The sequence below is a fragment of the Telmatherina bonti genome (assembly GCF_933228915.1).
Source record: "Telmatherina bonti genome assembly, chromosome: 11".
Classification (NCBI taxonomy): Eukaryota; Metazoa; Chordata; class Actinopteri; order Atheriniformes; family Telmatherinidae; genus Telmatherina; species Telmatherina bonti.
The window spans coordinates 25,298,349-25,441,344 of NC_136629.1; the positions used below are offsets into that span (position 1 = coordinate 25,298,349).

The window sequence follows — 142,996 nt, forward strand, 5'->3', positions numbered from 1 at the left end:
AATTGCACATGTTGTCATTCCAGACTGGTGAGACACACTTTGTTCATCACCTGAAGTTCACGCACTGGCCTGACCATGGTGTGCCACACTGCTCTGAAGAGCTGGTTCGCTTCATCCGCTACATGAGGGCAGTGCATCACAAGGGGCCAATCACTGTCCACTGCAGTGCTGGCATTGGACGCACAGGGGTTCTCATCTGTACCGACATCATCCTTAACCTCATTGAGAAAGACTTGCCTGTAAGTAGAAACCATTTTTTATCATATCACTTGCCATTGTATTGAAGTGGAGATGGCAAACATATCTAACGACATCAGAATATTGTGTATTCAAGCATGACGCTCATGACTCGGCATTGTTAGTTCATAATATTATAACTTAGTTTTCTTAAGAAGTGCTGTTTTTTTTCCCCACCACTGAGGATGAAAAAGTGAGATAAAGGAAAGCGAAGCAAAGATAGAAGCACTACAGCTGCTGGAAATCCTTTAACATTTGTGTCAATCCAATGAAATGTCTAAATGTTTATCTCACATAATGCACAAATTTTACATTCTTGAGATCTTTGGTTTTCAGTCTGTCTTAAAGCCTCTACTCTCTTCCTTGAATGTGCATTTAAGTTAGCAGAGCCTTGACATGGAATAGTGGAAAGGTAGTGTTTTCCATGAGGAGAGAGAATGCAAGGAAACATAATTTGCCATAATGAAAGTCTTCATTATGGCAAATTCTGTCAGTATGTTTGCCAACCAGCATAACAGCCATCTGTCTGTCTGACTTCAGATTAATGTGAGTGACATCGTTAAAGAAATGAGACTTCAGCGCCATGGGATGATTCAGACCAAGGTCAGTCGGTCAATTTTTGTTGTTGCTGTTGTTTTTAAAGACATTTACCTGAAGCTAAACATACTTTTGTCTTTGTTTCAGGAACAGTACCTCTTCTGCTACAAAGTCTGGTTAGAGGTTTTACAGGGGATTTTACAGCTTCAAGGCAACCAGTGGCAGCCAGAAAGTCCCAGAGACCACAGAGTAGTTTGAATGTTTCTACCTTTATCTCAGCAACTTGTACCTGTAAAGCAAAGGCTGTGGATGTTGTACCATGTGCGGTCTATCACAGCAAAGTGATTTGTTGCTGATAGCTTTTCTTTTGGCTGTTGTTATGTTGTTATGTTAGCTTTAGAGGGGGGAGGGGGGCGGCGTGTCTGTGTATGTGTCCTCGGTGCTGTGATTATGTAAACTTGATTTAGATCACAGAGATTGTTTTGCCTTTTCAGGTTTAGTCATTTGCCTTCTAAATCGAGCTTTTTTATTATTATTATTTTTGTCGCTATTCCATTCATTTCCTCAATGTCTTTTCATTTTTCCAATTATAATTGTTTTTAAATCAAGCTGCACAGAATGTAAAGCCGGTCATTTCCATATCTTCTTTCAACCAGTATCATGTCATCAAAGTGCACAAAAGTACAATCATTACCCCTTTGTTCGTAATAGTATAACTTCTCATTGAGAATCGTTTAAGTAATGTGTTATCAATTCGTTTAAGTGCTTTTGTACCCCAGCGAAGGGGGCATTTATGAAAGAACATCTGATTTTTTCCCGATTCATCATCTAAGGAAATGAAAAGAATCAAGTGCCTTGGAAAGTCACGCCCCACTTATGTCACAGTGACCTCGGGCCACTGGTCACAAGCTGTGGAGACACAACGCAAGAAAGTGATATCAGAGCAGCTGATGATGGTTAAATTGATTGTGAATCTTTAGAACGTATGTGGTCGGTGGTCATCTTTGTAGTTCCAATGTAACTGCGAAATAGTGTGATGTTTGCCCACCGCCTTTTTTTTTTTTCTTTTTCTGTTTTTGTGGGCTTATTTTATACAAAACACTATCCAAGTTTTAAACACAACTTGCACATCTTCATACAGATAAAGAATGATTCAGTGTAACAAATCTTTGAAGAAGTTCATAAATTTACAAGTCAACTCTTTTACCTAAATTTGGACAAATTAATTTTTTTGTAAGATGAACTAAAGCAAAGTTCAAACGTTTATCTTGGGGCCCCAATCTGTAGTTTGTTATGTGAAAACATCCTTTATCTGTACTCCACTGCTAACTTAATACAACTCAGCCAAAAATGCAAAAAATTCAATGAGGTTTACAAACTTTCCATTTTGCCACTTTAGATGTTGTACAAAGCAACGGAGGTATATCACCAAGTCACAGATCAAAGTTTATTCATAGCTGCTGGTTTGAACCTCAACTTTGGATGTCACTGCTTGTAAGCTTTGTTCATTCAGCTGCTAACAAACACACACCAGCTCTCTTATTGCATGCATACTCAAAAATTGCAGACATCTTAGCCTGCAGTTTGACCGCACTTGAACATGATCAAAATGTGGAATGTAACAAAGCAACTCTCTCCAGCGGGAGGGATTCAGAATGTGGCTCTTTCCTGATAACATCTTCCAAAGTGTTTGGGGCATGCTGGGAGGACATATGCAGTACTGTACCTTTGCCATGTGGGTGGCTATGCAGAGCCATCAGCCTCTTTACTGCAAATGCAACATCTCTTTACTCAGTTTTTGTCACCTGGTTTCCAGTAATGGCTAACCCTCAAGTATGTGCAAGCTCTCTTTGAGATCATGTCAGTGAGTTTTCTGCCTCACATCTCAGAAAGGACAAGCAACAGCACATTTTGCATTCATATGTGAAAATGCATTCTTGAACAGTCAAACAAGTGCTTATGCAATAGCATTGTGAAATGTAATAATCCTTAATTGCACAACTGCTTATTTATGCTAAATTAATATCTTGTCACTGTACCAGCCACTATGTAACCAATAACTGCGAACAATGTAATACCTCTCTCTTTAATTAAAACCTATTCTGAATCTTGTTTGTGTGTTATACAACGCATTGTACCCTTGAATCTGAACACAACATAATTCAAGTTGCAAGACTTAAGAGCAACATACTGAGTTCTCTCTGATGGCACAAACAGAACAGAGAGCCAGAGGCGACTCTAAATCTAATTCCACTGCACCTCCTCTCCACTTTTACTGCAGGGTATACTCCCTCTCGGGTTTTACTGCAGGGTAAATAAGCCAGTCTCACAGGGGCCTTTTGTGACAGCATGGAAACCATTGGAAACACACAGCACACTGCACACATATAAACCTGACACTGGGGAAGCCACCGAGCAGATTTACTCGCTCACTTTTGCTCTGTTCTTTATGTCTAGTCCTTCTGCTCTTGCTCACTACATCTACCACAGCTCAACTCACACAACCCCCCCACTCACCCACCCCTCTTCCCTCTAATTCTTCTTGCTCAACCCTTGTTATTGCTATTAGTTATTGCAGCTGGAGTTATTCAAGTTCCATTACATATTATGGATTTATCATTTTATTGAGAGAAGGACTTTCAAATCACCAGACAAAAAGTATACTGGGTGATAGAAACAGGGAGGATGAGACTGTATATCAGCTGAGCACCAATGTCAGCTGCAATACAAGAACATGACCAATTACTTGAGTGGGAATGTCTTGTATATTTCCTGTGTATAAATTGTGTATATCTTGTATATTGTAGTTTAACAACATAGCAATAAGAAGAGAACTGAGAAGAGCAGAACTGGAAAGTAAGCTGATGGTGAAGTCTTTAGCAGGGGGTGAATCAGTGAGAGCATTTGATTTAAAGACCAAAGGAACATGTAGAAATGTCAGCATATGTTTTCAGTAAATCTTGCTCCCTCTTGGGTTCACTGTAACACAGACGCAAGCCTGTTTTTGTTTTTTTTTCTGTTTACTGATCAGGAAACAGCACACAACTTGTGTGGCACTGCAAAGCTCATGCACACCTGCACACCACCCCCTCTTCGTTTTATCCTCCCTTATTGCTTTACTGGCCTCTCTGTAAAATTTCAACTTGCATTCAGTCAGTCTGTAAAATGTTCAAGAAATACATGCACTTCATGTGTGTTTTTGTACAAATTTACCAGAATACCAAATGACAACATGATTTGGTTATGTATGAACCTCATTGAAGCTGCGGCAGTATCATTTAGGATACTGTTAGGTTAATTCAGAGCACAAATCCCCTAAGTTCATTTTATAGACACTGAGTTCTGAAAAGGTTTTTAAAACTAAGATTGTGTGTGTAATTTGCATACACAGCATGTACTTGTCACACTGAATCCTCAGATTTTTTGAAGCTGGAGAAGTTAAGCGTGACCCTCTTGCAGATGAATTCAAGCAGACTGAACATTACTTTCCTGCAGGCTGGTTGTAAAATAAATTCTGTCATTGTCTGCGTGGACTTACTGGAAAACAGGGATGAATTCCTGATAGTGTTTTCTCATCAGTCAGTAAAATGAACATAAAATCAAGAAAGGAAAACTATTAAAGCTTTCTTTCTTTCTTTCTTTCTTTCTTTCTTTCTTTCTTTCTTTCTTTCTTTATTTCCTGTATGACAACTAGTATTGGGAGACCATGGACATACTCCAGTTACAATAGGCAGAATATAACTTCTTGGATATTTTAATCCACCAGAAAAAGTAATGATGATGACTATGATGACAATAATCAACATTGATAACCACGACAATGGCTAAAACAACAACATTAGCAGGTAAATAATCTTATTAATATGACTTGTATTATTGTTTAATAATACTAGCCCATACAATGCAGTGCTCAAAATGATAATAATGTAACAAAATAGTTTTATAATATCAAAAATGTAGAAAGTAAATCCTTTTGAATTGATTTTTAAATGGGTGATGAAGGTCTTTAATTTTATGTTATTATCATAATAATAATCCTTTTAGGAATTAAAAAAGGGATGGACTTGGAGGTCTATCGCTTTCTATGAGATATTCAAGTAGACAAATTGATTAAGATACAGGGAATCTGCAGCTCAGAAATATGAATTTTAACACCTAATATTATATTTCCTTTTCTTGATTGAATTTGGTGAAAGAAAAAAATAGCTTTTCTGAAACCAGTGTATTTCTACACTGGTTTTGTTCAAATTTTATCCGTGTGCTATGGTTGTCCTTCTGGATGCAATTTAAGTTGAATGGCTGTGGCACTTCTGACCCTCTGAATGATTTTCTCTTTTGTTTTTTAAATTAAATTAATTTTGTTTTTTTTTTTTTGTTTTTTTTTTTTTCTAGTAGAAATTATTATCTAAATAAATTAATAGATTTAAACCAATTATCTAAAGGAGTGATTGGGACTGCTGAAAATAGATGACTGATCTGTGGAAATATTTTATTTTAAAAGTAGATATTCTAAATTCTCCCTAGAAGTAAGTGTAATACAATTAATACAAGTCTCTTAAATGTAATACATGTAATACAAGTCACCAGTGCAACACACTGGTCACTCGTCCAAGGAGTACCCTTTCTCCTGCCTGATTATTGGTGGTCTAGGCTCCAGTCCCCCTGCAACCTTAATAAGAGGATTGAAGGAAGGAAGGAAGAAAGAAAGAAAGAAAGAAAGGAAGGAAAGATATTCGACCAGTGAAAGTAGGACATTTGTCCAGCGTGTGTGTTCATATTCTGTCAGTGTAAAATAAGGGCATTGTATGTTGAGAAAGATAATTGATGGTTTGGAGCTTCTGCCACTGCCAAGATATACTCCAACAGTTTTTGCAGTGATCCCACCATGTTGAGTGAGAACAAACAATTCACAGAACGAGTCACGTTGAAACACTTTTCTGGCAAATAAACACAATATAGGGGCCTAAAACACTTTCCTTACTCGACAGATACAGGATGTATGACACCGAGGGCACTTCACTTCTAAGAAACTGGATATATAGACGTCTCTGAATCCTATTTTACTGAGTTCAAGTAGTAAAATAAATGGCCACTAATGTGTTTTTCTGTGCTGTTGTTGACCATCCTCTTTGTAATTTGACCCCATAGGCTCCTGTGTGATGACAGCTCACTGACAGACACACAGAGAGCCATTCATTCACTATTTGACCAGGATGTCACTTTGGTGGTTTTCCAGGCTTTCAGGGGCTATGGATTTGTCAAAAGAAATCAGTTAGTATTATGGCCTCCTCTTGTATGTTCATGTGAAATTATCTTAAACTGGTGATGTAAAATGGTTTGCTGGATTTTTGGTTGTGAAGTCTGGGTAAGGGATTGAATTTCATCTGACTATGTTTTTTAAATAAACTATTTATTTTTATCAGCCAACCAGTAAATTTAGATCTCCTTCTCATCAATTTTGTCTGCTACATCTGAAAAACAAATTTTTCGATTTTCCTATTTGTTTTTATGTTGTTATTATGCTCAAATAAACTTTCTCAATCAAATAATCAACCAAAAAAAAACTACACACATCATCACAGCAATATTCCGCTTTTTATGTTTTAGAGAATAATTTTTAAATCATGTGTCCTGCACATAAATAGTGAAATTTCTAAAAATTAAAGATGTGTTTGCTACTTGGTGACAGGGGAAGGTTTAGCTTCAGTGAAGCTTCATGCTTGCTAAAAGCCATTTTATTTTTTAAAGAAATATATCTATTGTTTTATGTAAACTAAAATCAGGACAGACACAACATGCCAAATATCACAAATCTGTATGAATGAACATCTTCTCATGTAAACTTTGAGCGATGCTATCATTTTGGGACACATGGAATTGACTGTTTATGTAAGAGACTTTGATTGTTACATCAATGATTTATTTTAATTTCACAGCTACATCCAAACCAAGCAGCAGAGGAGTCATTCATTTATTCTTCTTTTAGGCCTGTGAAGTTTCATAAAATGTTATTTTAGGATTTTGGTTTGTGTTTTATGGAGCACCAAGAAGTCCATTGCATCTCAGACAACGTCTTTAAACCATGACTATAATCCCCTATAATTAACATGTGACTTCTGTAGCTGCCAGAGAAAATGAGTAGCCTACTTGTCAGTTGTTTAAACTTTAGTTTTGTTGATGGTCCTTACCAGAGGTATCAACAGTAAATGTGCCACAATTAAAGCTGTTACTGTTGCAGCTATTTTTGAGGACCAGCAACTACACAAATTAATTCTAAAATACATATTTTCTTGTTTGTACCTGTTTTATTTCGTCTGCTCTGGCAGACAACTTCCATGTAGTTCATTAAACTTAAATTTAGTTTATTAGGACTATGGGATTTCTGGGTTTAATGCAACAAAAATGGCAAAGTGCAGCAGAGGAGCGTCTTTGTGAACAGAATGGTCTGTGTCACTGAGTGGCAAGGACGATGTTCTCTTTGTCAAACTCCCTCCTAAATCACATGCCACATCAGCGCAAGTTTGATTAACACCTGCTCTCAATTACGTGACTTTTTCATCAAGATTTGGGGGGGGGAAAGTGTCAAGCCTCGTCACATCGAAGATGTTACTGAATTAGAAAGCTATTAAATCAGAGGAGCAGACGCATGGTGACGTGAGGGGCGTCGTTTGTCTTCATTTGAACAGGCCCTCCATGATCATCTCCACAGGGGTGTCTAATTGAAAAAGGGCTTCAGAAATGCGATTGTTAGTAGCGATAATAATTTATTACTTTCAGCTTGTGGAGTCCTGGGAGTCATTTGTATTCATTAGTGTAAATTCAAATTATGTTTGCGATTAAAATGTGACTTTGACAGGCAGAAGGAGCCTCACACAGGGACAGGCACTGATGAGACCTTTGCTCCGGGTCACTGCTTCCCACATTTGCTCTCGCTAAATACGAGGCAGACGAGCCTCTTTTGCCCTCACCACCATCAATCTGTGTCTGATTCAAGTTGAGACGTTAGCTTTGATGGCTGTGCTCTGACCACATTCAGCAGGCAAATAAACTACCTTCTCAAAGACAACACTAATCACATAGACACTGTTGCTACTGACTAAAGTCATTTTATCTTTTTTCTTGTATTTGGCTGGTAGTCATCACAAGGGGGAGCATGGGTTATTGTTTGTCTTTCCTGACTAACATTGGCCAAGTCTTTCTGCAAATGTCAGACAGTGATTTCTTTGACATCCAGGAGGAGATGGCAGTTAAGTAGGTCAGTGTCATTGTGATGAACATCAACCATGGCAGGTCACTGACTGGGCCGCTCCTCCACTTGCCTGCCTGTCAAAAACCACTGAGCCAGAGGAGGCAAAGGAGCTTGGTGCTCCTTTATTGAAATCCAGTAAATTACTCCAGCACAGGCTATCACCACATAAAGTAAGGAACTTTATCTGATGTACACAGACAAAGGTAATAATTTATTGACCTGACAGGTCTCTGGTTAGGGCTTTCTGGAAAGGGTGACAAGGCTGGAGCAAAAACTAATGTTTAAAGCCAGTTTGTGTTGGAAAGGAAAATGTCAAACAGAGGCGTCTGCCAGAAGAAAGGCTTGATATTCAATAAATGTAACTTTTCTCTGTTTCACAAGATGTATAGTTTGCATCCACCCTGCGATGGACTGGCGAGCTGTCCAGGGTGTACCCTGCCTTTCACCTAAAGACTGCTGGGATAGGCTCCAGCTTCCCCGCGACCCTTAATCGGACCAAGCAATTAGGATAATGAATGAATGAATAGTCTGCATCCTCAAAACTAAAAATGAAAGAACTAAGCTTCTTATTGGATTTGGCTGTCAATGATCACATCTTAATGTATATTATTATATTATTTCTGGTTCTGTGTAGACCTGAGACATGGCATCTTTATTAAATCTGATTAATGAAAATCTCTGCATGCACAGCACTTTTTGACAAAACATGCTACGTGTTTTATAAGTGGAAAAGAAGCTATACAACATGTCACTGATAACTACTGCATTGTCACAACTCATAATGTAAGACATACTACAGAATGATTTTCTGAGTGTAATATGGTGTGATTTCTAATAAAGCTAATTTAAATTTGATCACATTCTTATAAAACATCATTCATTTATATTGAGAAGTGTGACTTCCATTACATGTAATATATTTTTTCTGACCCAGATTAAACAACATGAAACTACACATGAAGTAATCCTGGGTTTCCAGAGAAGCAACCTCCCCCCTCCTAAAGTTTTACAGAATGAAAACAGAGTTCCCTCTCAGAAATGCATGAAACACATACTTGAAAACGTCATACCTTTCTCTGCAAACATGGGAAACATGCAAACGAATACAATGATGTTCCTGTGGAAAACCCCAGAGTTTCCTTCTGACTCAGTGTTGCACTTGACACGGGAACTGAAGCACGTCTTACATCAATGGAGCTTTTCTCTTCAGTGAAGGGAAACCTCACACACATGCCCACACAAACACACACAAAGTGTGGATGCGTACACATTCCTAGGGCAACCCTGTCACATCCTCCCACGCTCCAGGACTCTGTAAATGTCAGACCGTGGGAGAGAAGGTTTATCTTGGAGCAGTATGATATTTTTAAACCTTTCGTGACTACCTCTCTCTTTTACACACATGCACACAAACATTAGGACTTCCAACAGTGCTTTCCCAGTGGAGAGCATTGTTTGGCTTTCTTTGCTTTGTACATTACAAAATAATAAAGAAACGAATTAAAGATTAAAAAAAAGGTGTTTGCTGATCTCATGTGGTCTCCTTAGAGACAATAGATTGAACATAACTGTAAACTTATAGTGTCTTTAATTGTTCTTCAGTGTTTACAGATTCTTTTTTCTGTTTCAAATGATTATGCAATAGAAAATGTAAAAGAGATCACCCCTGCTAAAGATGAATATATTTCTGACTTCCACCTTCTTTAAATCACTTCCCAATCATTAGAATATACAGGATTAATCTGCTCATGTTTGTTATTGCTTCATGTCCAAATAAGCAGAAGCAGTGCCAAAGTCTGAAACCGCATAATGAAAAGAGTAAAAGTGCCATGTATGGATTATTCTACAACAAGATTTCGTTTGATTGTTAAAGAGAAATAAGTAGAGGAATGTCATTCGGACTAGAGAAATTTGGGTGAATGATAACAAAGAGAGGGAAGGGGATCCATATGGAGGGTACTGCACTCCCAGAGGGCAGGATAACAGATGTGGAGGAAAGCTACAAGTACCTGGGCATACCACAGGCGAATGGCAACCATGAAGAAGTCACAAGGAAAGATGCCACAGATAAATACCTACAACAAGAGAGGCAAGTACTGAGAAGTCAGCTCAATGGCAAGAACAAGATCCGAGCAATTAACAGCTACGCCCTGCCAGTGATCAGATACCCAGCTGGGGTAATAAGCTGGCCAAAGGAGGAAGCTCAGACCACAGATGTCAAAACATGGAAGCTGCTCACCATGCATGGAGGGTTCCACCCCAAGTCCAGTGTCCAGCAACTATACACTAAGCACAAAGAAGGGGGCATCAAGGCCACTATCCAAGATGAAGCATCAAAGCTCCACGAATACATCAGGAAGAGGGCACCGAGGGATGAAGCACTTAGTGAATGTCTCAGACAATGAAGTCTGGAGGAACATGAGATGGAAGAACCATCATGGGCGGAAAAGCCCCTGCATGGGATGTACCACGGGCTGATCACCGAAACGGCTGATATAAACAAGTCCTATCAATGGCTGGAGAGGGCTGGAGTGAAAGACAGCACAGAGGCACTAATCATGGCAGCACAGGAGCAGGCCCTGAGCACCGGAGCGATCCAGGCCCAGATCTACCATACCAGGATGGATCCCAGGTGCAGACTATGCAAAGGAGCCCCTGAAACAATCCAGCACCTCACTGCAAGGTGCAAGATACTGGAAGGCAAAGAATACATGGAGCGCCATAACCAAGTAGTCGGCATAGTGTACAGGAACATCTGTGCAGAATATGGACTGGAGACTCTTAAGTCCCAGTGGGAAACTCCCCCCAAGGTGGTGGAGAATGAGAGGGCTAAGATCCTTGGGGACTTCCAGATCCAGACAGATAAAATGGTGGTGGCCAACCAACCAGACATAGTGATCATGGATAAGCAGCAGAGGAAAGCCGTAGTGATCGATCCATACCCAATGATGGAAATATCAGAAAAAAGGAGCATGAGAAACTTGAGAAGTACCAAGGCCTCAAGGAAGAACTGGAGAAGCCCTGTGGGGAGAAAGCAACAGTAGCACCCACAGTGATCGGAGCACTGGAGGACGTGTCCCCCACACTGGAGAAGTGGCTCCAACAGATACCTGGCAAAACATCAGACATCTCCATTCAGAAAATTTTATGTATTTATTTATTAATAAAGCAAATATACAAATTAGTATATTCTCAAACAACTAGCTGAATAATTTGATCATTTATATCAATGCTGATAATTTTAAATCTTTTTTTTAGAAACATGGTACTAGTCCTTATTCCTCAGTTAATTTATCCATGAATATTGCAGAACTCTCTCACAATGATTTCGTTTAGGCCTGAAACTTTTGTTCAAAGTTATTAATTGGCTTCAGTTGTATGAGGCCATTTGTGATTTAAAAACATATTTTAAAACTCTTACATATCAAATTGTAGCTTTCTTTGTTGTTGCTGTTGTTGTTGTTGTTGTACTCGTGTTGTCAAATTACAAAGTGTTTACGATGTCAGTTTTCATTCATTTAGATGTTATTAAGATAATCACAGATTAACTGAAAGATCCATAACTGTCTATACTAGTGTTTGTGTACACAAGCACACTGATCAAGAAAAGTGGTTCTGTATAGGGCCTAATTTTGAAATTGATGAAACTGGAAAGGTAGAATTTGTTAGAATTTATTTGTCTGTGATGTTTTTGGGAAAAGTACATTTGAATTGAATGAAAGCTAACAAGTAATCTTTATGGCAAAATGTGAAACTCAACAACTGTCACTAATATGCAGCAAAATGTCTTATAGCTAATCTGTATGCAATGAAGCATGTTTGTGTTGTTTGTTTTTCTAATGTCCCAAAAATGACTGTGCGTGCTGCTGGAATAGGTTGTGATAGGGGTGACAAGAGCCACAACAATGCCTGTCTGACTCCCCGCTGTTACACTCAGGAGTCTGAACTACTAACGGCTCCCTAATGTATAAACATCATTCTGTGGTCATTAGTCACAGTTTCTTTCCTTCACTGGAACACACAGAAACACGTATCCACATACATACACAGAAATACTCAGAAAAGCAGATCTATAAGGCATTAGTCACAGTGGCAGCCCTGCCTATGGCTGCATTGAAGATGAGGGCCAAGGCCAGGGGATGGGGGTCTAAATTTTCTTGCACAAACAATACATGTCAAAGCGGCCCTTCAGCAGCATTCTTTGAAGATGGGAAGATGCTGTTCAGAGCACAAAGGGAGGGCAGCAGGACCAGACTGGTTAGAATAGAGATGTGTGCATCTAGAAGTTGCCATTATAATGTATCCATGTTTGCTGCTTAATTTTGTATCATGTATTTTTGCATAAATGTTTAGCTGCTATGAAGACTTGATAACAAAGTTGGATTTGTAAAAGATACACATAAAACATGTTCTTTTTAAAGTGATGATTGGATGTAAAAAAAAAAAAAAGAAGAGCATTTTATAGTTTATTCTTGATGGTGTAAGCCTTACAGTGTAAGGCAAGACCACAAGCCGAGAGAAGACAAAAGCTTTTCCAAGACAAAAAGTTGACAGTTAAATATCTTCATTTTCACAGGAAGAATTAAGGATGCAAATTGCCATTTAGGTGCATAAAATGGAAAGAAACTGGTGGTCATCAATTCTGCTGTAAAGCATCATTTATCAGAGTTAAACAGAGGCACTATGAACACTTATTACTCGTCTTAGTACCATATTGAATCAAACATTGGTATTTTGGCTTTACAAATGTAGTTGTGTGAGGAATGTATGAGACCTAACCCAAACTTCTTGACATTTTACCACATATGTCAAAGAAATTATAAGACGGCTGTCATCTTTGTCATCTTCCTCTTCAGAATTTGAAATGACAACACCGACCCTTCCAGAGGATTTCATCAATATAAGCAGGAAACATCAAATTACACATCAGTTTCTTACTTTTCTGTGATACTGGCAAACACCCAAAATTAACAATAGTTTGCGATACCAACCAGTGTCCAACTGATGGCCCTGGGTCAAAAGACTGTTATCGGCCTGCTAATGTACAACCTTGTATTTCACTCTACTTAACTATTAGTGAACATCACAGCATGAGACATGAGGAAGCATTATTGCAGGGCATCAGTCAGACCCCTGGAATTAACTGCTGTCAAATAATACCAAGCTGTGACCTTATAAGAGGGACTGTAAAACACATAATTCATTTCACAGTATTTTCCTATCACATTCCTTTACTTTAGAGGGCAAGCAATTTAACAGTCTGGTGTGCGCAGACACTTTTTTGATCCATAGAGCCACGATCTGAATACAAGCCATGTCTAAATTAACAATATTAATACTGGTTTCAAATGAAAAGGTCATGTTGGGTTTGGCATGTTTGCAGCTGTGAATGTGTACATATGTTTGTGTTAAAATAACAGTGTTTCTCAAGTGGCTGGAAACTCTAACAACCCTGTACCACATGATGGGGGATTCCATGTGAAAACTCCTCGCTATAGGGCTTTCCTCACCATCTTTCGCCACCTGCGCTGACATCAATATGCTAATAGAAAATTACAGTAAAACATTTGGAGAGACAGAGCCAAGCTCATTTCAGCGTGTATTGGACAAAAATAAAAAATCTATGTGAGAAGACAAAAATTTGTTTATACATGAGTTCTATTGAGACATGAAGCAGTTGGCACAAAAGGTTGTCACTACTCTGTGTGTAGTGTGACAAGTGAGGGCTATAAGAGACAACTTGTGGAAATTTTCTCAGCTCCATAGCCTTTTGGAGTTTATTGTGAGCCTGATGAGGATTGTGGACGATAAGGGTGCCACTATTATGTCCTTCATACTTGTCATTTAGGTTTGTTGTTCAGTCTTTGGTCTCCATATGGTTGTAATGTTCTATACATTTGTAAAACTCTGGGACAAGTTGAAATATTTCCAGTCTATGTGGCATATTTTCCACCAATTTACATGTTTCTGCTGTTTACAAGGTAAAGGCCACAGAGAGAACACAGACTGGAAACTAAAACAAGAAAAGCTGTTTAATGAGTAAGGAGGAGAAGAAAATAACGTGCAATTTGTTGGAAAGAAAGAAAAAAAGGGGAGAAAGAAAAAAGAAAGAAGGAAAGAACACTTGAGCAGCTGAACTGTAAGCATAATAGAACTTAATTTTTGTTGAAACTAGTAAAAAAGAAAGAAAACAAGCACATTCACACAACTGAAATATCTGGAGATTTTTTTAATGGGAATTTTTTACCGAACATCATACTTTTGCAGTCTAAATATAAACTTTCATTGGCTGATGTATATACACCTTCTGTACAAAGAATGCCCCCCATAACATCCTGAACAGAAAAATTAGAAAAAATGAGAGAAAGGGCATCCCTGTTGACATATTTCAACACACTCTCACACCAGACTGTGAAATAACTACTGTTCAAAACATTGCAGTTCAACTATAAAGGCTAAAATATTGTGAAATTTTATCTGATGCAGTTAATGAAGCCATCCCCAAAGCTGTCATTTATATTTCTGCTGACAGACATTTCTTAAAATATTCACAATTTTGCCTATGTAACCTTTCCCCGGTTTGTGAAAAATCATATGGCTAGTACTGCAAGACTTGCATTTTATTTGTGGTCTTGTATTTTTACCCTCCAGTTAACTTTATTAGTTGTGAAATGTTTCACTGCCTGCAGTTTTAAGTACAAAAATCCATTTTCCAAATCCTTTCTTGATCATGCTCCAACTTTTTAGAAATATTTTGCAGACATTTAATTCAAAGTAAACTTTATATTGTTTCTAAATCAACATGAAGTTGAAATTACTTAGGAATTATTGCATTTTTTATTGGGATTTTTCAGCCTCCCATAAGAAATTCTTATAAATAAAACAAAGATAATATTCAAGATGCACCTGCTGGATGAGGTCACATTCACATCTGACAGCCATTACCTCCTGGTTCAAATGTCCACCTCATTATACAATTACTCTGTTGCAGTGACAACACAATACCACCAAAGACGACAGCCTCATCAATCTTGTGCTGTCATTGAACAAGTACACACACATTCATAGCATTTGACAGGTCTTTTTCTGCACAGGTCAGGCCTCCTCCTGCAGGGAGTTTATTATTCCTTCTCCTCTCACATGTTATATGTTCTTTTATCTTTAAATAAGTAAATAAATATGCACAAAGTATTTTTGAAATTCATTTGTATGTTTGGCACAGACATTTACTTTATTTAGTTTTCTTTTTTGTGCATTAGGGTTCCCCATGCTTTATTGAAGCTTGTCAACATCTGCCTGCTTTCTTTCTTTTCCTTCACATCTCAAGAATGACAGACTGCAGCAGCCAGTATCCTCCCTGCATGCTTCAGTATCTGTGACTTTATTTCTTACAGTAGCCTAGGTTCTACTCAGAAGCATCCAGGACAGTTAATGGGGTCTTATCTTTCCTTGCTAATTCAGTCTTGTTGGGGCAATAACATGAAGTGTTAGCAGCAGGAAGGGTCATTGGCTGCTGTCTCATAACCTCTGTGTTCTCTCAGGCCTCTCCTTTCCCAGCTCCTCTCCCTTGAAGCACTGTGGGTGTGTTTTAGAGCATGCTCAGCAGGTGCCCTCAATCACAAAGCCCTCTTCTTCCACTGTTTAAGGCTGCCAGCTGGTGAGAGTGGGCAAAGTGTGTATGAGTGTTTTCACAAAGGTAGAAAATGTCATTGATGGAAAAAAAAAACGTAACGGCTTTATCCTCTCCTCCCTGCAATGCTGATCCAACCAGGGAGGAAAAGAATGAAACACACCAACATGGGGAAAGACATGAAGGAATAGCATAAAAGTGGAATAAATCAACAAGCTGGACTCATTAGACTCAGCACTGCAGGGATTTTTTTCTCTTTTTTTAAAAATCTCCCCAGCGGGCTAGTAAGGCTGATAAAGCTCCTCTAGGCAGGAGCCTCCTCTTAGAAGAGAAAAAGAACATAAAAACACAAAGACGGGAATAAAGTGTCGGCTTTGGGGTTTGAGGAATCCAAATTAACTGTGGGTCATGTCACGTGAGGCTTGATGATGTAAAGCAAGAAAACAAAACAGCTGAACCACATCACCTTTCTGCAGCACTGGGCAAATAAAACATTCTCATGGGAACTCACATGGTCCCAGTGACCCACCCACCACAAAGCCTTTTACAGAAAGTTCTCAAGAAGAAGAACAGAATTATGACTGGAGTTGTGGGAGTGAGAAAATGAAGGACACAGTTTCTCCCTTTTTCAAGGCCAAATGAGTGGATGCTGCACACCCGGAAGATCTGGCTCAGCTGTCCTCTCTAAAGGAAGCAATGACAAGTGCCTGATGAGCATCAACTTCCATTCCAGTCCAAGTCCTCAAACAGCACCAGTGGCCACCAAGAGAGATGCATCTGTCAGCTGTCATCTCCCTTATAGTCCCACTTCCTTCCTCCCAGTGATCGCATAGCAGCCAGGTTTCAGAAGAAAGACATTGTGTTACTCATCACACACTCATTTGATTATTTATAATGGTGCTGGAATGCTGCAGAGGCTGAGAGCGGCTTGAGATGTGACTTCAGCCAGACAGACAGCAAGAGATGTGTCTTTGATGCCACAGCCTCTAAAAAGGATTAAACAACTACTATCAGAGGGACAAGAAAAAGCAGTGTTCTCTTGTTTTTTTTTCTCATCACTTTTTTTTAATCATTTCAATGCAGATGTATTTAAAAATGTATATGGCCATTTTTTTTATTGGTTGAAGGTTTTGTTTTCTTAAAATGAAAAAAATCCATGTTTTCACATCAATTTCTGGAGGCTGTTGAAGTAATTTTGGTTCCTTGTGTATTAGCCCCCATGGTTGTTGCAGTTGGCCAAATTGTAGAGCAAAACACTAGTTTTTTTCCCCCTAAATACTCTCCAGCTGATTTATGATATTCAAGCAGCAGTCTATTTTAGGAGCAGGTGGGGGCAAAATAACAGCGCTTTGTTATCACTGGTGGAGGCTGAAATTGAATAAGCCATTTTTAAGCTTCACTGAAACAAGACTGACTTAATGAGACGAATTTGGATGGATAATAATAGGAACGATATGAATTCAAAAGACATGCTTGACTGGCTGAAGAACCAAAAAGGCCTTTTGACTCAGGAGGCATACGGAAGCACTTCAGAGAGGATCTTGCTTGGCTACGGTTTCAGTTTTCATCCCCCCAAACCATGATTATTCTTTTGAATTTCACCCCATCAAAACTGCACTCAGACCTCAAGGCACCATAGCAATCCTCCGGGTCTATGATTTGCATTTCAGGATTTATGGGAACACTCCTGAAGATATGCGGATCAGATGTAATATTAAAACATTGTGCTCTTACTCTGGCTCGACACACAGAAAAATAATTACATAAACAATTCTCATGATATAGTGAGATATGATGACAGATGCAAAGCAGAAATACGTTTTTTTGTATCTAGTAGAACATAAAGTCAGTGAGTAAGAGGGGCAGAAGGTCAACAGCGGTCACAACTGCACTCATGCAACTCCACAAAGGGCTCCTTTTTATGATTTTATATACTGTAGTACATTCTCATTGCCTGTATACTTGTTTGATAATGAAAGAACGTGTGTTAGGTTGTTGAATACATTACATCTTCTGACGAACTCCACATAGTAGCAAGTAACAAAGTTCCTTCCTTTGAGAGTCTTTTTCCTGTTCGTCTTTTCCTGTTCAGGTTTGTATTGGCAATGTGGTGACTGAAGAGAAACACAATAAGGCCCCGAGTGCTTCAACGTGCCCTTCATTCATCCATCACATCAAGGACTTTCTGAAAGCAGAGCCCCAACAAGTAATTAATGCCACTGAGCTGTAGCGCTGGATACTGTTCAGTGTAAAAGCTGCCTTGAGGGGCAGACAAAGAGGTCACAAAGCACTTCCTATACCTTAACCTCACCCTTGTGAAGGAAACAACAGGCAGGCATCAAAGTAGTGTCAGCACAAGATAAAACTTGGTTATTACGTTTGAAAGCTCCCCAGGAGCAAATTTCTCCTACTAGGATGTATCATTCAGTCAGTGATAGTACAAAAACCTCGATTTCCTTCCAGTAGTTCATAAACTTATGTGCAGAGGTGAGAAGTTCAGTTGAAAATCTTTGACTGAATCCTATTTTAACTCAGTCTTTGCACAATGAATTTGACCACAGACACGTTGCCAAGTGAGATCCAGCATGGTACTTTCTATCCAGTAGAGAAGATTTTGCATTGATATGGTTATTATTGAGTGTGCTGATCGGGAAACAGTAGATAACAACTCAAACCAAATTAAGAGGTTTTTTTTATTGACTTCATTAATAAAAGATTGCCTCCTACAGTTTGACACTTTGTATTTTACAGTAGAAAGCAAGTGAAACAGCTTCCATCATCTGTTGCCAAAAGGGTAGTTTTGACTGTGCATCTTCTTTGCCATTTGCCTTTTCTGAAAACCTTTTTAAAAGTTGAGAAAAATGCATTAAAATGTTGAAAATCAAACTAACATTACCAGAAGCCCTGGTTCCCCCTTTCAAGCTGAATTAGGGGTTTCATGCTCCACAAAGTGCACATTTATTAAAGAATAAATTAAAAATCTGATGTTTTATGAGTCTTTTTTGATGTGTAGAGTATGACAATTACTCTGAAGAAGCGTAAGTCGTTTCTCTGTTTGTACAAAGTAGGAAGATATTAGACAAAAGTGTAATCCTCTCAGGTCACTATCTACAGTATTAAGCAGGCATCTTTGTCCTTTATGGCTCCAGTGTGTTGTGGCACTGGGCCACTTAGCTATGAAGAGGGATGAGATAATCTGGCATTGGTGGAGGTCCACTGTGGAGAGCATATTGTCTATGATGAAGCTAATGGTCCAGAGATGCTCCCTGATTCCTGATCCTTGGCCCAGCTCCAGACCGGGCATACTGCTCCTGTCTCTTCACTTATCATCTCCTCTTTGCCCCCTCCCAATGTGACAGGAGGGCTTCCAGGAGCAGCTTTGATCAGTGTCTGCCTGTCATTCAGCATTAGTCACCCCAGGGAAGGGGAGTCCTCTTCAGGTCAGCGATGGACCGGAGAAGTGCTGAATGGAAGGGCCCATGGCTGTGGAACAATCAGCTCTGTGTGGTGCAGCAGGCGTCTGGGTGTTAGCGGACATACTCTGGTGTGTGCCACATGTCTCACCCCTGACACTGTCACGAACCAATCTGCACTTCCCTTACAGCTTTATCTCCCTGAAAAGGCCCCACATCTCTGTTAGTGAGATCATAGCTACTGCCGACACTTACAGATGGTCATTCAACTATGATTAAAGCGATTTTTAATGAGTTTTCCAAAGCAAAGCTCTGAAACAAATGGTGCAGATATGAATTTAAATGTACTGCATTGAGAGGGTAAAGCATGCACTGTTTCACTTTTAAAAGAAATTTGCCTATATCTCATTAAATTGAGATCACTGGACTTACAGAAGGTTTTTTCTGCTCCATGTTTATTTAGTTGCCAAGCATGACATCAGACATATCCTGTTCCAATCTATCATCTTTCTACACCTCATGTCTGAGTTAGACAGGAGTTAGAGATCAGTACAGGCGGTGGACGGTGACTTATGTTAAGAGATACATATTTTCACAACAGTGCCTGGAGCTCAACAGAGCTGATAGGAGCTTCTTTTCAAGACCACCACGGCTTGGATATTTCAGTTTGAATGGGAGGATTATGGAGTCCATTTGTGTTGGAATAAGAGTTTAAATAACAAACATAATGTAAAGACTTCAATTGCAATATAAGTGCATGCAAAAGTAAATGCGCATAGGGGGTTTATACGCATGAGATGTACCATCTGACACCAGTTCCCTGCTGCTCCCATCATGTCACAGGAGGAAGTCCATTCATTTCAGATAAATGTCTTGTAAATCGGAACAACTCCAAACCAGGAGTAAGGTTTCAGTTTACATGGCGATTTGAAGTTAACAGCTTGTGTTCACCACATCTGTAACCATTCATAAATCAAATTTTTACTCTAAGGCAATGACAAGATAGATGGGGGGCATTGATCATGAAGCAATGAAGGCTTCACTGATCTATAAAAGTAGGGTCACGTGAATTTTGACAATATTTTTTTATAAACAATAAATGTTTGAAACATCAGCAGTCTGTGTTGCCGCAGATGTTGATGGACGTAAAATGCATTAATTTATTTTTTAAGGCTGTCTGTGTCATGAAAAGTTAATCCTTTTAAAACATATGCAGAGCATTACATAAGATGTCAGACCAAAATTTTGATGAACATTTGGTGAAATGTACTGTACTGTTCTGCAGGCACACCAGGTAAGAACCCAGACTCCTCTAAGAGGTCATGCTGTTGTAAAAAAAAAAAAAAAAAAAAAAAAAAAAAAAAAAAAAAAGTGGTTTAGTGCTGTCTTGCTAAAATATGCAAGACCTACCCTGAAAGAGGTGTTGTCTGAATGGGACTGAATGTTACTCTAAACCCTTTTATGTACTTTTCAGAATAGATGAAGCCTTCACCGAAGTGTTCGACAGAGTTTTATTTCAGATTGGTAAACCTCTGGCAATCTTTACATCTAAGTGGTTCTGTCTTTCTGAAATGTTTCTGTCATACTGAGTCAAGTTGTTGACCTGTTGCCAATTCACCTAATTAGTAATCAAATGTCAGTCTGTGTTGCCATCAAACTAAAAATACCTAATATTTTCCATGAAATGGTAAGGTTTGAACATCTGATATGTTGGTTATGTTCCTGTCTAAAACTTAAAACAAACTATATGAGTTGTCGAAACCCTTTGAGTAGTTCATGTTTAAGCAATCTGTCACTACAACTTTTTTATGTATGATCACACAGAAACATATCCAGACACACACATTAACTTCAGAATGGTAAGATTGCTGCATAATACCATGTACAAAAAATCAAAATACAAATAAGAAGTTGGCTTGTCCCTGTGAAGGGGTTGCCACAACAAATTTTCACACAGGGGAATTTGCACAAGCTTTATGCCAGATGCCCTTCCTGGCGCAACCCACTGCATTTATCTGGGCTTGAGACCGGCCCTCAGAGAACAATTTTGTCCCCCTCCGGGGCTGCAGCAGCACAGGGGAACAAGACTCAAACCACTGACCATCAGGCCACAAGACAAGCTCTACCACCTGAGCCACTGCCACCCTCAAGAAACCTGCAAAATGTAGATATAAAATAAAAATAGAAGCCAACATGTAATAAAAAGAAATTAAAATAAGGATGAATACGGTATACAGAAAAAAAAAATCGATTTTTTTCTTTGGAAAATTTTGTGATCAAGTCAAACTAAGCTAATTGTAGTAGCTAACTTTGCAAGTGGAAAGGATTTAGTGCATACAGTGTGTAAGAAAAAAGGATCCTCAGGGGATCAGATATGTTTACAATAAGAAGACTATTACACTCATAATATTGCCATATGAAATTTTATCATTTAACACTATCTGCTGTGCAGATAGTCCAGAACTTTACCTATTTAACTAGCTGTCGTAACTTTCCATTACGACAGACCAAAGCTTCAATCAGTCTTCTAATCTGATGAAAGAATGTCAGCCACAATGTAGTGAAACCTGACAGTTCACTTTGTTGATAACTGGGAAGTTTTCAACAAAGAGCCTTTACTGAAAATAATTGAATCTGCGTTCCTTAAAGATTGCCCACTGCTTTTTTGGCCTTGACCTCACAGCAGGTTTGCAAAGACTGACATACTGTATGTTTAGTCTGTGTGCTGCCCTGTTGGTAACACCACCAGAGACAATAGATCCCACTGGATGAAATGTTTTTTCTTCTGTCAACAGTTGCCAGAATCATGAAATATCAAACTGTTTCAACATAACTTTGAAATACAAAAACATATTTATTTTCTTTCCAATCTCAACTTTCTTGACTTTCAGTAATCAGTCACTTACCGCTACTGGCCTTCTCACTTCCTGAAACCTGTTAAAATGACATCACCTGAACAACAGTCACGTTCAATTAAAGCTTGAAGTACAGCAGGAGATCTGAACCCCCACTACTGGGAAACACATACCATAGACAATACTTTGCAAGGAAGGTAGATTTATTGGGAAATATCACACACCATCTCACTAAATGATGGAGACAGAGGTGAATTAGAATATGGGCCTACTTGACAGACCCGCCAAGCTACATGAAAAGCCCCTGCTGTCATATTCCTAAAATGAATGAAATATCTGTTTTCTTTAAGGAGTCAGAGTTTGGTTATGATCTTGAACAAAAGTCAGTTTAATAAAACAAACCACATGCAAACCTCAGCAGGATATCACATCTCATTCTGGTAAAACACCCATCAGCACAAGTGCATAAGATATGCAAGAAAAGATATACTGCCTGCTATTCAGAACCCTGGGTAAAAATGAATAAACTGAAAGTGAGGAGGAAGTTGCAAATAATTGACTTTTGCTTCATAGTGAAAATACACAAGTTCATTCCCAAGAGATCATCTTGGTTTTTGTCAGTATTATGAAACTTCCTGCAATTCCCATTACTCAAATTAAACCTTAAATTTCACTTGACAAGTAGAATAAACAGAATGGGATCTGTCACAAAGGCTGAACATTCCCGGCTTTGTTGGACACGGTCACCTACCAAAGGCACAGTTGCTCAGGTTGCATTGTGAAATCCTAATAATTAAAGGATTTAACCAATCAATCTCCCAGTATAATTTCCTCCATCCTGGCTGCAGCCCAATGGGGGTTCAGAGAAACCTGCAGAGGTGAAGGTCAGGGAGCTACGGGACATGTTCAGGAAGTAGCAGCACATAGCGAAGCCTGTAATGAATATCATGGGCGTCAGAGTAAACACAACACCACCAGTCACAGCTCAAATCACACTTTCTGTAGAAATTTTCTGCACTTCCAGCTCAGTTACCAAAGTACTTCTGCTTTCTCTAAAATGTCTCTTAAAGCAGACATAATGGGAATAACATTGCATGAAAGAATATCCAATAAATAAAAAGCCCAAGCTAACTATAAACACTAAGAAATGGCATATTTTGATTGATGTATTTTATGTTACTGTAAGTGAATAACATGGCCTTTGAGAGATCAAGAGGGACAGAGCAAAGGCTGTATGTCTGAGCTGGGAAAGGGCATTAGTTTTGGATGTGTATAATACACACATTTCCATTTATTTTCCTTAATCACAGACCAACCCTCCTGTCAAGGGGTGTAAGCCATGCTTAGAGAAAAATGTCTGGCAGTGAGATCTTAAACACAATATATCATAGACCCTGAGACAATGTCTCAGGGTCTATGGACAGATGTCAGTATGACTTTAGAATAACGGAACAAATCGTATACTTACCTAATGCATAACTTTTTGTGAGTTAATGTAGAATCTGTCATGATGTCTGGTATGCATCATAAACTTTTATTGATCTCAGTGTGAATAGATGTGATCACTTCACACTTAATAGATCATCAGCTGATTGATTTTAAATAGCTATTAATTAATGCATTCAACAATATGTAAACAAAGTTGCCTATTTAGACTAAAAATATATCATTTGGTTCTATGCCACTGACTTTTCATGTAAGATGCACTCAAATAAGACATGAATTACTTTTACTTCATATTGAATTTGATGTGACTCTATTTGAAGGTGATTCAGTCAATTCCACATGAAACCATTTTCCTTTAGTGAGCTGCTGTGTGGGTTCATTTTTCAATAGAAAAAGTCAACATATCACATGAGGTGTAATCATAAGAAATTTTGTGGTCTCCTTGAATTTTTTTTTTTTTTTTTATCTTCTGGTAAAGCAAGAGGCCCCATTTTGGCCCCTGACTTTTCATCAAACAGCAGCCTGTGAGTTCAAGAGTCTTCCATCAAAAGCAAAGAGCCAAAGGAAAAAGAAAACCCCAAAACACAAAACTATTTGTTGAGACAAATTCATAGCAGAAAGGGTAATATTTGGTTAGCTTGGCCGCAAATGGTTGGCGATGTTGGAGCAGTCCATAGCTGAGGTAGGGGGGAAACAGCCGGCCCTTTGTTTGTGGACAGAATGGTGCACTCCTTGGGGTCACTGCAGGGGGCCCAACATCACTGACACAAGGACACATATACACATACACACATGATCGCCTGCACATGCATGCACACATATACACAAAAACCATAACATTCCTCCGCTTCTATGAATGTTTTATTAACCATGTGAATGGGTCACAGAGTTACACCCCCAAGCATAACTACAGTCTCCATAGTCACACACATTCATGCTCTTTCTCACACTCAAACCAAGCAGAGTAGATGACATTCACATAGTGGGATTCATGGTTCCCCATAACCCTGCAACCTGTGTCTGACTCTGGCTCAAAACCAGGAGTCCCAGTAGCAGGCAGTCTGTGTTTTATGAGAGATTTGCTTCATGTATTCTGGTGTCAGTAATGCTACTAAAACCAAGAATTCTTTGCTTCACGTAAGTATTAGAGGATTAGCTTACTAAAATCACAAAAGAACGTTTTTCTCATTGTACAGTTGTGGAATTAGTCCTGCTAATGGTCTTGGATTTTAATGCTACCACAGAAATGTCTGCTCCGTAATGTTGCTCTTGCAGATAACAATGTAATGTCTCTTTGTTTAGTCTACTTATATTACATTATTCTCTTCTCTCTTAAACAAATTAATTTGCAGCCTATTAAAAATGTGTTGCCAGCATAACATTTAGAGAAGGAAATACACAGGCACCTGTTATGGAAACATGACTGTTCTCAGATTTTTAAATTAAAGAAATACTTCATTATCATCTTGTAAGATTTTTAGATTGCCAAGCTTGATAATAAGAACTAAAACTACACATTTTGAAAAAGGTGTGTATCTGTTTTCTACTTTGTATTTAGAAATCAATACTTTATCAGCAGTTTAAACCATAAAAACACAGAGGTAAAATGTTTAAACTATTTAGCTTTTTTGAGCACAACCAATTGCCAGACAGTCCATCAGACATGTAAGACAGTGTTATGTATGGACACATATTTGCAACTTTAAATCACTGTGGGATAAAAAATCCATACTGAATTCCCTGTGCCCACACACAAACACCTACCAGACTCCCTCTGCCCTGCTCTACACTGGAACCAGAAGTCTCACCCTAAACCATGCAAAGGTGTTAAGCTAGGAGCATTTCCAGATCCATCAGTCGTTGCACCACACACAGACACACACACACAAACACAGGCACGTTAATTCCTTGCCCTCTTCCACTCCCCCAAGAGAGCAAAACACAACTCCTGTTTAGTTTGGACGGCCCTACGAGGAGACCTCCATGTTGAACAAACTATAACACTGCGTAGCCCTGTAACACAGCCCAAGTAGCCGGATCAACAGGCTTCACAGTTCAGAGCTGATGGAGGGATCAGTGGGATGTAAGATTCATGTCAGCTACTCAAGACTTTTACTGATACACCATCTACAACTACAGACAGCTTGAGTCAGTTCAGGCATATAAAAGTTATCAAGCAAAAACCCTTTACAGCCTTATTATTTCTGTTTTCTATCTCCCCAAATAATCCCCTGATTTTTTAATGTTAGGGTTCATTTACACTCAAAAATTAAAACTAGACAATAGAAAAACGATGAAATAAAAATGCAACCTGCTGCAATTTGTTGGATGAGATGAGATGAGATGAGATGACATGACATGACACATTTATTTTTTATTCTGAAATGTACAATGTACATTTTGAAAACAATACTATTATCATGACATGGTTGATCACACACGTAAGTCATGATTTCTGCTTTGCCCCTAACAAGCTGCATTCTTCCCCTGCCTGCCTGCGGATTGTCCTCACCTGTGCGGCTCTCTAAACACCAGCCCTGGATCAGCTCTGTGCAAGATTGTCTGTCTTTTCTACAGCGGTCAAGCCTTGTTCATGTACCTGGTTCTGATGGAAAACCTGGTTTGACCCTGCCTGTCCCTGACCACCGTCTTTGCTACGCCGTTATTGGTATGAATTGATTACTTGTTGCTGAACCCTGCCTGATTCTGACCCTGCCTCTTGCTTGCTTCTTGGATTTCTTTTGCTTGCTCGTGTCTTTTGGTGTGGACCCTGGACTGACTTTGGGCCTTGAGATTCTGTATTGTGGAGGTTGTTTTCCCCGCTCTGGAGGACTACTCTGAAGTTACCTATTTTCCATCTCCTGGTAAACAGTCATTTATTGGCCTCAAGTATTATCTCACCCCTGTTTTTGGTTCATCTGTTTTTTGTGTTCCAGACTTTCTGAAGATCAGACTAAGTGAGACCACCTTCAACACAATCATTTCAATAAATCTTTTAAACTTCCTTGTTTGAGTTTTGTGTTCTGGCTTTCTAAACGTTAACATTTATATCCATGTTTGATACCTGTTCCTAGAAAACAACTGCTCATAAATGACTGAATTAAGAGACTTTTAAGGAAATGCAAAACATATTCTTGGATATGTGAACAAATATGCATTCTGAATTTAAATTGTCCAAAATGTTGTACATAAAAAAAAATCTGTAGAAATGGAGATATCTGCTTCATGTTCTTGGGAACAGTTTAGTGCTCTGAAGCAGTTAATATTCAAGCAACAATATTTTACTCTCTCAAATTTGTGCCAAAGCAGTTTTGTAGCTTTTTTTTTTTTTTTTTTTTTTTTTTTAAATAGCAAAAGGTCTGCATGTTACTTTGAAATGCAAAAATTCATTTTATTTTCTTTTCAGGTAAATTAAAATTACTTTATTGCAGTGAGAAATTGCAATGTTGTATAGATTGTTGTTGTTAAAGTAAATCTCCAGTACTTTTTTGTCTTTGGCGTTGCCTCACACTGAGCACACGCTGTTACTTCCCTGTGTTGTGAAGAGGATGTGAGGAATCATTTATCTTCAGCAGCTTGTGGACAACTTCCTGGACAACCAGCTCCAGTGAGTGCAGACTTATCACCAGCACAGAACCAGCCTTTTGATTTGTTTCAGTCTCTATAAGTTGCTGGCTCTGATGCTGCTGCCCCAGCAGATAGATGCAAAACTTATTGGACTCTCCAAAACAGACCTATACAAACCTATACAAAAGATATACATTTTGCTACCGACATTTAATTATCTTAGCTTCCTTAAGAAGTTGCGTCCACTGTCCCTATTTGTAGATGGCCTTTGTGTTGCATTTCCATTCTTTAGTCTAGCTGAACTCCGAGGTTCTTCAATTCCTCAACTACTTCCACCTCTTCTTCCAGAATGTAGACATGGCTTTGTTTACTCAAACTGGATTTAAGAAGCTTCTTAAATAATGCAGGCTGAATTGTGTTAAACAGTTAAATCAAAGAAAAGGATCCTTAAAGGGCTGCCTAGCTTGTCTAGATGAAAGTGAACACTGAAACAGGAAGATGACGGTGTCTTCAACAAAAACGATAAACATATTTTTTCCATACACATTTTTGAGCCTTTTTTTTCCTACATTTTGAACTCTGGGTCAACAAAGCTATTATGTATTTTAAAGATTTATTTTAAATATTACTATTAAACTAATTCTCTTTTGGAAAAAAAGAAAAAGCGTGTGTAACCTATACCTGTTACATTTGTGTACTGACAATCTATGAGCAAGCCTCTCCTTTTTTATTTCATTAGATCTAGTCACAGATGTTGCTTTCCTTGCATTAATGATGGTGCAAGCAGTATTAATGTTGATCATATCAAGCATTATTCTAACACTGGCCTACATTTTCAGGGTTACAAGTCAGAGCCATTTCATGCTTTTTATTCATATTTCAACATGTATTGGACTCTCCCCTCCCACAGACATTTATCTAGACCCTAATCCTCTGGTTTTAGACATCACTTAAAGCTCTCCACCCTGTTCATATGATGTTACGTAACACATAATTAAGATCTTTACAGAATGTTGAATATGAACTTCTGCACATTGTTTAAGCTGCTTGTTCATGTTCATTTCTGTAAGACCCAAGAAAGCAACAATAAAATAGTCCTGTGTTTTTATAATGATGGAGTGTTTAATTGGTTGTTCATGACAGAGAATACTCGCTGTTGGGAAACCGACACTTGGTTCTTTAATGCAGTGATAATAACCTTCAGAAAAACAACTACATACTTTTCAATATTGTTTTGCCACAAGCTTTGATTTATGCAGTGGTCATTCTGAAATGTCAACAGAAATTCTTGCTGGATATTACCCATAATTTCTCTTCAAAGCTGTCACTTTTTCAAATGGCCAGCATGTATTCAGATCCACAGCAGTTAATCATGGTTGGTTTTTCAAGTGAGTATGAATAAACATTGTAATGAGAAAAGGGAAAGCATTAATGTGTTTGCAAGTCGTGACAAAACCATAAAGCATGCCACTTTATTAAGCTTCTCCACTGACACAAAAACATTTATGTACAAACACATCACACAAGCATTTCCAAACACATCTCGAGACTCGTCCAGATTTAAGACCTGCTGCTGGTGTGGAGCTTAGTGAAAAGGAGTATCCTGTGGGGCCCTTGGGGGCCAGAAAGGTACTAAGTAGCCCTCTCTGTGTGTGCATGCAAGCACTTGTGCGTGAATTTGTGCATGCGATTGTGTGTGTGTATGTAGCAGCGAAGAGTGACCCGAGAGGCCCAGCTAGTTACAGCCTCTCTGCTGGAGTCCACCACTTCCACAAAACAAGCATTGTTGGTACAGAACTCCAGACACCCAAGACACACACTCGAAACAACGCATATGCACACAAACATACTAAAATACATATGCCACAAACAAAGCTGTGGCAACATTAAAAACTCAGCAGAAGTCATGTTAAGTTTGCAATGAATACATTTAGTTTCATAAAAAGATTTGCAACATTGTACAGCATAACATTTTAAAGCAAATCTCACAAACACACATCCACCCAACACACTGTACAGAATACCTCCTAACAATAGTCCTTGGGTGGCTGATCACACTATTATTGTAGGCGTTTCTATGCTAATTATGTGTGACTGAAAGCATGTCGAAACCAGTTACTGGAAATAAGTGGAGAGCTGGAAATTATGAGGTAGGATTACTTTGCCTACAAAGAAAATATGAGGTTTTTTTCCATTTCAACAGAGGTTTTGTCTGACCAATGTTGAACAAATTAGTTCAATCTCTTTAAAATAAATAAATAAATAAATAAATAAATAAATACTGCTCTAAAACCAATGGATCAGCGTCCTTCATAAGCTGATGCAAAAACAAGAAAAAATGGCATTGTCTTCAATAAAATCATCACCATGAGAGAGATGGGGCCAGCATCATGACCTCAATTCCTGCCAGCTGTGCAGGGATGTCGTTGGCTATCAGGAGAATACGTCAGCACCTCTCACCGCTCCTATAACCTCCTCAATCCTCTGGCGGTCACACAAGTGTGAAAGTTGCAGCTCTAACTGTTGTCCGGACAAACCCATTCAGCATCCTGATCCCACACGATAGAGAGGAGGGAGAGTGTACGCGCCGCGCACGCAGCGGGAAGGGAGAGCAGAGGTGGAACATTTGCGCACAATCTTTCAAGCGTGGATTGTTCTTGGCGCTTCTTTGGACAGTTCGGACATTTTTCTGCACGGGTTTCCTCTTGGAATTTGACACTGACTTCTTCTCAGCACCTAAATGACAACATTAAAAATGATTTCCTCGCACCTGTTCCTGCTGATGTTTAACTGTTTCCTGGCTGCTGCATCGGTTGCAAGAGACAGCAGTTTCCTCCAACTGTCGTCAGATTTCTTTTCAAGTGACCTGGATGAGGACATGGTCTCCCAACACATGTACAGATTGTACGACAAATACAACAAGGAGAATCGCCTCAAAGAGGGAAACACCGTCAGGAGTTTCAGAGCCAGCCAAGGTGTGTGGACCTGTTTACAATACGCCTAAAATTATTAACGAGGCTCCTCGTGAGAGCGCTCAGACGTAGCCTAACAGTTTGGATAATATTATTGTGTGCCATAAGTGCACCAGTAATACGCTGCTAAAGGCAGAAAATAAATGTGCAGGCACAAAGGTCCCTTGATCCTCTCCAGGGATAGTAACGAAAGGTTCACGCACTTAGTGGAGCTGCGTGACTCAGCCCGTCGCTCCTGATGGGAGGGATTGTTTTGGGACAGTCTGAAATTGCATTTAAATGATTTTGGAAGAGTTTTGACTCGCATGGTTTGTAGTAGCAGCTGTGCAGTTTCTGTGCAGAGTCTGATAAGTTCCCCCAAACCGGTGCGCAAGAGTGCCTGTTTCCAAGTCGTGCATGGTAAAAATACAATGCAGTTCAACCTCAGTGGCAGTTATGCGCGCAGCACACGGTCGTTGTAGTGGCTTCCTGTTGTTCCTGAATGGGAAAGTGTGACTCCAAGTCCTGGAGTCAAGAGGCTTAAAGCACAGTCGTTCCCCTCTGTCTGATGCTGTTTTTACAAACACAACTCACAGACATTTATATCCCACATAGTTCTCAGATAGCATATCATAACACGTGGGTATATTTACTGCAGATGCTTGGTGTAATCTAAGGAGAGATGTGAGAGAGTTTTCACAACAATGTAAGACAAGTTGAAACAGTCGATTATGTCTTGGTATCTAAGCAGACAGTGCCGGCTGTTTTAAGCTTAAGGGGAAGCTTTAAGAGAAACTGAGGTAAGCATTTCCATATGCAGGCTGATTCAAGGTAATGTATATCTCTTGAGTCAGTCCATACTTCCGTTGAACTCTCATACAATGAACAATAACTCTGCTGTTGAAGTTAATGTTCATCATGAATATGCAGCTTTCTGTTCAACCCCCTCCATCCCTGCTTGCCAGATCCCCAGAGTCTGGTTCCTTTTAAGGGCGCCTTCTGAAATAATATCAAGGTATGGAGCTGAGTACCATTAGTACAGCTCAGTCATGTAGCACAGTGTAAGAAAAGGTATTTTAATGCCCCAGTTTTGAGGTGAGTTAAACCACAGATAAGTGTTTTTGGCTCAATAATATATCTCTTTTAAGCCCATTTCCCTTGGATTTGGCCCTTTTGCGTTGTGTATTTCCTCTCCACTTTTCTTTCTGGAGAAACTATTTAAAATAAGTGGTAAGAGGTGCATTACTGAACGCTCTAATTCCCTCCTTCAAATGCATTTCTGTTCCTGCTTGCATGGCCTGCACTGGCAAATGTTTCTATCTTCTAATGACATCAAATGCATGTTGTACAAAAAGCAACATGAAAGCCTGAAAATCACAAACCAGCTTCAGCTAATTTATCCCTTTCAAACCACAGACGTACATGGTGGAGACAAAAGTTCGCAAATGCTTCCATGTGCAGCTTCAAATGGACAAAAACAACAATCACCCCATAGATTAAAAAAAAGAAGAGCTGACTTTTCTTTCTTCACCTGCCTTACTGACTGTTTGTTTTTGCAGCGTCTTCTGACCACAGTATGATGTACCGACTCAACCTAACAACCCTCCAGGATTCTGAGGTCATCCTCTCGGCCACATTTCACTTCGTCCTCAATAGGCACCCTCATCCAAAACCCTGGTTCTGTAAACGCTTCAAGAGCCCATCCTGTCGCTCTGCAGCCATACACCCTTCTCCGTCTATCAGCTTGATACTTCGCTCCATCTCTTCTGAGTCAGAGGCCAGATCTGGGTCAGTAGGGTCATTTCTAGGCAATGTGACCTTCCACCCCCACAGGAGAGGGGTGTGGCAGATGAAAGATGTGACCCAGGTCATAAAGGAAGCATGGGACAAGGGTCAGCTGCTAGTGTCAGTTGAATTGGACATAGGGCAGCGACACCATAAGAAACCAGAGGACATTATCTCTGCTGGCAGCATGCCCTACCTGTTAGTGTATGCTAATGACCAAGCCTTATCAGAACCCAACAGTGTGGCCGCAAGCCTTCAGAGGTATGACCCATTCATTGAGGGGGGAGAGTTCCTGCAAATGCCTAACTCCTCACCAGATGTGAAAGGACGAGTAAGAAGACAAACAAATCTGCTCTCTGATCTCATTCAGAACAATGAGCTGCCTGAGGTCGATTTCTGGCTCGATAGATACAGGAAAGATGATCTGTGGGAGAGCAACTGGTACCTCGCACTCAAACCAAAACCCAAGTCAGAGAAGAAGGAAAAGAAAAGAAAGAGCAACGAGCAAGACAGAGAAGGGCAAAGTAAAGGAGGACATGAACTTCAGCTTCCTAAAGAAGTAGCGAGAACATCAGAAGGGGTCAAAATTGATAATCCTGGTGCAAAAAAAAAGCTCAAAGATACTCGCTCACATGCTATCAGCGACCAGCAAAAAAATGGGCAAAGAAATGAGGGGAAAGTTGGAAAGAAACACAAGGGCAGTTTGAACACTCAGTCACCTGTTCTAAGTTTTGATGAGCAAACAATGCGGAAGGCCAGAAGGCGGCAGTCCAGCAACAACCAGCACAGAGGCTGCTCCAAGAGGACCCTGAGAGTGGATTTTGCAGATATTGGGTGGAGCGAATGGGTCATAGCTCCCAAGGCCTTTGATGCCTTCTACTGCTCTGGCACTTGTGGTTTCCCCATGCCACAGGTAAGCAAAAATACATCTAACTCACTCTAGAATATCTTATTTACTTTTTTATTTTTATTTACAAGCTATACTGAGAAATTACTGTGAGCTGTTTGTCAACTTGTTAATAGTTTTCTTTTTCTTATTTGTTTCAATCTCCTGCATTCAATCTCCACCAGATGGTGAGGCCGTCTAACCACGCCACCATCCAGAGCATCGTCCGAGCCGTTGGGATCATCCCTGGGGTTCCTGAGCCCTGCTGTGTCCCAGAAAATATGAGTCATCTGGCTGTACTCTTCCAAGATGAATCCAGGAATCCAGTGCTCAAAGTTTACCCCAACATGACCGTCCAGTCCTGCTCCTGCAGATAGGGAGGTGGTGAGGGCAGAGCACAAACTGAGGTGGATGAGGAGATCAACTAAAAATCAGACTAATGGAGACAGACAAACTGTGCATCTGTTAAGTGGTTTCCTGATCCTGAGAAACAGCTATTTTGCCTGGTGATGTTCCTAAAGGAACACGGCCTGTAGAGAAATCACTTCCATCTCCTCTGTCCTGCGGCTGCAGGACAAACGCTTGAAAAGTCAGCATGCCACATGCCTTCGAATCCTCATAGTTTTTATGCAGCGTTTGAAACAATAATGAGGATTTCTCAGACCAGAACATTTGAAGGATTTTTTTTACTCTTAATTCCAGAAGGTTTTGCAAGGTTTGCATCCATGATTTCTTCGAATACAAAGACAATAGATAAAAGAAAACTTTAATAGTATGTCATTGGGCAGCTCACACAGCAGCATACATATGAAAGAGATTATAATAACATTTCTAGATTTTTTTAAGCGTGTTTACAACAGTACTTTTAATATTGTATAAGAAACATTCATTTATAGCAAGACAGCAGGGTTATAGTACATTCTTGCTGTTTGTATAAAGAAGGAAGTTTCCAATGAACTGTAAAGAGCACCTGGGATACATTTACAACCCTTTCAACCCCCCCCCCCATAATGCTTCAAGAATGTTAGAATGAAACCATAAATATTTTCTATTCTGAATGTGAAATATGTTTAAACATTTTGTCATAGTTACTAGATTTTTAGATTAATGTTTTTTTTTACATATATATTGTTTAAATTATGAAAATTTAGCCTTCTATAAGTTAGAATAAAAAGTAATTTAAACCAGTGGCCTTTCTAGAATATTATTCTTTCATGCAGAATATGTTTTTCTTGGAAATTACTGTGCATAACGTTTGATTTGTAGGGTGAAATTTCTGTCAAAACAAACCTTAAAAGGGCACCACTGTTCCAACACAGCTTAGCACAAAAGCAGGAAGGTTCCAGTCAAAAATAGCCAGCATTCCCTAAAGGCTCCTTGAACCCATTTATACCCCACACCAAAGGCTCAGGCATCTGCTGTCCAGCAAATAATCTGACGGATGCGGCCGCAGTAGATTAATGGTAGACGCAAGCATGCACCTATTAGGATGTCAACCACTTGAACTTCAAAACATAGTGCACTTCCCCTTTTTCTGCTCATGTGCCCCTCAACCCCCTCATTCAAAACTAAAACATTTTCAAGTGCACGGTTTTCTTCTCAGTAACTTCTCTTCACAGATGTTTGCAGACAGATGACCTCAACCTCTTTGACTTCACTGCTTGTCACCTCTATTCAGAGGAGGATCAAGGTGACACATGTGGTGTCTAAACAATGTGTCAAATTGACAGTGAAATGACAGAGGAAGGCATTTGATTATCAACCCATTACTTTGTGGCTGTTTTGTCTGAAACCTCAAAAAGTTGGCACAGTCTATCCACAGCTGTTTTCAGCAACCAAATGCTTTGAAGAATGCCACAACTAGACAGTGAAATTGCCTTAAACCCACAGACGTTAACTTGTGGAATAGAAACAAAAGGATTAATGCACACACTTATGCTTATTGCTCCAGAAAACAATGCTTTAAGTATTTTGGCATGTGCACAAAGTGCTTGAAGAGCATCATTTGTATAAATCATTTGTCTGCTCTTCTCTACATTGTTTTGTCCATTTCATGCACAAATATTACAGTATATGTTTTCTATCATTGAAAGGTTTTTTATTTGTTTGCATGCAAGTCAAACAGGGTTTCATTTTGTCATTTTCAGCAACAGAATAAGGTCTTTTAATAGTATATATATACAAATATATATGTGTGTGTGTATTTATGTATGTAGATGTAACTTTTCTCAAAACTCTTACTAAATTACAGGAAACAACTGAGAAACAAATTAACTCCTTCAAAACTTAACTGCTACTTTACTATAATTTACTACAATAATTAAGTTGTTTTTTACAACATTTATCAATAAACAAAGTGAGGAACGGAATATATATATGTATGTATATATATATATATATACATACATATATATATATATATATATATGTGTGTGTGTGTGTGTGTGTATATGTATATGTATATATGTATGTACATGATTTTCGGTTCCTCACTTTGTTTATTGATATGTATCATAATGTATATATATATATATATATATATATATATATATATATATATATATATATATATATATATATATATATATATATATATATATATATACATATACATATACATATATATATATATATATATATATATATATATATATATATATATATATATATATATATACATATATATATATATATATATATATATATATTAGACCCTATGTGATACTGTAGATAATTATTGTGTACAAGTGCACAGACATATTGATACATTAATGTGAAAATCAATTGTATTGATACACAATACTGACTTTCTTACAGCCCTTCCCCATGAGTGTATTTTGATCATGTTGAGCCAATCAGCCCCATACTTGCCCCTCATTTATTACTAATTACTCAATCTGTTTTATGAGGTTAAAGCAGGAAGACATAATGTGTTGAGACTAAGTTGTTTATTTATTTTTTTTTTTTAGCAGCTTATGATTATTTTTGTCTTGTGACTGTTTGAGTAAAGTGGTGGGCTACACTCAGTGGCATGTACAAATTTTGACCCACATGATGTAATTATCACAATTGTTCTCTAATATGGATTTTCCAGTTATTTTGCCAGTTGTTTTTTTCAGTAACTTACCAGTGTTTTATTGTAGTTAATTCATTGAGAAAATACTTAAGGTGTTAGTCATTGCGGTTCCTCGTTTGCTTCCTGTTGATTAGTCAAAATTGTATAATGCTAATTGTTCATTGTGGTTGATATCAGTTTAACAAATAAATCACCAGAGCGCCAGCTGCAATTAAGGTATCTTTTATAAAGGGGTTTAGGTATACTGTAAACAATCACGTTTCTGACTATATAAGCAGGAGGAGACCACAGATATCCAGCAACTCATTTCCATCCATATTGTGAAGAATAATTTTTAAAATGTCTGTGTCCACAATTCCTTCCTGATCAAAATTTCCTAAATTTAATGGAAGACACATTTCTCAAAACAAGAAAAATTACAAAGTCCACCCAGTAGTTTTTATGTAAAGTTGCTAACAAACAGAAATAAACACAGGCAAAAGCATAACCTCCTTGATACTGAACCAATAATATCATCAGGGCAATTTTACTCAAACTCAGTTATTACTGCTGGATCAAGTTCATCTCAAGTTCAGTTAAAAAGGTGATCTGGAGAAATTGAAAAGTCCTCATAATATTGCCTGAAACTAAGTATTCGCATAAAACATGCAGTCCTGTTTTCATGTAAAATGTCAGAAAAAAATTATATTTAAAAAAAAAAAAACTCTAACAACATCTTTTTAACCTAGATTTTATGTTTGGCTTAAAGTAACTGATGATGTCAAAAAGAAAGACCCAAAATTCATGATTCAGTTTTCCCCGTTCTGAACAAGTGGAAATGTTGAGCAACTGCAAGCTGACCATTTTACGAATGCACAATTTATGGTCTAACTCCATTTAAACTATGATGATGAATGTAATTAGGGTTATTATAAATCATGTTTACATTATGTCCTTGCTTCAAAGTAGACTGGCTTATATAACTATAATGAACACATCTACGTTTATTTTTTTCCTCATTTCCCAACTGATCCCCTTTACGGGCTGAATCCACAATCTGCCATTAGAAAGTGAGCCCCATGTCAACCGCAATCACAGTCACAGGAGAGCACTTTCAATGGTCTGTTACAGTTGAGAAAACCACAGTAGTCTATGCTCGAATGGCCCAATATGTTTAAAAGCCAATGTGAAATGAGGCAAGTGGGGAACCAAAAACAATATTTGTATTTCCATATGATGATGGTTCAATTAAAGGAGAGCTATACAGCCATTATTAGAAAACAAGGGATTTTCTGTGTCTGAGCTGAAATAGCCTTTTCCTCCCCTGGTAACTGAGCTCAGAGCAGTAATAGTTCTGTTCATTGGGAAATTGCACTAATAGAGTGACACTGTCTCCTAATCATCCATTCAATCATGTGGGTCACTTTTTGTTCTGTTTCTAGATCTTAACCTGCTTTTAGGAGACATAAAAAGGCAAGACAAAAGTAAGGTCATGTGGTAAGAGCTATTTTAAAACAAACAAAAAAATATATAAGACAGTGTTTTTATTCTCATAGACTTTACAATAAAGTAATTGCGATTATTTGTCATTCAAGAGGTTTTAATAACAATTAACCCTTAATATATCTGGTTATATTTCTAATGACTTAACTCCTGATTCAGCATGTGGACAAAAGGACTGGAAGGATTAACCTTCTGATGAGCAAGTAAAAAAACAGTAGCGTGGTCGTCTAAGTTTGACTTTCCTGTGAACTACATTCTTTCTTCCTGCCTCATTTACCTGAAATGGGCCATTTATGTCCATCAGTCCACAGCAGAGTCTGACTGCATTATAAGCTGCCCAGAATTATTGAGAAATGAAAAATCACAAATTCAAAGCAGCAGAGTGTCTTCATAGGTTTGTAGATGACCGATACACAGGAAAGTAATCTTTTAGAGGAAAACTTGATTTACTTGAAATAGGGGCATAATTTAACGTGAGTCACTACAGGTAGGGACTCTTGAAAGAGTAACATCAGTCAGATGGCCCGTGCTGATTAGGTACACAAGATGAGATCGTTTTTGGTTGTTTGTTTTTTTTTTCATTTGAGGAGTTGTTTATTGTTTTTTTATTCAGATTTTGTTTTAAAATATGCCAATGTGACAACCAGATATAAAAATTAGTGCCTCTTTACCCAAATTTTCTATAAGGAGGAATCTTAACACTGATTAAAGCCAGATGCAAAGTTGTTGGGTTTTTTTTTTTACATTAAATGACTTGAGATGAGTTTTGTTTTTGTAAATATCCAAAAACTGCCAAAAGCCAGAATAGAAATTAAATACCCTGCCCTTTTTTAACATAACTTTAGAGACCAGGCTTTGAATGATTTTTTTTTTTTTTTAATTGACAACAAAAACCTTTATCATGTGAGCTGCTGATTTTTAATTTTCAAGCAAAAAGAAAAAAGTGAAAAGAAAAAACAGCCAAATAATAATAATAATTAAATGAATGAATGAACATATTACCACAAACATTTCTTGACTGAGTTGGGTTGCATAAGATTTCACATAAGATGTGACGTTTTGCTTCAAATAAACTGATCCACAAAAATGTCAGACAAACTTTGTGCTGTAAAATAAATACCTAAATGTGTGTTTTGCAAGCTTTCTCTGCAACACATTTTATATGAGCAACAAAATGTAAAAATAAAAAACAAATCCACGCAATTACTATATTCCCTGTAGAGTCTTCAAACTATTTGAGTTAAGAGAAAAAACACATGTCTGATCCTCACAGACTTCTCTGCAGAGGAAAAAATGGTCTCAGTCGCCGCCTGTTGGACACCCTTTTATTTCCAACATGATGGTGGAAAAAGAAGAAAAAAATACTCGAGGAGTTAATTTATTTACTTTAGTGATTTTTTATTTCCAAAATTGTGGAAATGGACTCAGTCCAAGTCTGCAGAAGAAAAGCAGAGACAGAAGAAATTGCGTGAAGATGGCCTGTTTGTGACAATCAGCTGCCTTCCAATCTCTCCATCTTTCTTCCCTCCTGAGTTCCATAAGGCACAAATAATGAGATTCCTTTACATTTATAGCCATGAGACAGACTAACTGCACAGTGAGGTCAGCCTACGCGCACCTCTGTCGTCATCTAGTGGACAGACCATGATGATGAAGTGTACAGCTAATTTTACAGCTACATTCATTGATAGACACCAAGTGTTTAAACTTAAATACAAGCGTCATTTAAACCATTTGGTCTTTCTTTGTTTCCACTTTATTTCTCAGTTATGAGAGGTCATGTGCCTGGACAGATGGTGCCGCTCTCTGAAGTATTCGTGACAGATCGGGCAGGTAAGCTTCTCCTCCCTCCTCCGCCTCACCTGAGACTCTGCAGCGAACTCTTTCTTGTGATGAGAGCGCATGTGGAAAACGAGGTCTGAGGTCATGCGGAAGGACAGGTTGCATTTGGCGCACCAGTTTTGCACTGAAACGCCGAATGAGGTGAAAGTCGGCGGAAGGATCGTGAGAGAAGGTGAGCTCTGCAGCTGGGCGCCAGTGTTTCTAGACCAGTGCTCCGGTGCGTAAAGGAAAGCGTTATTTATTGCAGCTGGAGAGGGGACAAGTTGCAAGTCGGTGCTCAGGATGTTAGATGTTGTGACATTGTTGTATCCCAGAACAGTCCTGACGGTAAAGGCGTGAGTTATCTCCTCCAGGCGGCTAGAGGGGGCTGTAGGACCGCTGCTGAGATTTGCCTGAGGTTCGAGTGGAGAAGTTCTTTTACTCGGTTTACAAAACGCGCTTTTCTGTTCTCCCTGGTTGTTGGGGAGTACCAGGGAAAACGCGCTGTAACTATTTGAGTGCACACAACCGCTTTCTCCAGTGTCCAACCGTCTTTCTGTCCGTCTGTCTAAAGTCCCAGCTTTCCCACCGCCAGCGAAATCATCACTTACACGTCCCACATGGTCCAGTTTTACCGCGTCAGTTTTCTGTTTCCCTTCCGGAGAGGTGGCGTCCCCTGCCGCCTGGTCACAACCTTTAATCACTTGTGTTATATTCTCGTTTGAAAGGTTTGTTTTTTCCAGCAGAACTGTTTTTCGCCACTTGGGATGAAGAGAATCTTCACATTTCCTTTTTCTCGGAGACACGTCGGAGTCCTCGTTGCGACTAGATTTCTTATCCTCCAAATCTCTGGCAATGTTGTGGAAATCTGTCACTCGGTGTTGTCTTTTGGTCTCCTCTTGCTTGTGTTCGTAAACCTCGCGGTTCCAGGTGTCACTCTTGGTTGGAGTACACAGGAATCGGCAATGGGCCAAGAAAGGATACTCATTTGTGAAGACCTGGTTGCATCGACCACATTTGAATCCTGCAAATGTAAACGAAAATCCCACTGGTGACTTCTAATTTTAGTTTGACATGCAATTTTTAAATTCAATCCAATGTTATTTCGAAAGTACTTTTCGTGCTCAAGGCAACAAAGTAGGTTACTTAAAATTAAAACAATTTTAAGTCATAAGAAGCCTTCATACAGCAATTTAAAAACACACTCCTCATTTCAGTTTTCTTTCACACACAAACTCACAGAGTCCATGTATGCATTCCCCTCACCCACCATTACCCAATCCACAAGCTCCCATTCTTCATTGGGCTACTGTCTCATATATAAAATTAGAATAATAGAAAACAAATCTGACATTAGATTTCTATTAATATTGTTGGTTTAAAGAGGATCTATGTGATTAATTAAAATAGCCTCCATGCGGCGCAGAAGTCCTACCAACATCTCGAACACAGAGCAACCATTCCTTCTCACCTTCGTTTGATCCTTTGGTCATGTCTGCAAATCCCAGTAGATGAGACAGTTCCTGGTCGTACCATACCAGCAGCTCTTCCTCCGGCTGGATGTCCCGGGTGGTCCGCACATACAGCTGACCCCCTTTCAGAAAGGCCACAGTGTTCTGCTCCTCTCTGTTTCGCGCAGCTTGCACGAGCCGCAACCAAGACAGCACCAGAGCAGAATTGCGCATGTCCTCAGGGTCGACCTGTTAGTGGAAACACCAATATTTTAGTTAATATTTTATTAATTTTTTAACATTTTACCTGTGAGCTGCACTTTGAATTATATTATTGGCGTTTTAAAGCATTTTGTCTGATAATTTAATTCCCAGATGTCATGACAGACAAAAAAAAGCAGATTTCAATTTTTATAGTAATATCATAAGGAAAATCAAACATTTAAATAATTATTTGCTCTATGAAATTGCATTAACGCTGGCTCCATTGAGTGAGATCAAGTGGCACGAGGTCCTAGCTATGTCTCCTGGCTCCTGCCTCTTGACCTCACAATCATGACTTACCCTGAACACGTACGATTTTGCTCTTTTGTCGCAAGATTTCTGCGCTATGAAGGCGATAGTGTCGTAGAAAGTGTTTTGGAGCAAACAAGGACCAAAGCATGTGCCTGCGGGGATGCTGCGCGTCACCTCCACACTGGTGTGCAGATCCACTGGATGCTGGAGGAATTTAGTGTCACCGGTCCAGATAGACCGAGGCAGGAAAGTGTGATCCATGGTTAAACTGGAATAAAACACAGAAATGGTTAAAGATCATGTTTTACAATGAAATGATGATGTTGGCGAAGAGAGGTAAAAACTATTTTAGTTGTCAGTTGTAATATTTTAAATGATCATTTAATAATAATAATTAAAGAAAAAAAACAGGAGACCCAAACTGGGCTGCAAAGAAACGAACAAAAACAATGTTTTAAATGATCTGAAATACCATTAACCAAGCTGGATTTCCTCCAGTCTATGCAGAATTATGTAATCCTCCTCTTAAAACAAGATCATTTGCTCATAACATTTGTTCTATTCTGTTATGGAGTCAAAAATCCCACTGTGAAGCAGGCTCAGACGGTGCTAAAGCAAATTTATTTCTAACGTTCTTTGTCTCAGTTTTTCACTCGGTTAATCCTTTTGTCTCCGCATCTGCCGTGAGTCCAACTGCCTCCTCAGTGCACAAGAGAAGTTCAGTACGATTTTAAAACCAATAAACTGTTATTTAGGAAACTGACGATTTTCCCCCATGATCATTAGCGCGTGCCAGATATTTTGGACTACGTTTTTTTAGAAACGCTGCCAGCTGCTCGCGCAACATTGTAGCCGACGGACCTGGTGGCAATCTGAAAATGCTAGCTTAATTGAAATAACAATAAAAACAAAAACATAATAATAATAATAATAATAATAATGAAAACTGCCTAGATTTTTCGTTAAATCTCTATGGGGAAAATGAGAAGTAAACAAGGAGTGCGCGTGAACTTACCTGCCGGACATGGAGGAGGATGCTCGTGCAGTTTGGCACCAAGTTACAGCAGGTGCAGTGGACCTCGCTAAAGAAGCCCCAGTCGCTGCGGACACGAGTTACTTCTCCGAGTAAATCCTCCTGCGCACTGTCTCTTCTCTTCACTCTCCCACTCCCACTTATCCCCTTCACAGAACGCACTGAAGCGTGGCACATTGATTTCAGCACGTGCGCGCTCACCAACACTCGCGCGCACGTCTTTAGTTTACTCTGCAATTTTTCCTGTGAGCACATGTATGAGTTAGTATGAAGAAAGGGCGATTATTTGGATAACAATACACATTTTGGCTGCTTAACAGCTCGCTGCGTCGATATAGTGACACTTCTATACAAAGTTAATGCTGTAATATCGTCTACTGTTTTGATGGTCGCTTGGCAGTAAAATAAGCTGTTTTAAAAGCATAGGAACACAACTTGCGACAATGCATCTTTGCATTTTTTGTCATCATGATAAAATACAGGGGAATTCTAATGAGCATTTTGTAGTTTTTCATAACTGATTTTTACTAGACGGATATATCATCGATTTATATAGGATTAAAAATTAAATCGGTTCTTGACACCTTTTGGCAGAGTGACACAAATAGTAGATTTTTTTATTCTTTTAAATTATGGTAAATTGTAAAATTGTCTACTCTGACATGATATAATTTAGGCTGGTCTGAACTTGCCACTGGGAAAATGCATTATTCATATCTACCAAATGTTCCTATCATGAGCATTTAATGATTATTCTGCATCAATGCTGCAATTTGACACGCTTGTTGTTTCAGTTATATTGAGGATATTTAAAGTACCAATTCACGACTGAAATGATCTCGGGACACTGTGATACCATTTGGCTTAATATTGTAATCAGTCGTAAACAGTTAGCTGAATGTAGATTTTTTTAAGAGACTCAACACTCAGTCACAAGTGAATCATCTATATCTTTCTTGAAAATCAAAGTGAGGTAGTCCGTTGCACTAATATGTTAAGTTAGACCTACTGTCAATCATTTATTTTCTTTTATTTAGTTTCTTACACTGCATTGGTTTTGGGGTTCAATGATAATCCTTTGGGAATCATTTCATCGCATTATTTGCAGTTCCTCTGTTTTGCATGTGGCGGCGACATTCTGGAAAGAAGAACTTCTCAAAGACAAATTTAGACTTAAACTTCTCCAAATCAGTCGATCTAAGCCTATTAAAATATACTAATATTAATGGTTTTACCCCAGTGGTTAATTAAATTTCCACATTTAAAATAGGTGTAATTAAGTATTAATAACTCTACATGAGACGGATATTTAGGGATATGGGCATAATTTTAATTATAATGTGCAACTACACGTTTTCAATCACCTCGTTCTAAAATGTAAACACATAAAAAAAAGTCAAAGGTGATTTGTGGATGATGGCACCCTAGTTTTCTTACTCCTATCCAGATTATTCTGTCCAGTCTCCCCCTATAGATTTGATGTCTTGCTCTTCTTTTCTTCTTTTTTAGGAAAACTAAAAAAATAAAAAAAATTAAAAAAAAAAAAGGTGTGTATTCCCATTTCGGGCTTCGCTCCTCTCCTTCATCCTGCCTTGCTTCAAAGCCTTTTTCCCTCTCTCTCTCTCTCTCTCTCTCTCTCTCTTTCTCTCCCTCACTCTCTCTCTCTCTTTCTTTCTCTCAACAGAAGGAGAAGTGTTGGAAGTCCCGGCTTAACTCAAGAAGACTTGCAGGCCGATTGCACTCATCGCTAAAAGTGCAGAATATCAACCAGCCAAACGATAGTCCGTTGACAAAAACACACGAGAGAGAGAAATGTGAATTTCTTTAGTGGCCGCAGTGCTGAAGTAGTCAACAGTAACCTGGAAAGATGGCGTGCACGCAAGCTCCCATGTTCCTCGCCCTGGCTTTGCTTGGAATTTTCTTCCTCGGTGTGTCGGTGGAAGGGCAGCCGCAGGGAGAGCAACAGGAGGAGGAGGAGAAGTCCTGTCAGGGCGCATTCGACCTCTATTTTGTTTTGGACAAGTGAGTCTCCGATATTATTTATGGCATTGTTACTTTCTGGTCGCTGCGCATCGCCATGCAACCCATTAGTTTGGGAACGCTGAGCGCATCACTTAGACGTGTGGTTGTGGCTAAAAGTAAACTAGAACAGAACAGTTTTCAAGGTTTGAAAATGGGTTTTAAGTCAGATTTATTTCTTTATCATTGTGTGTGTGTGTGTGTGTGTGTGTGTGTGTGTGTGTGTGTGTGTGTGTGTGTGTGTGTGTGTGTGTGTGTGTGTGTGTGTTAATACTAACACAAACGGTACTAATTAGATTACTTAAAATAGACTCCAGCACATCCACAATCTTTCATCAATATGTCTGTTTCTGGTCTATTCAGGTTGTCTATAGTCGAAATGGGAATATAGAGAATAAGAAGAACATCGAAATACTGGGATTTTCCCCCCTTTTTTTATTTTGTCTTTTCTATTCGCCCAGTTTAAAATGGTGAGTCAACCAGATTGAGTTTTGCCCACGGGATGTGGGCAGGGCGAGCAGGATGGATAGAGTTTCAGCCTGTAGACGCCGGAGGAAGCAGCTGCAAAAGGTGCTTGCAGCGGCGCTGCACTGCTCTCCAGCGCTTCTTCCTCCTTTGTGTTAAAAGTTCTTCCTATTGAGACTTCAAATTATTAGAAGCCATTTCCATTCTTTATATTCAGCGTTGCATTGTTTCCTAGAGTTAAAATCTCAGCATGGGAAGCCAGCAATAAGTAGAAACGCTGAGGGAAGAAAAAACATCTTTTCTTTCTAAAAGGCAGATTTATTTTTCCTAATCCTATTTTTATTGAATGACATCATTGGTTAGTAATTTATTTATTAACATGATCTGTTATAAGATACTTGTAAGAAAACCATTTGAATAATCAAGTTTTTTAATAGTTTGTATCATCTAGCTTAACTGACATGGAAATTAATAGAAATCAAGTTTTTAGGAAATAAAAAAGGATATATAAAACCTGCTGTACTATTTAAATGAAAAGCTTGTTGTGATTTAGTAACAAACACTCCTCACATCACTCTCATGCCCTAAGTTAGAAACTGTGGCTGCTGGAATAGAATAGAAAAGGCTGATTTAAAAGCCAATGTTTATTCTTCTTCAATGTGGTCAAATTTAAAAACATGCTGATTCTACATTGTTTTGCTTTTTTCTCTCTTTTTTTCTTGTTGATAGAAATCAGTGGGGGTTGGTATCCATGTGATGAACAAAGAAAAGCCCCTAACCTGATTAAAATCTGAGTTCTTGTTATGGCTACATTTTTTTAGATAGCCTTATCCAACCTAGACACCCCAATTCTTGATTTAAAAAAAAAAAACTGTCTCATTGGTGTCAGCCCAGTATTTAACATATTTGTTATGTCTCTACTTGACCTGCACAATAAGATTATGCACATGGACAAAGAATAGTGGCGTGTCAAATCCTGCAAAGTCAGGTTAGTAAAACACAGGGACAGAGTCACATACATACACACTATAATTGATGGTTTTATTTGTTGCTCAATTTTTGTAGAAGAATAACAGATTATAATGTCTGAGCCTTATTGTTTTGGTTATGCTTTCAAAGTGAAGCAGTTAAACACTGTTTGCACATACGACTGTGAATACGTTGATGTGATAATTTAAACAAGCGCTAAACAAGTTGAGTGGCTCCATTTGAACCACACATGAGCTGCGAGGTGAACATGGTGGATGACATTTAACTTTAGATCCAACACATTTAGTGATCTTTCAGATGTCCACATCAACATCTGTCAGTCACTCTTCAGTCTTTACCCTTTGCTTCAAAAAGTTTAGAAGGTGCCTGGGGTGTGTGGCACATCACACATGACATGGCCGAGCCTCTGGTGCACCTCTGTTTGTTTCACTGTTTGGACCTTAAAGCAGCGACAGACCTTCAGGAAGCAGCTGATCTTTTCCCAGGACAGCACTGTCTCGTTGGCTGTTTTACAGATCTTAAATGCCACCCAGTGACCTAATATAATGTTTCTGTGACAAAGAGAAGAGCAAAATGATACACCAAGGATGTTGTTAAGCATCTCCAGTAGCTCTTATGTCATCAGTATTTTTTCTTACTCACATGTCTGGCTTTGGCTACACAGTGAGGCTCGCTAAGTGAAGAATGTGTAAGCTCTTCTCCAGAAGTATCAGAAAACACAAATTATAATTAGTTCCGTACTAAACCTTGTGTCTGACTTACACTAATACCATGCAGCATTTTTTTCCCTCTATCTGGATTCCCATAACTTGAATAATAGGTGTTGTGTGCTGTGGCCAAGTTCTGAGCAGAGATTTGTTTTGACAAACCAATGTACTGTACAAAGTTTAATATGCTGGGAATAGAATTTTTTAAACGATTGAATCATCATTCATGTTTATTACCCACCCAATTTTCTGTGTGTCACAGATTAATATTTATAAACAATGGTAGGCACTCTTGCATATTGCATATACGCTTTCTATACATTTAATTATTATGCTTCTGTCTCTTGTCAATGAATAGAATAGATTCATGGATTTTATTTTAGTGTCTTTTTTTTTAGTTTTGGAAACATGTCAAAACTTTTTTTTGTTCTGCTCTGAGAGTTTTGAGATTGAGCTTTTGTTTAGTGTGAATAAACACCCTAAATTTTGATATAGAGATTATGATGCTTCCCGGGATGGTTTCATAATGTACTCACTTCAAGGGAAAATCAGAACAGGAAGTGCCTAGTTATACAGACATCCAAAGGAGCCATCAATCCAGCCCAAGCTTTCAGTTGACGTGCAACACACATGCTGAGCCCTGCCATTTGTGAAGTTTGGTGTTAAAGGTGTTGGATGTTGCATCCTTCAGTAGGCATTCATGCAGTCACACATTTCCCCCCCTGCTAAGTGTTATTTCTGGGTTTCTTTGTTGTTCATGTCACAGCCTTTTTTCCTCCTATGGATACCCAACCTGTTGGGCTGACCATGCACAGTGGGACCATCTGTTCACCCTCACAGCCACATGCACACACTTGCACTCTCACGCGACCACATAGTGTACACACAGGCCAGCTGCTTGCTAACATGGTCCCTGCTAGAGGCAGACTGCTACATCTGTCCCTGTCTAACCTCAACCCTCTGGCCCAGTAGCAATTAGCCCCCATTAGCAGCCCCATGGGACTGGATTTCATTAAGGAGATTGTCATGTTCGTAGCAGCATGTAGCAGGCTAACCAGCAGCTCACAGCTGACACAGTACAAAAGTAATGGAATGTGACTAAGTGACCAGAAGAATTTCCTTTGATAGAGAAGAGATGAACCATCCCTGAAACACATTTTGTGGCTATAAAATCTACACTATTTGTTTTAGCCCTTATTAGAAAGTTAAAACCTTTTCATCACATGTGGATTTGTAATTTTGTTTAAAAGATCTTTTCCTTTAACTCTTGTGTGTGGGCTATTTTTCAGATCAGGAAGCGTGAAGGATCACTGGAAGGAGATTTACATCTTTGTGAAGCAGCTGGCAGAGAAGTTTATTAGGTACCAGCAGAAATAATTGTTTTTGTGGATGTCTTCTTTTGAGCTTCCCACCAATGTTAAAGTGTAAAACCTCTTCTGTTTGCAGCCCCATGCTGAGGATGTCCTTCATAGTGTTCTCCACGAAAGGAAATATCATCATGGAACTGACTGAGAACAGGTAATAAGTACACATCTCTGTCTGCACATTTGAGTTATTTGCTGTGACTGGCTTTACAACCTGGAGGAGAGTATTCTGATAGATCATATTTTAATCTAATTCTGTTCAGCTTTAGGGAATCCACAAAGCTATTTATTTAGTTCAACAAATATGGATTTGGCTAACAAATAACACTGAAGACTACTACAGCCTAAACATAATTTACCAATGCAAGTCTGCCTGTCAGTTTATTTTATCAGGATGTTTTTTTTCTGTTCACCCTACAGGGAGGCTATCACCAAAGGTTTAAGGGCTCTGGACAAGGTTATCCCTGGAGGAGACACATTTATGAACTTGGGCCTAGAGAAGGTAAGGCTGGGTTTTTAGGACCTCGTACATAAATCACCTCAGTAGCTTTCAAGAAAGTAATCCGGACAGCTTCTGCTGAGAATTAATTGAATTATGCAGCTGAATCCAGAACCATTTAGATAACTATGAGGAGTGCCTCAGATCACAGAAATGCCTTGCTGCTTCTTACAAATACAGACATAAACTAGATGCTCTAAATTGCTGGCAAGTAAAGTTGCCTGGAGTCATGCAATTTCTAATAAAGGGATCCCATCTAATTTATTTTTTAAAGTATATATTTTTATTGTATGCATTTAAAACAATTTAATTTGCCAAAACATATTTTTGTCAAACCATAAAATTATGTCACTTTTTTTAGATCACTATTTCATTTCCTGATGTTGTAAAATAAGACAGCTACTCAGTTTCTATTTGTGGCATGGCATCTAGCGGTTAGCAAAGTGCAAATACATTTGGTCAGATAAACAAATATATTACATGGTGATGTCATGAAGTAATGGGAACAAAACCGTGACAGTAAACCAATTAGATTTTATGTTTTTTGGAAGTGTCCATCCATTTTGTAGCAGTAAGTTTTCTCTTTTTGTTAAAAGAATAAGGAGCATTGGTTCCCAATCTTTACAAGAAAAAGATAATTATACTTACTAAGTTATGGGTCAAAGGGGGACTTGTGTTTGGAATATGGGTTGGATGCAGGAGATAAGGTGGAAGGACCCAAATGAAGGACTCAGAGACAAACGTGGATGGATGACCAAAGATCATTTAATTAAACAGAAAGCCCTAAATGAGTAGAAACACTTGGATCAGAATAGCAAAACACCAAACTATGAAAACTGGAACACAAGGAATGAAAGAACAAATCACACAGACTATTGAACTGACTGGACTAACTAACGACTAACACACACACAATGAACTGGCTATGAAGAAAGGAGACCTGGAGCATATGTATGCACAGCAAGACGAGAAGCAGGTGGCAATTTACAATCAGTGGGAAGGAACACAAAGTAAAGCAGACAGAATACACAAAGGGAAACACCTGTACAAAATAGAAGAGGAATCAAGACAGAACTAAAAAATGACAAAAGGTATGAAAATTAAAAAGACGGCAACATTAACAAAGGCCATTCCTCCTGGCTTTTGCCAGGCTATACAGTGCAAATTGATATTTGCAGGGTTGGCATTTCTGGGATAACAATGTATGAAAAGTTATCACAAAGGATGCTCAGTGATGTTAATCTATGTCAGCTTCTACCAGTATTGTATAAATAAACCTTTTGTTATTGGAGCTCCTGGACAAAGTCAACACTCGCTGCATCTCAGTGAATAATATATATTATACTTTTATATATATATATATATATATATATATATATATATATATATATACATCATTTAAAAAATATTTAAACATCTGAGATTGGAAAAAATGACTTTACTGCTTTTTGTGTTGTCTGACGTAGTGACTGAACGGAATATTTTTATTTTTGCCATTGCAGGCTAATATGCAGATATATCAACAGAACCATGGTAAGCTCCATCTTTATTTGTTGTGAAGCTGCATAATATTGTTTCCGAAAACTTAAATGTTTTGTGCTCTGCAGGGACTGCCAGTGTTATCATTGCCCTGACTGACGGAGAACTGAATGAGGGGCAGTTTGACACAGCAAGGCGAGAGGTATCATGTGTTAGACATCCTTGTTTGAAAGTAATAAATGATAGTTAATGTTAATGCATAACGAATACAGTTAAAGTTTTCTCAGTCTGACCTATTAAGAACATCCTCACAGAAATAACGTTCCTAAATAGTATTAAATAAATATTAAGATTTATGTCGCATCACATCTAATGTCCTTTTCTTGCAGGGCGTATAATTTTGTTCAAATGTCGTCTAAACTGTTGTAATACTTGTGGAACAATAAAGTATTTTTTTGACTTTACAGAATAAATATTAAATCTGCTTTATTTTGTTCCTGTCTTGCAGGCAGAGAGGGCCAGGTCTTTGGGTGCCATTGTTTACTGTGTTGGGGTCAAAGAATTTAACCAGACCCAGGTAAGATCCACAAAGAGAGGTGAAGTGTTGGAATTGCAAAAAAAAAAAAAAGCACATTTTTCCTGTCTTTTTTTCCTAGCTTGCAACTATTGCAGACAACATGGACCATGTGTTTCCTGTACTGGGAGGTTTCCAAGCCCTCAGGGGAATTATTGACTCAGTAAGGGGCAAACATGGACATACAAAATACCACATGTACATCGCATAAATACCCGGATTGAGATACTCATAATACCATTACGTCGCTGAATTATGTCTTGGCTCTGTCTTTTTTTTTTTCTTCCTTTCTTTCTTTTTTTAGATTATCAAGAAATCATGCATTGAGATACTCTCCGCTGAGCCATCCAGCGTATGTGCAGGAGGTAAGAGGTGTGAGGGGAACAAGTTTTAACCTCGCTGTTAGGACAGCAGCCTGCCATGATGTGTGACAGTATTAGTTATCAAAAGCCTTTGGACTGAAACATGAGGTTGAGTAATTGCATAGACACTCATGACCATGGAGTGACAGAGAGTGTATTGTCATCCACGGCCGGGGGAAAATTAGCATAGCCACTTCAGCACAGCATGTGTGCAAACAAAAAAAAAAAAAAAAAAAAAAAGAGGACAGGGTTGGGAGGGGGCTGGTCAGAGGAATTAGCCATAAATCTTAAGCATGGCTGCTTCCTTGGCCTAGTTTGCCACATTGTATATGCTAAATAGTCTTTCAGACTTTTTAAATTCCCATCCTCTACCTCACATCTTCATCCATGACAGGCTCCTTTGCTTCCTGACAGTACTTTAAAGATGTAACAAGCAGAAGGAGAGATGCTGAGACAGAAGCCTTTATGGGTAGCCAGCAGGATGGATGAGCTTTGACATGACCTTATTAAGACTCACTTAAGAGAGTGCATTTATGTCCTGGTACCAGGACAACTAATGGACATTAGCATCTATTATGGAATAAGAAGGTCGGGATGACTGAAAGGAAAGAAAAGAAAATCTTGCCCTAGAAGAAAAAAAAGAGGAGGCAATTGTGCGAAAATTATTATTGTCCTCCAGTGATAATTACAGTTTCTGGTTTCTTGCCAGAAAATGGGTGTGTATCACTCGACATATGCCCAAATATCCTCCAACAGCCTCATTTATTATTCGATTGATGAATCTCCTAATGGTCAGTGAACTAAGAAACCAAGGGGGACCCACTTTAAACAACCTTGATTCCGGCCTAATTAATTGTATTTGCATACTTATATATACACATACATTATATACATTTTATATATATATTTATATATATATATATATATATATATATATATATATATATATATATATATATATATATATATATATATATATATATATATATATATATATATATATACATGTATGTATGAACAAATATGTGTGTGGTTTTTTCTTTTCAGTCTGAAGAAAATCATTTGGATTAACATCTAGCAAGGAATCAATTTATTCTGAATCATAAAACCATGTAGAAAAATGACTGTGGTTTGACTTCAATTTTCTGCCATATTCTTTTATTATCATTACCTATAAAAACATTCTTACATAATGCAAATATAATGTGACAGTCTCTGCTTTTCTCTTTGCCTGCATGTCGGCACATAGCATATCGAACATATTTTCAACATACAAACACATTTAGATGCTCTTTAGTCAGCTTGCACACTCACGTCTTCAAGCACATGAACACATGTCCCTCACGTTGATATGAAGTGACCAGACCGAGCTGCCTGCAAACAGGCCATCAGACTGGACAGTGAACGTCAGACTACACTATAGGACATGACAGCGCCGATTCCCAACACACACACACATATTGGGTACAGTGAGAATTAGACCTTAGATCTAACATGACAGGAGAGATTGCTGCTTTCATTAACGTCTGACCCTTTTCTCCCTGTTGTCCCTTCTGCTTTTGCCCCCCCACCCCCTCTTTTATACTGTCCTTTCAAACTAATGTGATTGAGGACCCACCATTCAGACAACTACATTTTCTGCAGACATACACAAATACAAGACATGTGTTTATGTGTATGTACATTCATGTACAACACACAGAAACACATTCATACTAGCCAATGTCAAGCATTTAAGTGTAGATGTAAAGTCAGCAGGAGACCACCAGTCCCAGCACACCATACGTCTGACAACACTGACCTTTTACTCTATCAGGCTTTGGCATTTATAGTTGATGACCAGACTGAGACTTTTAGGCAAAGATGTTTTACTTTTCATATATGACTGCATTTAATGATGATGATGATGATGATAATTATTATTATCATAAATATGGATTGATGATAACGTTTTTTAATCAAAATTACATGCACTTTTAAATTTTTCATTAACTGATCCATGAAAACAACCAATTACAACTTTCACAAATGCAGTGGTTAGATATTGTAGTTCTAATAATTATAGGTAGATCTTCCATATTCAGTTCATTTTTGTGAGTGTTTGTCACTGCAGTTGTCATGGTCCATTGGGTGAAAGGGTGATGACTCTATTCTACTCTATTCTATTCTATTCTATTCTATGCTATTCTATGCTATTCTATTCAAATAAGAAATGTGTGCTTAATCACCTAATAGTGTGTTTAAACACATGTAGAATTTAAGTCTGCTGTAGCTGGCAAAGACAAGGTGCTGACTTACTGACAGGTTGTAAGTCACTGAACATCTGTAAATGAACATGCACACACACGCGGCAAGAAGCTTAACAGTATGAGGTCAGCTGTGAGCACAGCTGCGGAGTGTTAGCAACTCAACTTGTTTCTTTTAGTTAAAGACAGACTGAATCCTATTTTTTAAATTCAAGTTCAGCACGTGCAGTTTTATGCATGATTTATTTCTCTATCATAATGTGAATGAACAACATTAATTACTAAAAAGCCTACTTAGGCTTGCTTTGTTGGAACTTAAAATGTCTTAAACGATACAACTTTTCTAGCTGGAGTGCCTGCAGATATATTTCTTCCCTCTCCAACATTCCTACAGACAGCTGTGTTGGTGTTTGTTTTCTCCTCTCAGCTCTGGTTCCCCTTACTTCTCTGAAGTCTGTGGCTTTTGTTGCTGCTTGTCTGACCTTTAAAGAAATGCTGTCACATATACACTCACTGCTTGTAATGTTTTTATTCAGTGATCTTCACGCTGCAGCTTTAAATGTTAAAGGTGTTGCAAGTGTTTGTTTATATTAGCTAGAATAATGCTTGTGCAAACCTTAATATGCAGCCATGTTTTGCATGTTCTGAGAATAATTGCTTACAGACTCCTTAGAGGGAAAAACAACACAATGCAGTGCATAAGAATGTAAAAGCATCTTCTGCATGGAGCCAAATGTGATAATGTCATGCCATGGTGCCATAGGTAAGGTCAGACCTACTTTGAAAGTGGTGTGCTGCTGTCAGCCTTGCAGGCATGTTTTTAAGCAAGTGTTTCTTTCCCGCTCTTTAACATATGCTGGGTAGCAGCCACATAGACACTCCGGCATATGCTGGCAAGCTTCTGTCAGCGCACTTTAACAATGCCAGGGGGAAAGTAAAGGTCAAAGGCACCCACACATAACACACACACACACCCCTTCTGGCTACTGCACTGTCTGGGATATTTGTGAATAGCAGCACTTTTAGCATTAGCACCATTGGAGCATATTATGGCCTTTCCACACATACATGCACAAGCACACAGATATAAACAAGCTGTAATGAGGCATGCATGAGATTTAAAAAAAAATGCTGTCAGCACTTGCCGTAAATGCACATTGGAAATTTTCCTAAATCCTAAATTCCTAAATCTTATTGGAATTAAGGAAGAATTTCATGTATTATAACTCATGACTGAACATGTTAGTAATTGCTTCTGATGGTGCTGCTTGCTCTCTGCTTGCTTTTGTCTCATAGAGAGTTTCCAGGTGGTTGTTAGAGGCAATGGTTTCCGCCATGCTAGAAATATCAATGACGTCCGCTGCAGCTTCAAACTGAATGAAACAAACACTCTGGGTAAGTTCTGTAAATGTACAACTGGACTATAGCATGACAGGACTAAGGAGATTAAAAGAAGAAATATATTAAAGTAAAAACTAATAATAACAATGGAAAAGCTTTTTATTATTACTAATTATTTGAGTCTGAAGATCTGTAAGACTTCAATAACTATTACATTTTGACCTTTACTTTCAACAAGAAAGTGGAGTTTTTTCTTCCCATTTTGAAAGTGTGATTTTTGTGTTTCATGTGCAGATGAAAGACCAGCTGGAATTGAGGATACCTACCTGCTGTGTCCTGCTCCTGTTGTAGAGGAAGTGGGACGGTAAGCTGCCCAGTTTTTTGGCTTTCCCTTTGTGTTTACACCACATTGTTTCTTAGCTCTGTCTCTAGTCTCCAAATTGTCCATATACAGCTGTAGCACAGATATTTGCCAGCTGCACCCAAGTTTTCATCAAGAAGACTACTGTCCTTGAACAAATTAGAGCTAAAGTCATTGTATGTCTGTGATCAATCAATGTTTGTCACAGCTAACGAAGCCAGACACCAATCACGAGGGGATAACAGGAGAAGAGCCCAGAAACATTGGCTTAATGAGAGTCTGCTTATAAGGACCAAGCAACTGTGTATATGTGTGTATGTGTGTGTGTGTGTGATGTTTTTAATCTCAAAGAAAGTGTGAGTGGAGACAGCAGTGGATTATAAATTCTCCTTTGAGGTTTCCAGCTTTGCTCCTAGTGATCCAGCGTAGAGTTTTCCTACTGGGCATTGGCTTTTGGTGGAGCTCAGAGTAGAGTGTAGCCCGGCAGCCTTCCCGCCCCTGTTGCCCACAGTATTGTGCATAATTATATACTCAGGCCTGCAGCTTCAGACACCTCCCAGTCATCATTTGTCTTGTTTCTGTCACTTAGATTTCCACCATGATTTGAGCTTGTCTTATCCACCAGTAAAAAGTACTGCTTTGATTGGGAATTAATGTTTAGAGGAAACTTTCCTCTGTAGCAGCAAGAGATTTAGGAACCTGTCACACTAAAATAAATCTCATTCACATTGCATCACAAAAATAACACTTACGTTATATAGCCCAGCAGTTATGTAGTTCTTTTCAATGATTTAATGTCTAAGAAGTGTCACTTTGTGGTTTTCTTAGCTGCTTCTCCCAAGACCACAGTAGAATAGGGTGCATTACACTCTGCAGTGTGGCCTGAAGGAGGTATCCATCCATGAAGCAGGGACCCATCAGAGCAGAGTCACTTTGAATTTTGCTGAAGAGGAAATCAGCTGTGAATGGCTGAAGGGTCCAGAGAGAAGGACAACAGCTGGCTGATGAAATGAGGCGAGGATGATGCCATGCAGGATGGACATTTGATAAAAACAACACTCTCTACTGTTGATCATTTGTTCAATTCAATTCAATTCAATTCAACTTTATTTATATAGCGTCAAATCACGGCAATGCCATCTCAAGACGCTTTACAGACAGAGGGGAAAACATAATGAAGGCCAATTCATAATAGTCTATATAAGGAAACCAACAGATTGAGTTGAGTTCAACTCAATCTCCCATCCTGAGCAAGCACACTGGTAATAGTGGGAAGGAAAAAACTCCCTTTTAACAGGAAGGAAACCTCCGGCAGAACCCGGCTCAGGACAGGCAGCCATCTGCCTCTGCTGTGTGGGGGGAAGAGGACAGAAAGACAACAGACAACAGGAACTGCTACTCCCGGCCAGGGAGACCTGCTGAGACAGGAGACATACATGTTAATGATGCAACACTGTTATGGGGGGGGGGGGGGGGGGGGGGGGGGGGGGGTAAAAGAAAGAGATAAAGAGAAAAAGAAAGAAGCTCAGTGTATCAGGAAATGTCCCTCAGCAGTCTAAACCTATAGCAGCATAACTAAGGGATGCTAACCATCCCTAGCTATAGGACTTATCAAAAAGATAAGTCTTCAGCCTAGTCTTAAAGGTGGGGAGGGTGTCTGCTTCCCTAACACTAACTGGGAGCTTATTCCATAAGAGAGGGGCCTGATAACCAAAGGCTCTGCCTCCTGCTCGGCTCTTTGAGACTCTAGGAACCACAAGTAAGCCTGCAGTCTGCGAACGAAGTACTCTGCTTGGTATATAAGGAACAATGAGGTCTTTGATATATAGTGGTGCCTGGTTGTGGAGGGCTTTATATGTAAGGAGAAGGATTTTAAATTCTATTCTATATTCAACAGGCAGCCAATGAAGAGAGGCTAAAACTGGAGAAATATGATCTCTCATGCTGGTTCTGGTCAGGACTCTGGCTGCAGAATTCTGGATCAACTGAAGGGTTTTCAGGGCATATTTAGGACAGCCCAGTAATAGAGAGTTACAGTAATCTAGTCTCGAAGTAACAAAAGCGTGAACCAGTTTTTCTGCATCACTCTGAGACAGAATGTCCCTAATTTTGGCTATATTACGTAAATGAAAGAAGGCTGTTTTAGTAACCTGCTTAATATGTGGACCAAAGGACAGGTCAGGGTCAAATATTACTCCAAGGTTTCTCACTGTAGCACTGGAAGCTAAAGTAATGCCATCCAGGTTCATTACAAAACCGGAAAATTTAGCTCTGAGTTTTTCAGATCCAACGAGAATTACTTCAGTCTTATCTGAGTTTAAGAGGAGAAAATTTCTAGACATCCAAGTCTTTATGTCTATGAGACAATTTTGTAGCCTATTGGGCTGATTTGTTTCATCTGGTTTAAAGGATAAGTATAGTTGAGTATCATCTGCATAACAATGAAAGTTTATTCCATGCTGTCTAATAATTTTGCCTAAAGGGAGCATATATAGCGGGAAGAGTATTGGTCCAAGTACAGAACCTTGAGGAACTCCATGACTTACTGTAGTTTGGGAGGAGGACTTGTCATTTACATGAACGAACTGAAGTCTATCAGATAAATATGATTTAAACCAGCTTAACGCTGTACCTGTAATTCCAATCACCTGTTCTAGTCTTTGTAACAGAATGTTATGATCGACTGTATCAAATGCAGCACTAAGATCAAGCAAGATAAGTACGGACACAAGTCCTTTGTCTGAGGCCATAAGAAGGTCATAAGTAACTTTCACCAATGCTGTCTCAGTGCTATGATGAGCTCTAAATCCTGACTGAAACTCCTCGCATAAATTATTTCTGCTCAGGTGGGCATGTAGCTGAGCTGAAACTATTTTCTCCAGAATTTTGGACATAAACGGGAGGTTAGATATAGGTCTATAATTTGCTATCACCTCTGGATCCAGAGATTGCTTTTTAAGTAAAGGCTTGATTACAGCAGTTTTAAATGATTGTGGTACATATCCTGTCACTAAAGACATATTGATAAGACTTAGTAGTGCTGTATTAATTAAAGGGAAAATGTCCTTAAAGAGGCTCATTGGGAGAGGGTCTAAGATACAGGTGGATGGTTTAGATGAAGCTATTATTTTAGTTAATTCAGAGGGTTGGACAGGACAGAAACTATTTAGACACAAGTCAGATCCTGGTTCTAAGGATGCTTCGGAGACCACAACACGCTCAACATTATAGGTAGAAGGAAGAGTATTGTGAATTTGATCTCTAATAGTGTCAATTTTATTCCTGAAAAAATACATGAAATCATCACAGCTAAGTGAGAAAGGAATACATGGCTCCACAGCGCTCCGGCTCCTAGTAAGCCTAGCTACAGTGCTGAAAAGAAACCGAGGGTTGTTTTTGTTTTCCTCTATCAATGATGAATAATAAGCTGTTCTTGCCGTACGTAAGGCTTTTTTGTATACGATTAAACTTTCTTTCCAGGTTAAGTGAGACTCCTCTAGTCCTGATGAACGCCATCTGTTTTCCAAACGCCTTGATGCCTGTTTTAGAGCTCGAAGCTGGGAATTAAACCAGGGAGCCTTCATAATCTTACCTAATTTCTTCTTCTTTAGGGGAGCAACATTATCCAAGGTTGTACGCATTGAAGCTGTTATAGTATCAGCATGTTGATCAATCTGAGCAGGAGTAAGGCTTAAAGGGGGACTCTCAGTCATGCTAACACATGGTAGATGTGAAAAAATTGATTCAATTGATTGTTTAAATTTTGTAATATTATTGTCTGATAAACGTCTACTATAGTAGAATTTATTTTTGGTCAGTGAGTAATCAAATAAAGTGAATTCAAAGGTTAATAAGAAGTGATCGGACAAGACAGGGTTTTGAGGAAATACTTTGAGCTTATCAGTCTCAATACCATATGTTAGAACAAGATCAAGAGTATGGCCATGAGAGTGAGTGGCTCCATTGACATTTTGTGAAAACCCAATTGAGTTTAGAATAGAGCTAAAGGAAATGTTTAAACTATCATTTTCATCGTCAACATGAATATTAAAATCACCTAGTACAATGACCTTATCAGTAGTCAGCACTAACTCAGACAAGAGATCAGAGAATTCGGTCAGAAACTCGGAGTAAGGTCCAGGTGGGCGATACACTAATGCTAAAAGGAGCGGTTTCTCTGAATTCCATTTTGGATGAGATAAATTTAATGTCAGGAATTCAAAGGATTTATAGTTAGTTTTGTGCTTAGGATTAATTAAAAATTCTGACTTAAAGATAGCTGCAACACCTCCTCCTCTGCCTGTAGTTCTAGGAATGTGAAAGTTTAAATAGTTAGCTGGCGTAGCTTCATTAATACTAACATAATCCTCTTGCTGTAACCAGGTTTCCGTAAGACAGAATAAATCAATGTGGTGATCACCTATCAAGTCATTGACCAATAAAGACTTATTTGGGAGGGATCTAATATTCAGTAGGCCACATTTGTCCAGCATTTGTTATATTTAAGATAATGATAGTCATTTGTATGCAAATATGTTTTACTAATAGTGTAAATATAGACTTTACAGAGCATTAATATATTTCGGGAAAGTACTATTTACCATATAATGATGACAAACTCGTAACTCTTCTTCTGTGTGTGTTTAAATTTCACATTTTTTTCTAGATATGAAAATATCCAAATCAGGTGTTGTTGGTAGCCTTTTAAACAAATCAAGATCTGTTTTTAAGTAGTAATATTGACAAATAGATGAAAAAGTGTTTTATATGAACAGTCACAATTGTGACTGGTGGAATAATACTTGGTCTTTTTTAACAAAAGTAAAGAGAACAATATTTCAACTTTATTTCTTTATTTAAATACAACTTGCTGCAGTGTTACGTTATTGCTACATACAAAATACTACTCTTGTGCAATATTCACTTTGATATCCTCAGTGGGACCAGTTATTCCCGTAGGGATGTGTAGAGTCCTGTGCTGCTGAGATTGCAGTGGGGTTGGGTATGGGCCGAGTAGACCAATGATTCTTTTCAATGGTGCTGGTTATGTGTGTCAGTTTAGTATGGTTCTTAACACAGAGCGTGTTATACAAAAAGGGTGGAACAGTATTGGGTGATACTTTGATACGTTGACAGAAGATAATGTGGAGCAAAATAAAGTCATCTGAGTTTACAGATGGCTGTTTTTGGCTCTCTGTGATGTGCTGATCAGAGTTTAGTTTTCAATGTCGCTCCAAGGCATTCAAAACTGTTTGCTGTTTATACTGTTTGGTGATTGATGATAATGGGCTAACTTGGGTTGGAATGGTTGATTATTAACTCTTGCTTTGGTGACTTGGTGGTAATTACTTGGGTGAAGTCTGTGATGTTGTTATGGCCAACTTGAGGGTATCAGCTATGGGGTGATAATGAGTAGGTAATGTTCTGAAAGCTGGGTTTTTTTGTAAACTTGGAGGATAGTGGCAGTTTTTCAGGTAGTTTGTATTGTGGTAGTCTTGTTGATTCAAGTGAAAATTGTATAGAAAGATTGGTAAAACCTTCTATGAACAGTTAGCTGGGTTATGCTGTATGACTCAATGTACCTTATCTGTTGTGCTACTCCTCCTCACTCTTTGATGACCTCAATATCCATCACTTTTTCTTCTTTTAATTCTTTTTGAACTTCCCATGATCTTTCTTGAATCATTCAATGTGCAACCATGAATTCCATTTCTCAAGCATAGGTGGTGCAGTTGAAAGAAAAACAATATCTCTGGAAGTGATATATCTGTGTTAATCAGCCAGTAGAAGTCTTGATTATATCTTGCCACATCATGAATCAAAGCAGTCATTAGAGATCTCCTTTCATAGTTCAATGGCTTTGCCCCAAACCTTTGCTTAAGATAATGTGCCACTTCCAGTGAGAAGGTGTGGAAAGTAGTGGTCCGTCCCATAACAATTTGGGCCACCACCACTTCTTGCTCCTGACTCTGATACTGTAACTCGAGTCCTGTTGGCCATTAAGGTCTACACGTCCCATATACTGATTGCAGGATATATTTTGCTTGTTGGACATGGTCAACTGAATGGTGCTCTTTATTTCATCACTTGACAACTGTATCAGTATAGTTCCTCTTCTTGTTTGTTGCTATAGTGACAGTTTTGTTGTCCTTCCAGCAGCTTTCCTCCTGATGTTTGAAGTTAAGAGGTTTATCTCAATAACTTCATGAATTCGCTCTTTGGTTTGAAGAGAACATCAGAGAGATGGTTTTCCCCCCATTGTCCCACAGCCTCCTAATTCCTGTTTGTATTTTCATCCAGGAGTGTAAGGGAAGTAAAAGGTTGTGGTGAAATGTACAAGCTTTAGGCACTTGACGTTGCTCTCCAAGACCAAGAACAATGCTTTATCCTTGACCTTAGCCATTCTCCGGGAATGTGTGGCTTCCTGCGAATGGCTCTATACGACACATGTTACCTACTGGACAAGGCCAAACTCCAGATCTAAAGGCCAAAACAGATTGGTTTGGTTAATATATTGCTAGCATTTGTTATGGTGGCTAAAATATCAATTCATGCTTTCATTAGCTGACAACTATTTTGGATATGACATGTCTTTGTATTAAATGTTAAGCTCTGAGGGTAGGTCTAACCTTGAAAACTTGGTTCTTAATGTTGTCAACAGAATGTAGTGACACCATTATTTCAATAAATCGATTTCTCCACATTGCATTTTAAATGCTTTCATCGAGCTCATTTGTGTCACAGGACCAGTCCATATGTCTTCTTGGAATGGTACTCTAGCAATATGCCAGAAGGATCCCATAGAACAGTTCTATGGGATGTTCTATGGGATCATGGATGGACAGATGGGTGTCAGTGATCCACTGATGTCAGTCAGGTTTGTTTCAGTAGGAAACATAAAAAAAACTGCAGGATGGTGGTCCTGAAGGTCTGTAAGTTCTGTGGTGGTCTCTGACCCACGAGCTTTATGGCTTCATCTGTGTCCTTGGTTGAATGAACCAAGCGACTCGCGTGCTGCAGTCCAAGCCCAGCTGAGGACAGGGGGGTGAAGAGGAGGAGGAGGATATGAGGATATGCTTCACCAGTCACGTTTTTGCTCTGAGTTTCCAGCGATCTGTGCTTCACTCCAGTGGGGTGCACCTAGATATAATGGGTTATCCCACCAGCCACTATGGTGACCATTAACATGTTTACCTATTCATACTCATACAGCAAACACAACAAATTTAAGCAATTGTAAATGTACATATAATCAAGAGATGCCCTAAAGATCACATGTACCAAAATTTTTTTTTTTTTTTTACATAATTTACTAAGCTCTTCTTTGGGTGGTTTGAAGTAGCCATCCCTTTATCAGCTGGGAATGAAACAGTGCTGGTCATGTGACTAAACATGTTGTATGTTGTTAAAAATTCCAATTTAAAGATGCTGATTTAGACATGGCCACCATTGTGATCAGTGGGTGAACTGAATGTCTTGGCAGCAGGACTTGCTACTTGTTCATGTTATTTGCACATGTTCTATGACAGTCTTATTGAGCCTAACATCCAGATTTTGCTCTTCAGCTAAAGGCTTCCTTTAGAGACAGTGAGTTTTCTAATTGATTATGAATAATTATCATTAACTGCTGCACTCTCACATCTGCCATTTGTGGGATTCTTCTTGTGTAGTTTTTCAGTCTATAAATGAAATTTGGACTCCAAATCCCACCACCCCACCATTGCCCAAAACCCCAAAGAAAACCTTCACTCACCTCCTGTTTCACCCAAGTCACATTGTCACATATAATGAAGTCTCTGCAGCTGTCAAACAAATTTATGTTGACTAGGAACCTTCTGGATGCAGCTTGCCCACCACCTCGACACCCCTCCACCCCACCACACACACACACACACACACACACACACACACACACACACACACACACACACACACACACACACACACACACACACACACACACACAGAGGGCAAAAATGTATATAGTGGGAAGATTGATGATTGATTGTAGTTGAGATCTCTCTGTCAGCTGATACCATCATGTCTCCTGCCTGCCTGAAAGGAAGACTGACCATATGATGGGGAAGAGGGCCAGAAAGTCGAAGGGATAAGTAGAAAGAAAAGATTAGTGGCACCTGCACCACCAATTTCTTTCTCCCAAGTCAGTGTCAGCATGAGTTATGAGATCAGCTACAGATGCATGGGCCAACGAGCAGAAAACAGAGGAAGTGAGAAGGAGTTCTCAGAGGGAAGAGACAGCACTGAAGGGATGTAAAACAGGAAATGCCTTCTTCGTACCATCCCCCACCCTCTGTTTCCTTTTCTATGTCCTCCCACTACCCTGCCGTGACCTCTCAGTGCTCCCCCCTCAAGTCTAAACCCCCTCTCCCCGCTTCTGTTGCCCTAAACCATTAAAAAATAACAAGGACCCTTTCTCCATTCTTTTCTAAGCCCAGAACTACAGCCTGACAGTCTGCTTATTTGGCAGAACTTATCTTTCTTCATATTCTTTTGGTCTTTTATGCATAACTTATAGCACTGGTTCTTTCAACATTGGTATCATGTCATCAAACCAAAAATGTATTTGTTTTTCCAACTCTTGTCCCTGCCCTTGCTATCTTGATATCGTTATATCTACATAGTACTCTGGAGAATAACAAGTAATTTTATTCTTCTAAAGTTCCACATTAGTGGTCTGGGTTTAATCCAGGCAGAAGAGATTCCTTCTGTGGGTGGAGAGCTCCTTGACCCTCTTTGTGCACTTTTGCTTTGAGTCAGCATATTTGTGTGCTTGTAAGAGAGCAAGTATGGGCAAAATAGATGGAGCCCTGCATAAGACACCACTGGCAAGCATCTACACGAGCCATGAATGTGTTCATTCTTGCAGATTCTCTAAAGTATTATGTATGTGCACATGAGATGGTAAAAGGGGTTTGTGTTTTTCAGGGTCATCTATCTGCAGGTGAGCATGAACGAGGGTCTCTCCTATGTCACCAGCTCTGTTCACATCACGACTACTGAATGTGTGAGTGAACCTCCACTGTAACAACCATATATGTGAATGTTTCTCTTTTGCATGCTTCCTTTTCTAAATAAACTTTCTTCAAACTTTATTTTTTCTCTCCTGTTGCTTCTATCTTCCTTTACTCTCTCCTCTGTTGTTTGTCATCAGAGGAGGCTGTGAGTACTTTATCTTTTTATTTACCCCTTCTTTTCAGAGATTGTTTCATTAGTTATGAGTAAAGTATTTATTCTCTCATTCTGTGCTTGTGTACAGTTCGACGGCACCATAGTGCTAATATCATTGCTGGTTGTGTTCCTGCTCCTGGCTCTACTGCTGATGTGGTGGTTCTGGCCTCTTTGCTGCACTGTGGTAAGTTTCAGCTTCATTATCACATCTAATTATCTGTTTATTATTCCAAAAATAGCTTGAGGCAGCTGTAAATTATACCTGTTATTTTTTTCTCCAGGTAATCAAAGAACCTCCTCCACCTCCACCTCCAGAGCCAGTAAGTCACCAACATGAAGGCTAATATTTTTTTTTTTTTATTCAGATCACGGATCTGCATAAGATTGCAGTGTTAATGTACCATTACATAGTTCCAAAGCCAATTTATATGATTAGCTGTAATTAACAGCAGTATGTTAAAGATTAAGAGTTGCATGATGATAAAGATCTTAATCAAAGGACTCAGATGAAGATGATGGGATGCCCAAGAAGAGGTGGCCCACAGTGGACGCTTCCTATTATGGAGGAAGAGGAGTGGGAGGCATCAAACGTATGGAGGTACAAACCTTTATCTTATTTTATCTATATTTAGAAAGTGTAAAAAGTTAACAGCTTATTTGGAAGTTTATCTTTTTTTTTTTAACTCTAATTATAGGTGCGATGGGGAGAGAAAGGGTCAACCGAGGAAGGTGCAAAGTTGGACAAACCTAAAAATGCCATTGTGAAGATGCCGGAGCAGGAATATGAACCATATGAGCCCAAGCCTCGAAAACCTCCCCGCCGCTCCCCACAGCAAAAGAAGTGGTATTCACCCATTAAGGTTAGCATTTTATATACATATTCTTCCAATTTAACATGATTCATTTTTTCTTTTCCTCTTATTGTAAATTTCTCATTTTCATTTAACGTTTTTCTCCCTGGGTTCTTTCAGGGGAAGCTGGACGCTCTGTGGGCTCTGTTCAGAAGAGGATACGACCAGGTATCTCTGATGAGGCCACAGCCTGGAGACCAGGTGAGTCTGCTTGTCTAAGAAACACTGTCTTTAATTTATAATTGCTAAAATCCAACATGCCAGAACAAGAACCCTTCAGTTTAATCTGGAGGATTGCTCTTTGAACAACCTCTCAAAAGACTTTAAACATAAAGTTAGATGATACAGAAGGGTTTCTGTCTCCCTTTGTGAACAACAAAGAATCTGCATCCCTCTGTCAGTTTCACTGCACAAGGACGTGTTGGTGAGCAACGCGTACAGTGGGGCTCTGATTTTCTCCACACATGCTTACATTCACATTGAGTCAAAGAGCTACTGATACTGCTATCCTTATCAAAGCTTCAATTGTTAACACACAAGGCGTACTGTTCTCCTCTGTACTTTCCCTGTTACTCCAGAAATGACATGGCTTCTGTCAAGTTTCCAATCATCAGGTTATACCTTCATTTTCTAGGTTCAAGTGTGGATTTTTGTCAAATTATTTGATACAGAGTTATACAGTAATTTACATGCAAGTTCATTTGTTTCATTTACAAAAAAAACTTGATATCACTGTGTCCCCTCCAAGTGTTTTAAAACAGAAAGAGCAGATAGGAATCTCTGTTCTCTGACCTTGAGCCTGTGAACAGCGTCCCATAACCCCAGAGACATGTTTTCATCATCATACCGGTTGTCATGGTGAAACATCTGCTCCGTTGTCAATGGTGTTATTGTCACTTCCTGTAGCCGACGCCATAAAACTTATTGATTCGTGCTTAGAATAGCATGATTCTTCTTCACTATGTGATAGTGTCAGTGTGTGTGTGTGTACTGTATCAGAAGTCTATAAAAGGGGTTTCTATCAGTGGCTCTGTCTTTTTTTTGTGCCACCCCCAAGCTGAACAGTCAGTGTCTGTCAGAACAGAAGTTTCTGGAGTCTTTGTCACTTTCTATGGGACTGTGGTTCACAGAGCCATTCAGTGATGACCCACACATCTCCCTTCACGCACCATTAACTCAGAAAAAAAAACCCACTACTTCTCACATGGAAAAAAATGGGGAGAATAAAATAACTTTTGTTTCCAGGGAGATAGTTGTTTGGGACTGGTGCTCATTGCTAAATCAGACATGAAAAACCTCAGTGACTTCTCATTATTGACAAAAGCCGTGCTCAGATCTAAACACTGAATGAATTCCTAGCAATGCTATTTCTTTGCAAAAGTAAGATAGTTAGATTACAGGGGCAGACGATACAGCCAGTTTAAAAAAAGCATTATGAATAAATGGAATAGCGACAACCAGCTAGCGGCAGACTTCTCATTACAGCTTGTTATGCAGGCTGTTCCCTGCTTTTCCCCTCATCACTGCTTCTGAAAATGGCCATTAGAGGTTTACCATTGTCTGGCACACTCCCCATTTGCACATAATGTCTTTCTGTACTGAGTCTATGTGCACATGTGTGTCACAGTAACACGCGCGTTTGCTCTCCTGAGTGAGTGTCACAAAAACAGATGGGCAGTTGAAAGGCCACGAGCCATATTGTGACAGACGAGATTCTCTTCTTTTGTCTCCAGAGCTGCCACTGATGGCTCCGTCACACAAGATTGGCTAGACCAGAGGGTGGCCACCAAAATCTTAATCCTCACACTTTGACTGCCCTATGTCTCTCTTCCCTTATCTGTTCTCTTATGGAATCAGTTTAAAGAAAATAGACAGAAAAATGCCTTTTGAATTTTTACTGCCAGCACAGAACAGTGGAACAAAGAGGAATTCACCTTTTTGATCACCAAACATAGACATCTTCAGACTGCTAAATGGGAGAGTTTTGGAGGCAGCGTCTAAACTGCTTAATCGCATTAACTCTTGCAAGTGTACATATTTGATTTGCTGTAATGATATGCAAGATGACAGGCAGCACTGTCAGGTCTGATGTGTCTGCACCCTCTCCTCTTTCTCCCTTTTTCATGAACATAAGGGTGACAAATCCACGTATGCATAAGATACTTTTGGACAGCCACAGTCTCACTTGCGTGTGGTTTTGAGGAAAGGGCTGTCTTTTGCATTTGAAGGAGAAACAGAGACTTGACAGAGGACTGGAGTGAGGAGGGATGCTGGGAGGGTTTTAGGGTTTTGTTTTTCTCTTGAGAAGGAGCTATGGCTTTGTAGTAAACAACCACCACAAGGGGAAATGAAGCAGTGACAGATATTTGAGCCAAGGGGGACACAAGAAAACTGACCAACACAAGTTACACATTACTGAACCCTCACGCATTAAATTTATTTACACATTATCCCCTCTAGGACTGATTCACACATTCATGAAACTTATGTTTTTTGTTGTTCAACAGTCAGCCTTCTAACCTTTATTTTTTCTCACTATGTTCCTGTTATTCATGAGGTTTCTTTCAGGCCATATGCTCTGTTGGAGGCATGCTTACAGTCACACACACAGACAAACACACTCATATTCATGAGCTTGTGTTCTCATTGTGTCCATATGCTCTTTCTGGTGTTGTGCTGCTGCTCTGCTGCTCACAAACTGGCCTTTTCACTGTGGCCCAGCAACAACAGCAGAGCAGTCACCCCCTAAGCTGGGTTGCCCTCAATCAATAACACACCCCTCATAAACACACACAAATACACAATGGCCCCTTCAGTCACAAAGCTACTGCTGCTGGGGTCCTCTTAATGGCCCCTGTGTGACTTTAGGGCCTCTCTGTTTAATAAGGTGTCATAATCAGACCACCATGGGTCTGCAACACATAGGCCTACTCTCCAACTTTTACATACTGACTTAGCAAGACAAGAGTGTGTGTGTGTGTGTGTGTGTGTGTGTGTGTGTGTGTGTGTGTGTGTGTGTGTGTGTGTGTGTTTGCATGCTGCAGAGAATAGATATAAAAAAACAATCGATGACAGCATCTCAGAAGTGTTCCATTTTTCTAGACTTAACATAAATCATGCTAAAAGCTGAAGGGTTTCTGCTAACTATTGTAGCAATATTTAGATATTTTTCTTTACCGTCTTTAAAGTTGTGCACATAATAATCATAAAGTACTTTTCATTCTGTATCAGAGGGGAAGCTGAGAAAGCTGATGACAGCTAAAGCTGTGTGGTAACTTTGTTAGAGTCCGTTTTGCTTTAATTGTAGTTATTGTGGTGCAGGTGTGGACAGAAGACAGAAGCAGCTCTGTTTGCTCTCTTAGACTTCAAACACACATTTGTCTTGGGAAGATGGGCAAAGACTTACATAAGCATTTTTGGCTTTCATTATTTCATTTTAATCAATATTCTGCACTTGTGATAAGACCCTTTTCTCTCTCTCTTTCTTGTAGGGTCGCTGTATTAGTTTTCAGCGAGTCAGAGATGGAGAGTCCACCCCAAATCGCCAGGCCACTTACACATCTCACCCTCCCTCACCTCCACCTCATCCACCAGCTGAAGAGCGACCTCTGGTCACCAACTCTGTCCCCCGTACAAAGCCTCCATCAAGAGGGCCCCGGATTGCACCACCCTCCATCACCACACCTCCTTCCCGCGCGCCTCCTCCCATGGTCCGAGCCCCTCCAGGTCCACCCCCAACTCGTGCACCCCCTGGGCCCCCAGGACCCCCGCCATCCCGACCTCCACCCAGGCTGTAGTGAGGATGCCATAAACAACTGATATGTCAACTAGTTCCACATTAAACGTGTCCTCCTTTCACTCCAAAGACTCAAGACAAAAAGAAAACCTTCTAGGCCAAGAAATTGTCGTGTTGCAGGGCAGCAAAAAATGCTATCTGGTTTCAAAATCAGCTACTGAGATTCCCAACATTCTTGCATGAAACACATAGGCTTTATGGAGAAAAATATCACAATGTATTTACTTGATTAGGCCCTTTATGTACCGTGTAAGATGCCATGCCAAGGTAGGTGGCGAGAGCAAGTGCAATTCCCTCGGGAAATTCAACCAAAGGGACTTTAGTGGTGTTGGAAGTTAGCTGGTGGCAGTTTGTGTGTGAAAAATGGAATTAAAACGTGTACGCAGCATGTTGTGAATGATAATAGGAATGTCAGTTTTGTTGTTGAAATGCAGATCAGCTACAGTGCTTATGTAATTTTGTTTTCAGCCAAAGAAACATTTTCTGCAACGTAGATAGTGTAATTTTAAAGTTTGCCTATTTTGCAACTGCAGGACAGTTTATCAGTGCTTTATTTATTGTTACATAGGCCCTCTTTGTTTAGTATTGGGTAGATTTGTGGGATTGTAAAGATTCGAGAAAGGGATTGAGGCTAAATGGCATCAGGATATCAGGACACTTTCTACAAAAGCATCTTTTCTATTTGTGAGCTTATGAACACGCTAGAAAAAAAGATTGAACATTTGTATCTTCAGGGTTTTTCTGTATACTGCATTTACTGACTGAAATAATCATTTGCATTATTTCTTCATCAATAACTTGATGTTTGTCTTCAATAAAAGTTTTTTTTTTTTCTATCTGCTGTCTGCTATACAAGATTATACCATATTTCTGTATTCCAGGTGGAAAACTTGGCACTCATCTTATAAATCAGCCAGCTAACAGTCAGCGCCACGGGGCCTTTGGGACAGTTATTAGTTAATTGGACATTACAGGATGCAGTATTTGATGATGTAATGTCTTGATTTTTTAGCACTGTTCTCTACTTAAAGTAATTACACTGCCACTGCTGTCAGGACCCCTAAAAAATATTGCTAAATATTATGCACATATGATTAATCTTACAGCGTTTTAATCACTTTGTAATAAGGAAGTGTATGTAGTAAATGGAACTGATAGTGTCAAAATGAATCTAACAAAGGATTTTTCCCTTTTAATTTGTCAGAGCAGAAAGTTTCCAACTTCTCCTTATCCTGTTTTAAGAGTTTGGACTTGTTAAGAAGACATCAGTGATTAAAGTTTTTATTTCTTTGCATGTCATTTTAATTTACTATTTTGGATGGGCAAATGAACAATCTTCAATTAAATGGGTTTTTTGTGTCCTCTGTGTCTGTGCACTGATATTGACTAAATAATTAAGTCTGTTAAAGCATACCAGAGGGTCCACAGATCCCAGCTATGCAGCTCTGCTTCCAGCTTTATGCCTAGTGAACACTTAGTATTTTTGATTATGTCACAAATTATAAAACCCCTTTTTCACAAATTATAAAACCCTTTTTTTTTGTCGTTTTTGTTCCCATTTTGCCCCTGCCGGTCTTTTATTGGGGTTTGTAGCAGAGGAGGGTGAGGAGGTTTCGCAGACTAGCAATATTTGAGGAAGATGACTGCAGCATTTAACTGGAATGTGGATGATGCTGCGTCTGACAAACAGACATACTAAACTCAGACACAAGAGTGTGTGAAGGTCATTCTGTTGATATGTGACTCACTTCGTTGCAATCCATCTCAGCAAATTAATCACACAGCAGCAGCAGCAGCAAAACAACTGCCTCCAGCTATTCATCTCTGTCTAAAAGCTTTTCCTGTTTTAACTGCAGAATTTATAAAAATCTTGACTATTTAAAGTGTAAAAAGTTAGTGTCCAAAACAGTTTTAGGTGTTTATTCACCAGTTATTCATTAATAATTCAAAAATTCTGAGACCCTGAAACATAAAATGACAAAAACAAAACATGTTGATTTTGCATCACTTTGCAGTAGAGCTGTACGTCTTTTTTTAATCTTCTTTTTCAACACATATGTTAACCATTCAGGTGAGATTTATGTGATGCATGTCCAAGAGATAACAGAGGCCTTTTGTTCGCTTTTAAACCTCCTTATATTACATTTACATTTGAATAGTCAGTTTCCATCAAGCCTCTTCAAAATATCTGCTGTATCACAAACATTTACTTATTGCAAACTTGAGACCTTTGAAAGATGGTACAGTTTAAAACAAACTGCTTTCGCCTTAATAAGACACAGACATACACATCAAAGGTGTATGCCAGCATGTTAACATGTTTAGGAACATGTAATTACACGTGTAAGAGTCCACTGAGTTATATAAAGTACAGTAAAGTTCTTTATGCTTTCCTCTTTTTCATCTGCATTTTCTTTCCAGACAGCGCCCCCTTCTGGGCTCCTTTCACCATGCCCTTAAACTGCCCATGTAGTTTGGCGCGTTTCCTGTGAACACAGATTAAACCATGATAATATCAGGTATGTTTTGTCCAATGTATTGCCCAAATATAAAAGAGCAGATGATCATACCTGCGATTGAGTTGGGCCTTTTTCAGGGGCACATAAGCATAAGGATCAAGCTTTCCTTTTCTCTTCACATCTCCCTTTCCTTTCTGGTGTGTGAGGACGACAGACAGAATGACTGTCAGAAAAACACCTCAGTCAAGTCACTTATTGCAACGGGTTTTTCTAAAAACTCACCTTTGATTTATAATCGTTACCAATGTCTTGACCACCTCCCAGAGGTCTGTGGATACCTGAACCACCAGCTGAGACCAAAGCAAAAGGATCGTCAGCATCAAACGCTGCAAGTCAATGAAACTGCCAGTTTATTGTATGATTATACTTACCTTTATATTTCAACTGAGGCTCAATTTCCATATCATCATCAAAGTTGTCACCTTGAAACTTCCTCTTTTGTGACTTTTTCTGTATTTTGAAAGGATGACCGTCAGCAAAACAGCCAATAAAATAAACAAATAAATAAAATCCACAGCAGCTGGATACAGGAAACACTCACACTTCTAATTCCTGCTTCTTCTAGGATATCTTTCATCTCTTCTCCATCTGTGAAAGAGCAAAGCATTGCTATTACAGCGTGTTCAGACATGTAGCTACAGACACAACAAGACTTTATGACTCTTACCTCTGTCTTTGTTTTTCACATCTTCCCCATCATCCTCTCTAATGATCAACCGTCCATCTGAGGTCACCTTAAAACCATGCTGAACCTTGGTGGCCTTTTTCAGCTCAGGGTTTGTTGCTGAGAAACAGAGAACATCTCGTTAACTCTTCTGTACCTAAATCATTCCTGTATGTCAGTAAAGGAAGTGGACAACATCAATCTGACAGCAGCTACTGGAGTCCAAGTCTGGATGCTGCGTTACCTAGAACTCTCTGGGAAACCTTAGGATCCAAGAAGTTAAGTGGCTCATCCTCCACTCCCTCTTTGAGCCACGCCTTTCCTTTCTGCTGCTTGCCTGCTTTCTTCTGAGCATTACGAGGCTTTCCTTCATCCTCTGACAAATCACTGTCAGACTCTGCAAGGATGTCCTCAATACTGAACACAAGAGAACACAAAGGTTTTAGGGAGAAAATGTCGATTTAAACGTGAAAGCAAGTTTTGTGCTCAGGCCAGATGTCTTACCTTTTGTTGTTTGCTTTAGGTGCCTCCACTTCGCTCTCCGAGTCGTCCTGTTCCTCGGCAGCCTGTTTTCTCCTCTTGTTGCGTGCTTCAGCCTTGCGGATGTTTGCCAGGACTTTGTGGTGTTCTGCAGGCAGCATGCTCTTCACCAGCTCAAAACTGGAAACGCAGCAGCACGTTTAACAAGCTGAAGGTGTCATTGATAGGTAAAGAGATAAAAAAAAAATTTTTTTTAAAAATGGAGCACTCACCCAAACTTTCTAATAAACTTGGTGAAGATGTTCTTCAGTTTAGTTCTGAAGTGTCTTCTCACGTCATCCTTGATGTTTCCAACACCCTCCATCTGAGTGGAACAGAGAAATTCTAGTATTCTCTTTTATTTTTTAACTTTTCCAAATGATGTCCTTTCTTTTTTTTAAAAAAAATATATTTAACAATAAGGAAACATTTCTCATCAACTCCAGCAGGAGTTTCTATGTAAAATTTGTCATTTTGGCTCATTTTTTCTGGTGAGAGATTAAACTACATAACAAAAAGCTTAAATGTAAGAGAAATGGGAGTTATTCATCAAGATAGAGCCGATTCTACGAGGAAGGGAGGGGAAGTGGTGGTGGGTTTAAAATATGATTTTAAAAGTGATTTTTTTCCCCCCCCAAATAAATAAATCACATTTCTGAGTTAGGAAATAGTCAAGCTGGCATGAAGTTCTTGTGTGAATTCCACAAACCAACATGTTGAATTCATACCATGACAGTGACATGTGAGGCCAGCGTCTTGGGGTCCATCACAAAGAGAATGACCTTTATGAAACCTAAGGCAGCTTTGACAATCTCTCTGGTGCGAGATGACATTAAAACACAAACATTGTGCAGCAGCTGCTCCATAGTGGACACTTCTATGGAATCTGTAGGAGATAAAGCAACAAACTGAATTCCACTCACAAATGTCTGCTTTTTATTCAACACCTGGAAACTGCCGACATCTAGGCGGCTTACCTTTAAACTCAAACACCAGACGTGTCAATGCCAACACTGTACAAGTGATCATGGTGACTGAACCTGAGAGTCCAGCATACATCAACACCAAATACTGCTCCATGGCATCTAGACCAGAGGAAGAGAATCAGTTATTTTATGCTCACAATCTTCAAACTGAGACATCTGTATGTAAAGCAGATGCGTCACCTTTTTTGTTTCCACAGAAGCGAACAAAAGCATTTCCAATTTCCACCAGCAGATTGTAAGCATTCTTACGAGCCCCAACAGACACCTCCTTGGTACAGATTATTACCTGAAGACAGAAAAAAAAAATCCTGATAAAATCTTTAAACATCAGTGTTCTCTGTTTATGTGTGCTTGATAGCTTTTATTGGCGCCGGTACCTCTGGCAGCAGCGCAGTGAGGAAGTCTCTGTGTTCCTCATTTAACCTTTTCACAATGTGAATGAGGCACTTCAGTCTTGGCTGAGAAACAGCAGCACAAATTTGAGGTGAGACAGTAGGTTCAACTTTAATACTCATTCTATCTGGTGTTATGTTAAATTTGCTCCTATCAACACATTGGCCTCACCCTCTTTGCTGGTGAAGAAGCATTTTTTAGTGTATCAAGCAGGACTATTTTAAGAGTTTCCAAATTAGACACGACAAATGACCTGCATTCCCCTCTCTCTCCTCCACACATCTCCTCCAGCACACGATATGCTTTCTTCTGCATGCCAGGCTCTTTGGCCTTAGTTAACAAAAAAGAAAGAGAAAGAAAGAACACCAACATCCCAAAAGTTAAGAAATATGCTAAATATGTTGAAATGAAATACATCATTTTGCAAACCGTATTATGCCTTTACCTCCAAATATGGTCTCATCAGCTCAAATGTCTTATTCATGGTGGCTTCATCTACAAAGGGAGCCATGGCAACCACGAGATCCATCACTGATAGCCTAAAAAGTAAATGAGGACATTATACAAGAATTAAAAAAAACAGAATTCAGGCGCAGGAGTAAATACGCAATGCAAAGCCTTTTCTAAAATGAACAAGCCAATTATTAAGATCCTAAAATCGTATTCCTGTCCTACCGTGTGAACTCGGTGCTGTCTGTGCTCGTCAACCTGTCAGTGGCCTTTTGCAGGAATGTGCAGATAAGCTGAGGAAGAATGTTTCTATTAGTAATGTAGAGTAAATTGTGCAAACAAAGCATTTTAATGCTGCTAAACAACACAAACAAAAACTGACTTACCTGCAGTTCAGTAACGGTTAAATACACTTTAATGGTGTCCAGTACAGCCATTCTGTACGTTCCAGGTTCTCCTTCTGCAGGCTGCTGGCTGTACACATTAAAAAGGATGGGCAGGAAGTTCTTAGAGAAGCGGCCCACTTCAGCCTTTTCTTCTTCTACAAACATCAAGCAGACACAAACATTTATAAAGGTTTTGATGTTGCCGCAGCAGTTTTATATATTAACTCCATGTTGACCCTGAATTCATATGTCCTACCTGTGGAACAGCTCTTGTTGATCAAAGTGCGCAGCGCCTGGCACACTGTGAGTCTCAGGTCTGGCCGTTCATTAATGACCATGCCGAGTGTGCGGGCGATGCCTTTGAAAGAAGCCAGCAGGTCTATGGGACGTGTACAGAAGCCAGGAAGCATGGTCCAAATCTGAAACGAAGCTCAAATGTTAGAGCCTTTTAATTTAAGAGGAAAAACAAAAATAATCACTGATTTTGGTCAATACCAAACTCATAATTATATAAAGTTTAAATCATTCAATTTAATTTTAAAGAAAAATGCGTACAAAGCAGGTATTGGGTCTAGCTGGTCCCCACCAGAAGTCAAGGCTGCTGCAAACTTGGGCACTTCAGACAACTATCACTGAATCCACATGCAGAACGCAGACCTGCCGCTTTAGTCTTCCTAATCCTTATACTGTGCATTATCAAGTTATAAAAGGGAGACCAGTTAAGTCTGAAACCTGAAGCTGTAATGTTTGGTAGACTTTGGCCTCCAACTTCTTTCCCGCTTGTTCCAACTCTTCACCTACAGCACAAGAGCAGATTCATGAGTTAATATACATAAAAACCCAATTAGATCTACTTTTTCCATTTCTCATTCTGGTGAATCACCTCTCTGCTTGAGTGTAGAAGCCAGAGGGAGGAAATAGGATGTGAAGAAGCCAAGGTTAGTGTTCTTCACATGATCTCGTATGATAGGAACAAGCCAGCTGCGCGGGAACTCTAGGTCATCACTGAAAAGCAACCACGCAATCAGTTAAAGCACAATAACATTGAGAAACGTACTCTTGAGTGTTTTTCCATGTATGTGTTCTTACTCATGGCCAGTGATGTTGAGAGGCACAGCAGCCAGCACAACTTCAGGTCCCATACTCTCAATGGCTCCTCCCACAGCCAGGTCCAACTCACCGCTAAAGGGGAAATGAGGAGTCGAGCGCAGGTCTGCCAGAGACTGCAGGGACTGACCAGCGGGAGACGCAGAGACTAAGAAAAACATTCCTTTTATCCAAAAAGCCACACAAAATATTCTGCAGCTTTACCTTGGTCATGATAGGGTGGGATTGTTTTCCTGCAATCCGATAAAAGCAACCGATGATCTGCAGCACAAAGGGCCAGGTAGCATGAAAGCGATAGGAAAGTCCTTCCTCTACAATACTGGAAAAGATCGACAGAACTCAGCTGAAATCATCATGATGAGAATTTAAATCTAGTGTCTTCATACAAAACAGGACCATTTTAGCAGAAACATCAAGGAGTCATACCGAAACATTTTGCAGACATATAAGGGGTTCCCTGCAGAGGCAGTGGTAGTAACCATGCCGATCTCCGGCATATGAGGGCCAACACATTCAGTCAACAAAGTCTGAAACAAATAAACAATGAATCAATTAGGAGCCACTTTAACAACAGCAACCATCTCATTTTTATTAAATTATTTCTAATCAACTTTAAATTTAGTTTCAAAGGTAAAAAAAAAAAAAAAAAAAAAATATATATGGAAACTGTGAACACTGCATCTCTTGACACACTACAGTGTCTTTTACCTTTAGTGTGTTGGTAGCGGCAGAAACCACCTGGGCGTGTGGCGACAGCAGGCAGGACATGGCAGTAGAGAAGAGGCGAGGGAGGTGACCCAAACTCAGAGAACTCTGCAAACTAGACAAAACACGTGTTGATCAGTCTGTGATCTGTCAATACTATACTGTTGTGATGAAAATCCACGGCAATACCTTGACAGGTGAACGTGTGCTTTCTCCATGACAGTAAGCCAGGCCAGGAGAGGCTGCAGGTCATTCTCACTGGGAAGGTAATCATACAAAGCCTGTGGATCAAAAATGAAAGTTTGATTTTACTCCAAGTTTTACGTAACAACCAAGAAGCTCCTGTTTTTTGTGTTTTTTGTTCTCTCACCGTGATGATTTGAGCGTTGAGTTCTGGTGAGAGAGTTGAAGCATTTGGCTTTCCACTGAACAGCTGGTGAAACGCCTGCATGGCACTGGCTGTCACCAGCTACAGCCGCAAAACACAGCATGTTACATCAAAGCTACTCACTATTTCATACAGCTGAACAAAAATAATATGAGGATGCAACTAGGAATAATATGGCATTCTCACCACGTGGCTGAGGGTCATCACTCGTAGCAGAGTCTCACAACAGGACTTGACAGCTCCCAGAGGAAATGTTCCGATCAACTCCTTCAAGAGACAGAGCACATGAAGTGTGGTGGTGTCTTCTTTGCTGCCTGAGAGGGTAAAAATGAGCACAAAAAAATCATAAAGACATAAAAAAAATTCACTTTCTTAGTAATAAATATAAAAAAACAAATCCCATTACAAAACATAATGTGTTTAAAACCAGTGTACGTGTCTAAGGCCAATTTATGCTGGACGCAGAAGACAGATATGCAAACAGAGACAACACTGTACGTCTTCTACATCATTTATGCCAAAATTGGTGTGTTTTTCAGGGGCTTCAGCAGAATCAGTGTAGAGCAGTATAGCTGACAAGTGACTAGTGAATGGAACAAACTAGAGAAGAATTGGAAGAACAGGATGAGGAGGAAGAAGACGACGACAAGGACAAAAACTGTAAAGAATTTAAGAGCTTTTGGTGAAAGGCTGTGAGAGTGTGTTGGATGGTTGAAAACAACAGAGAATTACTGCCATCAACCAGTGCCTTAATGTGGAACTATTATGTCCATTTCAGGCTAATTTATTTTTATTTCTGAGCCCAGAAGGGCTGGGATTTATCTAGTTATTGTCACAAATCGCTTTATTTACTTCAGACCGACCCTCTCCGTAGGCTGTCAGATCAGCCTGTGGGCAAAACGAGTGGATTGAGACTCTTCCGCATTAAGCCCCGCCTCCCGCCACTGCTCTACATCAGGAGCGTGCACCGTACCTGCTTTCGCCGTCATTGTAACATCTCAAACAGAAGGATTAGGCTAATATGAACTCAATAAAAAAAACAAAATACAATGTCAACACATAGCATACAGCCCTACATGTTGGAATCTGAATCAGACCCTGAAAACGAAGTGGAAAACAGCAACCCACAGCAACGAATGCAGCAGGATGTCTCTCTTTGGTAAACTCACCAGCCATCGCTCAAAATAACTTTATCAGACGTTTTCCACCCGCCTGATGTTTTTGTACATGCCCTTGTTAACCAGTAGAAGGTAACCCGTCACAAGGATTTCCAAGTAGAAAAAACTCTGTAAAACGACGCGTTTTTCGTCGCCATGGAAACCGAACGGAGAGCGTGCTGGCACTCAAACTCAAACATGCGTTTAGGTGATAAAAAACAGTGTCGTTCACATGTCTGATGAGGTTTCAACACTGTAACACTGTAGAAAGCTCAGAAAACTTGAAACACCATAATAGCACCCCTTTAAACAAACATCAGAACACAGGAGTGAATGCTGAACTCAGTACTGCCCCCTAGTGGACGAATGAACTTCATAACCATGGCAACATAAAAGATGAATGGAAGTATGAAGGGAAGTGATGCAGAAAACTGTAAACAGACTGACCTATAATGTACATAAGACAACATAGCTGGACCTTAAGACTAACTCTGTCCAAAGGTTTTACATGGGATTTAAACGAGGACTTACAGATGGTAAGATTAAACAACCCAGTATTTTCCCCAATCATTTGTTGGTGCTGTGTAGATGCTTTAGCTTGACATTCAGGTAAAAGAACAAATATAATCACCTCAAGAAAATGTTTTGGCAACCAGGAAAACTACTTGCTCTTAAATGCCTTCATAAGCTTCTGACTTCCATTATTTCTTTGAAATTACAGACCTTGATAGAACTTTGCTATGTTTGGGAATTTTTAAAGATTTCTTGTGGTAATAAGTAATTGATCAACATTTATGTCTCTAAGTAGTCTATTTTTTCCTTTTAAAACGGCCTTTTATGCTTGACGCAGAAAACAGATATGCAGATGGAGAGGCGGTTTGGTCTGTCTCCTGCATTGCATAGTTTGTTTAGTTTTCAATGAGCTTAGTTGTTATCAACAGAGGACTGGAAATCATTGGGGCAGTTCTAAGTTTTATAGTTCACTCAGCAACAGGAACAAAACAGAGAAGAAAATGAACAAGAAGAAGATGAGCCAGAAACTGCCAAATAAAAAGTACCCGAAAAAAAAACAAAAGAAGTTGAGATCAGAAAAAAAAAAAGGTTTTATTCTTCTACTTCTTATGGTGCTGTTGAACATCTGTAAACAACCTGTCAGTGGTAATCCAGTTTGCTAACTGGTGGATAAACTGACTTAAAAACTATGGTAATTCGCATGCAAGTAATAGAGCGGTGACATATGAAAACGCTTCAAACCGGCGTCCGCACTTATGTAAGAACACAAATCAGCTTGAAGTCAGAAGTGCTGGAAATTATTATAAGAACAGCTAATTTTATGAACTGGTAAAGGGATTTGTACTTCTATAGCGCTTTTCCAGTCAGCTTGACCACTCAAAGCACTTTGCACTGTATGTCACATTCACCCATTAAGCAACACACACACACACACACACACACACTCACAGGCACATTGGGAGGCAATGAGGGTTCATTGTCCAAGGACAGTTTAGCATGTATACAAGGGAAGCCTGGAATCGATCCACCAAGTTGTTGGAAGACAACTTTCTCTTTCTCCTGAGCTAAAGCCACCTATGACTATCAAAACTATCATAATTATTACTGTTGCTACTGCTATTATAATTATCATTAAAGTACATCAATTAAGATGCCTTACCTCCTGCCTGCTCCATTTCCTTGATGCAGAACTTGGCTGTTGTAACTGCAGCGGGGTGATGACTCGGGCCATTATCCGTAAACAGGAAGTCACTTCCTCTAAGAATGGAGCAAACACCTTGTTGTGCTGCTTTACGGATCTGCAAGGGAAAAAATGGTAAAGATCCATTAGTATAAAAACTCTTTATTTTTAACATTTCAGTAAATGCTGCACTCAACAGCAACCAGAATGCATTTCCCCATGAAGGCTGATGGGACCAACCTTTGGCTTGCTGTGCACAGTGAAGCTGAGCAGGCCGTGGTAAGCCTGCAGAGTGGATGGGTACGTCCAGACAGACACATCCTGCTTTCTCAACAAAGTTGCCAGGCATGACAGGATCTGTGCATGCAAATAAATATTGACATGGTTTTTTTTTATTTATCTGAACCAGTTTTTGACAATGAAAAAAACTAGGAAGAGAAACTGAGACAAGTTTAATTACCCATCTAAGAGCTGAAGAAGCGTCAGATGTGGCTTGATTAGACATGACATCCATCAGAGCTTTGGTGGTGTCTGAGAACTTAGACATAAGCACTGGAGCAGGAACCCTGTGCATAAAGAACACCATCCAGCAGCTGCAACTTTGTAGCTTTGTTATTAAAAAATTAAACTCATGTCAAAATCCTACCGCTTCATGACAAGGTTGAGGAGGTATGCCACTGCAGCCTGTGACTCTGCTGAATCAACAACTTCTAAGGTGGTCATCTACATTAATACAGAAACACTGCATTTTAAGAAAGAAACTTTGATCTAAATTATTTTCAAATTATTCTGTGCTTTATTAGTGAAGACAAAAAAACCTCTACAACACTTACCAAAGCAGCAAAGTACTCAGTTTCAGTCTCTTTCCCCCCTTGACTTCGGATCACCTCAGTAACAGCTGCCAAAACTGCACAAATCTGTGAGGAATATCACGTTATAGAGTTACAAAGAAACTCAGTTTCTGGGATTTTAGACCACATGTTTATTACCATAGACGTGTTCTTGAATCAAGTCTTAAATTCTTAAAGGGGTGCTGTTATGGTATTTCAAGTTTTCTGAGCTTTCTACAGTGTTACAGTGTTGAATCCTCATCAGACATGTGAACGACACCGTTTTTTATCACTTAAACGCATGTTTGAGTTTGAGTTCCAGCACACTCTCTGTTCGGTTTCCATGGCGATGAAAAACGCGTTTAAGAGCGTTTTTTCTACTTGGAAATCCTTGTGACGTCTCGGGGGATAAGGTTCGGTGATTGGTTACCTTCTACTGGTTAACAAGGGCATGTACAAAAACATCAGGCAGGTGGAAAACGTTGGATAAAGTTATTTCCAATGATGGCTGGTGAGGTTACCAAAGAGAGACATCCTGCTGCATTGGGTTGCTGTTTTCCACTTCATTTTCAGGGTCTGATTCAGATTCCAACATGTAGGGCTGTATGCTATGTGTTGACATTGTATTTTTTATTTTTTTTTATTGAGTTCATATTAGCCTAATCCTTCTGTTTATGAGATGTTACAATGACGGCGAAAGCAGGTACGGTGCACGCTCCCGATGTAGAGCAGTGGCGGGAGGCGGGGCTTAATGCGGAAGAGTCTCAATCCACTCGTTTTGCCCACAGGCTGATCTGACAGCCTACGGAGAGGGTCGGTCTGAAGTAAATAAAGCGATTTGTGACAATAACTCGATCAATCCCAGCCCTTCTGGGCTCAGAAATAAAAATAAATTAGCCTGAAATGCACATAATAGTTCCACTTTAAGAAAGTTTCTGTTCTTTCATCCTTATTGTCAGGTTTTGGTCATGATAGCAGCTGAAAATTTCTCTACAACAAAACAATAAGTCTGCTAACATTAAGAACTCAAATCATTAAGTTACTTTATAATGCTCTAATGGTAAAACATAATGAATCATCAGCCAAATTCCTACCTCTTTGTGTGCAGCTGAGTTGGACTCCCAAAAGCGCTGGACCTTTCTAAATGTAAGGTTGGAGCAGTCCGACAGGCCACTGAGGAAGGTGCCTGAGGTTCTCTCCGACATCTGATCAGACTCCTCTTCCATTCGGTCATCTTTATGGCCACCAGCCCTGATCTCCAGTGGACCAGCCTGCAGTTCATTATGAAGCTTGAGAGAATCAACTGTGAGGTCACTCTTTTCTGTGGGAATAAATTAAGAGACATGCCTTTACTTTAAATTTATACCAAATGACATCAAACATAACTCATATATAAAAACATGAGGGGGATAGGGGGAAAGCGGGTCTTTTGAAAAGGTTCTCTTGTGTCAAATATACACGTGAAAAGTCAATGTTACAGTTCTGTACCCTTAGAGAGCAGGATTTATATTAGATAAAGGTCATTGCAAACCTGTAGTTTTTAAGGAATTCTGAGTTGGCCTACAACTGACATTCATCCAACTAATCAAGTAGCCAATTTATCTTGTTACAAATGTCAATAAAAGCTTGAATAAAGAAACTAAAACAATGAATTATTAATGACCCATTTAAATACATAACTTGATAGTTTCTACTCTGGATGACTGTCCTACCTGTAAGCAGCGTTGTGATCCATGTTCACCAGGTGACAAAACATATTCTTTTATTTTTATCAGTCCAAACTCAACATAAAAGTAACCAAACACGACTACACAATAGGGAGTAGAGCAAATGATGAGTAGGCTACTTGTCAGTCCAAGCCCTGATAAACTTTGTACGTTTATCAATTTAAACTCTGTCAAAGCAGCCTATGATTTACGAGACGATCATCAAATTACGTAAACTCAGATTATAGAGATGGTCTTTTCCACTGGCAGAATTACACTGATTGATGGTTGAAATGTAACTCAGATAAACTTAGCTTAGACTGTAAGGCTAATGCTAGCCCATGTTAGCACTAGCCAGAAACCCACGTGTAGCTTACCAGCGGGTCGGCTGAAGAAGCGGCTTTTTGCAGACTCTCGAAAACGATTTGTTTGCGGGTTTGAGTCGCTACTGTGTCCCTTCTTCCATCGTTTGACTTTCGATCCAGTCCCAGACCGAAGTTTCCCCGATTTGACCATTTTTCGGGGTTAAAAATAGTCACGATCCCCAAACTGCAAACCTCCAGATGACTCTGTCGCTCACAAAGTGACGTCATATGTCTACTCACGTGTCCGACCCGGCTTGGCATTGTTTCGACGGTAGGTGGCGCTGTATACCGTAAACAGTATAAATACATCTCGGCCCCTTTTATAGTCTATCGCAGCAGAGCTGGTCTGCTATGGCCTGCTCGAGAAACAAGGTTCAACTTGCTGGAAAAAAATGTTTCCTTTATATGCATCTATGTATTGTCACAATAAAGCTTTATTAAAATAAATAAATAAATAAATTGCTGAAAAAACAACAGCTAACAAAAAGCTGGTAATTTTACCCGAACTGTGCAAGTTTTTTGTTGTTGTTTTTTTGCTATGTTTTTGATGCATACATATATTGACAGAATATAAACAATCAAAATATTGTATTGTTATTATTGATGAACATAGTTCATATTGTAATAGGCAGCTTTCGTGCAATTGTAAACCGTTCTCTTCACAGTTTTTATTTACACGCGTGGAAAGAGGATGGAGTGAGACAGTATAGATGTTACATCCGTCAACTGCTAATTACAGAGCTTTTTTTGTTTGTTTCTGGTGTTTCTGTAGCCCACAGCAGTCAGCACTTTAACTTGGTGTCCTATGTGCATGGCATGATGAGCATCATTGGAGTGGTGACTTTGGGGCCCATCAAAGTTAACAAAATCAGCAAGTCTCTGCATCGATGAAGGCTGGAGAAAGGCAACATACTGACACCACCTTTTCTCATTGGATACATTTTTGGATGCCTTTGAAACTGTGCATGAACAGGAAACAACCATCCACCATGTGAGACAACCAAGATCAGTGATGGAAACATCATAAGTTTCAGCTAGCATAAAGGGACTAAATAAATAAGAAAAAAATGTAAGACTGGCTTTGAATTTACATTATTTATTAAGTAATTCAAGTACAGTGAACATCATAATGTAGATAAAACTACAGTATGTTCAGAGTTGTTGGGAGTGACAAAGTAAAATCAAACCTGATCATCTCTTAATACCTCTTAAAAAGGCGCTTTCATTACATTCCAAGTCTTTATCATGACTACATATTTGTGAGCTGAAAATGCACTGTGCACAGTTACATGACCAAACAACACATACTTAATCTGATAATTATAATTACATTTAATGTTCTTTCTACTTCTCAAAAAAAAAAGAAAAGACAAAAAAAAAGTGGATTTTCCTTATTTGGACCTTCAGGTGTGTTGAATCCAACAACAAGCACAAGCACAGAAAAACATGACAAGGAGAGAAACCCATGTAAACAACAGAGCTGAAAGTTGAGGTCTCCACAACAGACAGACAAACAGACACTGGGATGTGCATCTTAGGGCCCTAGGGTTCTTTACTCTAAAGTGTTTCAGTGCTTTTCATATTTTTACTTCCTTTGGGAAAAAAAAGGAAAATACAAAAAGAAGCAATATAAAAGCAATAACTTCTTATATAAAAATATACACAAAATTCCACTGCAGTACCAGCTGGAAACTGATTTTAGGCTCTACTCCTGCACTTGTAGCCCTCTCTGGCACATCCTTTATCTTTTATTCACTTCATTTCCTCTATTTCACTCATCCGTTGACCTACGGACCTATGATCTAAGGATTCATGTTGACAATCACTTGGACAACAAAGTCCTTTTGGATTTTGGCATCTTGCAGACGAGTCTTGTCAGTCAAAAGTTTCCCAGAGAAGAACCACCTCTGACGGGTTACTTCAATGTCTTCCCGTTCCTCCAGTTGTTTCTTCAGCTCAGCGATGGAGTCTGCCATGCTGGCTGTCAGACGCACATCCTTTCCTAAGACAACCGCAAAGCAAACGGTTGACAAAGATTACTGGAAAAAGCTGATGGACATGGAAAAGCTTCCAGCCAATGTAAGCCAAGGTGGGGAAAAACTGGCTAGCATATTGGATTTTTTTTGGGTTTTTTTGTCTATTTAAAGCTGTACACAGGATACATGCTGCAGCTGTCATTACCTGTTGATAATCGCACCCGCAGCTGGAAATCTTCTCTGCATGGTGGAGGTTGAGCCTGCTTTTGTGTGCTGTCAGACGCTTTGTTCTCACTGGATGATTCAGTGATGAGGTTGACAGGCGGGGCTAAAGTATACGCTGGGAGCTGGTAACGGTTGCCCAGTTCATCATAGCTTTCTGTGAGAGAGCCTGTGCAAGAGAAATGAGACTTATCAGCAACAACATTCTTAGAACATTTCAGCAACATAAAAATAGTGCAAACAGTGAACCTTTTTTCCCAATCTTCACGTCCAAATCTATTTTCTTTAGTATTATATCAAATGATGTAGTGGCCTTGAATGAGAAAAGTAGCAGTTAAAAACCCATCTCAGTGTGAGATATATAGCTTTTCTTATGAATTTACAGGGGGCACACATCATTGTGACTATTATATAACCGCTGCAGCAATAATCTTTGAACAATTCATGCATGGGATTTTGCAAACTGCTTTTTGACATTGTGTGAATTGTTAATACTGAATTATTGCTTTCTAGGAAAAATCTTTGGCCTAAAATTTTAATGATGTCATATCTGAAGTAGGCTGTGTCTTACCATGTGGCAGAGTGATGCAGGCCCCATCCACTATAGCCTGTGCTAGCTCCAGGTCATTGCACTCCACAGCCAGGGCAGCTGCCCTAAGTGCATCCCAGATCTCTTTCCGTCCGTCGAAGGCTGGAGCCGTATCCCAAAATTCATCTCTCTTGCTCCGCAGCTGTCCCTCTGTCATTGGGTACTCGCTCTTCCATTTTGGACGCTCTTTTTTTAAAGGTTCATTTCGTGCTATTAAAAAGACCAAAAAAAAAAGTGTTTAATCCAAGCAAAAGAAAAGCAGATTTAAGGACTAGAAAGTGTGAAGAAATTCGAAAAGACAAATAAAAAGAACAAAGGTAAACCTTTTACATTAAATTTATTCTAATAACAGAATAAAGAACACACAGGACAGTATTACTCAGGTATAGCAAGTTTTAAACCCTAAAAAGAAAAAAATGTTTAGTATGTGGAGCGTTGCCATGTTGACTCACGTCATCCCAGCTCTAAAAAAGGCTAAGCTCTTTTCCATTACCTCCAGCACTAGTAGGAGTCGGACCATTTTTTTGTCTGTTAATCAGATGCTCAAATAAATTTGAGAACAGGTGCTATTTATGACAAATTAGATCAATTTTCATTTTATTTTATGAGCTGCTATCATCTGCTAATATAGCATTATAACAGAGAAACATATCATAGGCAAAATTACCTAATTTCTACCATATGTTAGCAAACTAAATTTATAAAATTAGTTACAGTTTTGTCATTTTATATACTCTTTGCCATGTAAACAACACTGTGTGACCATATTAATTGTCTCATGCTGCAAGATATTATAACCTGCAGGTCAAGTCATGTCGGCGTATACAGGAAATCAGTTTTAAGAGTATGCCAAGAAAGTCATTTTGATTCACAAAGAGAATAAAATCAAAGCAGCTATTAATAGCACTGTGGATTATTGCAATGGCTGGCATACACATACTGACATGTGAACAGACAGACAGACACACACCAGTGGATTATGGGCAGTAATCAGGTTCCACATAACAGGCTTTATCTGTCCCTATCCTATAGGGCATTGGCTGGACTGATGAGCCCTCTTTGGCCAATGAGCAGCAGTGAAAAATGCACATGTTCAGCAACAGAAAACAGGGGGAAAAAATCCACCATCAATCAGTTGTCACATTTTCAAACATTGATGCTCTGCAAGACAGAAAAATAAGTGCAAACCTAATTTTTTCTTTTACCTTTCAAGTTTGGCTTTTCAGGACAAAGTGATGGATTAAGGTTTGTTATAATTGTTGAGAAAAAATTATATATAAAATAAAGATATATCATTATCTTTAATTATTCAACCAATGTTCATCAGCTGAATGTCAGAACAATAATTTGACGAGCATAACATCTTTGCCACTAAAAATTTCTCTGACAATTTATCATAAAATAGTCTTCTTTGTACATAAAGGACCATTCCCACCACTTAATATATTTGTTTTACACCATCATGGCACCACTGCATTGACTCAGTTCATCACACTGAGCTTCAGTTTGCAAATTAATTCTAATGAATTAATTAGCAAATAATTAATTAATAAGGGCATTAAAGTGTTGTAATAAGAGGCTAGATTTTTTTTATGTTTTTTTCACATAGCTAATCAAAATGCAACAAAAACTAGAATACTGCAATAAAAATGTGCTATCCTTATTCATTTTGTGGGATTTCATTATGTTAATGAACTTTAATGTGATAGGCAAATAAATGCAAATATTTCTATCTGGAACCCCATTGAGCCACCTGGTCTGCAGGTAACAGAGGGGACAGTAATATTGTTTTAGCTGAAACGGCTTTAGCACCTTCAAGCTTGTGTGTCTCTCCAGAAAAAATAAAAACTACTTTGAGTGCATTTTAGGCATTTAGAATTTAGTTTCCTTTTTATGGCAGCACATTCAGTAATATAAACCGCATAACTAAATTAGGTTTGTTTAATTACAGCATAGGACCAAAATAATCTTGTTTCATTATTTTTTCCATTAAACTTTGTGGAATCATTTTCCATAATCAGTGTCAGTAGTGAGAGATGACACCCTACAAATGATAAAAAAAAAAAAATAAATAAAAAAAAAAAAACATTCCCTCAACCTCATTGCAGGTGTAAATCAGCAGGCCTAATTTTTTGTTGACAGATTAGTTATGACATCATGTCCTCATTTGTTACTCAAGCTACCCAGAAACTAAGCTTGACTGGGTCATTTTAAGTCTTTATGTGTCATTGTTTTTTTATTTTATGTTTTTTTCCCCAACCTTCAGACTTAAAAAGTCCTGTTGGAGGCTCCTATGCACTAAAACTTGGTCAAATTTAGTAATGCTTGCAACGTAAATTAAAAAAAAACAAAAAAAACAAAAAAAACAAACAGTATTAAGGACATTTATGTGACTACTGCATTACTGTATCTCACTAATAACACTGAAAACAGTTTCAACTGCTTTATTTCAATATCTTAGGTGTTCGGTTTTAGTTGTATATGAACTGTGTTTTTTGCATTTACTACAACACACCTGCCTCTCCTTGTTTATTTGTTAGGTTGTTGCTGCAACATTTTAATGCTTCAGGTATTATCAAATTATTTTTTCATTTGAGTTTACTTGTATGCTCACAAACAACTTTTATATACAAAATCATATTGTAGATTGACATTTAATTGGGAATGACTGCTTACTGTTCAACATTTGTATCTATATTAGACTTTTTTCATATAATTTTAAAAGTGATGTTTTTGTGAAACAACAAATTTAAATACCTACATAAATTTAGGTTACTCAGCAGAAACATTAATTACGAAATAAGTAATGACACACACACTGAGCTTAACAACCCTCAAACCTAAAGAATGTTTTTTAACCTACAAAAAGAAAAAATGTAAATATGTACTTACTCTTCAGCAACATCTTAAAGGGTGTATTTGGAGCATGATAGTAATGGTATTCCCTGGAGTTAGGCACTCCCATAGCTGTTCTTTCTCTGAGGTTTACAGAAACTGTAGCTCAAGGTTTTTTGCATGAAACGTCCACAAAATGAGGTAATAAAGAGCGACCACAACTTTGACGACAATCCCTTCTGTGCTTCTTGAAATATGCCTCCACCTGACTGACTTAACACATTAAATAGAGTCCGATTCTAAGCTGTTGTGACACTTCCCCAATTGCTTAAAAATTACACTTTTCCCACTTTTATCCCTTCTAACAAACGCTAGTCAAAAATACCATCAGAGCAATTCATGGAACTGAGTTCAATGTATGAAGAGACTGTGTCCTTGCCAGAAGGTACCCTCTTTACACAAGAGGCCTAATCCTATCAGCTCTATTTAAAGACAGGATAGAAATACTCAAAGGCAACACTCTAAAGCTATTAACAGGCTACAAACTCTAGTCAGACCATTACAGTCTAGAAGAGATAGCTACTGTGGTCCTTGAAATACCCTAATCAGGGCAGAGCTCTTCCATTTATTTGATCAGATATGAATCTCAATCTAAGATAATTCATTGTCCTAAGTAACAGACAGACAGTAACAGTTCATTACACAGTTTGCATGCTCACATTTGACTAAAGTACAAGTTTTGAATGCATGAACCTCACTGGAGAAGTCAAACTTGTAAAACAGGTCATTTTTGTTTCAATATACTTTCATTTATAATATGCAGCAGATCAACTAAACAAAAATCCTGTACCAAATAGGTCAATGTTTTATGAAAACTTTCCAATGCTGCTGCTGCTCAATGCATAATGCATATCAATCCAGCCCAGCACACAGCCATTTGTTCACAAGGGATGGATTCAATGGTGTTTATATAATCTGTCCTACCAGAGCGGGTCGTCAGTTCAGATTAGATACAGTAAGCCATTGAGCTTGAGACATCTAACCACTGCCTCTGCCAAATTCAAACTGGAGATGATTTCCAATCTACATTGACGTATGAAGAACTCGTTGCATTAACTGTTAAATGTTTATCATTTGATATGTGGAAATTGATCTATCTATCTATCTATCTATCTATCTATCTATCTATCTATCTATCTATCTATCTATCTATCTATCTATCTATCTATCTATCTATCTAGCAAGAAAAGGTTTTAAACCCTTTAGTGAAAAGATTGTTTTTCACGATTCATGTTTGATTTTTGATTGGTTGAGAATGGATAGTTTTTCAAAAACAAAAATGGAAATAAAACAAACAACATTTGAAGTGAGACACTTTTAATTCTATTTTTCAAAGCTTAAAAAAATTAAATATCAATTCAAACATCTTTATTTATGTCTGACGGGCAGTTTATTTTAAATTCAAAATAACAAAAATTAAAATGGTCCTAAGAGCAATCATATAGGCACCGAGCATGGTATATATTTAATAACCCTATGGCAAGTAAAGGCTTGTAAACACTCCATGTAGCAGCTGAGAGTTCTTCAGCTCTTGACTGAGGCGAATTCATATCTTATTGAGGAAAAAGACTTTCAGCTTTCTTTATATAGTCAATAAGAACCTAAAGCATGATCAAGTCCCCTGCATGCATTTTCTGTCTTGTTTTTTCTCTAAATGCTTTTCTTTTTTTTTTTTAGATCAGTGGTCACGAACTCCGCACTACAGTCCTGCAGGTTTTCATATGTTTTCCTGTTTTAATACACCCCAATCAATGGATCATGAAAAAGCCTGTGTAAAACTTTACAACAAACTGTTTGAGAACCATTTCGTTTGAGTCAGGTCTAATGCACCAGGGAACAACTAAAACCTGCATGATGGTGGCCCTCAAGGACTGGAGTGGCTTGAACCTTATTTTAGATACTCATTTGAAATAGTAAATCATCATCTAAAGATTCCTAATAATAAATAATTTTGTAAATTCATATAGTCTTCTCCTTCTAAAAAAAAAACATATATCAATTTTATGAGAGATATATGCAGTTAAATGACCCTGTAGATGTTTATTCAGGTGAAAGGTTTGACAAAACAGAATTTCTAAAAGACTTCATTTTCAGTCTTTTGTGTTGTACTTGTATTATAAACATTGATATTAGGTATATAAAAATTGAAATTATAAGTACTTTATTAATCCACTAATGGAAAATAACAATTAAACAAAAACTGCTGTTTTTTTTCTGGCTGTGAAATGCTTTTTTTTTTTCATCTAATGCAGAGGTGAGATGTGTGCTGTTCAGCAGAACTTTTTCACTATATCAGCTAAATGCAAACAAGAACATTAAAACCCTCTCTTAAATTTAAGAGTTATTGTGTCTCATAATCTTTCATTCAAATTAAAACACCATCCTACAAACATAGAAACTTCTTCCCAGTTTCTGGTTTCAGTCATAATAAAGCTAATCTCCAAAGTACTTTATCCATTAATGCAGTGCACTTAATGTGATCAGCCTTCTTACCTCCACGTTTTTTGCTCCTTGTTGAGCCTCTGGCACTCCCTTGCCCATCCATCCTGCTCCTCCCAACACAGCCTCCCATCACAGTCCCTACATTCAAGATGAGGGAAAAAATCTATTTGCATTAAAGGCATATTTAGTCCATGTTATGATCTTGTATAAACAAAGAGTATGAATAGCAAAAAAAAGTGCAAGGAAAGCAAAATGAGAGAGTAATGACAGCTCAGCATTGCTTGTCCCTCTGAGGTCAGACAAGCTGCCATGTTTACGTCACGTGTACTGCCAGCTGACGGGTACACGCGCCAGAACATCATGCCTCTCTTCCTCTATTTACATTCACACGTTCGAAAAATGACTTTATGCATTGTTAACGTTACAACTATCTATTTATATTTTAAATTACTTACTTTAAGAGGATATCATCAGACTTTGCAAGAATTTATTTAGGTGAACTATAGCATCACGATTGAATAAAAACAGTGGATACATACCAGAAATCCAGTCTGCTAAATTATGCATCCGTGTGCAGTTTGCTTGCCACATCCGAACCTGTCTGCACAGGGAAATGATAACCGTGGCCGTGACGCGGAGATCAGTTGAAAATACCAGCCTGCGGGATAACAGACACAAAGTGGGGAGGAATGTGTGTCCGTGGAGGTCTGGCAGATTGATGATCTGTCAGATCCTGCAGAATCTTAAAGAAACGTCAACAGTTTCCCCCCCTGACAATACAATAAAAAAAAAAAATCCAAATTTCCTAAAACCATGTAAGACACCCGCTCAAGTGATCTAAGATAGAATCGAGCTACACTATGCGCGCATGCGTACTTTGGGCTCAGAAGCGGAACAGACTTTCAGAATAATAGCCTGGATGGGGCTTTCAGACAGACGAGCCTCCGTACATTCGAACTTTTTTTGTTTGTTGTCAGCATTATTAAAATTGATTAAATCATGTTTACTTATTCACTTTGAGTTTTTTTTTTTTTGTTTGTTTGTTTTTTGTTTTGTTTTTTTAAATATGATTTATTTAACCCTTTCCCCCTGAAGAAAATACGTCCAATTTAACCCCGGGTAGAAAATGTGCAATTCCTATGAATTTCCATGGTGGCCCAACTGGTGCAAATGCGCTTTCTATACAAAACACTCTGCATGTAAGAACAGAAATGCTAGGGGGGAGGCTGCAAGCATAAAGGACTGCTTCAAATGCAGAAACATATAGCAAAAAAAAAAAAAAAAAGTGCTGCAAATATAGAAATATGAAGCAAAACAAAAAACAAAAAAAAAAAAAAAAAAAAAACACTGCAAATACAAGCCTCTTGTCTGTCCCACTTGGGCCTCCGGAAAACAATGAGTTTTCACCCTAGACAGACAACACTGTGAAGAACAAAAGGTACTGGGGGGGAGTGTGAGCAACATGATTTCAGGGTGAGAAACTACATCAAGATACCTTATTTTCATTGGGAAAAAAAGGTACCTGTGGTGCTGTCTTAGGTACCAGGGCATGTCCTGCAAGACTAATAGTTTCTGCACATAGTATACTGACTCCAGACTTTTAACAGCCAGTCTCCTTTGTTTGCTGTAGAAACAACCAGCCGACACAATGAAACAGTGCAGTAAATATGCTGAATTGAAAGCAAACCTAAACAAACAAAACATTTTATTTCATATTAGAGGGCCTCTTTGACCTTGATTTGAGAATTTGACTAGAAAAAAAGACTTTGTTTTCCTGTACACAAACACGGCAAAAAAAGTCTCTAAACATAAATCCATGTAACTCTTACATGAAAACCAACACACACAGACAGGCACTTTTAGTTTTAATCAAGTTATGCTGCCAATCAACAGTCACAAATGCAACAGACAATAAGAAAAATACATGGAAAGAAAACTGATTTTTTTTTTTTTTTTTTTACAGCCAAAAGGTTGGTTTGAAAAGGTGTTGACTCCTAAATTAATTTTTATACTAAAATTTTAGAAGGTAAGGAAATAAATGTTATGATGACACTGAATGATGCAAAATGTCTCAAGGGGAAAGAGAAAACATTTTAACAGTGTATTAAAACCCAAAAATTAGATCCAACATATGAATTTTTAAAACTCGATTAAAACTGAAATCCTTGAAAAAGTTTGTCTTTCTAATTTTAATACAGGTAAGGTTATTGAGCCTGCATTGAAAAATGCAGAAAAGAGTACAACGGAGAGCACAAGGGTTAAATGAGTAAAGTTTTCTGTTCACCTTTTTGTTAGTGAAAACACAGTTTGTCCTCACCTTTACTCAGCACAAAGATTCAGTGATCACTCTGTAGCTTATCTACTGATTTATTTAAAGCATAAGGTCAGACATGGTAAGGTGAAGTAAGGTGAACTGTGAGTAAAGATAAAAGCAGAAACACTATAAATAGTCCAATGGGGTATTCCAGAAAAAAGGTTTAACAAAAACTCTAATAAAGCCTGGACTTGAGGTTGCCAAATCCTCTGACGTCTTATCCCGTGGTGTCAGTTCCAAAACATCTGCAATGTATTAGCTGTCAGAACTCCATACTGGTTAAGCCAGAGACCTGAGACGATACGCATTTCAACATGACAGGATGTTCCAAGAATGGACATGCCATTTTCCAAGAGAACTGATTGGTCAGGAGGTGGTGCTTTAGTACCCACTGATGGAGAGGAGCTTGTCTCTAAAATGGGGATCTCGTCTTATCCATGACTTTATCAGTCATCCTTACTAAAGGCCACCACAAAGACTATGTTATAAAGAGCGTAGAGTGGTCTGGAACACTGCAAAGACCACAGTGCAAGGAGTGGTCTTGCCACTGGGAGGCAACTAAATCAATGGTCCTTCCCAAGGGCCACAAGACGAGTGTAAAGATACTGTGATGGTTGGAGTAAGTGGAAAAAGAGTTGTCTTTCTTACATTGGAGTTAGACGACATTGATCTCAGGAATGTGGATTTCACCATTGAGGTTACTGCTCCAGAGTTAAACCTAAATACATTTTTAAACAAAAATGTCCTTCATATAGCTCTTACATCAACAAATTTTGAAACCATTGTCATGTAAAAACTTTTTGTCTTTAGAATAAAAAGAGAAACTACAGAGAAAACACAACTGACATCTTCATGACATATGAGGGCCTAACAAGGTACCAAGAATGAAACACCCTTTGGAACAGTAACAGATGACTAAATAATTCCTGCAAACATGCAGGAACCCTCAAAGCATGCGACTTGTGACCCACTGGAATATCATTCATTCATGATATACACATACACACACACACATATATATATATATATATATATATATATATATATATATATATATATATATATATATATTTATAAATATTTATTTATTTAAATATTTATTTATTTAATTTATACAGACCTGCTGGAGTAGCTACTGAGCTTAGAAAATGCAAAACAATTAATTTAATTTTTTTTTCTTAAAAATTATTTTGAACTCTTTGAGCTAATCACAGTTTTGACATCAGGTATCTTCTTGATAATATTCACATTATTAAAGATCTTATTCTCATTTCATGATTTTTACTTCAATATGATGACTGTGATACTTTCTCTTCGGCAGGCCTGAACTACAAAGCTGACTTTGGAGTTAACCCAGGGTGGTTGCAGGTTCCCTTCTTACCAGGGTAACTCATCTTAACGCTGAACATGTAATCTGCTGCAGATCAGGTTATGTTCTGGATAAGACATCAGCTAGTATTAAAGCACCACCTGCTGACCAATCAGATCTCTTGGAAAATGGCCACCCATTCTGTTGACAGTGATGTGCATATGAATTTATGTAATCAGTGATCAGAATGAAGCCAGGTATATTAATCCAACTTCGTAATACAGGCCTATGGTCAAAATATGATTGTTGTCATTAGAAAAAGCTCTCAATCTCACTGAAGAAAATAAAAAACAGACTGATGTATACCAGGTAGAAAAATAACAATGCACAGACAATGACGAAACAAGTGAAGACTGTTGAAGTGCATGTTGTGACCTTCATTTTCTGGGCTGTAAATGATGTGATAGAGAGGGGATATGTCAGATATCCTGAACTGCACTTATTCGCTCCCTGATTGATCAGTTTTAACAAAACCCAGAAGGACGATTCTGTGACTTGACTCATTCTCTAAGGCTTTACTTTGTTATAATGAATCATTTCTTTCACAACTGTAGAAACACACAAATCATATGGAGCACAACAGCCATCCTCCAGATGCATCTGCCTCCATTAGAGCAGTTGGGATATCTTATTTTCAGTAAAATCAAAAGCACATTTTCCCTGTAATGTGACAAGGTAAGGCCTTATTTGTATCAATAAAGTTTTAATATATGAGTTTTGTAAACCCAGAACAAAATGTCACTAAAAGAGTTTTGCACCAACAAATCTGATTGTAATTATTTCACTTTAGTTAAGAATATAATTTAATTTCAAACCCAAGAACAGACAGGAGTGAAAAATATATAAAGTTTTAAATTAATAAAATGAAAATGAAATGAAATGAAAAATACTTTATTAATCCCCAAAGGGAAATTCAATATTGTAGTATATAATAATAATTAATTTGAGGAGGTCTTGTTCCGGAGGCTGATGGCTGCTGGCAGGAATGATCTTCTGTATCTTTCAGTCTTTAGAAAACCTATAGATCACATTTTTTTTGGAGTTTCTGTAATTCATTACTCCTGATATCATCTATCTTTTCACGTAACTTTAAATGTTATACACTGACATCTGCTGTAAAATTAAATATTTTTTGTGTGAGTGGGGGTGGGTGTCATAAACACTGTAGGACAAGAGAGGGTTTGAACCAGGCTGAAACATGTTGTCATTTGTTAATCTCTTCTGTCTTTACTTCACAGCTACTTTATTTTGATTTCCCCTTTCACTCGCATCATTTCTCCTTCAAAAAATACCAAATCTATTCCATAATGTTCTACAGCAGCACGTTTACTGTGATAAATATGTACCTTGGATTAATTAAACTATTTGGGGGAACAAATTCATATTTTCTAGTTTTACAAATTTTGAAGCATCTCAGTTGTTGTGTATTTGTGATATAATAATCAAATCTGGCATGCATCTTGTTTTAATCCTCCTTTGGCAGCATCAAGTTACTGGCTCTGTCTGCAAAACATTGTGACATAATCCCAGAGCTCGATTCTACCCGCCTAGTATACTGAAACATGATTGCAAAGCAAAAAGGAAATAACTTTAATGAGAAAAAAAAAAAAAAGAATCTCTGTTCTATAACTGATTGTTGTATTGACTGATGCCTTTTCAGAGTCTACCGTGTATATATAATATAATATAATATAATATAATATAATATAATATAATATAAAATAAAATTTTCAACAGCAACAGTGCCCCATTTCAAAAATAAAAACTGACAGTGTTGCATTCTTTAAATAAAACAAGTGATAAAGATTTATTAATAACAAATGCAAAAAATACACATAATTAACATTGCTATTGAATGTTTCAATCAGATAATATAGAACTGGAGAGTATAAATAGGCTGAGGAGGTATATGGGTTCTGATGCACCATAAATTTAGTTTCTTTTCATTTTTAATGTCTTTGAATAAAAAATATTCTGTGAATGAACTGTTGAGCAAAATCTTTTCTTTAAAAACACATCTTTCTTTACAGGTAGTTCAGTCAGAGTACTATTCAAACCAAAAAGAAAAGAAAATGGAAAAAAGAAAAATATCTTTGTCCTTTTATAGCACAATGCTTATAGTCAAGTAAAAGGGTTTTCAAATTAAGTAAACCCCCCCCAAAAAATATGGCACACCACCTTGCTGAAAAATAAATATGGCAGAGCCAAGAGCAATGCTGAAAAAGTATTTGAGGTCCAGAAAGTTAACATCATCCCCTATTTTCAGCAATCTGAAGTCACCTAGATTCGAGATTCTTCTCATTTAGCCAACAAGTTAGGCTGCAAGTACGCCTAACCACAGTGTGTCATACAGGTATCAAATCCTTTTTAACTGGGAGAATGTCCCACGTCAAACCATCACCATGTGGGGTGTGTCCAGAAGGCAGGAGAACACGCGTCACCCAGTGACTACAAACAAAAGACAGAGCAACATTCATCAGACATGATCCATGAATTCCAGAGAATAGCTGTACAGACATCACAGATACACACCTTCTTTTCTCCACCCCAAAGAAGATTTTCCAGTTGTTCAGCCTGCCGTGGTTAAATGGGTTTCTATATACCTGACAGAAGAGTTAAAGGATAAAGGAAAAGAACAATTAAAAACCCATCAAACCTCAACGATATACTTTCTTCATTCAAATCGGCCATAGGTTTGTATTCATCCTGCTAACAGTTTATTAAAAGGATTATTTAAACAGGATAGTTATAGGTTGAAGTGAGATCACTATGGGCAGATTTGCATGACATTTTTAGCAAAGGTGGGGCAAGACAGATGATAAATAATTAACTTTTGTTTGGTTTTTTTTCCCCCATTTTAAATATTACCTGTATCTTTATGGACCATATGTACAAATACTCACCTTTCCCCACTTGGCCATTCGTTTTGTTTCTTTGTTGTTAATATGTCTTTCGATGCTGGTCTCCCCTTTGGATATGAGAAATGCATGCCAAATGGTCAAAGCTCCCAGGGCCACTCCCACAGTGCTACAAGAACAAAGCGCATTTCATTTTATCAACTGCCAAGACAAAAAGAAGAAAACAATCCTGTTATATTATATAGTGCTTAATTATGTTTGGTTTGTGTAATATAAATCAGTAAACTTTCTAGGATTAAATTAACAGGATGTTGTAAAAAAGTGTGGACTACTTCAGGTAGTTTAAAAAAAAACAAAAAAAACTGCCATGTGCAGCTCCTCCATTTGGGAATGCTATTTTCACCCAATTACACAACTTTCCAAACATGATGTACATTAGTGGGAATGGCTCTAGGTGTTGCAAGCGATGACAGGAACTCCATGCTTTACCTGGTGAGCACCCACATGTAGATGATACTCTTGTGAATAATTTTGTCCTTGAAGGTATACGGAGGTGCAGGAGTCTGATAGTGAGTCTTGGAAAAAGACAAAAACAGAAACTCTTATTAGAACGTCAAACAAACAAAAACCACACATGACCCTAAAATATTTTAGTGTGTGTTTATTTTTGAAATGATACCTGACCAGATGGCAGAAGCCCTATAAGAACTCCCATTCCTGTTACAGGAACCCCTGGTTTTTCCAAGTCCAAATGCTTAAAGCGCTGAAGGAATAGCCCGCATGTACAAAGCCATGTGTTCAAGACACAAACAAGGTTGTCAGTGAAAGTTGAGCCCAGCAGATAAAAGGTGCACAAAAGGAGGAGAATTGAAGAGAAGACGGCTTATAGAGACAAAACACCAAGCAGCTCCACAACCAACTGCAGTCCAACTTCCTCACCTCGAGAGCATTGTATGCATCTAGGAACAGGTTTCTGCCGCTGATGCTACAGTAGACACAGCCCAAGGTCATGAAGAGACAGAAAGAGAAAAAGTAACGGTGGTTGAAATGTCCCACGCAGTTATTCAACCAGGCTATTGTGCGGATATTAAGGAAGGCTGCCAGCATGTGTTTTTGTCCAATTTTTTTCACAGTGCTTTTAAAACTACTTGGAATAAATATTGCAAAAAAAGGATACGACAGTGATGGTCCATTTTTAGAATGCACCTGCAAAAGCAAAGGAAAACATTAGCCTCACTGCATGATGTCTCTCTTTTCTTCTTCTTTTTTTTTTTAAAGCAGTCAGTGGAAGTCTGTAAGTGTGCTCTGTGCTGCTAACATGCCTACCAACCTGAGCTACACAATATTCTTCACAGCAGGAACTGACTTTAGAGGTAAAGCTAAAACACATCAGAGAGGGTGGGCTGGACTGACTGAAATTTGGTTATAAACTCTCAAAGACACTGAGCTCTTCTTTTGGAACCACGTTGTGTTGTGACTGCTGCAATGCAGTGGGACAGAAGCAGAATACATTTTCATTCTAAAGTAAAATTTTCTAAACATTATACTGAGGAGTACCTGGTATTTGATCATTTGATTAGCAAATAGCAAAACCAGTCAGACCAGATGTTTTACAACACAAAAGTTGCTTTATGCACTTATTTAACTTTTTTAAAATGGCAAAAATGCTGCAACAGAACACTGGACACTTACAAAAACATGGACTGAAGAAATTACAGAGGAAAAATACCCAACTCACCTGTTACAGATACCACAGTGGTGTGTTCTTGCCGGTTTAGGCATGATGCACTTTTTGCAGACCGACACAAATGGCCTGTCATTTCTTTCCTGAATAAAATCATTTTTACATTAGCAAACAGACCAGACTACCAGCCAAGCTCAACAAGTAGTAGTTAAGCAGAGAAGCTGAAAAAAAATCTCTTACTGTAGGGGGATATCCAGGGGAGGTCTTGGCAGCTTTGTAGTAGTGAAAAGCTATCATAATTAGATTCCAATGTCCATAACAAACATGCCAAGCTATCCATGCAGGGGAATATGTGTTGAGGACCAGCGGCAGTAGCACCACATACGCTATCAGTACAATGGAGCTGGTCAGTATCACCACCAGACAAACAAAAACCTTAAAAACAGAAAACACAAAATCACTGTATTGTGCTTCTATATTCATACCATTTATTAAAAATTATAAATAAAAACTTTTTGCTAATTTTAAGGAAACTATGAGGGTATATCCCTCCACATATGTAACTGTGTATACAACTGCACATATATTCATTCAAGGAGGGATCTGAGATGATTATCTTCTCTGCATATGAATCTATCATATCAATGTTCAAAATAAAACGCGCCAGTATAACCTTCAGATCTCCAATAAGGAACATCCTTATAAATTTTCCAAGGAAGGATGATATGACCTCAATGAAAAACTGCTGTGAGGGTTTTCTTAGTCAAGCTGTCCGAAACAAGTTATTATTATAGCTTTTTACCTTATGCATATTGTACAAGGAAAACAGATCTTTTCAACTTTCTTTTTTTCCCCACCAAAAACAAAATCAAATTTACTTATCACACAAGCATTCAGACATGTACAAACACTCACCGTGCCAAACCAACGGGTGACGTAATCCACTGTCAGAAATACGGGCTCAAATATTGAGTCAAAAATCACATCAGAGTCTGTGAGGAAGTTGAAGCAAAGTGACTGCACCAGCACTCTCGTGTAAGCCCATATTTTCCTAATCCACAAGGGTAGTCTGTTCCTTCCTCGCCTGCAACACAACCATAAGCGCACGCAACGAAGCAGCTGGAGCACAGAGCTGGGACAGCACCGCATCCTGCATTTGTGGGAGGAAAGCACCTGCTGGAAGATCAAGAAACAATGACCGTTTTATAGTAACTTGATATACATATGCATTAGAAAAAATAACCCTTTTTTGCAAAGGGTTGCATAAATTACATGACAGTATATTCACAAACAATAATGATAAGGAAAAAATCTGGAATAACAATCCAACAAAAGGGAAAACATTTTCTAAATATTTCAGCCGTGTCATTTGTAAAACAAACAGTGGAGAAAAATGTTAATGAGTAACAATACAAACCCTGAGGGTATTCTGTTTACTTTCCTTTCTCTGTCAAGGAGGAAGAATTTCCTCCTTGGGGACAAATAATATATGTCATCTGGATAAAAAAAAAAAAAAGTCACATCCATCTCTTCATAAAATAGCAGGAAACAGATCATGTGGCATGATCCACTTATGAAGTTTTTCAACTTTAAATTTTAGAGTCAGTCAACTAGCTGGGTTTTTTTTTGTTTGTTTGTTTGTTTGTTTTTTATCATTAATAAATTTGTTTATGTTGTTCTTCATTTCAGTTTGAGCCAACAGACATTTTAATGTCATCATGGCGCCAAAAATGGGGGAGAAAGGTATATACATAGTCACAAGTGTATACAATAAAAAATATAGAGGTAATAAAACGACTATTTGCTTGTGACTTGCCAAAAACCTGTGGAGGTAATCTTGTTTTGCTGCATTCCGGACAGGGTGGAGTCTGAGTGGAGGTTCTGCATCTGCGTCAGGTGAGATGGTCAGGGGTCTGGATTGGGTCTGACTTCTGACAACAGTACCTTTAAGATTTACCTAAATGGTCAATTACAGAATACGCAACAACAAATGCAAGGCAGTCGACTGATAAAAGCACAATAAAGCAGTTAAATTTGTCCATATTTCACGTGTCTGTTTCCCATCGCACGGGATGATAATACTCCTAAATCCGTTTTGTCTGGATACTCTCTACAGTTCTCCGACACTGTGCTGCGGCTAATACTGACATCATGTTTTTATTTATTTGACAATACTCACTGGTCTATGCAGAAAAGAAATCCACCGTGACCGCCTTTCTTGTTGCCATTTCAAGAGGGGAATAAAGACGCAATATATTTGCGAGGAGGAGGACAAGGATCATGGACCGGTGACAGTTAACAGCAGAGCCTGACCTGGAGTGACTGCGCATGCTCTGAAATTACGGCGAAGGATCATGGTAGTTTGAGTCAGAAATTGAGTCCAATATTTCTGCTTATTTTTCTTGCACAAATTTAAATGTGTATTTATGCATTTTACTAATGTATTTATGTATGAAACAAACGTGCAATTATTTTATTATTTAAATGGAAAAATTACATACACTATTAAAAAAATACTCAAACGTATGTATTTTAGAATTATGGGATTTGGAGTTTTATTTCCATGCTCGGCTTTGCTACTACTCATGCCTGCAAGGTTGACATGTGGAACCTTCCAACCTCAAGCTAATCGTGTTTAGTCTTACCACTCATAATGTCATTTTGTTTTAATTTCGATCTTCCAGTGCAAGTGGTAACCTCTGACGATTTGCATGGAAATGAACAACAAACTGGAAAGAAAGAGAGTGATGCTAAAAGTGTGAGTATCATATTAGCTTAACCATGTTTCTCAGAGCACGAATGCAGGCAGCAACATTGGGTAGTTACTTGCTTTGTCGCAGAACTCGTCTCGACTTGCGAGCACTTGTCAGGTTGTTTTAATAAGAAAGAAGGAGTACAAACAAATCGCGTGTTGTGGCGGATTTACAAGTAGAAGTGTGATGAAAAGAAAAGTAGGAAAGGCATCAACAAACAATTTAAGACAACTTATACTGCAGGAACTACAGCATTTATGATTCAGGTTTTTCAGACTCGTTAAAGGCCCAGGTACCACACGTTAGTTTTCTCAGCCCAGTTCATACATTAAGAATAAAAAATAATAATAAACAACAAAATTAAATTAAAATGATTTGTTGTTTCAGAGCAAAGTCAATGAAACACAAGCGGGACTCACCAAATGAATCTGAGTTGGTGGCACAGGTGTTTGTCCTTGCTAGTAGTTTGAGTGCATTAATAAAGTTATACTCTAGTGAGTATAACTAGTACTACTAGTTACTAGTAGTTAGCCAATTTGAAATTGCAGTACAGTTCTTTGTTAATACAATCAAAATCTATTGAATTAATAATATATATCTGTTTTGTTTTTGTTTGTTTTTTTCAAAACAAAGTCTATAAATATTTTATTTTATGTACTGCAACTCCAGTCACAATGAATTTGGGACATTGTGTAAAATGTATATAAAAACTAAATATTAACCTGGCCATCCATCAATCCATAGTAGCTCAAGCAGGAAACCTCCCTTTCCCTGGAGCCTTGAGCTATAATCCCTCCAGTGTGTTCTGGGTCTTCCCTGGAGTATCTTCCTGCAGGGTCATGCCCATAACACCTCATCAGGGGGCGTCCAGGAGGCATCCCAACGAAATGCCAGCGCCACCTCAACTGACTTCACTTGGCGCGTAGGAGCAGGGCGTTTCTCATCGTACAGTTGGAAGGAATTTAGGAATTTCATCATCTACAGTCCATAATATCATGAAAAGATTTAGAGAATGTGGTGAAATCTCTGCAAGTAAGGACTAAGGCTGAAAACCAACATTAAATCCTTTAGATGGTGCTACATCAATAATCAACATTATTGTGTGAAGGATATTACTGCATGAGCACAGGAACAGTTCTACACCTGCAAGTACAAGTGGAAACACTGTGAAAGTGAAAACCATACATCAACAACACCCAGAAGCACTGCAGGTTTCTCTGGATCTGAGCTTATCTCAGATTAACTAACGCAAAGTGGAAAACTGTGCTGTGGTCTGACGAGTCTAAATTTCAAATGGTTTTTGGAAATCATAGACATAGTGTCCTCTGGGCCAAAGAAGGAAAGGACAATCTGGATTATCGTCAGTTGAAAGTTCAACAGCTGGCATCCGTGATGGTGTGGGTTTGTGTTAGTGCCCACTGCATAGGAAGCTTGCATGCTGTGAAGGTACCATTTTGGTGTAAGGTACATGCAGATTTTAAAGAACATATGCTGCCATTCAAACATCTTTTTCAGGGATGTCCTTATTTCAGCAAGACCGTGCAAAGCCACATTCTGCATGTGTTACAACTGCGTGCAAGAGTGGGTACTAGACTGGTCTGCCTGCGGTTAAGACCTGTCTCCCATTAAAATATGTGGTGCTTCCTGGAGTGCAAAGTATTACAACGGAAAACCTGAACTGTTGTGCAACTAAAGTTGTAGATCAAGCAAGAATGGGAACAAATTCTACCTACAAAGTTCATTGTTAAAAGGAATGGTGATCAAACACAGTGGTAAACATTTTTTGTAATAATCGGAAGCCATTTGGTTTTTGATGACCAAAGCAGCTTTAAACAGTCTTTATCATCAATTATCAGTCTAAATAAAAATGGAATTGTTGGAAAGTCACAAAACAATTATAATCGAAAAAAAGAAAACTTGACATGATATATATATATATATATATATATATATATATATATATATATATATATATATATATATACACACACAGTGTGTAGGGATATTTGGCTTTCAGGTGAAATTTATGGAAAATGCAATATGTTCATGCTACAGTGATATAATATCATAAAAGTAAGACATTTAAGTAGAAGGATGCACTACTGATTTCCTCATCTCAAAAAATTCATTCAACACAAAAGGTAACAACAATGGTAGTTATACCACAACAAAAAATTTGAACGTCTCAATATCTCGTCATGTGCCCTTGAGCATCAATTACAGCTTGACAACGACGTCTCATGCTGTTCACAAGGCAACTTATTGCCTACTGAGGCATGGCATCCCACTCTTCTTGAAGGGCAGCCCTCAGGTCATTGAGGTTCTGGGGTGCAGGGTCTCGAGCCTCTACACGACGGCTCAGCTGATCCCACAGGTTTTCAATGGGATTCAGGTCTGGAGAGAGTGCAGGCCATTCCATTTGAGGGACACCAGTCTCCAACAGCCGTTCCCTGATGATGCGGCCTCGATGAGCAGGAGCATTGTCGTCCATGAAGATGAAATTAGGCCTGTGCTGTTCATGTAGGGGCACAATCACTGGATTAATGATGTTATTCAGGTAGTATGGGCTTGTCACTGTACCATTCACAAAGTGTAGGGCAGTTCTGTACCAAGTGGACACCCCTGCCCACACTGTAACACCGCCACCACCAAAAGCTTGCCTGGTGACAACAGTGGCTGATGCATAGTGCTCTCCCTGACGTCTCCAACATCGTTGCCGGCCATCATTTCTGCTCAGTGTGAATCGACTTTCATCAGAGAACAGCACTGAGGCCCACTGGTTCCTCGTCCAGCGTAAATGCTCCCTGGCCCATGCAAGACGATGATGCCTGTGCCTGGTGGTGTGGTCAGGTACCCGTGCAGGTCGTCTAGCACGCAGACCACGCTGATGGAAACGGTTTTGAATGGTCTGACGTGACACTTGGGTGCCTCTCACCTCTCTTAAACGTGCCTGGAGTTGAGTGGCATTCATCATCCGGTTTCTCAGGGCAGTGTTCACAATGTAGCGGTCATCAGCATGGGATGTGGCCAAAGGACATCCACTTCTAGGCCTTTCTGTGACTCTTCCAGTCTCTCCATATCTCTGTTGCAACCTGCTGATGACACTCTGTGACACTCCAAGCTCAGTGGCCACTTCTGTCTGAGAACGTCCTGTTTGAAGCATCGCAATGGCAAGGGACTGTTGTTCCATTGTTAGGTGTCGTCTTGGTCTCATGATGTCAAAATGTGAACAGCATGATGAGGACAACTGTTTAAACACCAGCTCTAATTGAACCAGGACATTTATTGGTCAATTCAAGGATCACACACCTGCCGTGATTTTTGCCGTTAAGCTCCTTGTTAGAGAACAGCAACTTGTGCAAAATTTATTGAAACATTTAACAGTTGGACATGTGCATTTAAAAGCTTAGAGAAGATCACATTAAGTTCACCTGTACAGGTTTGAATGCATTTTAGGCTTGTTGTGAAATTTCACCCAAAAGCTGAATATCCCTAACTTTTTGTGAATAGTGTGTGTGTATATATATATATATATATATATATATATATATATATATATATATATATATATAATATGTGTGTGTGTGTGTGTGTACAGCTGTGCTCATATGTATTCATACCCTTTCATTTAAAAAAAAGGCTGAATTTACAACAGTCACTCAAATAACTGGAGACTTAGAAAAAGGAACAATAACAAAAAATTTGCAAAAATATGATTTAGTCATATAAGACGCTGTTTTTCATTTATTGAGTTGAAGAAAAAAAAAATTTGGTCCTGGAAATTAGAGCACTTCTCTGTTGAACAGTGGGACAAAATACCTGTCAACAGGTGCAGAAGTCCGACTGAAAACACCTGACTGTAGTGGCAACATTAAAGGATTTTTCAACAAAATATTAGTTTATGAGTGATGTAATATGTAATAAAATATCTTATTTGTTTTCTTTAAAAAATATTTTTATTGAACTAGAATTAGAAAATAATGTAATGATTTTCATAAAATATTTATTTATTATTACTTCGGTCAATTTCAGTTTATTTTACAGGCAGCTGTTTTTTTCTTTTTTAATGAAAGGGTATGAATAAATATGAGCACAACTGTCTGTATGTATGCATATATATATATATATATATATATATATATATAAAATATATATAATATGCATTTAAATATTTTTTTTTACTGGGAGAAGTCAGATAATATTTCATTATCACGGAGCCTGACCCCTTGTGGTAAAGTTTCACACATAACTTACTTATCATTATCCTGACACTCAGCTACTCTCGTGGTTGCCATTGGGGAAATTATTTCAGCAACATCTGCTGTGGGGTCTCTTGAGCAATGAAGTTTCATCATGGTGATATGCCAAAGGCTAGCTTTCTGTTTCCGGTCAGGAGATTGAATTGTTTGTGTCATTTAGTCTTTTCTCAACAGTGTATGTACCAGAAAATTTTGTTGACAGAGCAGAGCCAAGCACAGATGAAAAAACTAAAGCCTTGTCACCTGACTGTAATGCTCAGGCAGCTGCTTTTTTTTTTTTTTTTTTTAATATAAAAGTGTTGATATATATTTAGTTAATTATTTTTTCCCAAACACAAATGGAGAGAGAGAGAGAGAGAGACTTTTATTAAAATTCAGGTTTCTTTATCATCATTTACAGCACAGTAAAAAATCAGACGATTTAAACACACTCACACAAACAAACCAACAAACAAAAAAAGCAAGAGCAAGTTAACACTGAAGGGAGTAGCAGTATATATGTGGCAGAGTAAATATTTTTTAGTATTATCTTCAATTAATATATTCAGTGATGAGGTGTAAATTTAGATAAGTAGAGGAATAAGGATAAACGGCATAAGTAAGAGATATGTAATAAAAACTGTGTAGATTTTGTTTTTTACATGATGTAATTGCATGACCTATTTTAATTAAGGTCTAGGTTATGTAGTGTGACATTGTTATTTTCTCTGTCCTTTGTTGCTTGAACTTTTTTATTTTCTGTATATTTTCCGTGAAAGCTTAATATGCCTAACAGATAGTGGGACAGAGAGAAAGAATATAGTTGCCAATGACAATTCTTTTGTAAGGTGTGCTTCCACTAGAGAGCGTAGACTGATAATATTTTTGCCGGTGAACCTTTACATTATCGCCCAGGCTTTTTTCAACAAGTGTTCCCAGTGAAAATAAACAGGTTTACTGGATTGTATGAGCTGTTATTCTTGTTCCTGAAATCAAAGTACTGAAGCATGTAGCTATAAGTCTACAAGTATTATTATTATTATTATTTGTTATAATTGTTGTTGGTTATTTTTACTTGACTTATTTTTACTTGTAATTTATATGAATTACAGTTTGCATGTGACACACATGACATCTGCAAAAGTTTTTTTTTTAAGTCACAAAGTAAATCACATGGTGGATTTGTAACTGTCTCATGGTCACCAGTCAACCAGTCAGCCAATATTTGATCTGTTAGGAGAAAACAATTACAGGGTGAGAAAATAACATGACTAAAAATTGTGCAAAAAATCACATGAAGTGCTTTGTAATAGCATTGTGAACCTGTTAGAACTTTTGGTTTCACATTTTCACGATCGCCTTATCTAACAATCTCTGCCCGTCTTTCTGTACATACAGAGCATAAAGTTGTACTGTGAAATACTTAGGAAAGTGTATGATATGTACTATAATATTCATAACACTGTTTTGACAAGTGTCACATGAAAACACCGATTGTGCTTATTTGTGTTAATGAAACAAGCATTTAATATTCAGTGGTGTTTCATAACATCTTCTCTTTTTTTTTTTTTTTACCATGTTTTTAGAATCGCCCATGAGGTACAGTTCCCAGTGAAGGCTTTTTTTTACTATGTCTATAGTCAATATAGTTTTTCCAAGATGTTTGGAAAGAATGATGGATCTGTCGGCTGCTATGCACATACATATCACCAGTTTTCCCTGACTGGAACCTCGTTATTTCTTATTATTGATTGCAAAACCAGATTTGCCTCAAGTCATTGCTGTTCCCTCTGTTACCCAGTCATTTATTCACTAGAAAGGAACCTTCTGTTAAATAAGTAGCTGAAGTTGTGCTTTTACTCTTTAACCATACTTTGTGTTTGCAGTCAGATGATAATCCCAAACCAACCGAGCCAGTGAAAGAGGCAAAAGAACACCTTCCACCATCTGACCCACAGAACCTGCTTGGTGATGCCGTGTTTGAAACGGTTACTGTTGGAACTCTTCCTCCTCTGCACTTCCTCAATGAGACTGTTTTTGAGAGGACTGCTTCTGAGCGAGACGACAATGAGAAAATTCTCTCTCGCAGGGCAGAGCAAAGGTCAGATCTCATCTCTGGTGTATACGAAGGAGGCCTGAAGGTGTGGGAGTGCACTTATGACCTTTTGGAGCTGATAGAGAAAGACGGAGAGACCTTCAGTGAGAAGGCAGTTTTGGATTTGGGCTGTGGAGCAGGGCTACTGGGAATACTGGCTCTTAAGCGAGGAGCCAGGCAGGTTCACTTCCAAGATTACAACAGTACAGTCATCGAACAACTCACAGTGCCGAATGTCATGTTAAACTGCCAAGAGGACAATGAGGAGGACAGCGAAGATGATAAAAAAGGGAAGGGCAAAGGAAAAATCCCGGAAGATGGTTGTAAAAAGAAAGTAAAAGAGGGGGGAAGCAATGGAAACCCACCAACTAAGAAAAGAGCTCTAGGTCTGTCTCAGCACCCATTGCTTACAAGGTGTCGCTTCTTTTCAGGTGACTGGACCACATATCTTCCTTTAGCTTTAAAGATAGAACCACAGCCTAAATTCAACATTATATTCACCTCAGAGACCATCTATAACACTGTATACTACCCTGCTCTACACGAGACCCTCCGCAAGCTGTTGGCACCAGATGGTCTCGTCTACCTTGCCACCAAATCCCACTACTTTGGCGTTGGTGGTGGACTCCATCTGTTTGAGATCTTTGTGGAGCAGAGGGGTGTCTTCTCTCTGGATCACCTATGGGATGGGGAAGAGGGGCTCCAGAGACATGTGGTAGTGTTGCGTTTTAAAAAGGACACTTGAAGTAGGACTGTCAGAGACTCTTGAAATGATGAGTTGATGGATTGTTATCTGAAAATATCATCATTTGATAGTATGTTTTATAAAACTGGATTGTTAAATTACAGTCCTAAAACACAGAAAAACTAATAAAAGAAAATGCGACGTCATGTGCTATTTTGTCTTTCATTGCCTACACCCTCTTCCACTTCCTATATAGAAATTTGAATATGTCTGCTAGTGACTCAAGTGCTGTTGAAAGGGGCTGTTAGAGGTCTTTAGATGCATACGAAGGAAAGAAAGGAAATGGGCTCAGTGACCTTTACGAGTGTTTTCCCCAGTGTTCAAACACCAGCATGAAAGCCAGGCTTGTTTCTCAAGTCCAGCGCAAAATGTCAATTGCAACTTATCCCGTTAGTCTAAGGATGTAGTTTGAAAGTGGATTCTAAAGTCACTGCACATCAATGGTGGGACTCTTTGGGGTTTCTGTACCTCTCATGCTGGTTATCTAATCACAGTGGGCTCCATTGCCTTAAAAAAGAAGTTTTGACACATTTTGTGATAGGGAAATATGCCCAGACTTGCATCTGAGTACCAGAAAGGTACTACGCTCTTACTTTTCCAACACCATGTGGAATCCCCTGTTAGTCCAGAACAAGGAAATCCAATGACTTGATCTCAGGGATTTTTCTGAGGAACAATGAAATCAAGTCTAGACCTGTTTTGGTTTTTTTTTTCAGGGAAGGATGGATGAGGAAATCAAAAGCGTTTTTCAAAGGTCACTGAACATTGAAACTGCTTGAATAGAAGCTATATTAAGAAAAAGAAAACAAGGATTTTTTTTTTTTTTACTGTTGAGACTCTCTCGCCTTTTTCTGCGTGATTGAGCACAATCACATTTCTGTTGTGTTTGACTATGCGTGGATAGCAAAATTATGCTGGGTGATGTTTTTTTAAATACACCCCTGTCAATTCTCCCTCACAAAGTCATATACATACCCATGACGTAAAAGCTACACACTGCCCTCCTGACAAAAAAGATTTGACAACAATCAAAAGCTGTTGGAAACAAAGTCCATAGCTTAAAGATGACTCTGCATATCAACACCCACAAGTCTGTGAACAGACTTTCCATCAGCTTATATAAATATACTGTCATATTAAAGTCGTATTACACTTATGTACATTAAATACACCGAACATACTTTCAGTTTGCAGAAAATGGCCAGCAAACTTCCAGTGTGTCAGCTCTGTCATCATCTCTCATCTCGACAGCTGTTTGTGGCCTGTGGGGGAATTCCTGGTTCCTCAAGTAGACACAGCCTTTCCCCTGCTTACTTTATGGGAACAGGGGGCAGGGCAAGTCAGATGGTTTTCCTCAGAAACTATTATGTGTTGATTCACTGTGAGGGGGCGTGCTCTTCACTCCCACTGCTTCCTTCTTACTGGGAAGTGACTGTCAGGCTTACCGTACGGAGGGAGTGTATGAAAAACAGAGGAGGGTGACTGATGGGTGATGTGGAAAGGTGGTACTATTTAAGATTCTTTGCTCTGAATGTCAGTCACTGTACTGCTCCCTTACTTGGAACTTGGAGGACACGAGAGCCTGAGCAGAACCTACAGGTGAACTATGGCGGGATGTGTGTGTTTAGTGTAGAAAGGGTTCAATGGTAAGATATGTTTGTGTTGACATGAGGCTGCTGAAGTGTGTTTAGAGTGGGCAAGAGCAAAATCCTGGAAACCCTTCATGAAGAGGGTTATTTCTGATTTATCCAGGATCTGGAAGGAAAATCTTCAATTAAAGACCCAGGTATGTATATTGGTAGAAATTTTATTCGACAAACACCCAACTTGTGATCATTTTTTAAATGAATAATATAGCTCTTTAAGAAATGAATTAATTTTAATATTTTCTGAACATTAATCTGATTTCTTCATGAAAGATGCTTGGTTTTGTGTAAAATTGTGAAACTGTTGATGTTCTAATAGGTTTCTTGTCAAGAGATAAGCTGCAGAACCGGTTGCATCCTACTCAAATGCGGGAAAGATATGAGTTTCCTGAACGTGTTCAGGTGTGGCCTTCCTTAGAAAACTCATTGAAGTGTGCTGTTCCCTAGAAAAGTGCTCATTCTCAATGAAAAGATCGAGGATAACACCAAAAAAATTATCTCACTTTACTTTAATTGTCAATATTGACTCCAGGCCTTGGAAGAGATGTTTTCCGAATGACAGAAGAGCCTCTGTAATGCAGCTCAGGCTAGTTAATATAAAATCTATGTTGTCAGGTTCAAAGACACGTCGAACAACTGAGTATCAGTAATCCCAGTGCTCTTTTTCATGAGAGCCTGTACAGCCATAATTGATGAGTCATTTTATTCCTTGACCAGAGCACTGTCACATGATTTGATTCAATATTTGCATCGGTTTTGGTCAACAGGTTCTCACTTCTTTAGTTAAAAAGTTGTTATATCCATGATTTAGCCTTGACATTACGTGGGCTTTGTCAAAATCCAGACACTGATGCATTCAGTAGTAACATAATTTTGAAATTTGTTTTCCCATTTTTGCTTTTACTTACTTTTTTGTTTTTTCAGATATCTGTGAATCTGTTGTCATTTCTTTCAATTGTTTTTATTAAATGTTTGAGACAATTTGCTTGACTAATATTTATTTTTAGAATAGCATAGTGTCATAGTTGAGTAATAGCTGTTTAAGATCAAGTTTAGACACAACTGAAACAGCCTCTTGCCCAATCTTTACAGTGGAAGAAGCAAAGCTGACGTTATCATCTCATCATCACCCTGCTTTCTTGTGAATTAGGGATGGGTTGCTTATTTGCTGAACATCTTACACATTCGAATGTTTTCTTTACTCATCATTAAGTGATTGCACACTTTGTTCCTTTACAACTGGAAAAAATGTTGATATGTACAAAATATTGATACTCTGTCATAGTATTTGTTAAATAATTTTGCCATTTAAGGATCGAAGCACTGCTGAAGACCACTTTGTCAAAGGTGCTCTACCATGAGAACTGAATTCCATAGATGGTGACATCTTCATCTATGGACTCAGTTCTTTTGGGATGGTACTGGTTTGTCGCTCATTCAGCACAGCACCCAACAAAGGAAGTCATGACGCCGTCAAAGTATGAACAATGTAGGTTCATCCATTATGTCTTTATGTTAATTTTATGTTGTTTACTCCTTTAAATCATGCAAAAGTAGTGCTTTTTCTGTGGGTTTATACTATATATACTGTGAATAAAAAAAACCTAGATGGTGAATCTGGGTTTGTCAAAGTTGATGTTAAACATTTGTTTTGCAAATAAAGTGATTTTAAAAATATCTTTTCTCTGCAATTTATTAAATTGTATTTTTATTGGAAGAAATGTAAATAAAATAAAAGAAAGAGAATAATTTTAAAAAATAAATGCGCTGTCATGTTACTCCCTCTCTTAGTGCTTACTGGCGTAATCATTTCAGAGTTGAACAGTATAGTTTAATGTTATATGCAGCCATTACCGTGGTAGTTTTTAACAATATGTTTAAAAAGAATTTAAATAAAATATGACAACCAACTCCTTTAAAAAAAAAAAAAAAATGGGTTCAAACAAAATTTTCTGCCGCACTTGTATTAAATCGCAAGAAGGCTATGAAGACTGAAAATCAGTTTTCTCATACTGTGACCCAAGTTCTTAGAATAAAAGAAAACAAATTGGAGAGTGTTGCAAAGTACAAACTTTAAAAGAAATGTTCAGTCAAAGGAAATCTTTTTGTGGTATCTACATGACTCAATGTTGAGTAATGTGAGCTGAAAACTAAGCAGTGAAAAATGTGTGCAATTTCTATAACACATACTAAAAATGATACCCACGTTATTCTTATACAAGCAGCAATCGAGCATAAAATAATAAATACTTCTTTGACATTTATATTCTCCGACTGAATCAAAGCAGTCTTAGTGACACATAAGGTTTACAAGAGACTTTGATTTATTCTTTGCGTGGATTTGTATTTTATACCATCTTACTTATGTCCTGCACATAACAAATAGTTAAAACAGAAGAAGCATATTTTTGTTTGGGTTTTTTTTTTTGTTTATTTTACCATTACATGTGTGGAATGAGGCATGCAAGTATTGATGTAGCACATAAAATGGTGCTACATGTGAGTTAGTCAAAGAATAAAAAAGAAATATGTGAGATTCGGAAATGTTATGTTTATATCATTTTAAAATTATTGCCACTTTTAGTGTTAATGCTTTACCACAATTGTTTTAATTATCATTGATGTTTGCTTGCATTTAGTAATTTTAAAAATAATACTAAATACCTAATCATGTAATATCAGGCAATTAAAGTTATAAAACCTCAAATTAAGAAGAATCCTTTGTGTCAAATTAAGTCTGCCTACAACCGTTTCATTTCATTGATAAAAAAAAACAACCTAACTCATATCTTGTTAATACTTGTTTGATAGACAATAACGTATCTAAAGTAGATATGTACTCTCAGTCCAAATAGTACATGCAGCATATTGTGGTTCTTTTCTGTTTTTGTTTGAACTATTAAAATAAGTGTCAGTTTATTCAACACATTCACTTGCTTTACTTAATAAAGTGTATTTACAACAGAAAGATCACAAACAGTTGTGGCAATAAGTCATGATGATTTATTTTCTGTAGCATGTTCTTCAAAGTGATTATTTTTTATCAGACTACTGAAAAAACTATATCTAGTGCAGGTTTTAAATCAAGTTTGCTTTCATTTTATTTTTGATTGCAAATAATTGTTTAAATATAGAAACTTTTTTGTAAGGGGGAAAAAAGCAAAGTATCCAAATTAGGTACATTTCAGTACAATTATGAAGCCTTTGAATTTTTTTTTACACATATTTAAAAACAGATAGGACTTTATTATCATTCATTATGAATTATTATTATTATTATTATTATTATTTAGGTTTACTACCTACCATCTTCTTGCGCTCAATGTAACCTGCACATTTGATTTGGTACGTGTTACATTAAAATCACACCCGCCTACAGTCTGTAAACAGTCAATCAGAATCATTTACAAAGGTGATCCGAATTCTCCATGATCATTGGTTGCCTCAACCCTTCAATCAATGACGTAAGACTACTCGTCCAACCAGTGTTTTGTTTTTTTTTTTTCTCTGTAAGATGGGCAACAGGACCAACGCTGTTGTAGAACAACGGTGATAATTCACTGTTACACCTTCTGTCTTGTGATGCGTTTGTTATAAATTCGCGTGCTAAACTGGGGGAAAGTTTTAAAACGACTCATACGGTATTTTTTTTTTTTTGTAAAATCTGATTTACACAAAGTTCTGTTATGGAAGAAGTACGGCCTATCAGTGGTGCTCAAGCCCACGGGCTGGTGCCGCTGTTTCCTCCCGGACTGCAGGCTATCTATGGGGAATGTCGGCGACTTTACCCCGATCAAGCCAATCCACTGCAAGTTACTGCTATTGTGAAATACTGGTAGGTAATTCATCACGATTTAGTGGTTTGGCTCTATATGCTCAGTCTGAGCTTTTGGAACAACATGCAATGATGGCTGTAAACTAGCTAAAAGTTAGCTTAGCTTTATGCTAACATTAACATTTCAGCTAACTATCATCCAGAAATCTAAAGTAACTTCTGCTGTTATTTTGGGAAGTCAGAGCATTCAGCGTGAAATTATACATTTATTAGAGCATTCCATTTTTATGTGTCTTACAAAGTTAGTTTGTATGCTGATATGTAGAAGAGTAAACTTTGTCCACGGACAACAAAAAGGAACTCTTACGGAGCTAATGGTTTTCATTTTGCATCTTTAACAGGCTTGGTGGACCAGACCCCTTAGACTATATCAGCATGTACAGGAATATGGGCTGTCCTGCTCAGGACGTCCAGGAGCATTGGCACTATGTCAGTTTTGGACTGAGTGACCTGTATGGGGATAATCGGGTTCATGAGTAAGAACACCGATTGATTTGCAGCTTGATTTACATTTGTTGTTGTGTCATGAAAGAGTTTGCTTCCTTAATGATACTGCTATTCTACAGTTTGGTGATTTGAGCATGCACTGTGCATTTTAAAATCCCATGCATGCATATAGTGTTACAGTTACTGTTGGTTTTATTGGCTCAATTTCTTACTTTATGTGTGACTGCCAGATTTACGGGTGCAGATGGACCCAGTGGATTTGGGTTTGAGCTCACCTTCAGACTAAAAAGAGAAGTGGGAGAGACAGCCCCTCCAACATGGCCAGCCGAACTCATGCAAGGCTTGGCTCGCTATGTGTTCCAGTCAGGTAAGAGCACAAATGAGGTGTTCTGGTCTTGTGTGTTCATATAGATTAGGATTTGATTAAAACAATGAATCTCTACTTAAAAATGAAGAATTAAAAATTGATGAAAGACAAAGTATGGTACACACACACAAAAAAAGTATATTTATTAAACATGTGGCTGTAGAGTAGAAAGGCATGCCTGACTTTGTTTTACTGCATATATTATATTCTAGTTATTAGTCAAACTGAATAAACTATGGAAATATTATTTTCTAGACAGTCATTTATATTATCTTAATGCATCATTTGGAAAATTTCTAATAGAAAACTGACTGGGTTTTTTTTATTTTATTTTTTTTATTTTTATGTAGTCACTGTTGCCAAATTGTCTTGTGAACATTTATTTACCGACATCTTAAAGCTGGGGTAGGTAATCTTGCTCAGACACATTTATTTTTACTCTGGGAGAAGTGGTTCCTCATCCTGATAGTAGTCTATACATTTTGTAATCATGAACAATAAGAAATATTGTTAGACTCCTCAGTTTACTGTAATTCTTTAAAAACTCTGACCAATCAAAACGTTTGGGCCAAATTGAAGTTGTTCATTTCTTGTATTTCGTAAGCTTCTTTTTCCAGCTCTTCTTTTTACCTGATAGCCACACCCTGCATATAAATAGCGTGTGAGGATGAAAATACAAAGTAGTGAAGAAGAAACTCTGAAGGCAAATATGGCCGAGAAAATGCGGGAAGGATTCACCCGACCCGGCTCGGTTTATTTGCCTCCTCCTGCTAAACAGCTGAGAAAGAGAAAATCGTTGGTGGGGGAAAAAAACGCAAACTAGAAAAGCACTTGGAGGGCACAAACCTCCACCAAGGCCTTTGAAAAAAAATTCCTGGATCCAAACGGTGATCCGAATCACCACCAAAGTTGAATCAGTTCTTCTTTTTCACATTTCCAACAACTCCTGAAAATTTCAATAAAATCCTTCCATAACTTTTTGAGTTATCTTGAACAAAAACATATAAACGCTGGTAAAAAAAAAAAAAAAAAAAAAAAAAAAAATCACCTCCTTGACAGAGGTAAGAAAAATATCCTCGGAAAACGCAAGGAGTAAAACCAAAGTGGGAGGAGCCAAGACAGGGTGCTACTTTCACATCTTGCTAGCTCCCCAACATTACCTACCCCACCTTTAACAGGAAAAACTAAATTTTGGGTGTGGTTTCCATACCATCACAACTAACCCCTGTACTACCTCCAGTGGTACGTTTTTAACATGCTTGAATAGTGGAGTCTGTTTTGGGTATCAGTGTTTGTCTAGCACACATCATTTGCTTTTGTTGGAGCTCTGCATAGTAACAGGAAGTCCGATTTCCTCTGCCGTACCCCTTGCTATTACTCTGATTGTTTCCATTAATGCAAAGCTAGACCGTTATTATGTGGATATTCTCTACATGTAATCACTATTCCATGATTTTTAATTCTTAAAAGTCCCCAGTTTTGTGTGTGCTGTACTATAGGAAAAATTTGGTTGACTAGGGAAGGGGGTCATAGATAAAAGCCATTCAGAAGAGAAAAAGGCTATTCACTCCAGACGGTCGGCTCTGTTTTCCAGCTGGGGTCAATTTGCGTGTGGGTGGGCTCCTAAGCTAAGCGAATGCTGATTCCAGGCCATCTTCTCCCTCGCTTTTCTCCTGAGTTTTGGACCGAGTACATGCTACCTCCCAAGCAAACAGATGTACTTAGATGGAAAAACTGCTTTAATGCTTTCTTTTCCACGTGTGGGTCCCAGTGTCTATCCTTTTCTGTTCTTCTCACATTCTTTCTGATCTTTATCTCTTCTTGTTACTGAAATATTCCCAATGCATGTCAGTGGAGTTTCATAATGAAATGATAGAACTGGTTCCCACTGGTGGCTAAAAGCATAAAGCTGAGTGCTGCTGATGAGAACTCAAAATAACATGTGTAATCTAGGCAACGTTAAATGTTGCGATTTTGTTTTCCTTTAAACCACAAAGTCCACTTTTTACTTTCTCCTTCAGAAAACACATTTTGTAGTGGTGACCATGTATCGTGGCACAGTCCACTTGACAACAGTGAATCTCGTATCCAGCACATGTTGCTCACAGAGGACCCACAGATGCAACCAATTCAGACTCCATTCGGCACAGTGAGCTTTCTCCAGGTGAGTTCAAATATGAGTGTAAATAGTTACAATAAATGTAAAGCTCTTGCTTGGGGTAAATGTACTTTTCTTTACGAGGAATTTCCTAATCTATTTTGAGGAATTGTAGGCATTTATAATAGTAACATTAGCCCAAGGTACTTTAAACTCCTTGCTCCAACACCAGCATCTGTTGAAAGCTCTTTGTCAACTCTGTATGAAGTAGAGATAATGCCTGTCATCACAGGTAAAGATTTCCTTTCTTTTCCTTAAGCAGAAGCAAGAAAAACTCACAGTAGTGTAGTTTGTACCTCAACAGGTTTCAGAGCACAGGTGAGGCTTGTTTTTCCAGATTATTCTCCAGTAATTTCCTCTTCCTTGGTTTGTTTTAATTTTATTTCTTTTCTGTATGTTGGAAAAATGTGCTTCTCTCCGAATTCATATCTCTGCTTACTTTGTTATATGCCACTGATAAAACTGTGGGACTGTGTGGGTTGCAGAAATGGGACAAAGTACCAGCAGAGGATACAGTTTATAAGCACAGAGACACAAAGATACACCGAAAATAGAGCAAAACAGGCACAGGCTTTCACACATGGGTATTGTAAAACAGATATGAGCCTTCTACAAAGCAACATTAACACTTGCCTTACACTCTGCTTCAATGGTAACTTGAGACAAAGCGGCTTCCTTCCTGATTACCAGGTTTGACAAGTTACTCAAACCTTGCAGTGGTTGGGAATTTTTGGTAGAAACTTGTTTATTATACAGATAATTGTTATACAGATTATTGCACTTATACTGTAGGCCTACATATAATGAATAATCCACTTTACAAGAATAACAAAGCTGGGGTAGGTAATATTGCTCAGAGACATCTATTTTTTTTTATTTATTTATTTTTTTTTAAACTTTGGGTGAAGTGGTTCCTCGTCCTGATAGTAGTCTGGACATTTTGTAATCATGAGCAATAAGAAATATAGTTTGACCCCTCAGTTTACTGTAAATCTGTAAAAACTCTGACCAATCAAAACGTTCAGACTGAAATGGAGTTGTAACAACAAACCCTGGATCAGCAAGGAGTACAACCAGAGGGGGAGGAGCCAAGACAGGGTGCTACTTCCAAATTTTGCTAGCTCCCCAACATTACCTACCCCAGCTTTAAGAGCAATTTATAAAAAATATTAATTAACCCCTTAGTATTCTACTGCGAACGCCAAATTATTTTTTTTTTGTTACACTAAAGGAAAAAACGCAAAACATAAAACCACTAACTGTTGTAAACAGGGGCATGTTTAATGACATTGAAAATTAAACAAAAAAAGAAAACTGCTTATATTCTCCAATATAAGATTCTGAAATAGAAACATGACATAGAGATATGCCTCCATTATTTTAAAGGACAACATGTGTAAATGCATATTGTAGGGAGAGGGGGATTTTTCTGGAGAAAAGTAAAGAAGATTCACTTTAATTTGTAAATTAATTTAACCCACAGTTCTTTGTTTTCTTTAGAAAGTAAGTCTAAGCATGTACATTGCATGTATGCTGTAAAATAAAGTAACCTGTGATTAGATCTGCTGCTTTTGACTTTTCCACTTGTCTTTGTCTATTTTCATACTTCACTGGAAAGCCAAGTTCTCAAACCAGAAATCTTAACAACTGGAAGGTTTTCAAGCGCTGGTTTCTCTGTAAATCTGTCACTAACTATAGCATCTGCTAACCAGAGGCTGGGCTGTACTCTGTTGTTATCTACGGAGGAAGTATGTGCAAAGCAGCTACTCTTCCGTATGGGAACGTTCATGTACTGTTGAACCCCAAATAAATAAATAAATATATAAACTTACCCAGTTTTCTTATTATCACTCAACTTTTTTCAAGCAGCTGAATGAAAACGATGATGATTACACAACAGTGGTAACACACATACTGTTCAGTTCCTAATTGTGAGATTTCTACCTGCAGATGTGGCGTACATGATTAGTTGGATAGGATAATGTTCTAACATGGCAGCGGTTTAAACTTGAGACCTTCTGAGCAATACTGTCATGCATTTCTCCACTTATCTTTGTGTTCTGCCATATAAACACCATTTGAACATGTTTTAAAAACAAAACTTTATAATCATATCAGTGGGGATAAAAGAAGACATAATTATGATCTGTGCACAAAGTCAAGTTTCCTTCCCGGGATTGTTGGAAAGTTGACCAATTAAATTTATTTTGTTGTTTTTCTGACTAGTACTTAGAGTAATTCTGATCAGTCTATTGCCAACAGATTGTTAACAAACCTACACATGAATAAAGTCAAATGATTGGAAAATAAATGCATTCTGAAAAGTACCAAGCTTGTTGATTCTGATGCTATTCTGTAGATTGTGGGTGTATGTACTGAGGAGCTGCAGGCGGCCCAGCAGTGGAATGGCCAAGGCATCTTGGAGCTGATGCGTGGAATCCAAATGTGAGTAGGCAGCATGCTCTTTTTTTTTTCTTTCTTTCTTTTGGCCTCATTTTGTGCAGACAGGAAAGAAACGTATTCAAACCCTTTCAAGTCCTTCACTTTTAAGACTCCTTTTAAAGTTCATCAGTCATATTAGTTTCCACATCAATCTGCACACAGTTCTCCTCAGCGGCAAAACTGAAAATGTTTTCTGGACTTTTGAAGATTTATTTGAGACTTTTATGACAATGAATTACTGACTGCACTTTTTTCTGTTAACATAATTCAAACTGTAATGCTTTTATTTTCCAATCCCGATGCAAGGTTTGCATCACTGTGCTATCTTTAAAAAAAAAAAAAAAAAGACAAAAAATTTTTATTCCATCTGTTTTCTTAATTGGCTGATTAAATAATTTTTTCATTGTTATAGTTACAGTACCCATCAAAAGTACCCGTGCATGATCTATTCATTCATTTTTTTAACCGCTTAATACAAATACGGGTCGTGGAGACGCTGGAGGCTATCCCAGCAATCATTGGGCCAGAAGCAGGCTCCACCCTGAACAGGTCGCCAGTGCATCACAGGGCCAACACAGAGAGACAAACAACCACTCACTCCCACACTCACCCCTGGGGGCAATCTAGAGTAACCAGTTAACCTAACATGCATGTCTTTGGATTGTGGGATGAAGCCGAGTACCTGGAGAGAACCCACGTATACTCACAAAAAGGCAACCATTTGAATCTCCCCCCAGCCACGGCTCAAACCAGCAACTTTCTTGCTGTGAGGTCATAGTGCTAACCACCACGCTGCCATGCAGCCCACATAATCATTCAGATGGATAGGTGTGTCCAAACTTTTCACTGGTACTGTAAGTTCTCAAGAAAACCATCAGGTTTTAGGTTTGTTTTTTAAATATTTTTAACTGCAGAGAAATTTGATGGCAGCTGAACATGTATGTGACAAATCACTGATCTTGTGCAGGAGTTTGAAACACTCTTTGTTTTATATGTTGGAGCAAGTAACATACTTTTAATTTTGTTCATGGCATAAGTCTGAGCTGCTGAAGTCACATTAACGGATAAATGGGGACTGTAGTGCATATCTTATTTAAGAGAAATCTGACAGATCATGCTAATGATTACATAAATATGATTAATAGTCAGTAATTTATCACTGTGCTATTTTTTTCTGAACTGATGCAAAAAAAAAAAAAACTATTATTCTATTAACTGTAAGGGTTGGAAATCCTTCCATCATGGTGAGTGTTGGTATGCTAAAAACCAAGTAAGTTAGTTTTAATGAGAAACAATAATGAAACCAAGACTGAGGAAGTGCAATTTCACTGACACCCATTTGTAAAATGCAAAAATATAAATTCTGTCTCATTTGGGGATCTCAGTTCAAGAGTTATTAACATAATAATGCCAACTAGAAAAAAAGAAAAACAAATAATTATGAATTTTACAAGTAACCCTCTCAATGGAAAAAAACTAAATAAATAAATGGTAGGTTTATAAACCAGAAAGAATGACTCACCATGGAGACCTGCCCACGTAAACACGGACTAGCATCAGGACTACAGGCGAGGAACAATCCACTACACATAATCTGTGACAAATGAACATAGCCTGATGTGGGGTGGATGATGCTTGCTATGGTGGTTGTCGTCCTGTGGACGTAAGAAACCAGCTAAAAGCGGTTCATGAACCACTTGTGTGCTGAAAAATCCGGACTATAAATTCATCCTCTTTTTACAGCCTAAAGTTTCTCACAACCATGACATGAAACTATGATGCAGGTTCCACTTCACCATACCGGGCCTCAGATGCTCTAAACACGTTTGTGTGTATGTGTGTGCATAAGGCATGCTTGAGATCCAGACTCTCACACCACACCTTTCCTTTACAAATATTTCATTTAAGAAATTTAAAGGTGTACAATTGTTTTTGTGTAAACAGATACTTTGTGCAACTTTCCGCTAGGTATGTAATGTAATAATTATTTAAAAAAAAAAAAAAAAAAAAAGGTTTGCTATAAATTTACTGATTTTACAGTTGCAGAAATATTTACAGGAAAAATGTGAATTTCATTTGAATCAATAGTCGTACTGCATTTCATTTTAAAAAGTTCATTGCTCTTCTGCTTTTATAGTTTTTCATTATTATTTAGACTGACTGTAGAGTCGGAGCATCTCTGAACAGATTAATAATTAGTGACTGCTTACGTACAATATTTATCTCTCTTTGATTGGTCAGTCATTGAATTTATGTGAGCTGTATTGAGCCAGCCAAAACAACTTCTTCAGTCAATGCTACTTTGCTTTCAAAAGGATTTATTCCAGTTTGGTGAATATATCTGGACCAGTGAAGAGAATAGTAGCTTGTTTATTAACTTTTGCATGTTCAACTTGAAGTTAATGCTAACAATTGTCCTGTGTACAGAGCTGGCGGCCCCTGGTTAATAACAGACATGAGGAGAGGGGAAACCATTTTTGAAATTGATCCACACCTACAAGTAAGGTTTTTATCAAATTCTGCATACAGCCGTTTTTTTTTTTTTGTTTGTTTGTTTTTTTGTTTTGTTTTGCTTTGCAGGGTTTTGTTTTCTTTTATCTGAAAAATCTCAAATCATGCCACAATTTTACAGATGCTTGGTTATAATCACCATAGTGATGCAGCAATTGCATTATTCAAATAAAATGCTAATCCTAATTAATCTAATTAATGAAGAAGTTTTGCTTAAGTGGATTGTATGTAAAGATGAAGAAGTGTAACAACTAGGTCAAGGATTTGTGCTCATTAACAAAAGCAAAGATCTTTTAATGGCAATTCTTGTAAAATAAAAAAAAGTAGTTTTATTTTAAAACTTCTGCTTTGGGGTGTTTTCAGAAATACTTTTGCCCTGTGAAAATGTTAGTCCCGAGTGAGTTTTGTTTAAGCTAGTGTTTAATGTTTGCGTATATATCTTGCTTATCTAAGCAGGAGAGAGTTGACCAGGGTATTGAGACAGAAGGTTCTAACCTGAGTGGGGTCAGCGCCAAGTGTGTGTGGGATGATCTGAGTCGACCACCAGAGGATGAGGAAGACAGCAGATCAATCTGCATAGGATCACAGCCACGCAGGCTCTCAGACAAAGGTAAGGCAAACTCCCAGAGGAATGAAGAGAGTGGATGTAAAAATAAATACATGACTCGTGTGTACACTGACAGTCTGCTTTTGTGCTTTTAGTAGTTTATGATGGGATAATTCTACTTTTTTTTTGTGTGTGTGTGTCTGTTTGAAACTAGACACAGAGCAGATCAGGGAGACCCTGAGAAAAGGACTGGAGTTTAACAGCAAAGCAGCACTACCGCCTATCACCAGCCAGAAACAAAGCCACGAGAGAGAGCAGTGAGTGTTCCTCCCACACACCAACACACACTGACATGGGCTCAGCTCAGTACAAGAGTTGCAGCAAAAAAAAAAAAAATCCCTCCATCATGGGCAATGACTCAGAGCATTACTGACATTAGAACTACTGCAACCACTGCCAGATACCATCATATTTAGCTAGTTTTTCAGTATAATGTTTCCACTTTACTCTGGAATCAGTTGTTATTTCTGTAGTCAGGTAACTGTAAATGTGGAGAATACGCGTCTGGGCATTTCCATTTTCTCAGGAAAGAAGATTGGAATTTCATTTAGTAGTTCCCTTTTTTTTTTTTTTTTTAAACAGTCATCGTATAGTTTTAAATCTTTGTTTCACTTAAATAGCTTTGTTTGTTTTCCAGGAGTCGCAAGGACAGTTTGGAGAGTGAGAGCTCAGCAGCCATTGTTCCCCATGAATTAGTTCGAACGAGACAGCTGGAGAGCGTCCATCTTAAATTCAACCAAGAATCGGGCACGCTGCTGCCCCTCTGCCTACGGTACTGCCACATTCTTGCTCTCCTACACCCGTGCACAATGTTTACCTCTGCAAAATTTCTACACGACAGACAGGCAGAATTAGTCCAGACTTTAACAGGAGTGTGGCAGAATGTTTTATGAAAACATCACAGTGAAAACACAGATGACACTTGTGTCTCAGACGTGACAGAGGGACTTTCTACAAGTTGCCCCCAAACAATTGAGCCTCCTCCCACATGGAGCTTTGTGCCACCTCAAAGTCTGATAAAAATAAGTTAGCTTGTGTTTAATGTATCTGGTGTTGTTTGAAGCGAACAGAACTTTTGTCATAATGAAACCTCAAGTTGCCATTGTGCGTTTAGTCTTGTCATACCACGGACTTGTTACAGAATTTGTCCCTCTAAAGTTATGTCATATTTGATTTGCTATTTTTTATGCTTTCAAAACCCTTAACTAACCACAAATGTGTGGTATAGTTGTTGTATGTTGACGGTGTAGTGAAGTCATTACAGCTCATGTAACTACTCGCAACAAGACGCACGTCATACCTACTTTCAGCGGGGGTTGAATGATGTGTTGAAATTTTCCTTTTGTCTGCTCTCGGTGACAGATCGGGTGCCGATGTATTTATGGATATCTGTGTCCATAAGACGGCTGGCAGGGATGTCTGTAGAAAAATTTATCACCCAAATGGAACTTTAAATTGACTAAACTGATTGATGGACCTGAGCAAAACATCATGTCATCTTTTCACAATCGAGTCGAAAAGCTGGCAGTTTTCATATGTTTTGCGAAATGTTAATTTTCTTGACATGGTGAAATAAATCCATCTGATAGCATCGTGGTAAAGAATGATGAGACCTGTGGAGGTCTAACGTAATTCTACCTTTTATTACAAACGTTATTACAGTGCCCATTAAGAACTTTGGATATGCTTCCTGGACTGGAGATAGTCAAAAGAGCAAAAGAGACTGTTGTTGTAGCTAGTGTGGCAGTGGTGAGCTGTTCATAGCTGTAATGATGGCAGATGAAAATTTCATAAAGCAAAAATGTCATTATTAGTATTTCTTTCAAATTCAGTTTTTTTTTTCCTAATGGCTAAGATTATTACATGTTTTGGATTGATTACAGAAACATGCAACATAAATTTTAATTCTCTTCTCAAGAATTCCAACTTGAAATACAAAATTTATATATATAAATTAAGGGTGGGAAAATCTAATCGAAAAATCGAAAATCAGGGTAAATTCATTATGGCTTATTTTTATTTATATGAAAAAAAAGATTTTTTTTTCATATAAATAAAAATAAGCCATAATGATTTTTTTTTTCCTTGTCTTTTTAGGCATATAGCAACAGAATTATTATCAGGCTCTTGTGTGGTTGTTTCCAAAGTGAAATCAAGAAAAATGACAAGCAAAAAAATTAAGTACTTTTTTTTTTTGTTTTTAGTCTACAAAAACCAGCAATATCAAAGAATCATGAGAATCACAATTTAAATTGAATTGGCACCAAAAAAATCAGAATCATCGAATTGGGACAAAAGCATATTGTCACAGCCCTATTATAAATGCTTGCTTGTGATTTTATATATATATATATATATATATATATATATATATATATATATATATATATATAAATGCTAAAGAATGCTCTTTTTAGAGTTAAACTTGATTAAAACTTCCACCTTTCACCATAGATTCTGGGCTATAGAGCGCAGGTGGATATAATCTGCACTTTCACCAGCTGTGTAGCAACTCTATTTCTTTAACTGTCATTTTGATCACGTTTAACTTGAAGGCTGCATCATATACATTTCTTTGTGTGTTTTCCGTAAGGAGGGTGTGAAGAGTGCATGAAGCCCAATATGACTCGTCAGCTAGTAAAATCACTGTTTAAGCTGCAGGATTCAGATAGTGTGAAAAAAGTAGTGGATAACACCCCAGAAATTACAGCAATTATATGTAATTAAAGTTGTATTTTTTGGCTCAGGGGTCGGTTACTCCATGGAAGACATTTCACTTACAAAAGTATCAACGGGGACACAGCCATAACATTTGTGTCTACAGGAGTAGAAGGGGCTTTCGCTACAGAAGAACATCCCTATGCAGCCCACGGCCCCTGGCTTCAGGTATTCAAACACACAATGAGTTTTTTTAGTAGCATGTTCATGTTGGCACATTTACAGAAAGTGGCCTTCTTCTCTCCCTGCGCAGATATTGTTGACTGAGGAGTTTGTTGAACAAATGCTTGGGGATTTACAGGAACTCAACACTTGTGAGGAGGTAAGCAAAAAGCCCCTTTATTTTAACTTTTACTTTCAGATTGGTTCCCTGTTTGACCTTGTACGTCCCTCCCTTGTAGACAAAGTTACCAAAGGAGTACAGTTGGCCAGAGAAGAAGCTGAAGATTTCTGTCCTTCCAGACTCTGTGTTTGATAATCCACTCCAGTGAGACGGAGGCGTTTCCTCTCTAGAAAATGCAAATAAAAACATCTGCGGGGAAACATTTCCAGAGTACACCATCATAAAACAGGAGACCTCCCAGGAGATTTGTTGTTCCAGCTATGGATAATCTGGGGCTACTTCACTCCTGAAGATGATCCTGGAGATCGACTGAACACTTAGCAGTTACTGTACTCCCAAACTAAACCCTGCTGTTTACAACGTCTTTCCTCTGATGAGATGATCAAATCATTCTTAAACCAGCCTGTCCACATGGTTGACCTGGGAGAACTACCTCACAGGGCAAACAGGATGCTTTAATTCCTTTTGTTGAATTCAAAATACACAAAACTAGAGAAGTTGAGCAAGCATCCCGTGATCAGTAGTGTCTGAAGCAATAACTGGGTTGCAGTTCCCAGCAACAGTACTATTTATTCCAGTGGCCTTAGAAAGGGAATAAAAAATCACAAAGCAAAACCCTTTATCGGTGTTTTAGTTGTGCTATTGTGTATAGTATTTACAAATGCTGGACATTTATCTCTTGTGTGTTTTTCTTCATACCAAAGTTTTATCTGTTCCCATGTTGCTGTCAGCACAGTCTGTCTCAGATCTGTCAAGATTCTGTGGCAGTAATCTGACAGGCTGCACATTATGATTATCATTCACTGCCACAACTTGGGTATCTCGTAAATGCTGCAAGTCTAACCACTTCAACTCCCCTTAGCCAAGAACTTCACTTCATGTTGTGTAGTCATTTGGATTGTCTTTTTCTATAGTTGTATAATGAAGTAGATCTGGTCTGTCATGACTTCTCCCAGATGCCAAAACCTACATGGTTATAAAAAAGAAAAAAAACATTTTTTGTTTAGTTATTTCTTTGCTATGGGACCTGTTTGAAATTGAATATTCCTCAGTGCCTTGAGCTGCAAAGGACTTCCTACTTCCCGTTAACTCTCAAAGCTATGTACAGCACCTGAAATGTTAAGACAAGTCCCTTTTATTAGCAAGACTGCTGCATTCCAAGTCAACACTAAGAAATAGACATGGCTGCCTTCACTCCAGTGTCTTCTACAGAAATGAACTCCTTAAAAACGTGATGCCGGGTTTTTTTTTCTTTTTTTTTTTTTGTACTTTATTTTTAAAATGAAAGTTATAAACTTTAGACATAATACAGATACATTTTGTAATGATCTTTGACTGAACTGACTGATTGTAATCCTAAGTGCATTAAAGAGTGTAGCTATTACACAAATAAATCTGGATCACTAATACCAAAGTATTTGGGATCTTTTGTCTTTAAAGGATTTTTGTGGATACATAAATTGAAGTGCATTAGATGTATTCATGTGTTCTCATTGTATTAAATTGCGCAAGCATAAAAAGAAAATTAAATGCATCTTAAAATTATACATACACACATATAAAATCATAAAAATTGTGCAGAAATTGGAGTAATTTCTGAACAAATACTAATGGTTTCGCACTTTCTAAACTGTGTTGTTTGAAATTAATCATTTTAACAACAAACTTAATCCACACGTGGATTGGGAAAATTTATTTAATAAACTTGATCAAATATCTTTGGCTACCTTAGTATTTAAAAGATGAATGGGAAAACATGGTGGCAAACTAAAATAAATCTACAAAACAAAACAGTCATCTGACTTTTAAATATCATGAATTATTAGGGTCGAGGGGGCAGTGAGTCAAGGTATGTATCTATTGCAGTATAGAAACATTACATACAGTAGTCTGTATAATTTCCACTTGACATAGTTTAACGTTATTTATTTAGTTACTTTAAAGGGGAATTGTAGCCTACTTTTAGGAACTTTTAGGTAACCTAAAATGTATTTGATCTTGTTGAGCTGTAAATACATACAAATTCTAAGTTATGGTGTCCTTTATGACATACAAAAAGTTATCTTAGTGACCTTCTACACAAAGAATGTGTTTTCCATTTTTTTTTTCTCCATTGGCCCTCACATGGGCCCCTAGAGACCTTTGGTTTTGGGAAGCAGTGATGCACAGCGTGATGACGGGTCACAGAAATGTCTCCTGGTCTTCCACAGTCTGTCCGGTAGAGTTTGCTGTGGCCGTTCCGTAGCCTTCCTCCTCTCTCGGCCCCTCCCCGTCTGTAGCAACTCTCTGACGGGTCACGTTATTGAAGGGGGTTGTAGTCGGTGAGACACTGCGCTCCCTTCCGACACAGTCTCTATCTGCCTGGCTGGACTTACCTTAAAATATTACTCAAGAGTTTACGGGAAAGCGAAACAGCAAAACCAGCAGGGAGTTTTGTAAAAATCCCGGATGTTTGGCGATACGGCGGACAGACAACTGTAATCTAACCGGAGTAGCTGGATCCATCGCGGGCTGGATGACGAGCTTTACGGCGCTGTAGGTGCACCGGAGTCGGCCAGCGACATGGGAAATAAATAGTTGGTAACGTTGCGTATTTTCTGTAAGAATACATTCAGTGTGTATTGGTGTGTTGTTTATGAAAACAACTCGAATATCTTTACGTAAAATAAAATGTCAGTAAGTCGAGTTTTTTTAAGAATAATTTTTTAAGCAAGTTGTCACTCGCTTTCAACATGTACCGTCCCGTACTTTAAAATGTTTGAATTGAAAACGACACGTGAATAGTTTTACTCTAACAATAGTTAGTATTTTCAGACTTCTGGTGAGATTTACTTTTTTTCCGCTGGCGTCATCTGCTTTATGTGCTAATTGTTGTGTCATACACTCTTAGTAAGCCTTTACGTATAAACAAATGGGCTGTTTCACAGAGAGCCTCGTAGTCACACTAATTCTCGCTGTCGCTCCTTTTAGTTGTGCAACATCAGTTTGGATTTCCGTGAAGTCATGGATGCAAGCTGGAAAAACTGCTTCGAAGAGGAACTTCTTTGTCCCATTTGTCTAAATGTTTTCGACGAGCCAATCCAGCTGCCATGCAAGCACAACTTCTGCAAGGGTTGCATCTCTGAGGCATGGGCCAAAGAAAGCGCGGCGGTTCGGTGTCCCGAGTGCAACCGCGACTACGACCAGAAACCTACACTGGAGAAGAACTTCAAGCTTGCCAACATAGTTAAGCGGTTTAATGCTTTGAACACGGAGAAAGTCCCTGCTCTGCTGCATTGTGTCCTCTGTAGACGAGGCCCTCCGTTGCCTGTGAGGAAAGTGTGTCTGCGCTGCAAGGAGCCCTGCTGCCAAACTCACATCCAGACGCACCTTCAGCAGCCGTGCGCAGCGCCGGGACACCTGTTAGTTGACGCGGAGGAGCTGAGCGCCTGGACGTGTCCCAGTCATGAGGAGTACAGGCTGCTGCACTGTGAGGAAGAGCAGGTGGCTCTATGTCCGTTCTGCTGCATCTCCCACTGCACCAACCAAAGGCACACAGTGTGTGATGTGGATACACAACGTGGACAAATGCAGGTAGATAAACGATCCATCCTCACCACACCAGTTCATGTCAAACTCCAAACAGAAAGAACGTGGCAGTGAGAAAATTTGATAGATGCACACATTCCACTTATACTTATTAGAGTTAAGAGGAGCAAACTCCTTTGTTCCTCTTTAATCTTATCAGATATAAAAGGACCGGACAGGTGAAAGTCATCCCTCCAGGTAGATGAGCACATACACTCACACATGGACACACAAACAGGCACAGCTTTTAACCTTGATCAAACCACCCACTTGATGTGGCCGCATCTTTCCATTAGTTGTGCAGTGCCCTGGGGAGGGTAAGTGTTGTGATGCAGTTTGCACCCACAGGAAGTGACGGGGCCTATGCAGCAGAGGCAGATCTACATGTAGTTTATAGATGCTAGATACCTTCAATGACACCAAATGCACACTGGAGGCTGAGGACTTAATGTGATTTGTGAGTGGGAGTCTCTGTCTGTGTTCATTAGGCACCATTTCAGAGTCGAGGTTAAAAGTTCATACCAAGGAAACGTGGGGTGAAAGAGTCAGTTGTGAAAAACAGAGTATCCAGGAAATTTAAAAAAAAAAAAAAAAAAGATCTGGTCTTTGCAAGATCTCAAAATGAGGCAACTGTAACCTCAGATTAACAGCAGCACATACCACCTCTTCGTTTATAGAACAAAAACTAAACCTAAATGCAAAGGCAGTATTTGAAAAGTTAAGTACAGCTTATGATTCAATAGCTTGTAGAGCCACTTTTAACAGCATAAACTGTCAGACAGCTAACTTCCCAGTGCGCTGGTCGTGTGGTGGCAAAACAAGCCCATATCATCACCTTCACACCTCCGTGCTTGACAGTTGGCATGATGTGTTTATGCTTATATGTGATTAGCTTTTCGCAAAACACAGTGCTGTGCATATTGTCAAACATCTCTGCATTTGTCTCATTGTTTCAAAGAAGTAGATTGTTCAGATGTGATCATTTATCAAAAAAGTCATACCTGTAGAGGCTTCTAATTATAATCTGATTATTAATTGAACCATAACATTTAGCATGGTAACTGCAGCTTGTGCAGCCTGAAGTTTGATCTTCAACATTTTGAAGATCTTTGACTTCACTGAAACGTCCTCTTCTAGGAAGATTGCAAATTTCCTAAAATGTCTTTTTTTTTTTTTTTTTTTAACCTGTGAATAATCTTTCTCACTGTGTCGTTCAACTATCAGAACAGAAATTGTGTTCAGCAGTTTATAAAAGTGACTCTTGGACGTAACACAGTTGACCTAAGAATGTTTTGAGACAAATGCGTCTCACATACATTTGGGTTTTTATATTTTTCTCAGCTCTCTACAGCAGTTTGGTCTCTGTTCATGAGCTCAATGGAAGCTGAAAGGTGTCAGAAAACACCACCCACACTGCTTCATACACATTTCTTCCCTTCCTAATTGTAAAGGGGTGGGAGTGAGAATTAAATTAGTTTTAGCATTTGCTGGGTTGCTGTCTAATTCACGTTTGCGGTGATTGTATTATTCCCGATGTGAAGGTTGCAGGCATATTTCTTTCCAAATATCTAAATCAGTTGAATCTTCAGTGCAAACTGTTACCCTGGCTCAGAGCTATTATTGGGACAAAAGATGTCTGTTCAGCCCTTTCCACAGCTGCTCTCTTTACACATTCTCATCTGCACACACACCCATCTTTCTGTTCTTTCACAATTTGCAGGAAAAAGAAGTCCTGGCTATTCTCAGATTAACGTTCTTTGTGCTTCTTTCCACGTATGAAACGTACTTTATGGAGTAGTCAAAAAAGTAAGGCTTCTTGTCTGCTTGATCATTTGTTCAAGTAATCTGAGGCCAGAGTGACTTCTTCTCATCGTTACTTACTGAGAGGTCTTTCTCCTTGAGAGAGCAGCGGTCTATTTTGGTAAAAGCATTTTAAATTCCCCTGGCAGCACTCTTGTTGCTTTTGGGATAAACAAAGAGGGGGAAAAAACCAACATAAGTTCAGTTTGTTCATATCTCTGGTTATCTTTGGCTCTCACAGGAGATTTTTACAGTAACTTTCCACAGGATGGTTGGTCATTTTAAGATGAGGAAGAAAGAGTAATTTAATAGTAATGTCATCCCTGGGACAAGTGGAGGAGGAGTCCTCCCACACAACCTCACCTTGGTTTTCTCAGGCACCTCAACAGGAAACCGTTGCTCATGGAGGCTCTGCTGTTTGCATTTTCTTCTATCTGGGCTGGAGTGAGTCAGTTCCCCAGAATGCTGAGGGCAGTCCATTGACATCAGAAGTGGGGAATAGTTGTCAGTTGATTGTGAAAGAGGCTCTCTGTTCATTGAGCCTGAGGCTCCTCATTTAAACATGAGCTTCCTGGCAACCTGCGGGTGTCTGGATGCCTAAATAGGACAGCACGGAAAGTGATCATTGGCGGATTTAAGCTTGATAAAGGTAGGCTTTCATGCTGCTCTGCGGCCCCTGCCCCCTCATGCTATTTCAAACATACGAGACAAAAAAAAAAAAGGAATTGGAGGAAACATGACAAAGTGAGGAGGACGTGGCTGTTGAGCATAGGCATCAAGGCACAGGAAAGCTGCTGCCATGATTTGGGGTCATTATTTACAATATCCCCCCAAAGTGTTCTTTCCTGTTTTGTCACACAGCATTTACACAAAAAAATAAATAAAGTGGGTCTTTATCCTCTGTTTTGTGACAATAATGAGTTAACACCATTGAGTAACACTATTGCACAGTCATTCAGTCATTTTCTGAACACTGTTACACATCTGTGTGAAAGAAAACTGCATATGGCAAGCTGGGAGAGACAAGGTGTCATGTGGGTTTACCGTATAGGGGCAGCTGTTACAGGTATTATCAGATTGTTTTCAGAGGTGTGTTCAGCTGCAACAGCTCTTGTGTTGAGCAAGATGTGTTGAGATGTGGCCCAGGTGTTTTTGCCATTTGCTGATTTTTAATGTAAATGCTGCTTTTGTCAGAGGCTGAATCTGTGACACATGACCAAAGCAGGCTGCCACCTCTCTGTCTGCACAGAGGAGTAAGAATGCAATGCTTTCTACTGTGAGAAGCAACTCAAGGCTTCACAGACGTGCCATGTACAGTATTCAGTGCGTCACTTACATGGTTTCTTCCTTTCCCTAACTATGTCAATGCTTCATCACCCCGTGGTGCATGCATTAACATAAGAAGCAGATATATAATGGAAATATTTCCAGCATGTTTAATGTAAACAAAGGTGCTCCTGCCATGAAACAGTTGTAGTTAGTTTAACCATTTTATCAGATTGTGTAATACATAAACATGTTTGACATATCAATGACATGGATGTTCAGATTTGAAGTTTTTGTGTGCTCTAAACTATTAATATAGTTTACGCCATGAGGTGCTGGGCTTGCTGAATCTGTAGGGACACTCGCTGAGCTTTTTTTTTCTGACCTTGAATAAATCATATTCAGCTGTAGCCGTCAGTGATGTTCCAGCAAGATGAGACTGTAACAGCTGGTTAAAGGTGGGCTTCTTCTCTCCATGCAATTTGTCGCTCCAAAAGTTTATGCTTGCTTTCAGGGTTGTTTGGTGTTCAGTATGATTTTCCTATTAAACAAAATATATTTTTTTTCTGACTGGGACATCTTCATGTTTTTGATTAAAAAGATTAGGAAGTGTAGCAATTAGGCAATTAATCAATGGCAATATTGTTTGAAATGCATTTTCCCCTTTCTAATCACTTAAGGATTTTCTGATCAATATTTTTACATTAACAATGGCTCTCATGGCCGTGTTAAATGGGAGAGGGGTCACTTGCAGCGACCAGTCCAATGAGAATCGTCAACTGACTCTGCAGTTTCCATCAGTTCAATGGAGCTTTTTAGCATCTCTTAGTTAAATGAAATGGTTTTATGGATTTCCTGATTTGGGTCATGCTCATCGGTGTATGTACAAAGACAGCTTTGTAAAACCAGCTATATGGTCAAAATACCTGTCACGGTGACAGACCATTTAAATCAGATTAACAAATATATTATTATCTTTTTAAGTTAAAGATGGGTCAGGATAAGATTTTTATTTATTTCATAGTGAAAAATAATGAGACATGGACATCTGGATAGATTTGAGCCCTCAAATAACTTATACCAAGGTCTGATTATCCATTTGTCAAGGTTATAGCTTTTTTTTTTTTTTAACACCATGTCCATATTAATTTAATTTCAAGGTTCTATCTCTCTGTATATGCTCTGATTGCTCAAGCATTTTCTCAACAATCAGCAGCCATAGACCTCTCTAAGCAGCTGTTCTGCGCTCTCAAATAAAAACAAATGATGCCTAAAAAGCAGGTAAAGACAGTTTGTGATGCGATTAAAACATAGCAAGTAAATGGAACAATGGAGACTAACAACTAGTGGGAACAAGAAAAGACAATTGAAATTGTGATCGCAAAAGCACACTCTAGAGTGGTGCAGTATTCCAGTTTTAACCACATCTGTGCAAATATGACCTTCATGGATAAGTAACCAGAAGGAGAAAGTAAGTTTGGGGGAAGAAGAGGGTTGGCGTTTTATGGGGAAGAACATGGGAGCATGGAAGTGGATCCACCATGCTTAGGGTTTGTGTTGGAGCCAAAGACACAGGGACCATTTCATTGCTCAAGTTTAGAAATAATTCACTCAATCAATACCAAACTGAAGCAAACATTACACAGTCTGTATAAAAGATGGCTTCAACAACTGGGCAATGAACCTAAACGCATGAACTTAAAATCCACAATGAACTCCTATCAAGAGGTACCATGTCAAGTTTTAGTCAGGTTTTCCATAAACATAATCAAGAATCCTTTTCTAGATCTCAAAACCGTGTATGCCAGATAGCCCAAATCTCTCATAACTAGACACCTTTTGCAGGAATAATGGCTGAAAACCCCAAAGGTGAGAATTAAAGAGCTCCTTGTGACTGTACAAAGCTTTTACAAGCTGTGATTGCCCAAAGGGGTGAGTGCTGCTAACCATGCACAGTCAACAGCTTTTACTTCTCTTTTACTTGATATCAGTCCTGTGAGCTCAGCTGTTCATAAGTTGACCCCAAAAATCTACTTATACTTTTTTATGTACTCCTATTCTATTCTATTCTATTCTATTCTATTCTATTCTATTCTATTCTATTCTATTCTATTCTACTATCATTTAGCAGACGCTTTTATCCAAAGTGACTTACATATGAGTGAGAACAACACAAGCACAAAATCAGACAGTAGAGGACATCGTAGGAAGGTGCTAGTGGACTGTCCAGTTGGACGCAGGTCCTTACATGAAGTGCTACAGGCTTTTTTTGGTATGGTCTTTAACAGCATGGTTGTCAATACTCCAAAGTCCTCGTCAAATCCAAACTACTGTCTTTTCCAAGAACTGCGAGAGAGTAAGTTATTTGGTTGTCTACCAAGAAAAAAAAGTTTGCTCTCTTATTCAGTGATAAGAACAGAACAAGCGAACAAGTACAAGTGAGCCTTGTACGTTCAAGTGTTTTTGCGTGTTATGTTCAAGAAAGTTGTTGGTTGTTGGCTCTGTTCACAGCGGTGCAAGTATAAGATATCAACTGCTGCTCTCAACGTGAGTGTTGTAAGCAGCTGAAGAGTCCTGTTGCTGAGATACCTCCATGTAACAACTCTGAAACTCCCTTGAGAGGCTACAGGAATGTCCTCATTCTCCCTATCTCATTTTTTGCTTCAAAACTTTTTTTCTTTGGCTTTCCTTCTTCTTCTTGTGTGTCTTTCTCACTCCCCCCTCGGCCTCGTCTTGGCATGTGCAAGCATCATGTCCTCTCCTGCTTCTTTTTCCCAATGCGTGCTTTTGGGAAAAGAGAGAGTGCAGACCCTGACATTGTGCACACAGACATGACAATCTGTCAATGACACAGAGGCCAGTGTAAACAACGAGGAGCAACACATGTGGCAAAGTGAGAAGACAGACAGGGGGAGTGAACCACCTCTGCTTATTGCTCCATCACTCATGCAGTAGCTCTGACATATGAATACATACACAAGGCTTTGTTGCCATGACAGCAGGGTTTCTCTTACTTGGGCATGTTGCCTTCCCCATGCAGAAATAGTTTATTAAAAAGCATACTTGCCCTCCCTTGTTAATAGTTGGTTATCAGTTTGTTCCTGCAGATTGATTTCCATCTATTGCTGTAAATGAATTATTATATTTTCTAGCTCTTACTGGCCTTTGGCTCTTTTAGCAGTCTTGTTTGTGCCCACAGAAGGAGTAGGCTGATCCAAACAACAGATTACATGTTATGCTGCGGGGTCCCCAATGAACTTTGGGGACCGTCTGCTTTCTAATGTCCATTAAGGAGCAGATGACAAGAGTCAGATTGTTCTCAACAGGATTTTGAGCAAAGTTTTTTCAATAAAGTGATGCAAATTGTTTCAGAAACTGTGTATCATAAATTTCATGCTGGGCTCTTATAGGTAAAAGTGGGTCTTGGGTTGTGGGTTGTTTTTGTGGCTCATCTGTCTAATCTATCCCGTCTGTGTCGTCTCTGCACAGGCCATGCTAATGAGGCAGCAAGACAGACTGGAGGGTCGTGTTCAGAACATTGATGAGCAGCTCAACAAGCTGGAGTCAGACGAGACCCTGATGAAGGTAAAGTATGATATGTACAGTGTATTGCAGACACTCAAAGAAACTCTCCTCTCAGCATGATTAGGGCTTCTGCCTTAGTTTGCGTAGGTTTGTCTTATAATTTTGTCTTCAGTATAGTAATGACTCTCCTTTGTTCCGTTCATCAAAGAAAAATATATTTCCAGCTATGACTGGTTTCTGCATTTAGGTGGAAAGTGTAGTTAACAAATGACACACTGACTTTAGTTTTTAGCAACAAAGGAAAAGATTCCACAAAGCAGACAAAAATACACTATCTTTATATATATATATTGGTTCGTTTCTGTGAAATGTAGCATAATTTCCTTTTTCTTTTTACTTACTTTTGGAGGAATGTCAAGAAAAATATATGTGGCCGGTTGGCTGAAAGTGACTCTCCAGTTATTCAATATAAAATTTTGTTTTTATGTGTATTGACTTTTGAATTTCTCCACAGGACGCAGTTTCTGAACTGAAGGAGCGTGTGAGCGCTCAGTATCAGAGGATGCGTGCACTGCTTGAAGCAAACCAAGTGGAGACCTTGCAGATGCTGGAGAGTACTTACAACACGTATGTAAGGAAGAACTCCCAGCAGGTTCTGCAGCTCAACGAGAAGCGCCAGGAAGCAGAAAAGCTCCTGAGCTCAGTACAAAGGTTCTTTCAAAGAGCAGAGAGTGTAAACTTCATGAAGGTACAAGTCAACACTTCTCTTTCCGTTTTCCCTACACGTTAGCTCATGTTTTGCCATGTTTGTATCTGCAGAAACAAGGCTTTGTTTCTGCAGATATTTTTGCAAGCTAAAAAAGCTTAATGTGTAGCAACACACTGATGTATGTACACATTGTTCACAAACATACCACGGCACGCGCTTTGTCTGTGCACACATCTGTTTCCGCATTGTAGCTTGTCAGTGTGATATTTGAAAGCAGATCGTGTGTCTAAATGACTCACACATTTTATTGTCTTTCAGAACACAAAACCGTACCAGCTGCTGATGGACAGGTGAGCCTTTTTCCAGGGACTCAGTTAAAGGAATTTGTTTTTAATATATTTTGGTAATTTTCCCCCTTTGTTTTAAAACTAGTCACCTTTTTGGTTGTATGTAGCCACTAACACTTGTTAAACCTCATCTCGTTATCTGCATTATCTTGTCAGTGTCCAAGCCTTTAAGAGGAAGTGTTTGTACATTGGACTATGATAGTCAAACAAAAAGAACTTGCTATACACATATTGCTGAATATGTGATCAGTGCCAGTGACTGATATTAATGGCATTTTTGAAGAGTTTGATTTGATTCATAAACAAAGTCTTGATTTAATAAACAGAAAGGAGTCACTGTATTTCTAATTCCAGTTGCACCTAACATTGAGTCGTATCTTTGCCCACTGAACAGCAAATTGTTACATTACCAGCATTTAAACCAACTCGTTTTCAACAGATGAGTGCAGATAAATGTGTGTAACAGTCTAATATATGTGAAAATTACCAACAATAGTTGAATGTTTGTTATGAAACAGATGTGGGTGTATATTGTTGGGTTGTTGATGTTGTTTAACACAAACATTGTTGAACAGTGAAGTACGGCTGGGTCACAAAATATCTTGACCTGAAAAAGTTTTTATAGATCATAAATTTTAATTGTCAATTAATTACCTAAATGTTATTTTACCTTCAGGTATTAGAACTCATTTTTAGTATCACATTGTAAAGCAAATGTAAATGGATGACATCAGATGTACAAATTCAGTTTCTGTGCTTTAGCTCACATTTCCATTTCAACAGTAGCAAACAATTGTTCTCCGACACAGTAATTGACTGAGAATGACAAGAAAAAGCTAAGTTAAAGCAAAATTTCAAATAAAATCTAGGTTTCCTCATTCATGCCACAGTTACAGAACCACATATCGCCATTACATCCACTAGAAGTCCAAAAGAATGAAATGTCACAAGTTGGACTAAAGAAACAGAACTGATCATTTTATTTCTGAGTGCCTTAAAATATATGCACAGAAAAAATAATCTCATTTGAGTTACTTCAGCCTGATAATGTTGCCTTCAAGATTTAACTTGTGTCTTTTCGTAGGTCAAATTCTCACCTGAATGGTGCCATCCCTCCTCTGAGAGTGGGCCAGCTCAGCTCTCATAATTTCCTGTCTGACCTTTCAACCAGAGAGAAGAACTTGAGAAAAATGTTAGAAGGTAAGACAGAAAGACAGTCAATAATTGCTGATTATGCAGCCTGTTAGACTTTTACCAATCCCTGAGATTTATTGTAGTCAGAACTAACTGTGATGTCTTTCTACCCTACTGCTTTTCTTTCACAGAACCATTAAATGAGGTACCCATTATTGAGATTGTCCAGTTTCGCAGCAGCTCTGCTGGTTCCCAACTGGGCACAAGTTCAGGACTCCAGAAGAGGAAGTATGGCATAGCTTTCTTGGATAGTAACTCAGAAAACTCTGCTTCCCAGGATCCTCCACCTTTGCTCTACAGTGGTAAAAAACGCTTCCTGCCTGACCCCAACCATCACGCTTCATCTATGTATTCTACAGACGTCCTCCCCCAGAATCCTCACTCTGGACCTGGCCACAGTCGTCTCCTTGACACTGGAGCCCATCACATGATGGGTCTGGGATCCAGTTCTAGCCACCACTCAGGAAACTTCTTCCCATCCTCTCATTTCCCCAGTGGAGGTGCCTCACAACAAGCCATGTACGAAGGGAGGAAAGTGCTGATGTGTACTCTGAATAACTGCTGCTGCTCCAGGGCCCCTGCGTCTCACAGCCAGCCTTCATACGCAGCATCAAACTCCTTCCCCTCCATGACCGCTCAGGAGTTCCCCTCACATGCCTCACTTCCTGCAAGTCAGCCACTACAGCATTTTCCCATGAGGGGCCTGATGGAGGCGTCACAGACGCCCAGGCACCCTGACTTCTATGGACTGTATGGCCAGTCTTCAACCAAGCATTACGGGACCAAGTAACAAACCGGGATTGGTTCAGTTAATACATCCAAACTGGAATAATAATTTCCACATTCTTTTTTCTGCCCTTTTCCATTTTTGACTCATATGTGGTGTCAGATTATTTCCCCAGCAGACCTTCATGATTACATGGCATGTTGTTCGACACCACTTCTGAAAACTATGGTAGCGCCTCAATCCCGGTGACACTAGAAATGCTCTCATTTGAAAACATACGTTTACATTTTTATTTATTGTGAGTTCTGAACCGGACTGGAAGTGCTAATGTGAATTATTTAGTCTTAATCCTATTCAAGCAGTGACTAAAAGAATGACATATCCTTTATCACGAGTCCTGGCATGGGACTACAGTGCCTGAAAAGACTGTTAAGACACTCTTACTGTACTTGCAATTTCCTAGCTCTTGATTAGTTTCTGTGTGCGGCTGAAGGCACGCAGGGAACCTCTCTCCATGCACTCAGAAGTCCATGTGGCTTTAGAAGAACACTGGACACCAAATGCTTGTCAGGTTTTTCATGAATTTTTATAGAGGATTATGAATAAACCAAAATCTGTGGAAGATGTTGAATGAATAAACAATCATATCGAATTACCCCTTTGTTGAGTTTTAAGCAGTAGTTTATAGATTTTTATGGAATCTTGCAGGCTTTTTATCTGTGCTTATGGTGTATACTTTAAAACCATTTAAACATTGTGATTAAACGCTGAAGTCTGGTCGTACAGAGAGAAATATTATGTGACTTACTGGGTTACAGATTAAAACGTCTTAAATTATGGCTTATAAAATGGGGAAAAAAAGTGGCTGACCATATGTCTGCGATCTGCTGTGTATTTCAGAGCACAGCAGAGGATGATTTGTTACAGGGAGCCCATCAGGAGGCTCACTATCTACTAATTTAGGACAGTTCACTTCTTTGTCAACATCCTGCTCTCTGGCAAAATCTCCATCTCATTCCTCTTTGTCCCCTTATTGGAGCTGGTTGTCAAGTTAGGTCAGAGAACAGGAATAACTGATGAGCATCACCCCCTTCTCCTCCCCCCTCTCTTGCTCTCCCAGGGTATCATTTGCCAGGGCTGGATGCAGAGGAGGATGAGAGGGAGGTTGAAGCTGCAGATGATATAAGTGCATAGCTTTAATGAGGGCTGGGATAGTATAGTCATCTACTTATCTGTCACTCATACTCCTTTTATTGTGCCCCCTCCCCCACAATGAGAAGGTGAGATGGCAGGGTAAAGTCAGGGTTAGAAAATAGTTAATGGTTAGGAAGAGGGACTGGGGGGGGCTTAGAAAGGGAGGTGCATCACTTATTTATTGGCTATAAAATGTGCCCTCCTGTTTCACTTTCCCATTTCATTAGCCCAGATGGATGTTCGAGATTTCTGTAATTTCCAGAAAAACTCGACCTCCTTTAGCAGCTTTGTAAAAAGCTAAGGTTGAGTTACAGTGTGGCCATCTGACATTTGTGTGTGTATGTGTGTCTATGTATGTGAGTCAATTAGTATTCTCCTTGTTCACTGTTCCTCCTCATGTGTGCATGTGTGTGTGTGTGTGTGTGTGTTATTAATAAAACATTGAGCAGATATTCTAAAGGAAGCCATACTATTAATTAAATCCATATAAATTATTAAAAGCTCTGTTTTTCTATCAACCTTTTACAGAGACACATTATAACAGATTGTTACAGTTTTTTGCCCTCTAAGTACATGAAATAAGAGTGTGTTCTGTGTGCCCAGTTTCTTATAGAATTGTTGTTTATCTCAGTATTGGAACCAATATTAAGATAAAAGAAAAGCATGTGTCATATGGCCCTGCGATGGACTGGCGAGCTGTCCAGGGTGTACCCTGCCTTCACCCAAAAGGCAGCTGGGATAGGCTCCAGCTTTCCCGCGACCCTGAATTGGATTAAGCGGTTTGGAAAATGAATGAATGTATTATATGTATGTCATTTTGCAAGCTGAATCCTGTTTTACAAGTGTTGTTTTCAGGTGTTGGCAGACAATTAACTAGTTCTTATATGTGTGCAGATTCAGCCTGAGTGATTGTGTGTGTGCTCAGTGAGGTTACCTATAGGTTAACGGTGATGCACCGACAGCTGGGCTCTGTTGTGGCAGGTGTGTTTGAGCTGTATACAGTATGTATGAATTAGACACACCTCTGCCTGCAGCGGGACATGAGCCAGCAGCGTATATGTGTGTGTTCAAAGGGCAGTGATCTGTGCAGCTGCTGTTTGTGTGCTTTTGTCAGTTGCTCTGATGAAGTTAAGGTGGGCCATTTCTTCTTCCTTCTTCTTTCCCACGTTTTCTTCCCTGGCATTTAATCTTTTTCATTGTCTTGCAGATGTTTGCAACTGCTGATCTCATAATATTTCTATCATTTTTACACTGTAGCAACAGATCCAATGGTGCTTGAGCCAAAATTAAAGTATTTTGTATCAAGTGCAGCTTGAGTTGTAGGGATTTTTATATGCATCATACTGGAAATATTTATTTAACAATGCACTGTAGAACTCATAAAACAAGTGGCAATAACCTTGAAGCTTATTCTATTGTAGTTACAGCCTTGCAAACCTTTGCTAATTTTGCATACTTAAATGTGGACAGGCAGCTTACATCTACCTTGGCAGATGATTTCAGGTTTTTCAAGCTTAGAAGAATACACCCCCCATATCATGATGCTGCCACAACCATGTTTCACTGTTTCAAAGCTATTTGATGTATAGTAGTGATGTGAGAAGTTTAAACAGTGTATGTTTACCTGGAAGAGACCCATTTTTAAATTAGGCCATTCAGTCAGGTAATTTTTCTTCACATATTGCAAGTTTAATGTCTTTTATGGTAAACAAGCTACATATAAATAAAAAACCTTAAGTTTGACTAAATGAACAAACTAACACAGACAGCAGTTTCAAAACCCTACCTTATGGGAAACAAAACTAATTTCAATCACACATTAAACCTTTTAGATACAACAGAGATAATATTCTATGTGAAAGGTACCTAAAAGCAATTGGGGAAAAAAGGATGGTAAGCCTTTTCCTAAGATTTGCTTACATGAGTCATTTACCTTCAAGAATCACATCATAATATACAACGTTCAGTGCAGTAACTGAGAGTATTAAGAGTTATAAAATGAATATATGTTTTTATTTGGTGGCTTTGGATTAACAGAGTGAGAGTTCATTATGAAGAATTAATTTACTTGAGCACATAAAACGATGACTGAAACTAGTATAAAAGAGAGAGGAATGTATACATTTATGGATGTAAAGACAGATGAGTTGAAGAATAAGCAGGGTTGAAGTGATGAGAAGTGAGGATGGATGGGCAAGCTAGGAATATGAAAGTTTGGTAGGTGACCAGAAGACAATCCTTTCTCTCTGTAACTAAGTTAAAAATGAACTGGGTGTGGAAAAATTAACTTAGTGGGGCAAATACTTCCATTGATGTGATGCTCAGAAGTTATTATTTGTGGGAATTGCTGTTCCCTGGAGCTGTTCTTTTAGGATCTGCTACACCAGCTATAGTGTAGTGTCCATCTAATTTACTTTGCTTGGCTCCAAACATGCAGTCATAAGTGTGACTCAGTGACTCTAATCTAACTGCTCCACCTCAGAAAGACAGCATATTGCTGCGATGTTTAATGCATCCAAGAGTTTTTCCATTTGCAACATGGGTATTTGTTCACCTCTACAAAACACAGACTCGTTCAGTTTCTCTGTTTGGTTGAATGACCAACTCTAAAAAGCTTCATTTATTCATAACTGAGGTCTGTGTTTGCCCTGTGAACACTCAAAACTGTATGCCCGTTTTTTAAATTACCATTGCTATTGACTATGCTTTAGTGTAGTTTTATTAGATGGGTTTTCATACCCACATGTGTACATTGGGGGTCATTATGTACACAGGTGTGTGTTTCTGAGCTAAGAATGTACTCAATTAATCACAGGTGAACTCCGAGGCACATCCCAAGGATAGTAATGCCTCAGCAGATTGACCCATTCATTTTGAATTTAACACAAATTGTTTTAAAGTCATGTTTTATGCTTTATTATGCCTTGCTGAATTTAGATTTATGAAGAAATGTTAAAATTAACTTCACAATTATGTAGCAGTAACATCAACAAAGAACAGAGATCTGAATAGCAGTGATGAAAACCAACGTAGGTGCATCAGGAAGTGGCCCCTTCACAGCAAGTCAGACCTTTGATGAATATTACTGACAAGGTTGCAATATGTTTGCACAGCTTTCAGTTTGTGTACCTGTCCTTAGGTTTAGCGATGAATAGTAGTGGTAGCTGACATTGGAGCATGACAGTGTTAGTGAAATTAGTCTGGACAAGCACACACAGTCCCCCCAGAAACTCTGGCAGGAACATGGACATATACAGCATACAGAGTGGCTATTCATCAACCATTCAGAATGCTAAACCTCATCTGATCAGGCCTTTGAAATCTGTGCCAAAACTCTAATTCAGAATAGCAGAACGCACACACACAC

The 142,996-nt window shown here is 38.6% G+C and overlaps 10 protein-coding genes across 15 annotated transcripts in view; 6 read left to right on the top strand and 4 right to left on the bottom strand.

Annotated features, from left to right (window-relative positions):
- ptpn20 (protein tyrosine phosphatase non-receptor type 20) overlaps positions 1-1,032 on the top strand; it is a gene marked incomplete at both ends in the record, with an annotated part of 25,489 nt that extends 24,457 nt beyond the window's left edge. The window contains 3 exons of the mRNA XM_079248498.1: positions 24-239; positions 778-840; positions 922-1,032. Of these exons, the coding sequence (XP_079104624.1) occupies positions 24-239; positions 778-840; positions 922-1,032 (390 nt within the window). The remainder of the gene's footprint in view (positions 1-23; positions 240-777; positions 841-921) is intronic.
- A 28,642-nt stretch (positions 1,033-29,674) lies between these two features.
- Positions 29,675-32,933, top strand: gdf10a (growth differentiation factor 10a; the record flags this gene model as incomplete). Its single annotated transcript, XM_079249441.1, has 3 exons — positions 29,675-29,909; positions 31,445-32,583; positions 32,742-32,933. The coding sequence occupies 3 exons, from the start codon at positions 29,675-29,677 to the stop codon at positions 32,931-32,933; spliced, it is 1,566 nt and encodes a 521-aa protein (XP_079105567.1).
- Positions 32,934-38,483: 5,550 nt separating this feature from the next.
- znf488 (zinc finger protein 488) lies at positions 38,484-42,041 on the bottom strand. Its single transcript, XM_079249116.1, has 4 exons — positions 41,918-42,041; positions 40,951-41,170; positions 40,407-40,635; positions 38,484-39,959 (listed from the first exon to the last, which is right to left on the bottom strand). The coding sequence occupies exons 1-4, from the start codon at positions 41,926-41,928 to the stop codon at positions 38,878-38,880; spliced, it is 1,542 nt and encodes a 513-aa protein (XP_079105242.1). The 5' UTR covers positions 41,929-42,041; the 3' UTR covers positions 38,484-38,877.
- A 1,590-nt stretch (positions 42,042-43,631) lies between these two features.
- Positions 43,632-69,423, top strand: antxr1d (ANTXR cell adhesion molecule 1d). Its single transcript, XM_079249230.1, has 18 exons — positions 43,632-43,957; positions 47,406-47,477; positions 47,563-47,634; positions 47,901-47,982; positions 49,482-49,512; positions 49,587-49,660; positions 49,967-50,035; positions 50,115-50,195; positions 50,337-50,397; positions 53,937-54,035; positions 54,276-54,345; positions 63,289-63,367; positions 63,620-63,715; positions 63,813-63,851; positions 64,031-64,129; positions 64,227-64,391; positions 64,503-64,583; positions 67,874-69,423. The coding sequence occupies exons 1-18, from the start codon at positions 43,803-43,805 to the stop codon at positions 68,177-68,179; spliced, it is 1,731 nt and encodes a 576-aa protein (XP_079105356.1). The 5' UTR covers positions 43,632-43,802; the 3' UTR covers positions 68,180-69,423.
- Positions 69,424-70,142: 719 nt separating this feature from the next.
- Positions 70,143-82,243, bottom strand: rrp12 (ribosomal RNA processing 12 homolog). Its single transcript, XM_079248936.1, has 34 exons — positions 82,059-82,243; positions 81,070-81,296; positions 79,979-80,062; positions 79,792-79,868; positions 79,606-79,711; positions 79,386-79,502; positions 79,125-79,263; positions 76,482-76,609; positions 76,278-76,376; positions 76,097-76,188; positions 75,911-76,022; positions 75,629-75,729; positions 75,407-75,521; positions 75,185-75,327; positions 74,979-75,100; positions 74,828-74,892; positions 74,352-74,514; positions 74,096-74,250; positions 73,935-74,002; positions 73,705-73,798; positions 73,431-73,589; positions 73,244-73,324; positions 73,047-73,152; positions 72,858-72,965; positions 72,609-72,766; positions 72,114-72,205; positions 71,866-72,021; positions 71,606-71,778; positions 71,365-71,481; positions 71,239-71,285; positions 71,069-71,147; positions 70,920-70,987; positions 70,749-70,831; positions 70,143-70,664 (listed from the first exon to the last, which is right to left on the bottom strand). Exons 1-34 carry the CDS (start codon positions 82,195-82,197, stop codon positions 70,562-70,564), a joined length of 3,876 nt encoding a protein of 1,291 aa, XP_079105062.1. The 5' UTR covers positions 82,198-82,243; the 3' UTR covers positions 70,143-70,561.
- A 972-nt stretch (positions 82,244-83,215) lies between these two features.
- On the bottom strand, positions 83,216-90,995 carry ubtd1a (ubiquitin domain containing 1a). Of its 2 annotated transcripts, XM_079249246.1 has the most exons (5): positions 90,710-90,995; positions 90,222-90,308; positions 84,816-85,043; positions 84,228-84,413; positions 83,216-84,048 (listed from the first exon to the last, which is right to left on the bottom strand). In XM_079249246.1, exons 1-5 carry the CDS (start codon positions 90,759-90,761, stop codon positions 83,849-83,851), a joined length of 753 nt encoding a protein of 250 aa, XP_079105372.1. In that variant the 5' UTR covers positions 90,762-90,995; the 3' UTR covers positions 83,216-83,848. The 2 variants fall into 2 exon arrangements, with proteins under 2 accessions (XP_079105372.1, XP_079105373.1); XM_079249247.1 differs by lacking the exons at positions 90,222-90,308; positions 90,710-90,995 and adding an exon at positions 87,726-88,061.
- A 4,745-nt stretch (positions 90,996-95,740) lies between these two features.
- On the bottom strand, positions 95,741-100,684 carry zdhhc16a (zDHHC palmitoyltransferase 16a). The gene is made up of 11 exons (XM_079249204.1): positions 100,575-100,684; positions 99,311-99,571; positions 98,636-98,830; positions 98,450-98,538; positions 97,889-97,917; positions 97,651-97,784; positions 97,391-97,474; positions 97,201-97,286; positions 96,757-96,880; positions 96,386-96,456; positions 95,741-96,301 (listed from the first exon to the last, which is right to left on the bottom strand). Exons 2-11 carry the CDS (start codon positions 99,542-99,544, stop codon positions 96,199-96,201), a joined length of 1,149 nt encoding a protein of 382 aa, XP_079105330.1. The 5' UTR covers positions 99,545-99,571; positions 100,575-100,684; the 3' UTR covers positions 95,741-96,198.
- Positions 100,685-101,000: 316 nt separating this feature from the next.
- On the top strand, positions 101,001-108,226 carry mettl18 (methyltransferase 18, RPL3 N3-histidine; the record flags this gene model as incomplete). Its single annotated transcript, XM_079248855.1, has 2 exons — positions 101,001-101,153; positions 107,273-108,226. The coding sequence occupies exons 1-2, from the start codon at positions 101,049-101,051 to the stop codon at positions 108,224-108,226; spliced, it is 1,059 nt and encodes a 352-aa protein (XP_079104981.1). The 5' UTR covers positions 101,001-101,048.
- A 5,167-nt stretch (positions 108,227-113,393) lies between these two features.
- sufu (suppressor of fused homolog) lies at positions 113,394-126,655 on the top strand. 2 transcript variants are annotated; one of them, XM_079249407.1, is made up of 12 exons: positions 113,394-113,707; positions 114,049-114,183; positions 114,385-114,521; positions 116,543-116,685; positions 119,039-119,124; positions 121,549-121,621; positions 122,086-122,242; positions 122,394-122,496; positions 122,877-123,011; positions 124,987-125,125; positions 125,211-125,279; positions 125,359-126,655. In XM_079249407.1, the coding sequence occupies exons 1-12, from the start codon at positions 113,559-113,561 to the stop codon at positions 125,446-125,448; spliced, it is 1,416 nt and encodes a 471-aa protein (XP_079105533.1). In that variant the 5' UTR covers positions 113,394-113,558; the 3' UTR covers positions 125,449-126,655. The 2 variants fall into 2 exon arrangements, with proteins under 2 accessions (XP_079105533.1, XP_079105534.1); XM_079249408.1 differs by having other exon boundaries at positions 122,089-122,242.
- Positions 126,656-127,630: 975 nt separating this feature from the next.
- trim8a (tripartite motif containing 8a) lies at positions 127,631-139,084 on the top strand. 4 transcript variants are annotated; one of them, XM_079248339.1, is made up of 7 exons: positions 127,631-127,899; positions 128,271-128,873; positions 135,423-135,518; positions 135,973-136,206; positions 136,486-136,517; positions 137,599-137,714; positions 137,840-139,084. In XM_079248339.1, exons 2-7 carry the CDS (start codon positions 128,304-128,306, stop codon positions 138,496-138,498), a joined length of 1,707 nt encoding a protein of 568 aa, XP_079104465.1. In that variant the 5' UTR covers positions 127,631-127,899; positions 128,271-128,303; the 3' UTR covers positions 138,499-139,084. The 4 variants fall into 4 exon arrangements, with proteins under 4 accessions (XP_079104465.1, XP_079104466.1, XP_079104464.1 ...); XM_079248340.1 differs by having other exon boundaries at positions 127,631-127,880; XM_079248338.1 differs by having other exon boundaries at positions 127,631-127,876.
- Positions 139,085-142,996: the final 3,912 nt, after the last annotated feature.

Bases quoted from the DNA above. Each gene is read 5' to 3' on its own strand.
- znf488 (XM_079249116.1), bottom strand. The intron at 40,636-40,950 runs GTAAGTCATGAT...TTCCACTAACAG, and splicing joins CAAAATCGTACGTGTTCAGG to GTCGACCCTGAGGACATGCG. The intron at 39,960-40,406 runs GTGAGAAGGAAT...TTACATTTGCAG, and splicing joins GACCAAAGGATCAAACGAAG to GATTCAAATGTGGTCGATGC.
- antxr1d (XM_079249230.1), top strand. From the start codon at position 43,803: ATGGCGTGCACGCAAGCTCCCATGTTCCTCGCCCTGGCTTTGCTTGGA. The intron at 50,196-50,336 runs GTAAGGGGCAAA...TTCTTTTTTTAG, and splicing joins TCAGGGGAATTATTGACTCA to ATTATCAAGAAATCATGCAT. The intron at 63,716-63,812 runs GTAAGTTTCAGC...TTTTTTCTCCAG, and splicing joins GGCCTCTTTGCTGCACTGTG to GTAATCAAAGAACCTCCTCC.
- rrp12 (XM_079248936.1), bottom strand. From the start codon at position 82,197: ATGGTCAAATCGGGGAAACTTCGGTCTGGGACTGGATCGAAAGTCAAA. The intron at 73,590-73,704 runs GTAAAGGCATAA...TTGTTAACTAAG, and splicing joins TGATGAGACCATATTTGGAG to GCCAAAGAGCCTGGCATGCA. The intron at 72,767-72,857 runs GTAAGCCGCCTA...TATCTCCTACAG, and splicing joins TCTGGTGTTTGAGTTTAAAG to ATTCCATAGAAGTGTCCACT.
- ubtd1a (XM_079249246.1), bottom strand. From the start codon at position 90,761: ATGTGGCAAGCAAACTGCACACGGATGCATAATTTAGCAGACTGGATT. The intron at 84,414-84,815 runs GTAAGACACAGC...TCTCTTGCACAG, and splicing joins CTGCATCACTCTGCCACATG to GCTCTCTCACAGAAAGCTAT. The intron at 84,049-84,227 runs GTAATGACAGCT...CGGTTGTCTTAG, and splicing joins GCGGGTGCGATTATCAACAG to GAAAGGATGTGCGTCTGACA.
- zdhhc16a (XM_079249204.1), bottom strand. From the start codon at position 99,544: ATGCGGTGCTGTCCCAGCTCTGTGCTCCAGCTGCTTCGTTGCGTGCGC. The intron at 97,918-98,449 runs GTGAGTTGGGTA...TTGCTTTTGCAG, and splicing joins CACTGTGGTATCTGTAACAG to GTGCATTCTAAAAATGGACC. The intron at 97,785-97,888 runs GTATCCTTTTTT...TCCGCACAATAG, and splicing joins AAAAATGGACCATCACTGTC to CCTGGTTGAATAACTGCGTG.
- sufu (XM_079249407.1), top strand. From the start codon at position 113,559: ATGGAAGAAGTACGGCCTATCAGTGGTGCTCAAGCCCACGGGCTGGTG. The intron at 113,708-114,048 runs GTAGGTAATTCA...CATCTTTAACAG, and splicing joins ACTGCTATTGTGAAATACTG to GCTTGGTGGACCAGACCCCT. The intron at 122,243-122,393 runs GTAAGGCAAACT...GTTTGAAACTAG, and splicing joins ACGCAGGCTCTCAGACAAAG to ACACAGAGCAGATCAGGGAG.
- trim8a (XM_079248339.1), top strand. From the start codon at position 128,304: ATGGATGCAAGCTGGAAAAACTGCTTCGAAGAGGAACTTCTTTGTCCC. The intron at 128,874-135,422 runs GTAGATAAACGA...GTCTCTGCACAG, and splicing joins CACAACGTGGACAAATGCAG to GCCATGCTAATGAGGCAGCA. The intron at 137,715-137,839 runs GTAAGACAGAAA...TTTCTTTCACAG, and splicing joins CTTGAGAAAAATGTTAGAAG to AACCATTAAATGAGGTACCC.